This window comes from Dermacentor andersoni, chromosome 11 (genome assembly GCF_023375885.2).
Source record: "Dermacentor andersoni chromosome 11, qqDerAnde1_hic_scaffold, whole genome shotgun sequence".
Classification (NCBI taxonomy): Eukaryota; Metazoa; Arthropoda; class Arachnida; order Ixodida; family Ixodidae; genus Dermacentor; species Dermacentor andersoni.
Window position 1 is genome coordinate 77421609 of NC_092824.1, and position 124110 is coordinate 77545718.

At 47.0% G+C, this 124110-nt stretch overlaps 5 protein-coding genes across 5 annotated transcripts; 3 read left to right on the forward strand and 2 right to left on the reverse strand.

Annotated features, from left to right (window-relative positions):
* The first annotated feature begins 1088 nt into the window (after positions 1-1088).
* On the forward strand, positions 1089-7360 carry LOC126517372 (protein LZIC-like). The gene is made up of 2 exons (XM_050167085.3): positions 1089-1612; positions 4645-7360. The coding sequence occupies exons 1-2, from the start codon at positions 1367-1369 to the stop codon at positions 4972-4974; spliced, it is 576 nt and encodes a 191-aa protein (XP_050023042.1). The 5' UTR covers positions 1089-1366; the 3' UTR covers positions 4975-7360.
* Positions 7361-14997: 7637 nt separating this feature from the next.
* Positions 14998-38076, reverse strand: LOC126517362 (E3 ubiquitin-protein ligase Topors-like). The gene is made up of 4 exons (XM_050167069.3): positions 37958-38076; positions 32225-32507; positions 23775-24085; positions 14998-21068 (listed from the first exon to the last, which is right to left on the reverse strand). Exons 2-4 carry the CDS (start codon positions 32489-32491, stop codon positions 19907-19909), a joined length of 1740 nt encoding a protein of 579 aa, XP_050023026.2. The 5' UTR covers positions 32492-32507; positions 37958-38076; the 3' UTR covers positions 14998-19906.
* Positions 38077-38808: 732 nt separating this feature from the next.
* LOC126517364 (RNA-binding region-containing protein 3-like) lies at positions 38809-42148 on the forward strand. Its single transcript, XM_050167071.3, has one exon. The coding sequence runs from the start codon at positions 39314-39316 to the stop codon at positions 40769-40771; it is 1458 nt and encodes a 485-aa protein (XP_050023028.2). The 5' UTR covers positions 38809-39313; the 3' UTR covers positions 40772-42148.
* Positions 42149-46552: 4404 nt separating this feature from the next.
* Positions 46553-48079, forward strand: LOC126517369 (uncharacterized). Its single transcript, XM_050167082.3, has one exon. The coding sequence runs from the start codon at positions 46863-46865 to the stop codon at positions 47901-47903; it is 1041 nt and encodes a 346-aa protein (XP_050023039.2). The 5' UTR covers positions 46553-46862; the 3' UTR covers positions 47904-48079.
* Positions 48080-49746: 1667 nt separating this feature from the next.
* Positions 49747-104788, reverse strand: LOC126517360 (low-density lipoprotein receptor-like). Its single transcript, XM_050167065.3, has 16 exons — positions 104294-104788; positions 90488-90601; positions 72193-72315; positions 66627-66752; positions 65746-65862; positions 63291-64031; positions 62514-62685; positions 61891-62109; positions 61393-61511; positions 59652-59791; positions 58761-58902; positions 58130-58276; positions 56574-56774; positions 54957-55180; positions 54303-54443; positions 49747-53300 (listed from the first exon to the last, which is right to left on the reverse strand). The coding sequence occupies exons 1-16, from the start codon at positions 104451-104453 to the stop codon at positions 53256-53258; spliced, it is 2931 nt and encodes a 976-aa protein (XP_050023022.2). The 5' UTR covers positions 104454-104788; the 3' UTR covers positions 49747-53255.
* Positions 104789-124110: the final 19322 nt, after the last annotated feature.

Below are 124110 nucleotides of genomic sequence, written 5' to 3' on the forward strand. Positions count from 1 at the left end.
CAAGGCCTGCGTTCAGCAGCTGCAGCCGATGTCAAGAGTTAAGGTGGACACGTTCTGGCATGCGAAGCTCAGAAATGCATCCTCCTTGAAGTAATTTCGAACTTTATCTACGCAGAAAACAGTTTTAAACTTCACTTACCGCTTCATCGCAGGCCTCCTCTTCCTTGATGAGAACGGAATTTGCCGTCTAGTGATTATCGCTTGGGCGCCCGCTTTCATGTGTTTGTCGTGGACGGTCTTCCTTCACGCACTTTCTATTTCGTTGATCTTGAGTCCGTGTCAGGCTTAGATAAAACAGCACGATGGCAAGAAAGAGCCAAACGGTGTGTCGCAAGCACAACTGGAGGGTCACAAAATACACCATTTTCGACGGGTATTTTGTCAGCAGCCGTCAAAACAACCCGGGCGCACTTTACCCTTCCCCTACTTTTCTTTAGCTTACCCACAGGGTTATAGGCTTCGCAACTTGCGCACAGAGTGAACATAAACAGTGCTAAATGCGCCGATCAACTCGACGGTGCAGTTTTATCGCATCCTATTTAGCTATCGTTCGATATCGGGAAAACATAACAAGAGTTTGTATCTCAAGTTGAAGCGTATGTAAGTTTTCTTCCACATCGCTAAAGCTAAGTTATAGTTATAGTTGCAACCAGTGGCCAGATCTCGCGATGGCACTTCGCCGTGACTGTACAGTGAGCGAATCCCTTCTCTCTAGACTTTCGAGCATTGTTAACGTCGATAAATTACAAAGGAGCTATGAAAGACGCTGGAGTTGAGAGTTCCACATACATTATGCCTAGAATTGTGAGTATGCAAACAGTGCCATGACTTCTGCCGCACACACATCTTAAACTTACCGCCGAATACAAAAAAAAAAAAATCCAGGCAACCATATGACGATGCAAGTCGCGCAAACTCGTCTACATCTGTTAATCCTTCTGCCAAATTTTCGCTACACAGTAACAGCTTTATAATATATATATAATATAACTAACGTTTAGTGCACACTCAATTACTTCTTCTCTTTTAGTTAACGCCAAAATTGAGGAAGCACAATCCAATCTGAGGCGTAGCCAAATCCAGCCGAAGCTTATTTTCATCGCAGACAGCTCGCAACTATAGCATCGGCCTCGGTCCCGTTATTGGCGTTGGTAAATTAAGCGCGTTACTAGACGGCTACCACACCCTCACTCTTTCCTCTTCCGCTTTCTGGTTTTTCGCTCCGCCGACACACACAGGCGGCTTTTCTAGGGTTAACGCCCCTGAGTCGACTAGATTACTTCACGGCGACGCGCTCATCGTTTCTCTGCTTATTACTGCTACTCTGCCGGTTCTCTTTCCTCAACGAAAACGAACAACGCACGCGATGGCGTCGCGCGGTCAAACCGAAACGAGCAAGCTGAAGGAGCGGCTCGAAGAGCAGCTCGATCGGCTTATGGCACAGCTGAGCGACCTCGAAGAGTGCCGCGCCGAGCTCGACGAGGACGAGTACGAGGAGACCAAGCGCGAGACGCTAGAACAGCTGCGCGAGTTCCAGCTGTCTCTGGCCAAGATCGTGTCCGGAGACATGACTCTCGTGGACCAGCTGAGCGGCATGCAGCTCGCCATACAGGTGAGCCGAACGAGACGCGTACACGCAGGGTCGTCGGTTGAGAGTCGCCACAGCGCCGATCATACCAGTTTATAAAACTGGTGTGAAAATCAGTTCACTTTACTGCACGACTTATCACTGCGTTCACATTTTTTGAAGGTAGCGCAAGGGTAGTACAGTGGTAGCAAGGCGCGCGCTCAGGCTGATTTGTTAGGATACGCGTACTAAAAGCGGCGAAAAAGAGACAGACGTATGAACAGACGACACAGGCGCTCATTCCGAGTAGCTCAATTTGGTCGCCCATCGGCCACTCGGAACTCCGGAGTTCGCGACATTCGGACGCGAAATAACTTTTCTGCAACGCGAGGAGCGATACGTTGTTCGTGCTGCGGAGCCGAGTAATGTGGTGCTTCGCGAGCCCACGGTCAAGCTATATTGCCAAGCAAAGCACCCAGTACACAAGCTAATTCAGACAAGTGCGGCTGTAAGCCCTGCTCCGCTCTTCACAGCAAGCTTAGTAAAGGGGTGTTTTGTAGCTAAAACGTTGTCTGTGTCCCGAGTGGAATGGGGAACGCAGCTCTGATGCGCTCTCGGCTCTGCATAGCTTGCTCGGCGAAAGAGACTTTGTAGCCTACAGTCAATGTCACAGCTGCGTTGTGAAGACAGCGTTCAGCCCATTCGCGCAAGTGTGACTGTGGCTGTACTTCGCTTTTCAGAGTACGCTTAGTAATGCAGTGTTTGATGCTCACCGACAGCATCACAAAAAAAAAAAAAAAAGAGTCGCAATGAATTTAGCAGACTGCATACAACCGCGTAATGGTTGCACCACATTGCAGCTAAGGAAGAAACAGCAAATGCTCATTTAGCAATTAACACGATGCAAATTGTGGGAGTACTTGCGCCGCAATTAAAGTAAGCACAAATGACAAGTTGTGCAGACTTCCTATGAAAGGTCACCAGCACATAGGGTGTGACAAAAAAAAAAAAAACGGACGCCTTATCTATTAGTCACAGCTACAGGTCAAATATCATGCAGTGTATGTGCTAGAGTTGCTATAGTTGGTAACAGCCTAAGAATTAAAAACAAGCTCTATCCACAAATACAGTGCACCTGCCCTTGACCTGTTAAAGAGAGCCGAGCCAGCTAGAGTCTGCTCACAGCTTAATGACTTCGCTCTGCTAATGTAAAGGCTGGGCTAATTGGAAAAGAAAAGCCAATTGTTTCAAGCTATATTATATTTGGCTGAGCCGTGATACAAGGTGTTGTTTGGTAGCAATTACTCCGAGTAATTTGCACTAGCAGTTACACACGTTCAGGTACTCCATTTCTAACATTCTTTGACCTTTTGAACATTCTTTAACATTGACGGTCTAATGCTAAAAATGAGCATGACATGAACTGCTGCACTTTTTGTTATGGCGCATAAAACAACTCTTCTCTTTACAAACCCTGTACTCACGCTGACCGTTCTACAAAGGAACCATATTTATTGCTTAACATTTGTTTTTATTTTTTTCACACACTTTCAAAGCCTGGAGGCATTACAGAAAGAAGTGGGGTAAAAAAATGCAATAAGAAGAAACTATAGCTTGGGGGCTCCTATCTTAATACATTGGAAAGGAGAAATCATTTTTCTCTGCAAACGCTGAACTAAATTTGATAAGGTTTGTTACATTAAAAAAAAAGGTAAGGTCTAGTATCTGTGGGAAGCAGAATTTTTTATTTAGGCCATAGCTTTTTAATAAGATGTGTTAAAAAGTGTTAAAAACTGCAGTATGCAAATTATCATGTTAGCAACTCTAACTCTGCGATAAAGAATGATATCAAAATTCTGCAAACTGCATGTAATAGTGCACCTAAAGCAAAGAAAATCGGTATATTATGTGCCCCTATGAAATATAATAAAAATTTCTGAACACACCTTTTGCAAAACCGTTCTAACAGTGTGACAAATCCGTGTAAACTGTGACTTAATATACCTATCTCCTTTCACTGACAGGAAAGTCTGTTAAACTATTGTTCGACATGCAAGTTTGTCAGTCAGTGCTAGTATGTATAGTGGTCAGAAATTGAAATGCGATACTCGGATCACATAGTGGCAGACACTTCTTACGCCACCAGTGTGCGCTTGGTGATCATTGAGGGGCCCAGTGCTGTTGCAATACATCATAAAGGCGCTTGCTTTCATGTGAAAGCATTGGCTCGGTGGTGGAAAAAGCTCCAAGTATTGTGTTTCAATCGCTAAGCACTGTACAGTGCTCTTAAGTTCAAATGCGAACAATTTCGAAATTGCTCCAGACTTTCATGTTCACTTACATTTACGACAGCAGCTGAATTCAGACTCAAAACATACCCTTGAGACTGCTATATGTTTAGAAAGCAGCTACAGAACAATTACATGTCACACTCTTCTGTAATTATGCATAACAGACATTCGTTCCTGTTCACATTTTAATTTATGACCACCGTACACTGGTTACTTAACACTCCACAATGCGTTGGCGGGCTAGTTGGTGCGGATCCATAAATACTTTGTTTAGCGCAATACAACGGACACAAGAAAGGCCACCAGGGCAAGGCGCCACTCTCAACTAACATCATTTTATTGCATCACTCCTTTATAGGCAGCAGAAACTAGAGGAACATGTGCAGTGAGCACCATGTGCAGGAACCACCAACATCCAATCACAAGAGCGCGCTCATGCGACAGAATCTAAAAAACCATATTCAGCACTGTACAAGTTTAAAGAAGGCGCACTAATGCACTGTGGCTCAACGACTGTATGAAGAATGCTTCCGATAACTCTCGGGCGGTGGTATCACGGCTCTTTTTCAAAATCATGGTATCACGAAACATGGGTTTAATGATGATGTCAGTTGAGAGTAGCGCCTTGTCCTGTCGCCTTTCTTGTGTCCGTTGTATTGCGCCAAACAAAGTATTTATGGATATGTAACACTCATTGCTCAGATGCTGATGCGCTGTTCTTCACTTCAGCTTATTTCATTCAATGGCGCGTTTACTGCTATCCAAACCTTTCACATTCCCCTTTAGGCGGCCATTAGCGACGCATTCCGGACGCCCGAGGTGATCAGGATGTTCGCGAAGAAGCAGCCAGACCAGCTACGCGAGCGCCTGTCACAGCTGCAGAGGGACGCCAAGATTGGTCGGCTCACCGAGGACGAGCTGGCACCGCAGAAGCTCGAGATCCTCGCCGCTCTCAAGAAGCTCAAGGCCAGCCTGCTTCCCGAAGAGGAGCACTACCTTGAGAAGCACGCTAGCAAGGCACTGCTCGACTTTGACCAGGTCGGCGAAGACTCGGCGGACGCGAGCAGACTGCTTGACGTAGCGGGCTCCCAAATCAAGGCTGCTGCGCAGCGATGACTCTGGTTCTAGTCACAGTTCGCCCTTTGGAATGCTGGCTTCCATTGTGTGTTCCTGTCTGTTGCATTGTTTGCAACTTTTGAGGTGTTGGTAATGATGGTGCACCTTTTGGTGAATCAAGCACCGTACCTAACTGTTGCAGCTGTCCCATGTCAATGACACAAGGTGTTGCATATAGTACAGATAAATGAATTAAGTACACTTGTGAACGCTACCCTTTTCATGGTTGCTGTTGCGCATGTCCACTTCTTTTACACACCTTTGGCCGCTTTCCTTGCAACACTGTAGGTGCGATGATGCAATTATCTTGCCATTGACCTTACAGTTCGCTATGAAAATTACTAGGTGGAACTCGGCTGCCCCAATCATTCAGCTACAATGAGAATGATTGCTAGTTACATGTATTTGTCTAATCTTCATTCCTGCAGCTTATTATTACGTGCCTCTACTGGCCTAACTTTCCAAGCGATCATATCTTTCTGAACACACGAAGGCAATCAGGCTCTCAGCACGTGCATAGTTGTGAATTGTTACATTTGTAACACAATACTTTGTTGACCATGATCTATTTGCAAAGTCGCAAAGTTTGAAGTCACAATGATAAAGTTAGAGATATCCGCATCCCAGCCATCATTCATCTGCTGGCTGATCCACAATACTTCCAGCTTCCATATGCATTAGTGTCAGATTTCCCTCTAGTAACATTTGTATAAAAATTATGTGGATCCCATGCACTGATGGAATCTATGTAAATGAAGCTTTCTGTGCTGTTTGCTTTGATTGATGATAATTAACAGTGATGCTGATGGCAAATGTTTAAATTATTTAGCGTTTAGTCCAATATAAGAGTGCTGAGTTGATGTTAAACACTTATTTGTGTGCACCACTGCCGTTTGTCTGCGTAGTACACAGAACACATAGGGAGATGTTTGCTTGAGGCGTTGTTGTGTGCCATTGTTCATAATCTCAGAGAGGGTTGAGCATTATCATTACCTCGCATGTCACATCGCATTGTGGCAGACATGTTAAACTTTCTTTGAATGATGGGACTGTACGTACCAGAGCCACAATCTGATTATGAGGTACGCTGTAGTGGTAGACTACAGATTAATTTTGACCCCTGGAGTCCTTCAACGAGCACCTAAATCTAAGTACATTTGTATTTCGCCCCCATCAAAATGTGGCTGCCGTGGTCGAGATCGAACTCGTGGCCTCGGGCTAAGCCACAGTTACAAAGCCACCACGGCATGTGCACAAGTGTTGATTTGGCGTGCGACCACTTCCGTAGTGTCGCCTAGATGCTACAGTGCTTTAATGCAGCTTTGCATCTGCACGCCGTGCATCAGTTGCCAGCGTGACAAATTTGCATGCGTTTTATTTCACATATAGCAGAAACATACCGTGCCGTACCTTGAACCTATACGTATTCAGCTTGTCCGCAACCGTTGCCGTGTCTTGTGGTAGCGTTTTCTCACCTTGTCTCTCTCCTACTCTCTCCCCATATATGGGAACTGTGAGCGAGGGTGGCAAGGCTGTTTTTCACTAATTTCACAACTGCATCAGCTTTACCCATTCCCTGCCTCTTTTCCACCCTCCTATCTACTGTTCTATCTACCTCCGCAATGCATTTCTGCAATGCATTTGCAGGGGTCATAGATAATTACAGCTGTCAAGAGGTTAATATGATGACGCCCAGGCAGCTGCAGTGGGCATTGTGCACATGCGACACCATGGAAAGGTCGAAACAAGCTTCTTGTGGCGCCTTTCCTCTCTGCCACGCTCCCTCCATGTATATGCACACTCTGAACCCTCCCCCATGCAACATGCAAGACAGCCACAGCAGCAGTGGAAGAGTCAAAGAAAGCTTGCTTTCGAAAGCTTTCCACCATCAATCATTAACAAAGGCTGGTGTCACAGCCGTCCATACTCATTGAAGTTGTGTGGATATGTACACATGAAATTAAATGTTAGATTCAGTTGCAAACAAGTTAAACCATCAATTCAGCCACATTTGGTCATGTTCAGAAGGTGCAGTCGATTCATTCTTTAAGCCAGAGAGGTGGATATTCCACTCCATTCCACAGGAACGCCCACGCCACTTTTCTTTAAAATTTTACAGTACTATGCATGGCGAGTCACTGTGAACTGGCAAGATTATTATTTGTAGTTTAGTTTTTGTATAGAAAGGTACTGAAGGCCGGAATGTCATTGCCAATGTGCGACACTCGTTATACATTGCAGAGATATCTGAAAGGCAGCATCGCATTATGTGATTATGTGTGATGGTCATTCTCTTTTGTACAAGACACCAAGCCTTGTAAAGGCCTGATATCCTTTATCAGGCATTGATATTTATGTGTAATAAATCATAAATGTCCCGTTCTAATGGTGCTTGTGTAGTTCCATACAGTTGCCTCTAGTTTCTCCCCTTTCCAGACAGAAATCATCTTCACAGACTCGGAAATCTGTCTTTACAGCTGGAATGAGCTTGACGGTTCAGGGAGCAGTAGTGGCATTTATTTACTTTCACCAGATTCTGTTAATGCTTGTTATGAAAACAAGGATTAAAGGACCCTGGTTTCACTATAAGAAACGTCTACCTTTGTGAGCTTCTCATGATGTATCTGCTCGTACCTCAAAAATATTGCACAGATGCTCTATATCTAGGTTATCTGTAACTAGGCTTTTTACGCACTCCAAAATATTGCTCCAGTTGGCCCTCAAAGAAATGTGTACCTGATTTATGAAGAATCGGACAAAGGGAGACGCCACCACCACCCTTAGCTCAAGGTCTTGTTACAAGGTTCCTAGAGCATATCTGGCCAAAACTCGGGACAGTATTGAGCTTCAAATGAGACTTCATTGCGACAATATTAAACAAAGCAGAGCAGAGAATGACAAGGCCATCTTTTTCTGGTGATGCATCATTTGTGGTGATAACTGTCTGGATTTGTGTGATAGTTATTTAGCTTATTAACTGAAATTCAAGTTTAGAAGAAAAGCTGTAATAGCAAAAACGAAGTCAGTCAGCACACTAAGCATGCCAGTTTGAAAGAACCCCATACCTGGCACTAGTTTCTATGAGTAGGTTCCTTCAGCAGTACAAAAAAAAACAACATACAGCATGAAAAAAATGTTCACCAGAACGTATGAATTTTATGAAAGTGGTGTTGTGCAGAGGATTTCCACCAAACCGTATATTGGATAATTTCAATTCTGCAATTGCAGTGTGCCCCAAAAATCAGATAGCAAATCTTAATTTACCCACCACTCATCATTATCCCACACATCCTGGTGCACGATGTCGTGAATGATGCATTTCCAAAAGAATGATCTCTTTATAATCTCTGCTACACTGTGCTTAATAAGCACTTAGTCACTTGCAAAACACCTGGTGTACAACTTGCACGGCTGGTGCTGTTGACCGAGACAGTTCAGAGGTAAGTGTAACCACTATGTTACTCATGCTGCAAACAACATAAATATGAGACAAAAGATTAAGGAATTTCGTCCCACTCCGCACGTTACTCTATTGTGTGAGCAACTGCCTTTTACTATGTGTAACGGAGAATCTGTTCATAAACAATAAATGAGTTGGGCAAGATCACCTGCCCTCTCCACACAGGAAGAGAGCTTGACTGTTTAATTTCATAACTTAAAACACTGGCTACTTTTTTTCCCCTGCTTATGTCATGCATGAAAATGAAAGCGAATTTACTTCTTTGCATCACTCAGGAACTCGAAAAACAGCATCACAAACTTGTATTAGCACAAGCTTATTTCTAATCATGGTACTAATTATAGTGCCTTCAGGGGCTTTCCTTTAAAGTGAAACAGCTGAATGCAACATAGAAGCAGGAGTCACTGTATATGAAACAGCCTGGCTTCCTGGATCATAGTTCCACACACTTGCCTGGTGCCTCTCTCTTTCATATATGACTATGATCATGGCGATATGAGACGATCATGAACACTAAGGAGATGTGCCAGGGTATAATCATATATCGTATGATCATAATCTCGCACCATGATGATCTTGAATGTTGGGGAAATGTGCATGGGCTCCTCATGGCATGACGGACCTATGGGCCCCGGGTGCCAGACGACCTAGCTACGCCACTGCCAACGGCCAAGCGTCAGTTGCAGAACAATCTAGATGGCCGCTGTAGCCTACCATCCCCTCCATGGCTTCTGCGCAGAGGACCGAGGAACCACTCAATAGCTTCCAGCAGTTAAGAAGCGGAAAAACTCCTTTAAAGGGACACTCAAGAAAAATATTTATCAATAAACTAAGATTGTTAGACTATTCACACAGAAGCGCATTATCGTTTCCTGGGTGCCAATGTACGATTTCGTTGCGTAGGAAACTGGCACCAAAGGTCCTGCCGCTGCTCGATTTGAATCGCCCACAGCAGAACAGACGAGTTGACGTAAATCCCACGCGGCCTCCCTCTCTGCCACTCTCTGTGAATCAGTCAGGTCTGATGTCACACGAGAAGTGCCATAATCCAAAAATAGGTGATGCCACTCCAATATTCCTTTTTTTCGTCATTTTCTTGCTTACAATAGCTGTGTTCTAACTATGAATTATTGATTACTACAATTGCCTGATCTATTATCTAGCTCAACTTAGCATTTTCCTTAATTGTCCCTATAAGAAAACGATATGCCTTACAACCACAACCCCCTCCAAACAGAAGGCAGTGTTTTATATCAGGACGCAGCTGCATGCACTATAGTTTCAACATAAACATCTGCATTCATGGCGTAATAAAAGGCAAATGGGGAAGACAAAAAGTGCAGTACTTCTTAGGTTAATCAGCCGTAACTTCAATGTATTACCGTGGGGTAATCGGTCACTAATTACATTTTAGCCTCATAACTAAGTGTGAAATACAGCAGAACACCTCATTCATACAGTCCCGCATCGTACGATTTCCGGACAGTAATGTTCGCAATCGAGAACGGAAATAATGACACAATAAAGTTACGCTTCTTTCTTACCAGCCACTATGTACTCTAAAAACGCTGTCTTTCAGCACCAACGTTCAGTACATCGGCAAAGTGCAATCATAAAAAATGACAATACAGTTACACTTCTTTTTTACTGGTTACTATGTTCCCAGAAAACACGACCTTTCGGCATCAACGTTCAGCACTTCAGCAAACAGCAATATGATATGTTTTCCAGTCACTAGATACCCTGTGCACAAGAAAAGCCGCCAGGCAAGTCATTGAGAGTGCGATTGAGAGCAGCGAGCGCCCACCACAGCGGCTTCCCCACAGTACTCGGCCACCCGTGTCACGTGAAAATGCCGGCACACAATTAGTTTCCTCCTCTGGCTCCACCTAATTTCTCCTTGCAGGTCACAGCATGTCGCATTCACAGACATCGCCGCCAACCCTGCTGCAGTAAGCATTTTCCACCGTCAGATCCACAGCGTATGTGGCGTAGCCACATACGCCGTGGAACTACTGTACTGTATTGTACGTTTGTACTGTACTGTACGTTCTACGTACAGTATGTAGAAACCTACTGTACGTTTTTGACAGGAGATGACTCAAATGCGGCGCCACTAGCTGCTGCAGATGCTGTGAAGTGAGCATCACGTTTCGCTCTGGCGGCTTCACATTCCAGCGTTGCCCACCACATCGATTTCATTTCGGTTTCCCATTGCCGTCTTGAAACGCTTTGCAATAGGAAAATGACAAAGCGCCTCTTGGGCCGCTTGAGCCCCAACAGTTCAATGCCGCATTGGTATCTCGTGCAATAATTTGTGCAATGCTTCGCATTACGTCGACGTAAACTGCTGTTGAATCTGTAGAATTTTTTTTTACTTTCGACAGTATGTTTTCCCTGTTATTACGTTTTTCGTTTTCTTCCAAATTGTACGAACAAGGTTCTCCTTAATCAGGCGAGTATTGCACACAATGGCACATGCACAAAAACAAATCAGTCCTAGTTCGTCTTTTTACATTCAAATTTCACTAATGCACGACTCCGCAATATTGAAGGCATTCTTGTAAGCTTTAAAAAAAATTCTGCAGTTTTATCCGCCAAAACCACAATCTCATGAACTCCATAGTTGGGGGGGGGGCTTTGGATTAATTATGACCACCCATGAGTCATTCATGTGCACTCAATGCACGGTACACAAGTGTTTTTTGCATTCTGCCCTCAAAAGAATGCGGCCGCTGTGGTCATGATCAAACATGTGAAACGTTTGCAGCACAACTTCATAGCCAATGAGCTATTGCACACTTCACGTGACCATCCCAATTCAGCCCCGGAAAACGGGTTCACTGGCTAAGATGCAACACAATCTTGGTTTTTACTTTCCAATTCCACGCTCCAAAAACTTCTGCAGCCGGCTTTATATATGCCAGTACTTTTTTTTTCTCTTTATCAAATGACAATTCATGACAATGGCAATGGTAATTCAATGTCTAGATTCCGTCACTGCACATGATATGCCGAGTTATCCATCTTTTTGAAAACTGACTTACTAAAGGTCTTCGATGGTAGATCTCGCACGCGCGTCACAGTTGGAATACTTCGACATGGCCTGCAAGGCACAAGTCGCCGAGTGATGTTGACGCTTTTGTTACTGCACCTATACAAATTGATCAATTTGATCAACAGCTTTTCTATGCGTTGTTGTATCTGTGTAGGTTTGGGAATGTACAGCAAATTATGTCTGCCAACATACTACAGCATCTGCACCTTGATGCGGTGACACACACCCTATACTTTTCCACATCTCATGGCGGTGCGGGGGCAAACCTCTACACTTAAAGACGCCTAGCACATCGTGTGAGCCGAGGAAGGTACAGCTGACCGGCGATACCCTGGCGGGCCAAGAAGAGCTCGTCCAGCAAGTTCGTCGAGTATGGCCAGTAGAGTCCTGGAATGAAGACACCACCCACTCAACCTCAGGAGCAACGACCTCGATGGTTGAAATAAATGTTCTCTCTCTCTCTACACGTTGTTAAACATTTCTGTTGGAATTGTTCTACTAGCAACATTATGCACCACCTGAAATGACGACTGAGCTCTAACTATTTGTCAGAGTTGAGAATCCTTGGCAGATTGGGGAACCTGTAAAAATAAAACTTCTACTGAAGGTACTGTCAAAACTAGCCTCCGGTGCTCGTAGTACTTTTTCACAAAAAAAAAAAAGACTCCAAAATTTGCACTTTGGTCAATTCGACAACATAATTTTTAAATGACAGCAGTAGTGAAGAGACGGACGCTTCTTTCACGTTGTCAATTTTCCGATCTGATGTATACGCTGTTTTAACAATGTCTCAAACGGTAGATGCTTACGAATGCGTATTGTTTTGACAAATGTGTTGGACAAATATCAAGTGCAACCTTATTTTCTCCACAGTGGGTTGCTTTTATACATCAGTGCTTCGACAGCATATGTACAAAGTATTACGCACAACCCTGCTTGTCACGTGGAGTGTTTACTCACACAAAAGTACGCAATAAATTCCAGACCGACCTTCAACCGAAGCTTGAATAGCTGTCATTCTCTTACATTTTGGACACCAACTGTAGAGGAACTGAACAAAGCATGTGGAAGCTCCAACACCACTTGAACGCATGCTAGGCCACCTTGCTTGCAGAGAAATGTTGATCAAACGCAATATTCGAGCATGAGGAGGCTTCACGCTCCCTCATTTGACAACCATGCACTGCTTCATGAACCTAAAAATAGTGAAAAACAAGCCAGGTGCCTGCTGCAAGGAGTAAGCACAAATATTCCCTCTACAATAGGAACTTGCCCATTTTGACATTTTCGAAGCTACTGCTTTCCCACACAGTACGAGCATTACTATAGGTAGTATTGACACCAACAAATCATGATAAATTTTTTGCGTGACCTAAACTAGGAGCCAGGTACACATTTTGTATATCTAATTTTTTTTTCTGCTCCCAGTATTTATACTAAACATAGCAAATTATTACTTTTATTTGTGTTCCTTAAGGTGTGTCGTTGAAATTTCACGCAAACAATCTCACAAATTCTCTGAGCAATTATTACTGCTATATATCCATCCAAAACACCAGTGATCAGGTTACAATTTTATGTATCGCACACAGGCGTAGTCAGGGGGGAGGGGGGCTTATGGGACTTCAGCCCCCACCCGAAATTTTTTCGTGCTGTCATGCGTGCCGACCAAAACAACCCCCGGCACCGGAAATCATGCTCGATTTTGTCTAGAATGTCCTTTTTTACGCTCGAAAAAACATTTTAGCGCGAACATTGCGAAATCGGGCTGGATTTCACGGCAATGCCCATGCACCGGGTGTCGCGTATCGTAAAGCCAAGGGGCTCCATCAAAGCACAAAGTTCTAAAGGCGTGGCGGGTGGACTCATTGCGGCATCTCGCTGAGGCCACAGAATCTATGAGCGCTTGGATTTCAATTCTGAAACTTTATGGGTATAAAGTTCTAATAAACTTTTGATGCAACAGGTGTATTGACGTTTCCGAAGCCGTGCTTTAGATCTTGAATTCCATAACTAAGTGGGTTTAATGCTGTTATAAACATTTGATGCCGAAGGTGCATTGACTTTTCTAAAGTCCGTACATCAGACCATACGAGACGCCACATCACTGCATAATCAGACAAGTGCAGTGATTGCTTTGTCGTGGTGGAGCGTTGTGGTGGCTCATTTATGCCGTCATGTCGGAGAAAAGAATATCAACATTTCTTTTTCACCTGCACTAAAGCATCCATGTCAAGACACTAAAGCAAGCAAAGGTAACTGTTCTTATTTATTTTTCTACTTGGACTTTTATTCGCGAAGACACATTGAGGCTTTTTTTTCCCCTCGCTACCTGTGGGCTGCCGGACCAGCCAGAGCCATGCGTTTTTCTCGTGCTGCATTGACAACCGTGCGGCGCACTTTGATGTGCGTTCGTTTTTCTCTGGCAAAGTGTATTTTCGCCTGGCATAGTTTTGGGCGTTTTCTGGCTAGCAGACGAGAAAAAGAAATAATGCATGGTCGCTTGCTGCCATTACTGGGAGGACTCAACGGAGTGCAACGCGTTCGCTTGAGCGCAACCTCTCCAGAAAATTTTGTCTCGCTAGTGTAGGATACCGAGAAGTATGTGTACGACTCTCTGTGGACCAAGCGTCTCACGTTTTCTTCACTATTCCTTCGGTAGCCACACTAGGTGCCCAAAGTAGGCATTCGATTGTAGCCAACATGCTTTCCTTTCCATTATTTCATTTCGGTGCCCACCCCGCCCCACAAAAGAAAAAGAAGAGACATTGTTGCGGCACAGCGAATTGTTGCATGGTGAAAGTTCGATTTTGTTACTTCTTCTGCGGGAAGTAATTGGCCATGGGACGCTTCAGTTGACGGATACTCTTAGTATATTATTGCGATAGCAGTTATATGGACACTCCAGGTGCATTCCTGCCATCACCCTCATGTTCTGTGTAAAATCCAAGGGCGATAACATCGTGACCGCGCGCTGTATGTGCGAGTGAAAGCGTAAGGGGGGGGGGGGGGCGGCATGGGTGAGCCAAAGATGGTGGCACTGTTTCGTGTGCGCAAGGGAGAAAAGTGGGGAGGTAGTGCACTGCCTTCCATCGCGCACGATACATCAGGGGGAGTGGAGGGAGGGGGGGGGGGGGGAGGAGGGCTGTGATCTGTGAATCTGTGGTTGCGCAACATGTTTGCCTTGTTGGACACATCATATATAGCGACTTTTTCTTAGATACGTAGATTTATTGGAGACCTATACGTATATGTAAACACCTTGTTGCGAGGTTGTGTATATGTGCAGTGAACTTTTGTGTTTCCAGTGACACTTTTTTGTCCCTTTATCAAGCTGTGTCTTCGCATCTGTATATCCCATTGTATGTTTGCATTTCTAATGTACGAAGGCGAGTCAAATGAAAGTGAGCCAACCCAACCTGCACAATAATGGTTCGGTTCATCATCTGTGAGGCATGCGCGTGACACAGAGGCATCTCTCATTTACAAAAGTGACACGCAGGTGTGAGGATCAAGGTTCTTTAATGTGCTCATACACTGGCTTGAACATGGTTACGTGACATAATGGACACTCCAAAAGTTGAAGTGCATGGTGTTGCGAGGTTTTTGACAGATGATGTTTCCTAAAAAAAAATTAGTCACCGTATGGCTGCCATGTACGTTGAACATTGCACTTCATTGGCCATTCTGAAGCGTTGGAGCAAACGGTTCAAAGGAATTGAAAGTTGCAAAGATGATCCAAGACCGGGCCAAAGCCACCGTGCAATCACCCCCAATACAATTGCAAAGGCTGATTAGGCAAGAATGGAGGATAAGCACTGATGAATTGGCAGGGCGTGTGAACATCAGTCACGGTTCGGGTCGCACCATAATTCATGAACATCTCAGTCGTCGGCTCTTGTGTGCACAATGGATGCGCAGGATTTTGAACCACCATCAGAAGATGGAGAGGTTCGGTGCTGCCTTGGACTCATCGTTCATAAAGCATAAAATTATAAAAATTGAATATTTCTATGCTTTTTGCCTTCTAAATTCATTTCATTTCTCAAATACTGCCTTCACAAATTTCCTAGTGTCTAGTGTACCTTTGATACCAAAATTAAATTCTTCCAATACAAGAAATAGTGATACATGGTATGTTCCGTGGTTTCGTACTAAATATAGCCTACAGTCACTACAACATAATCTACCATACATTTTAAATAAATATTAAGGTACACATACTTCATCCAAGGAACTGCGAATGCATTTTGTAAACATGTGATCACCGATTGTTTATCGTTTTTCAGAGACAACTGTGTTACTGATTTCGTAACCCATACACATATATTTCTATCTTCTGGTGTATCGGATATGTTTTGTTTAGTCTGTCAAAGCGAATTGTGTTAGCTTTTTAGTAACCCTTACACACACTTCCTTTTTTCTGGTGTATCAAACGTTTTTTTCTCTTAGTCTATATTATTTTCGGTCTTGTTATTGTGCATTTATGTAATTTATTTATTCTGAGTGTCTAACAATGTTACGATTTTTGATGCAACCACCATGTATGCCTTTTAACGGACCATCGGCCCAGTCAAGCTGTTTTTCCAACAGCTTTTAGCCTTTGGTATCCATCAGAACACTTGCATTTCTGGAAATAAAATCAATATCTATGTATCTATATCTAACCCGGTATCACGATGAGGGTGAGGACTTTTTATCTGCAATTGTGACCGGGGACGAATCATGGTGCCGCTACTATGAGCCTGAAACACGACGGCAAAGCTTACAGTGGAAACATTTAAATTCACTACCCCCAAGGAACGCAAAGGCAGTCATTTCTGCCGGAAAGGTGTTGTTGACTTTTTTTTCGATCGTCAGGGGCCATTATTGATCGAATCTGCTAAACCTGGAGAAACTATCAATCGTGTCCGATATTGTGAAACAGCGGATCGGCTGCGTGTTGCAATCAAGATCAAACGACATGGAAAACTCAGGAATGGGGTCATTTTGCTCCGCGACAATACCCGTCCCCATGTTGCTGATGTAGTTAATACAAAACTGGCAAAGTTCAGTGGGAAACGCTGCAACATCCGCCCTACAGCCCAGAGCTGTTGCCTTGCGACTTCCACATTTTGGAGCATTTGAAAGAACAGTTCAAGGGAACCAGATTCGTGTCGTACGATGACGTGAAAGAGTCAGACTTTTTGAAGCAGCAACCCAAGGTGTTTTATGAGACAGGAATTGCGCGACTCGTTAGTCAGTTGGGCGAATGTCCAAATGCTCATGGAGACTACTTTTAAATAAAGTACCCCATTTGTCACATATTAGCATTGGCTCACTTTCACTTGACTCGCTCTCGTACAGGAATCGCGCGACTCGTTAGTCAGTTGGGCGAATGTCCAAATGCTCATGGAGACTACTTTTAAATAAAGTACCCCATTTGTCACATATTAGCATTGGCTCACTTTCACTTGACTCGCTCTCGTACAGGAATCGCGCGACTCGTTAGTCAGTTGGGCGAATGTCCGAATGCTCATGGAGACTACTTTTAAATAAAGTACCCCATTTGTCATATATTAGCATTCGCTCACTTTCACTTGACTCGCTCTCGTACATTTTGCAGAACTCCTCCTTTTTATATGTGCATTTTGTTGCGACTATAATTTCGGAGCAAGTACTCACAATACAAGACCGGTGACAGCTGCTCCTGCGCAATACATTCTAGCAAAGGTCAGGGTCATTGAGATTTTTCCCTGGTCGTTGCATATGTACAAAAATGTACACAAGGTTCTTGAATGACAGAGAAAGAGAGATGCAAATGAGAGAAGGGCAGGGAGGCTAACAAAGTTTTATTAAAATATTTGTCCTAAATTGTTCATTTCATGGCCTTTACAATTTTCATATCAGCGGCATGCACCGCTTTGCTGGTTTCAAACTGATATAGTTCTAAAGTTCGTGTGATACATGCTTTACCTATTAAACATAACGAAAATATGGAAACATTGATATCAGTTATTTCGGGCACTATTTTTGAGACATACGAGTATTCTTTTATGAAAAAGTGCCTATTTTACTAGTCTTGGCAGTGCGTAGTGTTCAAGAATTCGTTTGCAGCATCTCTGGCATTGGCAACGCAGTTATTAATAATGTTTAATGTATTTGATCCCTCAACAATTTCTATGAGGAGGAGGCCGAGCTGCAAAGTGAGCCCCCCCCCGAAGGAAATTTCTGGCTATGCCACTGGTATTGCAGTGTATGTTGCTGCTCTTTGTCTTGAAATAAAATGTTAAAAACATAAAAGCACAGAAAATTAACACAATTCTAGTCGCAACAAGAAAGTTAACTTACAAAATCTCATATAACTTTTATTTGATCCCATTAGAGCTCATGTTCTAATTGTACACTTAAAATGATGCAGTAATGATGCATCATATATAGCAGAAATCCTGCGGTTAGTGTTAATTTCTAGAAATATGTCCTCATAAATCTATGGCAAAATGAATTGGTGCTCCAGTTAACACTATCGACTATGTTAGAAATGGAGTTCTAATATAAGTTAGCCAGATAATCAATAAATTTTACCATAGATTTCAGGGAATAACAAGCTATCAGAAAAGCTGTGCAGTACTCGCACTATTAGATTGATTTTTTTTCCCTTCCCACTCTGCAGCAGGAACACCCGAAGGTGCAGTCAAACATTTGCGACTAAACTAGCAAGATCAGTCCACAATATGGCTAAACCAAGCCAACTGCAATGATTATATATACACGGTAGAAGTTTTGTTTATTGTGCTAGACTGAAACATGCCAACGCCAGTTTTTTTTTTTTTCTTTTTTTAAGCCCACCTTTAATGCTTTGCTTCATGAATAAAAAAAAATGCAGACCTTGAGCGCAAAAACGCAGCGCTTCCAAACAACACTAGGCTGTTAAGAGGTGTTGCATAGGAACACTGAACTAAACATTGTCGCCATGGAAACTAAACTAGTCACGCATGCCTCAACAACTTCTCAGCTTCGTTGCTCCTGCCCTTACCACTTTGACACACAAACAAATTTTTTTCGACGTTGGGTACTCAAGGCAATTACCTGCTGTGACAAAGACCGCTTCACTTGCTGCCCAAATATGTCAAATTTGCAAGACCTTCACTCGTTCTACAAAGACAGAAGAGTTTGCGACAATGATACACAGCGTTAAGTGGTGGACACTGATCCTCACTGTACAATGAAAGTCATGCACGCTGCATCCAAGTGTCACATTTGCACACGCTTGCGCGAACATCTTTTTCACGGCACCACTGTCCACAAAAGAGTAGCGGAATCAGTTTGTAGTTGAGGTGTCGTGTACGGCGCTTCAAAACGTACATTAACACACCTGCATAAGTCGAGGCTGTGCCGTCCGTGGAAGCGGGGAGAACTTCCATTACTGCAACACTGCTTGAGTGAACAAATGTCACTGCCAGGAAGAAAACAACTGCGCCAGCTCTAATCAAAGGCTCCCGAAAAGGTTCTTGCATCGACTTGTGCTACACGATGCGTGCTACTAAATGGCAAGCTAAAAGCAATACGCCCCAAATGTGGGCACCCGTTTCAGGGAGACAGCACTTCAGGAACTGCATGAACTGCGAGCCGCTCCCATGTTCTATACCAGAAAATTCTATGCCTCTGCATTGAACAAGAATCGCAACCTTGCAGAAGTTCTTGCTGACCTTATTTTCTCACAGGGGATAAAGGAATGAAAAGAAAAGAAAGGTTATTTCACCAAAACGGAAAGATCATTACCGCTGAATTACAGTCACAACATATTAAAGTAAAGCTGGCAGAATCATATAACCAGGCGCTTCTTCATGCCATGACAAACTTGCTTTGTCTTGCTTTTGCACCAGTCATGAACAACCACAGCATCTTGTGCACATCGCTGAAGAATGTTGAGGAAAAGCTCGAGTCCAACTCTGCTCTGCCGAAATTCTGGAACACCGTGCGAAGGAAAAACAAAACTCGTCACATTCAATGCAGATTTTTCCGGAATGTTGTCACCTGCAAGGCCTTTTAAGAAATACCTGGAACCTATGCACGCAGAAACTCGACTACGTGGAAATACGCTGAAACATCGTGCAGCCTGTTTCAACTTACAGACGTGCTAAGTCCCTGGCTTAGGACACTAATCGCTGAGGACACTGTCCTTGCACAGTCTTTAAGTGGGGCTTCTTCGGTATAACTTCTGCACATGCAAGTTCCTGCACAGTGCTTATGCGCGAGCTTCAAGAGAGCGACGCAAAAGTATGGGTCGGAAAAAAAAAAAAAAGAGAGGCCCGCACAATAAAAGGATACATTCACGTGCTTTGGTCAAGGCAAAGGAGTCATCGCACATTATCACACTTTCTAAACTCCACATTGCGACCACAGTCAACCACAAAGGAGACATAATGCCTGGCTTAGTACTCTTCGTCGGAAGAATTCACCCCTTGTGTCGCTGGCACAGACTTTTTTGTCCGATTCCTTCGCAACGCATTTTCCCGCACGTGATGGCCCGACAGAGATGCGCCAGGGTGGTCTCCAACAGCGGCAGTGGTAGATCGAGCCGGTAAAGAGGGGGCGCCGCTCCCTGCACTGGCTGGCGCTGCCCCGGCAGTTCGAGGTGGCAGCCCCCTTGACCGCTTACGTCGCCTCATGGCCGCTCTCCGCTGCAGGCGCTGCGCTGCCCTGTCGACCCCACCGTCGTCGGAATCGGTGTCGCTTGCCGTTAACGTGTCCGAACTGCTGGACCACAACTGGAGCAAGCGTCTCTTCCGAGGCATGGGCTTGCACCTCCGGGCCAGCTGCTGAGAGGGCGCAGTCGACACCGCTGCCACAACCGTGGCTGATGCGGTGGTGCGGCGCTCTGCATCTCCTTCATCCGAGGAAGACAACTCGATGACAATTGGTGTCCTCGACCGCGCCGGCACTGCAGGCCTGACCGAGCTCACTATCATGCAGTCCGAGTTGTCCGATTCCGTCTCCACCAAATTGACCGTCGCATTGTGGTGCAGGCCACTCGGACCCGGCTGACTTGGGTCGGAGCGCACCCCAAGCGTTATGGGCGCCACGGGGGAGGCATCCTCGGGCGACGAGTCCGGCGTCTGCAGAAACTCCGCAGCGGGCGCGCCACGGGCCACAACATTGGCTCGGGTGTCGTACACAGCGACCCGGTCGTAGGCGACCATGTCGAGCGGTGACGCAACGAACGCAGCCAGCTCGTGCAGGAAGTGCGCCGTCCGGGTGCCGAAGAAAGGCCGTACGTGCTCTGCGAACTCGAGGCTGCACACCTCGTACCGCGTGACAAGCGCCAGCACCAGCTCGATGGTGAAGGTGATCTGCGCCTCACCACCTCCCAGCAGGGCCAAGAGTTCCCGGTTGAGCCACGGGATGAGCCGGTGGGTGCATGCGGGGTTCTCGCGAAAGAAGGCTGGTGTGAAGTGGCGGGTCGAGCGCCGGCTGTTGGGTGGGCACACCCACAGGTCGAGCTCGTACAGGCTTCGGCGTTCGGTGCTCGAGGTAGGCAGGGGACCCGCATGGGTGACGGTGGCTGCTGCACTGCGTGGTGCTGAGCGGCTCGACCTGGTTGGGAAAGGAAGTTCAGTTGAGGAAACGCTGCGGACAAGGCTTTGGGCCACCTTTCTGCAAGGTGTTACAGCTTTACCCAATCACTTTTCAGCTAACTTTCTGCCTGATCTTTTTTAAAAGCAGAGAATTAACAACAGCACACTAAAAAAGAATGGATACTGAGATGGTGGGAAGTGGTGGTTTTAATGCCTTGCATAAATTTTGTTTATCCTTACCACACTTTTTTCCTTCAACCACTTTTTTTTCCCCCCTTTTCTGTTGTTGCTCATGTGTTTCGCAAGAAACATGTGCGGTGAAGTAGCCATGCCAGGAAGGGGCCAGCAACACAAGCAAATTTGTCAGTTTATAGTCGGCACCTGGCCCTGTCAATCTTTCGTCTTTCTCCATCTATTTTTTTTCCCCTCCTCACTGTAGCGTTACGCAGATGTCAACTACAGCTGAGAACGCCGAATCTTTTAGTGACTGCAGATGGTACGTTTCACCCATTAATACGGTTCTTGTGTTTTGTTTTCCAAACCGTACGAACGTGGCTCTGCTAAATATGCCCACCTTCTTCCGTTATTTGCACTACACATCTATCCTTGCAGTTGTCTGCAGCACAAAACACTGGTGGCAACAAACTATAGAACATGGTGGTGCAAGCTTGGTTGCACCGTCCTATGTCAAGAATGTGGAGTGCAATGAGCTCTGTAGTTGCGCTCCATTTGCAGCAAATAAACGGTGTTCTTTTAAATGCATGTTAATGATAAACATACACTAAAACCTTGTTCATCCAGATATCATGGGACCGAACAAAAAAAAGGATCTCCTAATTTATTGATTTCACATACTGTCACTCCCTCGTGGAATTATAACAGGAAGAGCAAGTACAATGGAAGGAGTTGCAAGCAAAAACCAAATATAAGTACAGTATATAATTGCAAGAGTGTTATTGCAAAAGCTTTCACTGGGTTAAAACAACAGAATCAAGATTCACAGATTCAAGATATGGGTACAAATTATCGTTACCTGTAGGAATCTGATGTAAAAAATAAAACAGGTCAATTCAAGAAAGAAACTAGTAAACAGATGGGACAAAAAATATGGGATGAACATGATAAACAAAGCAGTCATGCACATAATGCATTATACAAAACCTCAGTGTTAGTAGAAAAGTAGTTGCAGATGAAAGGGCGTACATTTAAATACTAGAACATCAGAGAAGAAAAAAACAAAAAGAAAGCAGTAATATCAGGTTGCTAAAAAAAAGCAGACAATATTATATAGATTGGAGCTGTTTACAAGAGGTATAACTAAAGACGTTGATAATAGAGAAGCAAGCTAAAATAAATAAAAAGGAAAAGTGCTAGCGTGCAAAGATCAGTGACAAAGCAGGGAAAACAAATAAAAAGTGCAAGGATAGATTTTTTCCAACAGAACTAGCAAATGTATCTAATGGGCAGCTGCTACTGAAGGACTCCCTCAGATTATATCGCTCTCTTATCACTAAAGGAAAGAATGAATTCATAAAGCAGTCTGTATGAAAGAAACATTCATTGAGCGTTTGTGTGTGCTCATGTCGCACTGACCGTGTTCTAGTTCTGAAGATTATCTAGAGGTACCAATTTTAATCTGTTTGTGTAGAAGCTAGTACATACGCTTAGGACAGGCTAGTATTGCTTCATTTTGTACTGTTAAGATTCCAGCTTTGCTAAGTAGTTCGGCAGGCGAGTCTGTTAGTTTATGTTTATTGTACATAAACAGCAGTGCTTTCCTTTGTACACCTCGTTTGCTAACTAGCTGCTTAGTGCATGGGAACCAAACAACATTTCCGTCTGCACACGGTGTACTCGAAAGCAAAATCGGCCGTAAGTTTGTCGGGTCGTTTTTGCTGCCTGAATTATGTACTGGGACAATGTTTGCCGATTTCCAATCCTTTTGGAAGAACAGAGATGACAATCACTTGTTACACATAATACAAAGGCACTTTGCCATCCATTCTGCGTGTGGTTTCAAAATAGCATTCGGTATTTTGTTCGGGCCTGATCCTTTCTTTGTGTCCAGGCGCCCCCCCCCCCCCACTCCCTAGAGGTAGGTTCAGAACTCCAGACTTCGTGACGGTCAGAGGGCTTAGTCTGCTATTAACGGTGACGTCGATTTGACTTCTGCCTGCAAATATGGCAACACGAACTTTGCCGCTTTGTTTCAGTCGAACCGAAGCCCCGCTTTGTTTTTTTTTTGCATTGCACATTTGCAGCGCTCTGTGCTCACCGAATTTTGAGAGTTATCAGAATTAATCTATGTGCATACAAATTAACGAGAGTTTGATTCCATTACATTATGCATGCGCCTGCCGAGACCAGAGGTTGAGTCCAAATTATCAGATTTTCCAATGTTAACGGAGGGTCAAATTAAAGAGGTTTTACTGCACTTACTAGTGTGCTGAACTGTATACTGTACATACGTCACACACAGAGCTCACATATTTTTTTAGTGGCGGTGAGCAAAGTTCATTGAAGATTACATCCACATCACTAATGATCGCGGGCAACACGACCTGTATGAGTGGCCTCTCAACATTTTGTATCCCATGTGGTTAAATTTAGTAGAAAGTCTCAGCCCACCCCCTCCCCCCTCCATTTAGCTTGGAGCAACAGACAACCTTACACCCTAAAACAAGACTTGCATGAAGGGTCATGGGAACAATATTATCACGCTGACCTGGTCCGTACACCGCTGCTCCTTGTGAAACTTGATGGGATCCGCAGGACTGAGCGCCGGCGTGGCCTCGAGTGCCACCTCAGCAGCATTGGCGAGTACACGAGGTGGTGGGCCAGGAGTAAAGCACTGCTTAGTGCCGAGCTTCGCGACGTAGCTGCAGCCATCGCTGCCGCTGCTGCGGCGGCGCTCGCCGTTGAGGACGCCTGGGGTGCATCGTTGTGCACAAAGTACTGGTCGTAGTCTTCGAAGGAGCGCACATTGTGAACAATGCTCTTGAAACGCTGCTTGCACAGCGGGCACTCGGCTTTGACCTGCAACAAGAACACAGTGGGGAAAGGAATGATGTGGCCGAGTGGATTTGGCAGATTTAAATACGAGAGCCGCTCAATCAAAAGGAAAGCAACAGCCACAGCCACACGTCACATTAAGAGGCCTATTCAAATTATTGCGAGATACAAGAATGGCCAGAACTTGGAACCAAGGAGGAACTTGCAAGTTAGAACTCTTGTGTGAGCACCTGTTTGTGAGCGATCCCCCCAAGAAGCATTATCAAGGATTCTTGAGATTGGCTTCACCCACTCCACTGAGTTTGCTTTAACACTCAATTCGGCACTTTAAGAACAACAGAAGAGAAGGCCCACCATAAGCAGAGAGGTGTGTAGTTGAGTCCAGGGCCGTATTCTGCAGCGGTTCGCTTTGGAACCAGTTCGGTTTGGCTGTTACGTCACTCGGAGAAAGAGTGGAACGGGGCAGCGTGAGGGGAACCAATCAACGAGCGGCGGTCTGCCAAAAGATCACGTCATCATTTTCGTTTGTACTTGGGGGATGGTATAGCAATTGAAGGATGTTGCTGGTTTGATAAAAAAACATTGGTTTGTATAGAACACTTGCAAATATAATTTTCAGTAATAAATGTGAGCTTGCGGCGCAGACGGCTACTGGGAGCTGTAATTTTATTTGTGTTGTTTTCTTATTTAGTCGCTCGGTGGTGTGCCATACGTTATGCAAACAACTTGCCTCGCTTTGTTTACGTTTCGGACTTGTTCGCGTGCCGAAACCGAAACGATGTCGTCGCACAAGGACAGGCGGCTGGGTCCTCATGTTTCAGCGAGGCAGCGCGAAATACTCGTTTCATTTGTCCAGGAGCACCCCTACCTAGCAAAGGCGTTGTGTGTGTTGGGCCAGCAGCGGACGGCGGCTTTCTTTTGCGCCGTGGATGGGAATCTAACCCATCATTTTTCTTTGCCCACAACCATAATGGCCTTGGCGATGGCTGTAATGATCCGGCTGACCGAAGGCTGCGACAGTGCAATCGCTTCTTCATTCCAGACGCACTGTTGAAAGCTCCCGGTGGTAAAAAACCGCAGCACGCACAGCACTTTCATCGTAGTGTCGACACCACGAAATCTTTGAGGTCCGAGATGTTCTTCCAGCTCATCGCAAATACGTTGCACTATGTCTTTGGAGAGCCTAAAATGCCTTGGAAACTCTTCTTCGGCCATGCCGAACGCGTCGCGTCGTTGCCTCCCGTCGCGTCGTCTTTCGGCGCTCGCCAGCAGCACAACCTAGCACAACCAAAGGAGCCGCCATTGCCATTTCTGTCTCATCTCGTCTAGGTGCCGGCTCGTCAGCTGGCACAAGACTAGCCGGCGGCCACGGTTGCCCTAGCAACCCTCGACATCATGCTCGCCACCGCGCGCGACCCTCGAGCGAACCACTTATCAGCGGTTCCTCTCGTAGCAAGGAACCGGTTCCTTTCCAGGTAATTGACAACCTGTGTGACGTCAACAAAATCTGTCGTCCCGCCCACTAGGGATGACGACAATGAAGCGCCGACCAATGGCAACAGCCAGACGGAACCGGTTCCAAAGCGAACGGCTACAGAATGCGGCCCCAGTCTCTTTTCTTGTGTGTGAGTGTGTGTGCTCTCTAAGGTTGAATTTCCACCAACTAACAGTTCAAATAAGCCATTCTAGCAAGTTCACATGCACTGCTGTGCAAATTGTCTCATTCTCACATTCCTTTCTTCTGCCATTTTCCAGTTTCTATTGGTTATTTTATGACGAACTGGTTGAGTATCAATCTGGCAGCTGCAGTTGGCTCTTTCATGGCTTAAAATTACCAGGTGTGTTTATTAAATAGAGAGAGTAAAAAATATGAAATGAAAGGCAGAAGTTGGCAAGGGTAACCATATGGCTGGCTACTTGCACACGAGAAAGGGAGAGGAAGGGGGAAGGAAAGATGAGATAGATTCATGGGGTGCAATGTCCCAAAGCAAAACTGGGGCTCTGAAAAACACTGTAGTCGACCCTTTCCGGCACTATGTGCACAAGTGTGCAAGTAAAGATGATGAATTAAAATCAAAAGCAGTGATTAAAATTAAATTTAAACTGCATCACAAACATCTCGAAACGCTTCTGATTGGAACTAAGCTGCAAATTTGAATAATAAGCATAAAGAGTTTTAGCTAGATGAGTTGGAAGGTAGACAGCTGGACATTTGCCCTTTGTGCCAGTTTGTCTCCATATAGTGAAACCTGAGGGTGTCGAACTGAATCAGAACTGAACCGAAAACTGGAGCTGAACTGTTATTTTCAGCTGAACCGGTACCGTACCAAACCATTATTTTTTCGTCATCTTGGAGCTGAACCTAAACAAGCACTTACTAAAGGAAGCATTGAGAACCGGTCAGATAAATCATTCAGAAGGCCCTGTGAACCCTACGAAGAGCATGTCAGAAGCTAAAACTCAGTTCTGACACTCATTAATTTTTGTGCAACCAGGGCTGCCCCTTATGCGATAAAAAATGTGGCCGCTTTGTGAGGCTTCCACAAAGGGACAAAAATCATTTTGTTCAACTTCTTATTCTGTGTTAAGGCTGTACGGAGTCGGCTGTACTGCAGTTGCAATCCAACAACACTCATGAGGGCAATCTATAGCACTGAAACTACCAATGTTCATTGCGGTTGTGTTTGGCGTCATGTGCGACATCAATGCTTCATGTGGCAGTGACGGTGAAAGAAAACAAGAATGTAAAGCCCTCTGTTAAATCAACAGACCAAATAAATATGCGATTAAGAAATAAACATCTTTTTTAAAACTCCAAAGAATTTTGAGTGTCGCATAAGCTTGCTCCAAGTTGGTACAGCTATACTTGGAGTGATACGAGACCGTTGGCGTAGGTTGATATAACTTCGCAAAATAAGACAACTAGGAGACACAGAGCCTCAGTAGGCGCTTCTTCGGCGCAGTGCCACTTGGCCACAAAATAATTTAGCTCGATCAACTATGCAGCAAAGTACAAAATGGTGCAAATCGCCCGTACAAAACGTGATTGATGTGTTACTGCAAACACGCAAAGGAACCTAGGCGTGAGCGAACTTGCAGAATCACAACTCAATTTCCATCGCAGCTCTTTCTGTCCAGCAGTTAAATTAAGTATTTATCATTAAGCCACACAGTTTAATATGTTGCCCGCATGTAACACTTACCAACAGTTGGCAAGGAATTTTCTTCAAGAAGGCCAGTAATTATTCTGCACACATTTTACTTCACAGACATCCCCAAATTTTCCCTAAATGTAATCTCAGTGGCGTGCATAGTTCTCCAAGGACAGCAGGCTAAATCCTGCACCATTCTTAAAACAGTCTTACCACGCTCGAGCAGCTGAATACATAAGTTACACCTTAATTTCCACCCCAGTTGAGCTCGATGTCCTATGTAGTTCTCTTATGACTCTTGGAAACATAGCAAATAACGGCAGCATAACACTCTAGAACACTTGAACAAGTTATCCTCCGCAACACAATAATTAATGTGCGCAGTTTAAGCACTTATTGTACATGTAACACACAAGGTGATTCCTACTTTAAAGAAATGTAAAGAACATGTCTGGCTTAGTTCACCGACTATACCGGTAGAATTAACTACGTGCCTTGCATGAAAATTGAGAAAATGAGTGTTCAGTAGTTTTTTTCAAGACACATAATTATTCTATCTACTCCAAACTGTCAAAACACGACACACATAGTATGGCCCTTATTTTCTCTAAGTATGAAATTACTGCCGTCTTTGGTCCTTCCAAGAAAGCAGAAAACCTTTGTGAGTGTTTCATATACCACATTTTGGCCAGTTGAAAACAAAGCTCTAGAAATTTTCATTTAGCACCTAAATAACTTGCAGCTGCAAGATTTATATGTGTTCCACCCCGAACATTTCCCACATTTTCTCAAAATATAATCTTTGTGAGTGGTCAATTTTTTTTTCCAGGAAATTGTGAGAACAGGCATATAGAATGTTTTCAAAAGCTAGTCACACTTGCAGCTTCGCCATAAGAATGCAACAGCATCGAAGTTTCAGATCACTGAAACTATGGAACCTGCATGGATGTGTTATACAGGGATCGAAGCGGACAAGGAAGCTTAGGGACAGCTCTGGTAGCAAATTTTGCACTTTGGAGCAGTTTTGGAGCATGAGTTGACAATTTTGATGCAGTAAACAAGCATTTTGGAGCAGCTTGGTAAAGGACAATAAGAATGCAATACAGGCATACAAAGACAAGGCATTCTTTTGTTGATTTTGCAGAACACTACTAGGTAACGGCAGATCAGTTTTACAGAAGCCTGCAAGGGGAGCAAAATTTTTAACTCGAGAACGTTGAAAAACACACATACTTGGGTTTAACTTTTACATCAGATTCACACTGGAATACACACACAGAAAATGTGTGCATCAAACCGCTTAGAGCCCCGTGGTCTTTGAGGCGGAACCTCAATCCGGCAACCCCTGAAATTAAATGCCTTGCTTACAAAGCTCTAGTTAGACCAATTACTGAATATGTTAAAATCGTTTGGGACCCACACACCATAACTAACTCTTCTAAATTTGACCGAATACAGAGGCTGGCTGCCAGGTTTATATTTAATAAATATTGTCGCATCCATTCTCCAACATAGTTATGTCAATTAGCTGATCTATCACCACTTGAGCTCAGAACTAAATATGACAGATTAAAATTCCTCTTTGAAGTTATTCACAATAAAGTAGATATTAAATCAGATGATTAATTTGAGCTTCCTATGAACGCGTCAACGAGGCATTGTCATAGTATGTACATTCCTCCTCCACTCGCCCGCAATGATTGCTTCAAGTTCAGTTTCTTTCCTAGGGCGATAAGAGACTGGAATTTGTTACCCGACTCTCTTGTAGCCTCGATTCCCTTAACTACCTTTTTGGAAAGTCTTAAAAGCACAACTTTTTGCAATAACACATAGTGAATTACCCAATATGTATGCATTTACGTTTACATGTGTGACTCTTATTGTGTCTATGACGATGCGGTGCCAAATTGTGGATGGTTTCTTTTTACTTTCCTTTGTATGTTGTAGTTCATACTTTTCTATTCTAAGACAAGCTTTGTGAGTCAATGCTTGTAACTCGGTCGCATTCTGTGTTTGTTTTTGTTTTTATTCTCCACTCCTGTAATAGCCTGATGAGGGCTGACAGTATAAATAAATGAATGAATGAAAAAATGCATGACAAGGAAGAATTGTCATCCACATGACTACAGCATGAAGCTACAAGACACCCATACAAGTTTCTCAGAAACCACCATAATATCACATACCGGACATGCCAACCAAATGTGGCCAAGAAAGAATAACCAAAGGCTTTCTGTTCGTAGGCTTGTGTAATGCTAGTCAAGCATCTTTGTTTTTCATTGTGAACAAGCAACTAATATTTAAGTTAGTGAACTAACATTTATTACCCTACTCATTCAATAAGGTGTCAATGCAAAGGGTGTGGAATAGGTCAAGAAATTACCAATAACAATGTATATAGTGACCTAGGAGTTGTGTGATCCGTTTTTCCAACAAGAAAAAAAAAAGCAAGGAAAAGCCTACATTTCTTTTTTCATCCATGTGACTACGCATCCCCAAACTAATATTATAAGTTGTCTCAGACATAAACATCATCAGTGCATTGTGTACTATATTATTAACATGCAAACCTGAGTCACGGTCTTGTAACATTTCGGAAAGCAAAGTGCTCCAAGATAGCACTACTTTGCATGTGACAGAGACTGAAGATTCGCACTAAAAACTGCTGACGCGACGGGAAAAAAGCGAGGCCGCCCCTTTCCAGTGCCTCTGTTTGACGAGGTTTGTGTCAAGAATGATGCAATTTTTGGTGCGCAGAAGCCTTGTCACGGTCAGTGTTTTCTTAGTTTTTTTTAATTTATTTCAGGGCTTTCTTTCTTCTTAAAAAGTACTCACGAATCCTAGGCTGCTTTCAACGCTGATAGCAGTCATTTGTCAATGTCATCCACAACTTTTTCACTGACATCAAATCAATTATGTAGACTTATAAAAGCACATAACCAAACACCTTGAACAGGAAGAAATACTAAAAGATTGTCAGCATGGTTTTCGCAAAGGAGTTTCCACAGTCACACAACTAATTGAGCTTGTCCACGATGTATCGTTAAGTATTGACCAACAGAAACAAATCGATCTAATCTTTCTAGATTTTTCAAAAGCCTTCGATCGCGTAACACATAAGAAATTAATTTACAAACTCGAACTTACCTTGGGAAAGGGCCCTATTCTGAACTGGATCACAGACTACCTTACTAACCGCACTCAGTTTGTAGAAGTTAACCAGCAATATTCCATCAAATCTAGCGTAAAATCCGGAGTTCCACAAGGAAGTGTTCTGGCTCCAGTTTTATTTCTCATATACATTAATGATCTGCCTTCTAATATTCCAGTCAATGTTAGATTTTTTGCTGACGAATGTGTTCTGTATCAGGTAATCAATTCTTATAATGACCATGTGGCCTTGAACGACGCTTTGTCACTTGTGTACAAATGGTGTAACGAATGGCAAATGACTTTAAATATTAAAAAATCTGCTATTTTATCAATTACAAGAAAAAAGCTCGCATCAGAATTTAACTACCCTATAGATAATGCCACACTTAACAAAGTGAAGGAGTACAAGTACCTTGGCTTAACACTAACACACAACTTCAGGTGGGAGCACCACAACAACGTTACCTCGACCGCACAAAAAAAAAAATGTTTTTCCTAAACAGACGTCCTAGACTAGCACCCCCAAACACAAAACTACTAGCATATAACACATCTGTCAGATCTGTATTAGAGTATGCTAACATTGTTTGGTTTCCTTTCACCAAAGAACTTGTTAACAAACTAGAAGCAGTTCAAAGGAAGGCACTAAGATATATTTACAACAAACATAGGTTAACAGACTCACCCACAGAATTGCTAAAACAGGCCAGTATACTGAACTTACAAAAATGAGCCAAGCTCGCACGATTAAAAATTATGTATCAACTTATTCATAATTAATTGAAAATAGAAAGTTCCAAATACTTATCTTTAGCACAAACAAGACTCACCCGACATAAACATTCACTATCATTAAACGAACACCCATTTCATACGGAAAGCCATAAGCATCCGTTTTTCCCTTTAATGACACGTGAATGGAATAAGCTGGAACCTAGTATTACCCGATTGTTAACTACTTTTTTGACATTAGCCGAAAATGAATTATGTGCTTCACAATTATGACGCACCTGTGTCACCATTTATTTTTGTGCCATTTTATTTCATTATATTGTGTACATAATCAAAATTTCTTTAACGACACCTTAAACGTACCTTATGGATTACTACCTCTTGTGCATACCTCACTTTTATAACTTGTATTACTTGCCATTACTGAGTACTATTGTTTATTTATGCAAATTCTTTACTTCTTTTCCTGTTGTAGTTATTGCTTACCACCATTAGTATTTGACAGACTACCTCATTACCCCTTGTTACTCTTAAATTTAATGCTATGTGTTATTGTGTAATTTATGCCCAACATCTTGTTCACCTCTGTAAATTTTCTACCTTCTTGATTACCTCTTTTTTTTTTCCGTAACATTATTAGTGTATTACGTCACTTTTCTGCCTACTACAATGTCTGCCTCTGCTAATTGCATTTCTATTAAGTGTAATCTTAATATTGCGCTAATTATTATTGTTAGATTGCAAGATAACTATGTGTGCCCTTCCTGTTATGATCCCTGATGGGATCGACAGTATGAATAAATAAATAAGTAAAATAAATAAATAAATTTGAGTGAAGTATACACATGGCAACTTCAATTTTATAGTTATTTGATAGTTACGTTTAAAAGTGAAAATTCAGGACTGCCGCAGGTTGTATTACTAGCTGCTCTTTGATTGAATTTCGACACTGAACACACCGCCACAAGCCACAATTACCTCTCACTGTTGCCGCATAGAAACAGTCGTGGAAGTCCTCGTAACAGTCTTGCCATAAAATAAAAAATTGTTGCTCTACAACGTCTCATAATATGCTCCCAAGCTTTTTTTTTTCTAGTGCTGTCGCCACAGCGAGTGCTAGACTGACCTTTGACCATTCCAGAAGGCATGAAAAGCAGAAGGTATGGAAGCAACTGTCGGTGAATGACTTGTTCTCGGGTGGACCGAGACAGATGGCGCAGCTTTGCTCCGGAGATGACGGCCGCTCTGGTGACTTCGACGATGGCGGTTGGGGAGGGGCAGCGGTGTCCGCTTTCGCACCTTCCAACTTGACCGCAGAGGCCAGGGTTTCACTGGCCGCCGCACCATCACTGCTGCTGCGAGCAGATGGCATTGCCACCTCACTGGTTGCCATGAGACTTCTTTCACAGCTGCAGCAGGACAAAAAGAAAATGTGCATGTTTGCGCATATGTTGATTCCATTTTTTGTCTTGTTTCATTTATCTGGTTTCTTAGACAGTGTCTAGGACGAGCTCAAGCTAGGTTGCATTTAAAAGAAAAAGACCAACTTTAGGAAGCGGACCTCTAACTCAAGCCAGCAATTTTTTTAAATCTTTAAATATTCCAAAATTTAAGAAAGCTGAACCGTCAAGTTTACGTCCCCAACTAGGCAAGAGAAAGTGATATTACAAGTCTGTAGGATGCACCTATCAAGACCTATAAAGCAGACAGAATTGGTGTGCTGTACACATCTCCAAAACATACCACTAATATCTGAGTATGTTGCAAAATGCCCGTAAGCATAATACTAATTTCACATAAGCCGTAAATTCATATATCACATTTGTCCATTTGTGATGCTCTAAAAGAAGCAGTTTGCAGAACTTCGCTACCTGTTTTCGGTACAAAGTTACAGATTTGTAAAATTCATGCTTCTGTTTTTTAAAGCTTACAGATTTTTGGCATTTTTAGTACAAACATTGAGGCCGTAAATCAAAATTCTGCTTCTCTTGGTGATGGTAGAATTCATATTTCTTAAATGCAATAAATTTCATTAAAATCAATTCACTGAATGTCCAATGTGAGCATTTCTATATTTCACATGCACTTGAATGGGGAAATCCGAGTTGCCGACGAGGCAATGCTTCTCTTATTGCCGTTTAGGATCACTAGTCCCTCACAGTTTAGAGATGGAATATTCTTTCGTCAAGCTCTCTCAATCAAATGACCATAACTTCCTTGCGCAGAAGTTGTATTGTTGCTCTTTACACAGGAGTAGCAGTTCTGTGTAACCAGATGACGGAACCAGATGTGTAACCATGTCACGGTGCGGCATTGTTTGCGTCGGCAAAGCACTGATCAACGGGTGCCAGAAGGTCGTGGCAGTAGGAACCGGCAAGCAAGACGGGTATTGCCGGCCACTTGGTCAAGCGACCAACAATGTCGAAGGCAGGTTTAGGCGTTGTTTAGACATTGTTGTGTTGGTGGGACCTTGACATCCCAAGTTTTTTGTAGGGACCCCTGCACACTCTCTGCCCCACACGTGCATGGAGAAGGTTTCTAAGATGGGACGAGCTGCGAATATCCCAAAAATATGTGGTGTCTCTAAGCAATCCCATGTCCACAAATTGCTAACACTGCAGGTGCTGTCAGAACGTTTGGCGCTGTATGGCCGGCTGCCGTTGTTTCTTCTGTGTTTGTCAACGGACAATAGGGGTCTTCCACGGGCTCAAAGGTGTGTGCATGTGTGGTGCAACGCAAGGGCGAAACCTCTAACAGTGGGGGGGATTCAACCATTCCCTCGCCCCCAATTAAAAGGGGCGCAGCCATGACCTTGGGAGGAGTCGTGATACAATTGGGTGAACTTGATTGGATCGCCACCAATATCTGCCGTTCCCCAACCCAGGGAACTAGGGAAAGGATTAGTTATTAGTTATTTGAACGCGGGTTTTAGTCCCAGCTGAGCAGTCTAGAAGCTGAGCCTATAATCTCTGAGAAGCGTCGAGGGGCTAGGGCCGTCCAGTATCGCACGGGCTGGCTAGCCACGTCTGAGCACCAAGTGACTAGCTGACGTAAGAGACAAACCAATGTCTGCAGTGCAGCTCACAGTAGTTCCCCTCAAGTTAGCTCAACCTGCTCGAGGGAAGTCATGAGATCTAGACTCCCGGGAAACCCAGCACAGCAATCTCGTCCACCGCAACAATATCAGCTAGCCAGTGTTCTTCGAGAAAGCTCTGCCGTCGACTCCACGGTTTATGGACTTGCTGCTGCTGCCCGGCCATGCACATACCATAATTTGTTTTCTTTTGAACTCTGTTTTAGTCGACCACTGTTAAGTCTATTCTTTTGTAGTGTTAGTTTTTATATCCACTGTTAGTCGCTCGTATTTCTTTTCGTGTCATCATTGATATACATTAACCCCTTAAGTGTTTCTGAGGAGCAGAACTCCTCCTAGCCTAAGTGTCCCCAAACTGTTTTGGACGAGCAGAGCTCGTCCTACCAGAATAGATTTTCCTCTCGAGTTTTAAGGATCAGAAGCGCTCGTCTATGGCTTAGATAGAGTGTCGCCCACCTGATGGAAGCGCTTAGTTGGCGATTTCGGTTTCTCCTATGGCAGGAGTGCGGTTTTTGAGTGAAAACATGGCATCTGGTGGCGGTGACACATGCATAGCTGTCCCGTCAACCCGAAAAAGAAGCTTTTCATCTTCATCGTCTTCTTCCAATTAAGATGATTTGGACACCGATGTTTATCTCGTGTACGAAAGTGAAGACGACAGTGATGACACTGAATTGAGCAGTTCTGGCGATAACATCCCTGAAGCGAACAGTGCGAGTGCTCGTCAGTAGGTGCAGCTTGATGTCGACAATTCTGGTGCGAAGCCTCCTCGGTTTTCAGTGAAGTAGTCAAAGGTTGATTAGCCTACATAAGTGAAGAACGATGAGGCATTTGCAAATGTTTTTACGTGGTTTGTATCTTTTATTAGCAGCAGGCAGCTGGTTTCCTGTGTAACTTTTAGAAATAAACTGTATTACCTTGATTTGACTTAGTAGGTGGTACAAATATTTTTTCAACATTGAGTAGTTGCTTCTTAAAAAGTACAATAAGATTTGAAATCAGCCATAACACAGGCACTTTTGGTCTGGAAATTTTCAGAAAAAAAAAAACATAAGCACTTAAGGGGTTAAGTGCATGTGTGTTAGTGTTCTTGTGTCTGACCCCTTTACTGTGTTCACTTGGGTACAGAACAACCAGCTAGCTTGCATATCCTGTCGATGACTTCGCGCTGACAGTGAACGAGCGACAAGCTGTGACAAACAAGAAACTTAACCAGATTACGGGCATTCTGGTCAAGACAACAGTCTAGATAACAAAAATCGAGCAAGCAGATGCCGGTACGCAAGCCGAGCCTTTGTTACATTCGCAATCAAAGACTGCATAACAAAAAAAACATATGCGTCATCGCAGAAGGTGAACGCCTGCAAACGTGCCACAGTGAGATGACAACTAGTCTCTTCAGCGCTAATAAAAAGATAAATTACTAGACAGTTATACAAAGTAAGGATAGTAGTTCTATGGGCAGCATAAACTTTTAAGCATTCCCTTACTAACTGAATTAACAAGCATGGTGTCACAGCAGTTAAATTGGCTGCATAAACTTGAAAACATTCGCTTACTAAATTAACAAGCGTAGTGTGGCGCGCGCACAACCAAACATGAGCCCATTTCACTCTATGACCACGGAAACTCGATGTCAAAATGCCGGAGTGAGAAAACGCGGCAGCATCAGCGAGTGAACTGACATTCGTGCTGCCTCTCGCTTCAAGGTGAACTAAGCTGCGAATACAGCGCAAACAAAGCTATGAGCCCCCGCCGCACCTAGGCTCTGTACTAATCGTAGCTCGGCCCATGCGACAACGCCATAAGCAGCAGCCGCCAGAGTAGAACGCCCTCCCTCCCTCCCTTCCGCCCGGTGCCTAGCGTGGGCGATGGAAGACGGCGCGCTTGCTCCACTTTCCTTCCTTGTGAGAGCGAGATTGAGCCCCCATCGTTGGCTCACTCCCACAGGCTTTCACTCGCACATACAGCATACGGCGCGCGACGACAGTGTTATCACCCTTGGACTTCATACGGAACATCATGGCAACGGCAGAAATGCGCTTGAAGTGCCCATTAACACTTTGTGGAGCACACAGCTCCACATCACGGAAACTTGGAACAAACTGTGCACCTTTCTTTCTACCCATGGAGAACATATTCATACAATAAAAGGATGAAACGTTGAGCTAAAGTAAGCTGGAAATGTAATTCATTGATTTGTTTAACTATCCACAGCTGTCATGCATGTCGATCATGCATCAAAGACAGTGAAGCTGCATTTTTGACAGTTATCACACCTTTTGGAAGTCCTACCCCGAAGACTTTGTGCTCACCAGCGATTCACCAGATGCGATGCAATTCCTTCGGGGTCTTCTCGAACACTTCAACATTTCCAAGCTTCGATCATTACATGCTACGCCGGCACTGCTGACACTGGTACGTAACTGTTGGTTAATTTCCGACGGCTCTTCGATATTTCACAACGACCACGTCGCCACAAGTTATTGGCCGCAGCACAAGAACTCCCCTGGGTTCGCTGTGAAAGTTCGTTTTGCCCAACGACCACAACCAATGTTCTGTGGTCGGTAATCTCCGCATCGCCGGAAATCGCGAACGATTACGATGTCTATACATCCCAGTTTAATTTTATTTTCCTTGTTTTGCAGCGAAAAAGAAACATTAAAAGAGTAGGTGATCTACGACATAGTAGCCTCGTCTGTGACCTAGGAAACAAGCTTTTTTTTTTCGTCTATTTTTTTGCGGTACAATCAAGGTCACGTAAAGGTCCTGGCGAATAGAGGCGCACAATAAGAAATTAGCCGCTGGGTGCACTTCGCCGCTGGCTGCGTTCGGAGTCGAAGCAAGCGTCAAATCCCATCTGCCGCAGCTGAGTGGCTCGCAATATAAGTGACATCACGGCGAGGCGCAATGAACGTGGCTTCATATAAGTTAGCCCTGCCCGCTATCAAAAATAAACATGACAAAAGACAATCAAAATGTGACGCGCTGCGACTGAATGCCAGGGTAAACACAGGAGTCGACCGCTTTCCAGTCCCGACGGCTCAATAACGTCGGCGCCGTAAACCCATGACGCCGTCGAGACAACTGCCTGAACCACGGCCCGAACAACTTCGCGCCCACTGCCACATAAAGAGACGCAGCAAGGTAATTGGAACGTTCGTCGTCTTGAGGCTGGACGCAGTTAATCGGAGGAAAGCCACGCAAAAACGTTTTACGAGCTTCCCTTCGCCTACGCATGCGGCGGAAAGGACAACTTCGACGAGTGACACTCCTGCGTTCATAAGCTTCAATTAGAGTGCACTTGAACACTCTAATAACGCTTTAGCTTCAGCAGCAACAGAATCGGGCGGTCGGACTCCGTGAACTCCTCAGACGAGATCGCGGTGGGTCACCGCATGACCTCTCTGTGAGAGGACTTCGGTTCACCCCTCCAATTTTCCATTGCTGCGACTAGCCGCCTTCGGACATGCCCGTTTTCGTGTCGAACACCGTCTTGGCTGTGCATGGCCTTTCCAGACTCCGTTTAGTTATCTTTGTACAAGAAACGAGGCATGTCACCTACACAGAAGCGAACATAAAAGGTGACGCACTGGCTGCTAGGCCTTCGGGCAATTAAAAAACAGCCCGTTTCCCCTCGCAGCGCTGTCATGAGATGCGGGGTTTTCGTCGCGCCCGTTCTATATTTTTCGATGCCGCATCGCTTGAAACGTTTCGAAAAGTTTTTGTCGTGTCGACGTGACACAGCAGGATGAAGTGACTCACCTCACCAAATGGTCTCGATTTTGAGCACAAGGTCGAATTTGTCAGTTAGACGAGGACACATCGTTTGCACACGCACAATCGTTCGCCATCACTACGCCTGCTGCTATTCATCTGCGCATGAGAGCTCGCAGCGCTGTTTGCTTCCTTAGCGGCGTGAAGAGAAAACGCTTTATGTGCGTTCGAAAAATCAGAAGTCAAGGTTATACGTCAATATTATTTTACAGGCTTTTCGTTAGATCTCTCTCAAAGTTCAGTTTGAAATAAAACGAATTTTGCAGACAGCGTGATTCCTTGTTACATTTGGGGAAGCCAAGTAGATGTGAGAGCGCGTCTGGATATAGTGCCAACTTAGATGCCCGTTTTTATGGCACTAATTAAATTTTTTTTTTCATTTTTTTCTTTATATATCACGTTTTGCATGAATATATGCACGAATATTTGTGTTTTTGTCTCAAATATTTTATGAATTTAGAGAATCATGGAGGTGCCCACCGCACGCTCGTCCTCTTTCCGAAATTAGTACTAGGGTTTACTAATTAAAGCGCTTTTCCTTAATAGTGACTTCAACAATAGTTTGGCCTAGCACGGACGCTTGTATATGTAAGCGTGTACTCGCAAAAATAACCGGTTCGCTCACATCTAAGTTGTTACGTTGTTTGTTCGTGCTTTCTCAAAATAAGACACACCAAAAGCAAGTTCTGTGTCCGCGTCGTACTTCTGTCTCTCGTCCCTTATCGTGCGCTAAAAACGTAAGAGTTATGGAATACCAACATGCCCAAACTTACGCTTTTTGAAGTTATTTAATTACTTGACATTCAATGTTTTGTATCACGGTACTAAGCAGGCAAGAGCACTAGCTAAAACCTATGTTTTGCCGCCGTTGTTGCTCTGAGGGTGCAATGATGGGTGTTGAAACCGAAACCGATGGAGGCGTAGGACCGTAGGACAACTGGGACTACTTGGCGTTGTGATACACGTATGCAGAAGCACCACAGGAAGCACCTCCAGGCAGGTGCAGGTGCGTTGTAGTAGTTGTAGAAGTTTGTATAGGTGTTCTGTGGTTGTAGCTTTTCATAAGCTACTCTGCAGATCCTACGAGTCTGGTAGCTACTACAAGGTTTTCATTGCTTTTCCATGCTTACTGCGCTTTCCGGTTATTCATTGCTACGGAGCGTTCTCTTAAGCGGAGGGCTAGTGTGTGCAGTTTTCCATCCCTTCTAAAAAGTTCTTAATATGATAATGGCCGAGCTTGGCAAATTACGATTTCGCTAGCGGGCTCGTGTCCGACCGACCGCGGGGTAGGCGCGCGTTATAACAGTACAGCACACGGTTGGGACCACGATCGAGCCGTGCAACATGCGCAACAAGTGCGAGACGCTGCTCGTTCGGCACTTGCCGACCTCGATGAGCGAAGCAGAAAAGATCGACCTGCTCAAGCACTTCGGCGCTGACAGCGTGCGATGCATGCGATCGACGGGCAAGCTGAAGAACTCCGCGTTCGCGACGTTCCCGACGCAGGACGCCGCCGACTGCGCTCTCGATCGTTTGCACCAGGCCGTGCTCATGGGCAGCCGTCTGGTCGTCGAATACGCGCTCGGCAAGCAGGTAGACCGCTATTTCCCGAGTAAGAGCGAGCAGTTCTCGGAGTCTGCGAGCGCAGCAGAAATCGCCGACAAGCAGGCGGCTGCGACGTCGTCGAAGGATGAGTACAAGTCCAAAATGGAGGCGTTCGCGATCAAGCTGCACGCGATGTCCGCGGACCTGGGGCTCGACTACGTTCTCAACCCGATGCTGACTTACGCCTACCCTCCTGCGTCTCCTGCGATCGTGGCGAACATAGCTGCCATGCTGCTCTCAGTGCCCAAGTTCTACACTCAGGTTCTGCATTTGATGAACAAGATGAACCTCCCGGCCCCGTTCGGACCTCCGATGCCGCAGCCGCCCATGATGCAACAATCTCTCCCCGTCAACCCCGGTCTCGCCACGAGCGAAACCCAACCCACGGCTTCCGCTGCGGCTGCCGAAGCGTCGGGCGGTGACCACGAGTCGAGCTTGGAGGAGTCTGAGATGGAGAGTGACGAAGACGACGCCTTTCAGAGAGCCCAGCTGCAGCAGTCCGTGATACCAAAGAAGCGCAAAGCCAAGACCCAGCTGAAGAGGCCCAAACTCCAAAAGCTTCTACCGCCTCAGCCGGTTCAGGAGCATGGGCCCAAGGCGTCGGATGTGTTCGAGCCACTCGTCGAAGACAGGGGAGTGCCGAAAGCTATAGCCATCAACATCCGACATGAAATCGACGGCGAAGCACAAGTGAAGCAAACGACAGCACCAGAGGTTGTGGAGGGAGGCGGCTTTGGCATTCTGCCTGCCTTGCCCAAGCCAGTGGAAACCAGTGAGACGAATGCCAGTGATGACAACTATGACTGGAGCGGAACGCAGTTCCTGCGGAGGGAGGAGATCAGGTCGGGGCGTATCTCCAGCGACGAGATGAGCAGAGCGTCCGTGTTCAAGAACTATGAGCCAGGAGATGTGGCCTCCAGGCTCTACATAAAGAATGTGGCCAAGGCTGCGACTGTTGAGGACTTGTTTCGCATCTATGGAGGCTACATCGATGCCAGCTCTGAGGAACAGTGTAATGCTTTTGACATAAGGCTCATGAAAGAGGGCCGCATGAAAGGGCAAGCGTTTTTAACACTTGCCAGTGAAACTCAGGCAGACAGAGCTCGAAGGGACACCAATGGTTATCTTCTGAAAGGGAAGCCGCTTGTTGTGCAGTTTGCAAGGTCAGCAAAAGCCAAGAAGCCGCCCACGGACTGACAATGCTTGCCTTAATGTGTTACTTTATTGAAGTTGTTCATGTGGGCACCTGTAAATAAGCATAAGCAATGCGGTAATGTATAAAGCTGAAAGTATAAAAGTTGTGCTACGCACAAGTTTTATACTTTCTTAATGTGAATAATACTTCATGTCTGATCTGCATGTAAGCAAAGTGCACCAGTAATACTTCATCAAGGTGTATCCACCTCTCTTTGTGAAATACAACTATTCTTGTATATAAAATTGCTGTATGATGCAGCTGTTGATGATGATGCAGCCGCTACAATTTGAGAAACGGGCACACACATGAATGGATCAGGCCAAAAAAAAAATATGAAAAAGAAAGATTTAGGGATTTCAGTTCTCCACGTAGTGCTTTTCACACTGTCACCTCTGCTGAACTTGAAGTTTACGTCTCGTGCTGCTATTTCCATTAGTTGATTCTGCTACAACTGTGTGCTGTCTGTGCCCAGGCTTACATATACATGGGTTTAATTTTGTTGGGCTACAACTGCAGAAGCAGACTCTTCTGTCTTAAGCCTCTTTAGCAAAGTTATATTGCTGTTAACAAGTAGCGTGGTGGTGGGTACCAGTGCAAGATCAAGATTCGTAAATCTCTGAAGATTGGTATTTTTCGACAGCTAAGATGATTCAGAATATGAAAAGACATTGAAAAACTGAAATATGAAAAACTGGAGTTGCAGTCTTCACCAGCTGAACGGAGCTCTAAAATGTCAGCAGGCACTGCTAGTTCTCTCTGAACTTTGTCTTTGGTAAGCATCTATATTGCAGCTGGTAGTTGTTCAACTGGAAGTGCACAGGAAGGAGAGTTATTTTGCCTAACTATGCCTAATGCAATACAGTGCATTCAGTTACTCAACTAGTATTTCTTTCCCTTTTAAGGTAATAGCTAGAGCGGAGAAAAGTTCCTATGGGACGCACAGTTAGTTTAGCCGTCTGTTGACATCTGAATGGCAACCAGCAAAGGGGTCTGAATAATGGAAGTAATGTACAAGAATGGAAGAGATGGGAGATGATACTGGGTGTCCGAAAAGTAACTGTCTAATGAGAATATAAACATAAAAATATGATGATGATTGGGAATGGAATTGCAGTTTCACATGTGATTTGATAGTGCAAGACCTTGTTCGTTTGATAACAAATGTGGGGTGCACTCAAAGGATGGGCGAACGAGAACAATCCTCGCACGCTGCAGGTGGCTATTACTTAGCATGCTGTACAGACAACTTCAACACCCTTCCACCAAGTGCTTAACAATATGCAGTGTTGTATGAACACAAATCTTCAAGCCGGTTGCAGCCATTTTCAGCATCTTCTGTACTGATCACTGCCACAAATAGAGATTTGAAATTTTCAGATTTTTCAAGCTTCTTGAACACCGTCCGAAAAAGGCTATTGACAAATATGGTTGTCTATGTTCACCTTAATGTCGTATATATTGCGATGTTTGTGGTACGGCCCTACATGTGGTCGTGACCATCGCTGTTTGCAGAGTAGCCTCGAGAGTTTTGAAAGTTGCCTCGTTGCCTCCTGGCACCTGCGCGTGCATGCGAGGGGACGATGGATGGATGGATGCTATGAGCGTCTCCTTTGGAAAGGGGTGGTGGGTTGCACCACCAAGCTCTTATTATATTGCCTAATGACCTACCTATGTTAAAGAAGAAAAAAAAAACATGGCCAATGATGATGAATGATTGATGAATTCTGGCTAATCCTTTTGTAACGGGCGGGTTGCTTTAAAGCACCCTAGCCGAAGAAAATATGTACCTGTCAAAGAGAAAAGGGGGGGAAGTGAAAGAAGAAAGAGAGAAAGCAAAAAAGAGAGGGGGTAGAGAGCGCCGACCCCAGCTCTTTTGTACACGCAGCCCGGCCAGGTGCACAGACATTTACATTGAGACACTGGATTTCAACTGTTTCTCTAAGAGTTAGTCACTTTGTGCGGTTTCCAAATCATACGTCACCACTGCGCCAGTATGTGCTTCGTTACATGCACTGTGTTGGACACCACCACACCCCATTCCCACACTCCATTCTCGCTCCCAAATCTCAGTGCTAGCAGAAGTGTGGTGCCCTCTATGTGTCGTGGGCACAAACCGGTAGACCAGGTGTTCCAGGTTTTCCTCCTCCAGGCCACATGTCCAACAAATGGTGTCAATGGACAGGTCGAAGTGGTGCTGGTACACAAGCGCGCACAGTGCCCCTGCTCATGCCTCAAAGAGGAGCACAATGTCACTGCTGTTATCGTACAACTCCATTTTAATGTTGGTTTTGTGAGTGCTGTACGTCCGCGAGGTAGATTTCACCACCATTGCGTTCCGCCACCTTGTCTCCTTTTCAAACACCTGTGTACACTTTACAGCCGCTGTCCACTTGGATTCCCGGTCCTCACTTACTGGTTTCACAAGAAATCCATATTTGCGGCGTAGAAATTGAACCTGCTTGCATCACTGGGTTTATTGGCCTGTTATGCAGGTGTATCTAAACACACACCCGGGCCATCACGTGTTGGCCATGAGGTGCGGACGTCCTTCGTAGGTGAGCTTGCTCATTGCTTCACATGCCTTGTACTAGGACCGACCAACCCATGTCACCCTGACTGGCCTCTAATGCAACGTGCCCTTGACGGCCAAGGGCCAGACGGCCCACCTCTCGCTGCCCTCATCCCAACCACTCCCTGGTTCTTGCTGTGAGGCAGACAGCTGAATTTGCAAAAGTCGGGCCGGGGACATGCACAGTTTTCCACTTGTCTCGGACAATCAGGAAGTGGTTACACCCCCACAGGCTTTTTCAACGTAGAACCTTTGCTGTCTTTGTGATGTTTTACGTAGGTTCTCCTTGTAAGTTGCCAGAAGGTCACTTACTGTGCTGAACACCACACCGAGATACCGGTATTCCGTGGCCCACTGTGTTCAGCTCCAGGCAGGTATATGTTGGCATTGAGCTGTGGGCCTGATAGCACCAACACGGCAGCTTCTCTGGCATTAAAGTTAAGGTCGAGGTGATGTAGGTAGGTCGCAGAGAGCTGTTGAAGGTCATTTGGGCTCTCTCCTAGGAGGACTATGTCGTCAGTGTAAAGTAAACCGGGCAGCTTCGAAGTCTCGGGGGTTCTGTGCTTGAACGGAAAGTCACCTCCAGCTGCTGAAAGTGCTTGCTGCAGTCTGGAAACGTACAACGTATATAGCAACGGTGACATTGGACAGCCTGCATCACGACCACTGGTTGGGACTGCAAAGCGTGCAATGACCGTGTTGTTTTTGTACAGGCGGCTTAACAGACCAATTCATACTTCAGGCATGTGGATGTGTGCCATCCGGTGGAGTTGGTGATCATGGAGGACACTCTCGTATGCCTTTGATACGTCCAGAAAGCACCCATAGAGGCTTCTCGACTCCTTGCGGGTTACTGCCACTGTTTGAGTCGGCACAAAAATATTGTCCTCTAGGCGCCTGCCAGCTTGAAACCCATTTTGTAGTTCTGTGAGCATGTTGTTCTCTGCCCATGCACTCATCCACGTCTTGAGGATTTGTGAAATGATACGGTATAGGATGCTTGGCCCCGTGATCAGCAGCACGCCATCTCCCGGCAGCTCCCGCACGCAACGTTCATTCTGTACTGTAAATGAAAAAAAAAAAAAAAAAAAAACGGAAAGGTGCAGCCTGCCGCATGCATCAAAAACTGTTCTCTGGGATCGGCATTGACGGCATAGAAAATGCGTGACGAACGCACTTCGAACGCCGTCGCCCGTGAAAACCGACGCGTCCAGTTCTCGAGAGCTAACGCCGTTCGGCCCAGCCAAGCGGCCGAGAATGCAACTACGGCTGTCAAGTTTGCTCCCACAGCAGCCTGCCTGACACAACAGGCCACAAAAGTTTGCACCACATGGTCCTTCCTCCATGCTGCACAACGACCTACTGGCATAGAGTTTCATACAACAATTATTGTATGAAACTCTGCTGTTTGCACCCACTCTCTTTCAATCGTTGGCCGTTGATGTTGCTTTTATAACCTGTTCGTCTGCTACTTTACGGTTGATCGGTGCGGCATTGTAATTAGTATGGCGGTTGTTGTGTAGTGACGAATTGCTTGCACAGTTGAAGATTTTTGCGAATGTAGTGACAGTGATGTCGCAAATTAAGGCTTTGATCAGTCACTTGACTCCACAAGTTGACTGCCCGAACCTGAACAATGCCGGTGTGTGTAGTCCGCTGCTCTCTAACATAACGTTAAATAGCCATTCCTATTGCCTTTTTCACGCAGTAGCAAACCGCACAGAATTTGTACACTAAATCTCATTGTTTATAAAGTTCGTAAAGTTCACAACAGTTTCATTGTGTACATTGTAAAGTTCGCTTTTGCGCTCTTTAGAAACTGGAACAACGAAGCGATTACTCATTTTATCTCTTAAAAGTCCGTGAATGTGTCGCAAGTTCAAAAAGAGAATTACGCATATAGCTTTACTGCGTACGTATCGTTCGCACCACCGTTATGCTGCTGCCGTAATGCTCCCACAGAAACATCTTTGATGTTATTTACTAGGTACATCGCCGTAAGGCGCGAGGAAGCTATGACCGCCACGACTGACTTAGCACGAGCGCCGCAGCTGCGAGACAGTCTGTCTGACACAGCCGTCACCAAATGGGGTGTCAGTGCTTACTGCTTCACCTATTTTTAGAGGGTAAACAAACTCGACCCCACTCCGCAATGCTGGCATGGCTAGGGACAAACGTTTACAACACGCGCAAAGAAGCCTCCGAATTTTCTCTCTCGCGCACCCTCTTACTCGTGCCACTCGTGCCTGCGCACAAACGGCTGGCGATCCCTCAAATGAACGTCTCGTCTCGGCCAATGGCTTGACGAGAGACCGCGAGTCCTGCCTCCGGGATCGCAACAGACGCCGCTTAAATCACGGAAGCAAAGAAACGTGATTTAAGGTTGGAGCAGCCGACCCTGCTGGAGAGGAGAAAAGAGGAGAGGGGCCGGAACTAAAACCCCTTAAGCTTCGTAAAGTAGCGCCACGCTTTGAAGAATGCCGCCTCCTCCTCGCGTGCTCTGGCCGAGGCCGACGCCGCTATTGGCCTAATAGCATCACGTGGGCCCTCGCGCTGTGTTTCAGCGCCATTTTTGCTCGAGAAGAGCCTACGGAGTGGCGAGGAGCGCATGTTGGCGCCGTTCACTCCGTGGCGCCGTTGCTACGCTCGAGCAGTGTAGGCGGCGCCACGGTCGAGGAGGGAGCGTGAAAAAGAGGAGAAACCACTGCACCATTGCTCGCCCAATGCCTCCTTCACTAGATGCCTGCCGTGTTGTTGGATAAACTCGGGTCCTCGAGTTTGTGCCCTCTCTCTTTTCTCGTCTCCGCGAAAAGGCAATGAGCGCCTTTCATGGCGAACGCCTGCAACTTAGATCACTTGCTACCGCCTCTGAGATTACCATGGCATCTGTTACAGTCTCGGAGGCCCGCTAAAACGCCGGTAGTTGAAAACGTAGAGTTAGTCATAGAGTTTCCCACAATAATTACGAGTTAGTATAGTAACTCTATGATTAAAAACGCAACGAGCGCCGCCTCACGGAATTTATACTGAATTTAGGGAACTGCTGTTACAATAGGAAAGCGAGCAACGCGGCGGGCATATTAGTGTAGTATTTTCTAGGCACTATAATATTCATAGAGTTTCTTACAATAATTGTTGTATGAAACTCTATGATAATATTGGCTCGCCATCGCAGCAGCTTCTGGCTTCTTTTATTGCCAACTGCGGTCAATCCAATCCGCTCACAGTTCTTGCGTTGTTTCGCGCGTCTATCGGCCGAAGGTGCGTGTTGGTGTTGCAGTTCCGTACGTGCGACCAGATCAACTGCGTGAGCTTTGAGATTCCAACATGACCTGGCAGAGGGTACAAAAAGGAGCTTCTCTCCTTCCAGCGCAACCTTAACGCCCGTTCTACCGCTGTCGGACGTCTTAACCACGGTAGTTCATCACCACGTCTGCGGCTATTGCATGCCGGCGTGCTTTCGAAGTACTTTCGGCAGGTGAGCGATCGCGCCGCTACAGCGAAGAAAAAAACGATTAACCATGGGCAAGTGCTGCATCCCGGGCTGTCGCAACTCGCGCGAGCGTATACCGGGCCTCACGTTTCACCAAATTCCGTCGAATGAACCGTGGCGTACAATGTGGATGGAAGTACTCACCGAGAACGGTGTCAAGGCGTTCACCGAATGGACTCTCGTTTGCGGCGAGCATTTCACGCACGAAGACTACAAGATGACAGCGCGCAAGAACTTCCTGCTGCCCTCGGCCGTGCCGTCCGTGTTCACGATCAGGCCTTGCAGGAACGCGCCGAAGAAACGGGGTCGCAAGCCCAAGGCTTTGCTGCTGCACCAGCAGCAGCAGCAGTTCGCGACTCGACCGGGTGCACCGCAAAGAGTGACAGTTCTGCGATCTGTAGTCGCCGAGGACGCCGATGCTGCGGATGACGACGAAGACTACGACCCGAGGAGCGGCGGTAGCGGTGGCGTGCGCCGCACGGGCCGTCCGCGCAAACAGAAGGTGTTTACGGACATGGTGGTCTACATGCCCAAAACGGCGTCCGACCCGCCACAGGCCGAAAACGACGAGGAAGACGCCGGCGGTGATATGCAGACGATCACACTGACGTTTCCGCGCGAAGGCGAAGATGGAGACGGTGCTTCGGAGGAGTACGGCGCGACGTCGTCTGCTGCGAAGTCGTCGGATGTCGTGCATCTCGAAGAGTTCTCGCAGCCTGCTGCCGCGGCGTCGGACGAGGCGGTGCAGCTTAGTGAGAGCGGCGACAAGCAGCCGCCAAAGAACCTGAACGTCATCGTCTTCACCAATCAACGGCGCCCGGCGTCGACTTCCGCTAGGACTCGAGCCGACGACCTCGGCACTGGAAGCGCGGAGGTCAACGAATCCTCGTCGAATTACCCGGGCCGGCCCAAGCGACGCTGCTGCCAGATACAGACACAGCGGCTGCTGTTTTACAAGAGCGTAATCACGAAGCTCAGGAAACGTGTCCTGGCCCTCGAGGACAGTTTGGCCGAGAAGGAAAAGGAACTGGCAGCTATTGCAGCTCAAAAAGACCTTGAAATGGTGTAGTATATAGTGACCAATTTTAAGAATGAAAAGGCAATGACAACATGGCCGTCATCATCGATACTGTGCACGTTATTTTTGGTTTTCCAAGTGTGGCTCTTGAATAAGGGAATGCCACTTTATGCATAGGATGGCCTGTTTAATGTTCAAAATAAAAAGTATAAGTATTTGCACAGAAATTGAGCTTTTGCTACTTCAAGGTACCTGAAGGTTTTTTTTATTAGCTCGGAAACTCGCTCCTTTAAAGGCTTCTTGCAACACAAAACATTCTGCCGATTTTCTGGACTGTTCCAGATCTACCATGCAAGCATGTTTACTGCAACACTGCCATGCTGTTTTGGGCCTCGAATGACCTGTAGCACTTCTGTTTTTCAGTGAAGCACAGCTAGAAATTATAAACGACATGCAAGTGAACTTGCACACATTGTCAACAAGCGATGCTATGAAGATGGCTGTCATCCCCGTTGGTCACCTACATGTCAAACCCCGTGTGGGTGATCACTGAGCGACGTTGCCCTGGTGTTGCTGCTATGAGGACAGCAAATACGCAATGAAACTGCCATGAGGCAGGCTGTAATGAAGTTAATTTGTTTTGCTGCACAGCGCAGCATAAGGTATTTCTAAAACCTTTTAAGTAGTTGTATTTTTATTCTTGCAAGTATAAAAATTTGGTCGTTTGCTTGTTTCGCAAGACAACGGGTAGGTTCACTGTTGTACATCGTATTGTGGCTTCGCAGTATCGGCTAGTCGCTCATAGCACTTCCGGGCGTGGAGAATGGCGATCTGTTCGCGCGACGGCCCGTTTCGCCACTTAAAGGCCATTGCTTGTTGCAGTCTCTCACACTATCGTCCTCATGAGGTTCGAGTTTAATGCAGTAATGCCACACTGGAGTGTTTGACTTCAGTTAGCCTTCCACAAATGGCACGGTTGCATTTGATATAGATGAGAGAGAGAGCACACTTCAGTAATAGACATACCATTCAGACCCAAATGCATGTATATATGAAATGGGGCAGTTACACGTAAGAAGTTTTGTATGTAGGCTCCCCGATATGAAACTGCTAGCAACACTGCCCAGTGTGAATTTGAAACCAACCTGGTAGTCTCTGTGCAGCAGATGACTAAGTTCAGTCTGTAAAGAATCTGTCGATTGACAGCTGGCTGGCTAGCTTACTGGTAGGCTTTATTCCAAAACAGCACCTGTACTGCGAAAAAGGGTTTAATTCTGACCACTGGGTGTTGCTTAATGTGTCCCTAAATCAAAAGAACAGCCCTTGCACTTTGCCTACATCTGAATTGTTGGTGTGGGTTGTACTGCGAACAGCCGATTGTATTCGTTTATGCATTTGTTCATGCCTTGGTTAAAACACAGCAGAATGCTACAAATATATACAACCCGGGATGTCCAACCCAGAATCTGCAAAGATTGCATACCTTCAATGTTCACACTGTGCTGCGCATACTTTCTGCAGAATGCGTGTATTCAAAAAGTCAATTTCCAAAAGAATTGAAAACAATTGAGATATAAAAATGACTAACTCGGTAACAGCCATCTTGCAGAGGGTTCACTAAGTGGCAGGTGTATTCTTCAAGTACCACCAGCGTTCTCTGTCTTCCAGAAGCACCAGGCGATTCTGGAGATCAGGTGGCAGCTCATAATTGCTGTTTGCAGTGACTGGCTTAGGTTAGGTTTGGAGTGTTGTCGTTGCAGTGCCATTTCCATCCCAACACAGGAAAATATTTTTAAGCATCCTTTAGAGCTGTCAAAGGCGTGGCCTGCTTTGCCACATGCAAATTTCAAGACACGTTCCAGCAGTTTGGCAATGAACACTCAACAAAGCCAGCTTTTACTTAGTGAAATCAAATTTTTTTTATTTCGTACCTTACACTTGGGTAGACAACTATGTACAAAAGAAAAAAGGAGAACTGGAACGAATCGCACGCCTGGCGGCGACTAATCTGAGAACAGAAATGACCAGTACACTCAATGCTATGTATACAGATGTGAAAAGGAAAGAAGGAAAAGGAAACAAATATGCACAACAGACCGTACACAGACACAACTCGGCAACAACAGCTGCTGCATTCATATGTATATGTATATATCACAAAGCACTAGAATCCGAGACTGACCGAAACGAAATGGGAGGACAAATACAAGATCAGAAGGCAGCACGGCGCTTTGGACAGGAACTTCCGTGTGGCCGAGTAACAAACTCGTAGGAGGGAAAAAACTAAAAACACCGCAGCGGGAGATGGGAAATGTACACAATGTTTTTAGCCAACCGAGTGGCGTGTTAGGAAAGCAAAAGCGTGGTGCCACAAGTCACACGTTTTGAGTCACGCGTGCATTTATTATAAATAACGATAATCATAATCGTAAGTCAACAATCCTCTGTTAAGAGGGGAGGGTGGGGCTAGGAATAGGAGGGGTCTAGAAAAATTATAGTAACATGCGAGGTGCGATTTCGACAACAGGTGCCATGCTGGAAAGCTTGCCACTGTGACGGCAAAGGAAGGGCCGTTCTCGGCCAATTGTTTCAGCGTGTAAAAATGATGCGATCAACATTATTGGGAGATAAGCTCCCAAAATGCAAGTAAAGAAAATGAAGAGGAAGCAAGCATACATAATTAGCTTTCTTATTCCTGGTCTGAAAAAAAAAAAAAATGAAGCTTACAAGGTTTCATGAAAATTGCTGTCGACAAGAGTGAACATTGTGAATCGTCCGGCTCGATGATAGTAAAGGGTATGAAATTAGCCACTCGCAAATGACACCTTGGTTCAAGCAAGCTCAAGCGCCAGCTCGTTTCTATACACTGAAGTCGATGAAGAAAGCTTGCTTCGATGGTTAGGGTAATCGGTTGCTTGTCTTGGGTAAAGCATAAGGGATGGCGAACAAGTGGGTTTATGTACATTCTTTCGACCACTCGTAACCCCTCGTGGGGCAGAAATTTAAGATGAACAAAAATGCCGCATTAGCAGTTTCAGGCAGCTGACCCACAAACGCAACACATTTCAATGAAATCCCTACACTACTCGAGGTCAGTGGCATTCGTCACACATTTGATGATGAACATGTCAGAAGCCGTCAACACCGATTGCATGTGAGCAACAAGCATTGCTAAAAGAATGGAAGTTCTGCCGCCTCAGACTTCGCAAAGTCAACAAGCAGGAACCTCAAAAGCCACGGCCAATAACTTACTTCGTAAGCGGCGGCAGCCCAATGTGGACTCTCAAAACACTCGCATTACACATGGACAAGGAACATCCAAAAAGCCACACCATGTGCAACCAGCAAAGAAATGACACAGAGTTGACATTCTAGAGTTGTTTTACAAGACACGTAGCCAATACCCCAACGCCTACGAAAAATCTACGAAGCATGGGGCTTTAGAAACAAAAAAATGCATTTGCTGGAACATACCTGCAAGGTGCACTAAAGGAACACCGTGTGAGATTTTTCTTTTAATGCATGGCCAGTGTAAATTGCTGCCACGAAATAAACTGAACACACTTTCAGTGTGGACACTGCTCAGTAAAAATATCTTAGTTGCAAAAAAATCATAACAAGCACTGCCTATGCATGTGAACACCGGTATATAATAATGGAACTATCAATAAGTTAAATCGTCACATTTTTTTTCTACATTTACACTGAAACAGATTCCAAAAATCTCTGGATGCTAATGTACAAAGGGGACTAAAAAAAATGTCCACAAACACTCCAAGCCATATGAGAACCACTTGGATATGCTTCGCCGTGTGGTAGTCCAGCAGTGACTGCAACCAGTCTTATGCTATAATTTATTTTTCCTGCTACCTACCTGTCAGTCGCACTGGCTGTGAAAATATGCTTTATTAAAAGCTTGTTCGATTCGTTGCCTTCATGCCAGACCACAAATATAAGCACCAGGGAGATTCCGTGACATCATCTGCTGACATCATGCCCCAAGCTCGCATCCTACTCATGAAACAAATGGATTTCTTTTCTCTCGGTGCAATAGATGCTGCAATGAAATAAATAACCCCTTCAACTCAAAAATAAGAGAAACAGAAGAAAAAGACTGCCTAAAGGCTCACAAACGCAGCCTACCAAACTCGCTTTCCCCCACCCAGAACCACGATGCAAGAAGATCGATGGTAACTGAAAATAAATAACAGCCGCTCGCTCGTTCGATTCACACAATCGACCGATCGCTCACGTGTGAATGGATGCCAAATGCTTGGTCAGTCCTGAAACGGACGTGGTTCCGTTTTGCTTTGAAAAAAATTTTTTTTTCTTTGACTTGGGTCTCCCTGGCCACACTTGTGATGCACAGTAACTCACAATGTACAATGCCTCACGAGATAGGAGATGCGCTCGCGCGAACACACAAGCAGCAGGGCCATGGCCCACCCACGGCAGAAGGGCCAGTGTACAGGGAAAGACACCAAAATGATTCCCGGTTTAGCTCTGGCGAACAGGAAACAGCAATCTCGCACTGCCATCGCAGGCTTTCTCCCCCCCCCCCCCGCCTCATTCCTCCCCGCACATTCAACGTTCACCATGCTTATCGCCCCCAAGACAACCACAGTTGCAAGCCCCCCCCTTTCACACTTTCTGGCATCATCTGCCACGTGGCCACTGCAACTGGTCAGTCGTCTGCAGGATGCCAACAGGTCGTCTGCTGCCGAGCTGGCAACCCGACACATCAGGTTCCCGCACATACAACCGTCCATTGCAGGAACAAGCTGTTGCTTGCTCCCAGGATGATTGGTCGTCTGCTACAGTAACCAAGGACCACCGCCTGCTTGTACAAATGACCATCTGTCACAAGACGCGAAGCATCGTTTGTTGCCTAGTTGCAGAGGTAGCCTCCGTCTCCTGCAAGCTTCATGCCTCTTGAAAGATAGGTCAGCCATCCAATGCAGGTTGCCATCCAAATGCTGGTCTGTACATTGCGTAACTCGATGACATTTGGTAGCACTTGTGGCAAATTGTGTGGAGGTGGTGACCGGTGTCCAACCAGTCATGCCCTATTCAGTCTACATCACTGTACCCTCCTGCAGAAGCCGCAGATGGCAACAGACGGTCCAGACCAAGTTTGCTGCGCAGCAGACGACACCAAAGCACTTGGCAGAAGCCGGAGTCCTGCTCTCTCTCTCTCTCTCTCTCTCTCTCTCTCTCCACCGTTGCTGCCCATGGCCACACCTCGGGGGCACTGTCTCAAAAAGCTCGGATGCCAATGAGGCCGTCCTTTCTGGCACACATGCACACCACTTGTGGCCGCCGAAGAAAACCAAAGTCTCTCTAATTGCAAAATAATGTCCTGGCCACATGAGCGTAGCCTTTACACTTCTAGCAGATAGGCCACTATACAAATTCATTGGTGCCCGGTGATGTCAAAGGTTCCATGCTCTGCGGGAGAAAAAAAAAAGGAAGAAAGAAATGAAATTAGGCATTAGCAAGGTTGGGAATGACTGAAGTCATCTTGTGTCGCTCTTTGGAGCAGATTCAGACTTTGGAGAAGTCTGTAGCCAACACATCTTATTAAAACAGTCTGGAGCATGCAAATTTTAATTTAGAGCATTATAATAATTAAGTTCTCATAAAGCCTTGCATTATGCAATCTTTAAATAAGTGTCGAATAAGTGTTTTTTGTACTATTTGTGTATTAAGTGCTCATGAAGTGACAAGAGGTGTTCAACAGAAGTTGTGAAGAAGCTAGGCTCAGTGAACACCACAGTGGTTTCTGCAATGACATATCTAGGGTAATGTGACGGCACCAACTAGCTCAAGCAAAGATTCTGCACGTGACTGACTTTACTTTGCCACAGCCTAAACTCACTAGAAGCACCTAGACATATGGAGTTCATATTCGGCGATTGGGCGCAAGCCCCCTCAATAAGCTAAAGGGAGCAACATTTCTCCTACCTTGGTCTCCCCTTTTTCGAAGCCCTTCGCCACTCACTCTCTCAGTTTGCACTTTTCGATTAGGGTAATAGCTCTGCACGACAACGCAATTGACGCGATATTGGGATTAGCTATCACTGCAATCGCCGCAATTGTGGGGCTACAAACCACAACCACAATCAAGAGTAACTGTCATGGTGCAGGCACAAGTAGGGGGGGGGGGGGGGTGCACATTAGCATAAACTGAAATGCGAACAGGCAATAACTGATCAGAATTCCTCTTCTACATAATTACACACAAGTGCAACAAGCAATCCCTCTGTAGACTATTTCTAAGCATGGAGTAGTCCCAGGTGTATGTTTTAGAGTCTGAATTAAGGCACTTTTTACAAACGCAGATGAACCTTACAACGAAATGCATTGGAGTAGTTTCAGAATTGTTAGCGTTTCAATTTATGCCAATGTAGTACATCTAAGACACGATGACACATGAACATTGCGACTCACCGGGGGGTAAGCCCTGGCCGGTTGGTACTGGTTCTTTTCTAAGCTAAACTGGTCTTCTGTTGTCTTCCTGTACACTGGGTTGTCGAAGTTCATGCTCGTGATGTTCCTCCTCAGGTACTGTCGGTACACAAGGTATGCCACCTGCGCGACGGAAAGGGAACCCAGAAAAGTGAGCAACAAGATTGCAACAAACTCTGCTCCCGTGGAGCAATTGAGAGCGCTGGACTTGAAACATTTAATATTAGAGAAGTGCTTCGCAAAACGCGAGTCGTGAAAACCCCCTGTCGGACACGCCCTGGGAGTTCACAACAGCCTGAAGTATTTAATTTGGAAATTTGGCAAGCCATTGTGGAAGTAGTGTTCAAGAGTTGGCAGAACACCACAACGAAACAGAGAGGCTAGGGAAACTAGACAAATAAGAAAGCTAAGTGCCGACTCTCAAATAAAACTTACTAATTCAAACGAGTATAGGTCGACACGTAGAACTGAAACCTAATCGCTGCATGAAGAAATTGAAACAAGACAACAAACAAACCTAGAAAATCAAGCGTTTTTAAGAGAGACTCATTTGGTGACAACACAAGGGAAGAATGAGTTCCACACTCCTTTGCAGACAGACTCGTTCCCAGTGTTGGTGTGCGTCAGCAGACTCACCAGGGTGATGATGACAGCCAGGCTCCCAAGAACGCCCATGACGATGCCAGCAATGTGTCCCGAGCCCAGCTGAGAAAATAGGTTCCGGTGATCCAGCGATGGCGCCGCAGGCCCAGCGGCATCGCTGCCACCGACGTGGCTAGCGTTGTAAGCCACGCTCTCGTCCGTGACAGCCGGCACCGTCGGGGCCTTAACTCCAGTGGCAGGTGGTAACGTTTGGGCCGCTGCATCAGTGAGACGGAAGATGTGAAAGAATGTCAGACACGCCGATACAGATGGGAAAGTGCTCATTCAGTAGCAATGCACAACCCTCTGGAGACATCCCACTGGGTTACAGTATTGGCACTTGCGGGGCATTAAACAGGCTTTTTCTTTTTTAACATACACTAGCAGTGAATTGTCTTTCATCTACGCTTCTGTAGCATATCAACTGTACAGGTGTGAGAACTGTTAACACCAGTAAGCAATGTTAGCATCGTTGAGCACTTAGTACCGTTTTTCTCTATCCGCTGTCAGCGTGTTTTATTCAAGAGAAAGCACCAACCGCTGGCAAGCAGTTAATTTCAGGAAACAGATACAAACTTCAGCGCTGATCATATTGACGTGCTTACATGCTGTTAATGACAGTTCTGAATCATCCACATAAGCATGGTATTAGCAGGAACCCAGCACAACGGTTGTCCGCAAAAGGAAAGCAGTAGAGGAGAAAGTTTGGAAAAGGGGACAAGCATTACTTCATTATCTGTGCAAGCTCATCGGAACACAACCTTCCATTTATAATTGCCGATTGCGTACCCTACGACTTGAGAGATGCTTCAACTACGTGAAATTCCCGGCAGCTCACGCCACCAACAAGAAGCTGACAGTACCTTCACGCATAGAGCTTGTGCAGGCGATCAGCAAAACTGGCACACACTGATGTGTGAGCCGATTAATCAAGACTGGGCAGCTAAGCTACTCGAGGCCCCTCAATATTATTATCCAGGTTTTCAGGCTTTCTGCAAGTAGCCCATAACATCTTGCCAAAAACTATTTCAAGCACATATTCATAAGGGAAATGGTATACCTTCTTGAAGACATTGCTAAACCACATTTCCCCGATATGCTAAACAGCTGAAAGGTCCTTATTTGATCTATAGATTTAGTGCAGTTCTGTTCCTTCTGCCAACACAAGCACATTTCCGGGGTTTAATAACGTGTTGACTGCACCTCAAAGGAGAATTTATTGTATCACAGTTTCATGGCAGCTTGCTGCTCCTTTGCATCACTAGGCTAATAACCTGACCAACCTAACCTGGCCTAAATTAAACTGATAAACTAACCTGAATTGGGCTGCTGCTAACATGAGCTGAACCAGGCCGCTAACATAACCTACCCTGAATGGTAATCGCACATGCTTGTAGCACTATTGTAAAAGGTACTGGTTGTTCCAGCGCTTGTGTCATCTCTTCTATTGCTGTCTGCGTCCATTCGTTCAGCTGCTGCATCATGAACGTAATTGAACTCGCTTAGTTTTCTATTCTTGTTAGCCTAACCTTACGCACAGTGCTAACCTGACTTGACCAAAGCGTTATGCATGCACCATAACATGCCTTGCAGCACCGAGAGAGCTCCCACCTGTGTCGGCAGAAGCATTGCAGAGAAGGCTGGACCCAGAGGAAGGCAGAGAGGATGATGAGGAAGAAGGTGCAAGAGCGGAAGAGGAGGAGTTTGGAGAAGGCGATGCAGTGACCGCCTGCATGGTCACATTGACCGCGTCGCTGCTCGAGACTGTTTCATTCGAGAGGACGCAGCCCTTCGGTACTTCTTCCGCACTCGCTTTGACAGAGAAAGCAAGGGTATAGAGGAGAGCATGGAAGCAATTGGGTGCCGAAAGGGTGTAAAAAGGGTGTCAGAAGAGCGAACCAAGCCAATACAAAGCAGCATTAAGAGGTAAAAAGACAAATGAAAGAGACAAAACAGTAGATGTAAGAAAAAAAAAGCAGTTTTTTTAAAGGAGGCAGCAACGGTTATGAAATAAAGCGAAAGGAAAACAGTAGGTGCAAAGGGACACCGAAAAATGCATCAAAGCAAATGGCCATCAAAAGGGTGTCAGAGGATGCCAAAAGGGAGTAAACTCAGCACATATGGACAAGTGTCAAGAAGTAGGCCAAATGAAGTGACAAAATAATGGACATTTTGTGTGTGTGTGTGTGTGTGCATGCATGTTTTTAAGGAAGGCAGGAGGGTTTGAAAGGATTCAGCAGCAAGGATTATAGCCGAAGGCAGAAGGAAAACAGAGGGTAGGTTGCAAAGGAAGTTGGTGGCATCGTAATACAAAATGCAAAAACAGGTAGGGTTAAGGAGAAAGCAAGGAAGAGTAGGTGTGAGAGAGAAAAAAAGCGAGTTATCAGTAACAGTAATTAAGTTTACAACAGCACAGCTTGTTGATGCACCAACACAAAAATGCTAGAAAGGTCACGAGCACACATAAAGCAAGTTTAGAAAGCAATAGTTTAGAAAAAACTCTCGCGTATGATTCAAAAGGGGGGCAATGACTAAATCCACTTAGCAGATCGACTTTGTGCCTTAAGTGACCCAGGACAATGTTTCTCTTCTATTTTCCCTTTGCAGTGAGTAGTATTATGCATTAAATAATGATAATTATAGCAAAATTATTACAACAACTTTGCAAGAAAGCATTAGATGGGCTCATTGCAGTGTAAAAGCTCATTAAAATGCTCACTTAAACATATGAATGGCTAAAAATATAACAAAGAATGCTTTTCTTTCTTTCCCCAACACAAACTGCTCCTACCTTTCTAATGTGGTGTTAAACAGAACAGGGAAAGAAAAATATGAAACTCCGCACTTCACATAGCAAGACAAGAAAAAATGTTTTCGTTGAGATTAGATTACGATTATATTCCCTTAATCCTTTATAAGGCGACTACAACAAAGTTACACATTTCTGCTTGGAGTATTCCATGCTTACTTGTGCGCTTTCTCTAGCTTTACTGTTGATATGTGTTTCGGAAGACTGTGCAACAGCTAGTTCAAGAATTGCTGTGCCACTGTTCAGTGTAGCATTTTCGTAGACTGGAGCACTGACAGGCTGCAGCAGAGAGTCTAACCCTTGTGGGCAAGAGGGCACTTAAAAAAAAAAGAAAGATTCCTTGAAAGTGAGAACTCACCCATAATCCTGCAGTTGCGCCCATCTTCCTGGAGTTCCATGCCATTGGGGCAGGCACACGTGTAGTGTGCCGAGTGGATGCTCAGGATTGGTGCCGGAAGGCAGAGGTGGGAGCACACGTCGCTGGCCTGCTCACAGTGGTTCACGCCTGCCGATCGAAACAGACAAGTCCACAGCGCCCAAATCAGTAAATGTTCGTAAACGTCTGTGCTACTTACAGCATCTACAGCCGCCAGTATTGCTTAATTAACCTCTATTGCCTTGCAGCTGGTTCGTAATTGCTTCACAAGCCTTAGCATGACACAGTGATAGTTGAGTGCCGTACTGCTTGCCTTTTTATGCAGACAAAGCCTGAGGTTTCTCCTGTGGCTACATAGCAAATTTCGAATGGTATGGGTGCAGAACGCATCAGAACTTTCTGTCCATATTCTACTGTTCCAGAGCAATAAGATCAAAGTATAGCTGCCAGTCTGCACTATGCCCTGGGAGTTAATTGAAGTAAAACCGCTCATGCATTTTCAGCATTTTCGCTTGCTTCCTTGCTTTCCTTGACGAGTGCATGCCTGGAGACAACACTGCGGTAGAACTTGCACGCACACACACAATTGCAGCTTCTGGAGAATAATAATCACCTAGGGGTTGCTTGTAGCTGTGATAGACGTGGACATCCATGGGCGAGAAGACGCCATTGGCAATGTGAGTAAGGTTCTGGCCGTTGAACTTGTTCACCTTGTTGATCACCTCGGACTCCCAGTCAGTCCAGTACAGCCAGTCCTGAGAAATAGCACGCGTATAAAAAAAAAAAAAAAAAAGAGAGAGAGAGAGAGAGAGAGAGACGTGTGAGAGTATTTTTTTGAAGTTTATGTTTTCGATGTACTTTTTCTGCATGCACACAAAGTCTGAAAAGTTGAAAATAATGCTAAGCTTTGGAAGTAGTCAACCAATACATGTCTGCTTCAATTCTAAACCCTTTGCAGAGAACAATAGTTTTTGTGACAGGCTTGTTTTAACACAGATTCATGGCCTGTAGGCAACTTTACATTGCACTGATTTGCATTTCCCTGCCAATTTAAATCAGATGTCTGAAATACAAAATGGTTCAAGGACATTACCTGTCAGAAATATCGCGCAACATATGACTCGCAACAAGGTCCTGTCTTCATCGTCGTCTATTCCCGAGTACACTGTTTAGCTGGTTTTTTTTCACCTTCAATGAGTATGACTCATACCTTGCAAAATTAAAATTCGATATTTCTAGTCTAATATCATTGTCACTGGCCCATTTTAATTCAAGTGCAGGGTAAAGCCCTGTCCTCGTAATTTATAATTGCACCTGTCCATCCATCATGTGTCTTCAAATGTCCTAATTTCAACATCCCATTTATTTCTCTGCTACCCTTAACATTTTCCTTCCACTGACAATTGTTCCCTTATTCTTATGAACCACCTATTGAGCGTTCTATGCCCATCATAGTCTATTGTTGTATGTACAATGTACCCGTTACCTATACAGCAAGGCTCACCTCAAAAACGTCAATGGAGAATGGATGCTTTACAAGCAGAGGTGAAGAGAGGACAACTCGGCGGTGGCTGCCATCGTAGTCGGCGCTGCTGATCAGGTGTAGCTTGGCATCAACCCAGAACAGCCGCTTTGTCACAAAGTCTGGTTGTAACGAGTGGGACAAAAGCAAACAAGCGTTAGACAACAGCAAGGAAAAGCAGCATGCAACTCGTGAACAACCACACACTGGGTATCTGCAGATTAAGAACCAACTACAATAGCGCTATCACTGAAATATATAATTTCTAAAGGCAAGACTATGTACCTACTCTAAGAAGTGCAACTCTCTCAATGAACATAAATGACCAGCAAGCCACCGCACCACCAAAAAGTATTTGCGAAAGTTTCAGGATATCAAATTTACCAGCAAGACCATTCCTTAAAGGACACTAAAGGCAAATCCTAAGTCGACGTGGACTATTTAAATACCATTCCACAAACCTCGCAACGTTTGTTTCGTGCCAAAAAAAGACAGTTTACGAGAAAATTGCATCTGAAGGGTCTGAATATCTTTTTCGAAATTCAAACTCCCCGCCACTCAACCGGGGGAGTGGCGACGTTGCATACGCCATCGCCACCCTTTGTTACTGCCGGTCAGTAAATCAGCGCATGACGAACAGCAGTACTGAGCCAAGACATAGCGGTAGATTCGCCACTGCAGCTGCTTTTTGGTCAAGTGGCATAGACCGTTCGGGCATCCCGCGACATCATGTGGAAGTTGGATTCTCTGCCAGTTGTTTGTGCGAGTTTCGTGAGCCAGCAAAACCAGCGCAGCACTACGTGATAACGAAACTACTGAAGCACGAAAGCGTGGGCGGTTCGGAGTCGAGCGAAAATAAACCTTTCAGCCGCCCGTGTCGTTGTCAAGGGTGATTTCAATTAGTTCTTTTTTCTAAAAATGAAATAGAACTGAGCAAGTAGTATTTTATTTCGTCTTATAATACAACCCGAGGAGATTCTTTGCCACGAGCGTGGTTGAGTACTAGTGAGAGAATTTAACTGAGGAGTGCTTTTGTCATCGGGCAAGCAGTTGAATGTCCCGGGGCAGTCTCTGATCATGTCTTGCATTTACCGCAACTTCTCGATTATTAAGGCTCTGTTCGCAATAATTTAGAGATTCTATAGCACTAATCAATCACTTTAGCTTGACTTACTATTTGCCTTTAGTGTTCCTTTAATGGACCTATGCTACAGACCCTTATTAGTCATAGGAAAGCACTCAGCAATATATAAAAGCTCAGGAAAACTGGAGCGCCGCGACGATGAAACACACACACAGAAAGAGGACACCTATAGTGCCCTAGTTTAGTGTTTTGTCGTCCCAGCACTCTAGTTTCTCAATAATGAAAAACTAGCCAGCCAAACTATCTGTCCTATTTAAAGGCACTGAATTTATCATCAACCAACTAACAGATTAGAAGAACTGTCCAAATAGCACAAAATGTCAGCCTTCACCTCATTTCTTTAAGCTCGTATTGCGAATCTCCCGCACAAAAGCAAGCACCCATTTCATTTTCATAGCACACGTGGTGCAAGCTCATTTGCGAAGCTCTGTGGTATGCACTCTTTGGCACACAAAGACAATGACGAGGCTGATTAAGTGTGGCTGATCAATCCCCAAATCTTATCAACCTCAACAGTTTTCACGACTGTATTAATCTAGGCACATTCAGGAGTGCCAGCAAAGAAAGCGAAAAGCTTACCAATGGTAAGTCCATTGGGCCAGAGGATGTCTGTAGTGACAATGGCAGATCGGTGCGAGCCATCCATGCCAGCTCGCTCTATCTTTGGCTGCTTGCCCCAGTCGGTCCAGAACATCCAGCTGTTGGCAGAACAGGTTTTTAAATAATGACAAAAGGTTGCAAGAATTTATTTGCAAGTGCCTGCATCCTCTCACAAAAGTATGCCCCAAGACTGCAGGTAATGTGCTGAAGTTCTAATCAATCCTGTTCAAGTCTGGCAGTGCGATTTTCAAACCCATTGCAGACTGGTGAACCCTGCTATGAACTATGACTACATCACATCATATTTATGCCTTATAACAGCTGCACAGAATTATGCTCACACAATGACTGACCACAGGCGAACAGGCGGGTTAGCTTTTGTACAGCTGCGTGCTGTGTTTTATAAAACATACAACCACCAAGTTGTACACAGCGGGAGGAGGCTTCCTACATTTTAATAAAATCTGCATCACTCACCCCTCCAGTGGGTTAACGACGATCGCTCGTGGCTCGTCAAGCTCCTCAGTGAATAGTGCCCGCCGCATGCGTCCGTCAAGGTCTGCGACAGAGATGAGGTTCTGAGCCGTGTCCGTCCAGTAAATGTGGTTGTAGATCCAATCCACGGCCAGGCCATCAGCAACGTGAAGGTCCTTGTCAATGATCACCTTGACTGGGGTTCCCTTGTCAATGGGTGCACTGAAAAAGAAGCATAAAAAAAACATTTTCAGGACGCATTTGGAAAAGCATGCCGCGTCGGCTGTCAAGCTTACCAGCCAGCAGCTAAGCTGCTCTCATAAAAACCTTTACTGGGCAAGTGTGCACACAGGACACTGAAAAAATGCAATCCACAGCTGGAACACCATAAATCAGAAGACTAAAAACTTGACTGAAGATGGCCTACAAGAGGTAGAGCAACCTTGGTTAATCAGAGTTTGCAACAGGATGCAGTATAGTGACTTTATACCAACATTACCTCATAGAATCTAGCTTACAGCCTCGTAGCACACATGGCAATACTGGTTGGAGCTCAACTTGCCAGTTACTGTATCTTAAGCTGTGATAGCCACCACTGCAGGTTGATGCAGGCAAACAATGCATACCTGCTAATGACTTCGTCGACAGTGTCAGACCAGACAACTGTTCCGGTGCGGTAGATGTAGTCGGTGGCAATGGTGCTCCTCAGCTTGGAGACCACCTCGACGTACTCGCCAGTCTCAAGGTTAATCTTGCGGATGTCATTGCGGTTGGCAAAGAGCAGGTAGGGCACACCCTCTGCAACCAATGCGAAGGGAGAACAGTTGAAACCCAAAACCTCGAAGCTTTGATATATATATATATATATATACACACATATATATACACACATATATATACACATATATATACATATATACATACACATATATACATATACACATATATACATACACATATATACATACACATATATATATATATTAAATCTTGTAAGCGCTGCAACATATTTCTCAACGTTGCAAGAACTTGGATACAAAGGCACTCCACATCCACAAGTTACACCAAGAGCAGCCCTCGTAGCTGTTTCTGGCACAGACTTCAAGCCAAGCATTGCTTTCAATCAACTTCCGCAATACACATGCAAATCAGTGAAAGCTTGCATACACTGTATAATTGATAACATATGGTACTAGCATAGCCTGTCATTTGCATTAGGTTCACTAGTAAGGCACAAATGAACTTGCATCTAGTGCATTGCACAATCTAGTGGACTTTGCACAGTTCTAGCAAAGCCAATTTAGTGTGCATTTGTGCGCGAGCTTCGCCTACACTGAAATTTTTCAGCTCAGTGCTGAACTCAACATTCCACACTCAACACAAGTGATGACAGGGGCACTGACCTTTGGCCTTGCATCGGTGGTGGTCCCTTGGCTCAAGCACGTAGCCCTCGATGCACTCGCACTTGAATCCACCCTTGGTGTTGACACAGGTCTGCGAGCACGACCCCGGGGTCGCACACTCGTCGATGTCGTCGCACGACTTGCCGTCCTCCGTGAGCCGGAACCCCGGCTTGCACTCGCAGTGGAACCCAACCGGGTCGTCGCGGCAGATGTCCGAGCAGCCACCGTTGTTCTTGGCACACTCATTCTCGTGGCACCTGTCCTTGGGCTCGTCCTCGTACGCTCCGCAGTCGTTCTTGCCGTCGCACACCAGGCTATTGGGGATGCAGTGGTTCCCGCCGCAGTCAAACTCCGTGTGGGGGTCGCACGGCTTGGTGGTGTTGCAGTGGTCCTCGTCCGAGCCATCGTGACACTCGGCAAGCCCGTTGCACTCAAGCTGCCCTGGGATGCAGTGCATGTTGGCGCACTGGAACTGATCTGGGCGACACGTGTTGGTGCAGTTGGCCTCGTCGGATTCGTCGGGGCAGTCGGGGTCGCCGTCGCACTGCCACGAGGCATGCACGCAGTCGATGCCGTTGGCGCACTGGAACTCGCGCTCCTTGCACGTGCTCGGGCGGTCCGTCGGGCAGTTGCGTTCGTCGGATCCGTCAAGGCAGTCGACGTCTCGGTCGCACCTCCAGCGGTCCGGAATGCAGCGCCCGTTGGAGCACATGAACTCTGCGCTCGAGCATGTCACGTTCGCTGGAGGAAAAAGAACAATGCAGGCATTATTGCACCAGAATGCGTGTTATCAAGAAGGTGACGCCAGAGTCAATGAAGCAGTTATTTGCACACAAAAATGGCTCAATGGCCTCAGTAAAAAAAAAAAAAAAAAAAATCCTCGCAGTAGACAGTTAAGTGTATAGGAGAGACACTGAAAGGATAAACTGCAATCTTTGAAAGGGAGGATCAATGAAATGATCCAAAAATTAGAAACGACAGTTATTATAGGAAGTTTAAAGGAACTATATGACCTTTGGAAGTGTGCTTATACAGGGTGATTATAAAACCCCGAAACATGCAAAAGCAACCAGCCCTTCCTTCTCGAAATTCAGAAAATGTTGACAAAATTCCTTTTAAATATCTAGCTTGCTGCTCTTGAAAAAGGATGTTATATTACAATATAACATCCTTTGCCCTTTCTATGTGAAGCAGGTTCATGACTTAATAACTGAAGCAACAAGCTCCAGCACTGTGCTTCACAGTTTTTCACATACGCAAGTCAATTACATTCGGATTCAGAAGTAGAGAGATCCTGCATGGTACAAAAACAATAACCAGGTATTCAAAAAGTTCACAAGGTTGGCAAGCCCCTGACATAAAACGCTTATGGCACAAAGTTAGCTATACTCCTCTAAGAAGAATATAAATCACATTTCAAATTAGCAAATATTTCTTTTTATCACAGTGCTCTTAATAACTAGGCCTGCGTGCGGGTAATTAAAGTCCTGTAAATATGACCAACACATGTCCATGGAAAAGCCTTTGCAAGCCTTCGTTAAAATATGGAGCATGCGAATATTCTGAGGTAATACACGAACTAAGTGAAATTTAAAAAAAATAAAGAAATATGAGAAACGTAAGATCAAATTAACTGGCCAGCAATCAGCCTCTTATCTACAATATACCACAGTGGGCTTTAGAGCAACTGGCCGTCAATGTGATTACTGCAGAATGTATATCTTGCATTCGATTTGCATTGAACTTGCACCGTGTACATATAATAATGAAAGTCCTCTTGCACTAGGAGTGACAACTGCATGTTAAGAACAGTTTGACAATGTACGTGAACGTGTCTTGCGCCAAAGGCTCAAACCAAGCCTTAATAGCACAAACGAAGTGTGATAATAATGACGGTTCACCAAGAGAAAGAAATTAACGACAGAAAACAAACATATGTGGCTACACTATCACCATTGCTTTAATTTATGTCCGTTGCAGGACGAAACCCTCTCTACGTGATAGCCGAATTGGCTAGTATCATTATGCCACCTAATCCTTTGGCATCGTCAAGTTTATCTTCCTTCCCTTGGCACTATATGTTTGCTATACATATCCTCTTCCTAAGTGACCGACTAGTGAATGCTACCATATCTTTTCCTTGGGAGCGAAACAACTGGGTCACTTAATCCCAGCCATAATAACTGAATTGCCATCGAACAGACCACATAGAAATTGTTGTGGGCGCCACTAATGGCAGCGCTCGAAGGGGCAAGCAAATTAGGCGGACCACGGAGAAGACGAGAGACAAGAAGCACCAGCTGATGCCATTCACTGGTGACTGTGTACGAAGAAATAGTTCCCTTGTTATACCGACTACAGTTAGCACAAAATGTTTTTCAATGTGCACTTTGTGAGAAGAAGGGATAGAAGACATGGGGCAAACCAGCAAAGCAAGAAAGTAAGGTGCGCTTACGGCATCCTCTCTCATCGCTGCCGTCACCGCAGTCGTCGTCCTGGTCGCACTTCCAGCGCTGAGTGATGCACTTGCCGTTGTCGCACGAGAATTCCTCCTGTGTGCACGTCACCGCAGCTGCACCCAAGGAAAGACAGCGCAGCGTGAAGGACTGTGTCACAGCACCACAGTAAAACATTTACTCACAAAGTTAAGATGTTTTTTTCTCTGTATTTTGAAACACTCTTGAGCGGGTCCTACGAATCTACTGCTTCTTATACAATTTAGGTGAATGCCTTGTGTTTAGGTTGACTGGGCACTGTTTAAGGTCCATGAGCTAACAGACAAGCCCATTCCAAAGCTGTTCACCAGAGGTCTATAGCCCTGTGGTGTAATGCCATAATGAGATGCTTATCAACCAGAGGGGGGGGGGGGGGGGAGAAAAACAAAACGTGAATGTGTTCTTACTGTTCTGCAAAGTATTAGCCAACCAACTTCAAGTGGCCTGCTTAGGAGTAAAACCCCACTCAGAAAGGTGTGTGTGTGTGTGTGTGCGTGTGCGTGTGCGTGTGTGTGTGGGTGCGTGTGTGGGTGCGTGTGTGGGTGCGTGTGTGGGTGCGTGTGTGGATGCGTGTGTGTGCGCGTGTGGAAACCGAATAGTTATCTGATGCCTACAAACTCAATAAGTTTCTTTAAGGTTCTCAATAAGCTCACTGGTTTATTTACAAACTCACCAAGGAGCATAGAAAAACAAATGTTCTTCCAAAGGCCGATGATGGCCAGAGAAGCTTCGAGTTCACTATAAAATGCTAATACAATGTGTTTTCCCAGCCATTTCCAGCAACCATCATTACATTTCAAAAGGCAGTACAAGAAGTAGCTTGGCAATTCATTATGCTCACAGCAGTGGTCTTTCTCATCAGAGCCATCAATACAGTCCTCCTGACCATCACACCTCCATGTAATAGGTATGCAGACGCCTTCGTGCGACTTGCAAGCAAATTGGTCTGGAGAGCAGGTCTTGTTCTCTGCAAAGACAAAAAAAAAAGTTTCTTTCAGTCAAATATTATAAAGACAATTCAGGCTGGCAGATCCTAAACACGAAGTAGGTATAATTTGTTTCTAGAAGCCCATGAAGCTTGTCTATTTGGAGTGCAAAGAAAGTATGGTGACAACGGAGTCTGTTGCACATGCCAAATGCTGCTTTGAAACCATGTCACTTTCCGTCTACACACATCATTTCTGAGAATTAGAAAGGCTTGTTCATTTCTTAGCTTACAGGAAGCTAGAGGTTAGGAAGAGGTGACAACTACATTTGGATTTACTATCCATCCCCAGGTGAAAGCACCTGCAGACATTAATTGTGATGCTATTAGTGCGATCATTATGTCTATTTTTTTAACAAGGGGCTTATGAAAAGCTTAGCAGAAGGCAAAATTTGTGGTCATCACCACACAGCTAGCACAGAGTTCATCAGCCCGTAAGATACCCCACGATGCAAAATTGTGTTACCCAACAGGTAAATTGCACAACTTTGCAGGTGAAGACAACGTGAAAGATTGACCGTCGGAAAGGATTAAATTTTGCTCATCTTGCACTGAAGGTCAATGGGAAGGCTTCAGGAGTCTCCGACCACTGGCCACGCTAACCTTGTTTTATGCATCAGGTGATTAGTCCACTTTTCTAAGAGCGTGCTAGTACTAGCATGACGAAAAAGGCTGACGCCCGAGCCCTCTTTGAGACCTCTGCAAGCATATCAAATTGGATTACAGCTGCCCCATCCCTCGCACTGCAGGAACTGCAGCTGTCTGGCTTCCCCTCTAGTCTGATGCATGACAGCCGTTACCTCAGCCCACACATAGACAATGCATGTACATGCAGCCCAGAGTGGTGGGCTTCGTGAATGCCGCAGAAGTGCACACTCCAGCCTACATGCATTTTTTTTTTATTTGGATGTACCATCGGCCAACTTCAGGGCCAAGATAGGAGTGGGTCACAGTAGTCGCACTGCAATATTACGTACAGCAATGCCACAACAAAATAGAACATGTTACAATATTACGTACAATAATATGCCATTCTTTATGAAATGGCAACTAGCGCATCTGTCCTACCAAGAAAGATGCACCCAAAAAAGGAATACATTTTTTAATGAAAGAAACAGCTCCTGACACCTTGACGTGTAAGTCATTACAGCTTAAGAAAAATGTGTGGTTAGAAAGATGCACCCAAAAAAGGAATACATTTTTAAATGAAAGAAACAGCTCCTGACACCTTGATGTGTAAGTCATTACAGCTTAAGAAAAATGTGTGGTTATGGGATTGTAAGTCTCAAAGTTACCACGTTGCATAGTGGAGCGAGGGAGGTGACTCAGGATTAACACTGACCGTCTGAAACTAATTTAGCACACAAGCACTTTAGCAGAATTTCTGCACCTATCAGACGAATACCATAGCTATATGGAGCTGCTATGGCGAGTGCCAGCCGACTTCAGTTACCTTAGGCTGTCAAATAAATTGTGTGGCACATATATAGTTGTGTGCAAAGGAAATATAGCACTACAATAATTCCGAAGCTCATTTTCTAAACATTAATAACAAAACAAAGTTTATTTCGAAGTCCTACTGAAACTGAGAAATTTATTATTGAAGGTTTATTTCGAGAACTTTTAGAGGTAACCTGAACTCTGACATTCCTAGCTCATATTGCAAATCTATGTTTTACGTTCAACTGTATTTACTTTCTAATTGCATGCAGTGTATCAAACTTGCATGCATGCATTACTACTCTGATCAAAACAGCAAGAACAGCTGTCCCCAACTGTCCCCAAACGGGCTCTTTCTATGAGTAAACAAGAGGAGCAGAACGTTTTTTTTTAAATTACCAAACAAGAACAACTGTCAAAAAGAAAGCATCACACAGAACCTGCATCACACAATGTGCACAAATGTGTGCTTGAAAAGGCTACATGGCACACAGCTCTAAGACGAAGCATTTCTACATTGCACACAACTAACACACATCTACACAGCCACAGCTTCACAATGTCCATATACAGCCTCTCTGAATGTGACAGCCTCATAATCCTGTGAGTAAAAATTAATTTCTCAATATTTCTTTTTTCATGCTCCCATATTCGGACAGGCTGCATTCCAGTGCGAACTGTGCGACAGGGTAAGCAGGGCAGACATGTCAGCTATACATCTTAAATGTATTCCATAATATGGCTGCGAACACCGAGTATAATGAAATGTATGGAGTAGGTACGCGCTGTGTGGAACACATACATTTAATGATGCAATGAGTCCTGCGTATAGCTGCCACTCAGAGCCAGAACAATGACACCTCTCCCCTGCCCTCTTGCTTTTCTTTTTATATGTATATATATAAAGTACGTCGCACCATGACGTTGCCTCGGCCATATTTTCCGCTACCTTTACTCTTGTCAGGCTGCAATTACGTGTGTGATGATACTGTGCGTACCACGACAGTATTATGCAAGCTGCCACAAGCTGCAGCCTGTGTACGTCAGACACGTGGTATAATATGACAGTGAGTGATTTTACAATTGAATGCAGCAATCCGGCACAAAACTGGGACAACAAACACTTCAATTAGGTGAACCAAGTCAGTGCTCTAAACAATGTCGATGGCACATGCAATAGTTTTTTACTCGACCTTGCTACTGAAAGCACCTTAATTTGCATCAATGTCATGTCAGTTTGTAGGGAAGGGTTAATTCAGTTAGGAGTGCTTGCTTTGGATATGAATGAAATGACAGCCAGCTTTCTGCTATAGCTGATTTCATAATAGAACAGCCCACAATCACATGCGCCACTAGTGCAATGTTTTGCAAGACCCTTCACTTGTCGCATTACATGGAGTGCTTCCTCAGTAACCCACTGAACTGAAAGGTCATTGAGATGATCCCAGTTGACAAGCACTTCAAAAACAGTAGCCTAATTACTCCCAGTTCAATCCTGTATGGGTGAAGTATTGTGATGACCAGAATGAGTAGAGTTACATTAAATGCTTTTGATACAATAGGTCATAACTGGGAAAGCAGGTTTAAGGAAGCGCAGCTGTCGAAACACCATAACCTTGCAGAAAAGTTCACTGTCTTAAATTTATGGCTGGACAGGTTTAAAGGCTTGCCAAAGCATTAAAATAGTGAAGGAAAGCTCACTACATTTAGCCACTAGTACCTGTTGCACCACTAAGCAATACTGTAGCCCAGTAAAACTTTGCCAGGTCTTTAAAAATTGTAGATGTTAAGTTTGGCTTTATGATAATCATTTCTGCGACGCTGCGCTAGACAATTTTAAACAATGACCAACAAAATCCAATGATCACGAGCCACTTTGTCTCCTTTAACAAAACCAGTCTACAAAGCCTCCAGTAAGACTCCAGTCTGCAGATAGATTTGCTACATTGTGGTTTTATCATATACACAAGTGCAGCACTCTCAGCGCAGAACTGAGCACACAGAAAGCTGAGCTTTCTAATAAAAGATATTTATTCTTAAAGGAGTTTACAGAACGCCCTCCTTCCAAAATTAACTCTGCAGCGTTGGCAACAAGAAGAAAGAACCAGGCGCCGGCGTCTTAAAATAACCACATAATTGCCTCGGAAAAGAACACCATGTTGGTCGTAGTCTGCAACCATGATTCATTACTGCAAAGGAAGCTCATTATGCAAGGGCGAGTAGAATGTACGCATTAGTGCCGAAACCAAGTAACATAACTGTTCCAGCAACGGAGCTTTGTGCTCACAAAATTTCCTCGACAGTCCTTTCACTGCCACACCATTTTGTAAAACTTGTACACGATGAAAGGGGTATAAACAGCTTCAGTTCCACCCATTTCAGCACCCGTTCAACAGTGGGTCCATGTATCGAAAGCAAAGCGGACAGAGTGAATGAAGACTGCTGCAAAATGCATGACACAAAGCACACCGTGACAACTATGTTTTATTGATACTGGCATTCGCGCGTCCTTACCATAATAACAGGCTTTACTATAAACAGGTCTCCCACTCACTGGAGGACACAGGCAACAGAGGGACCAGAAAAAAAAAAAAAAGCAAGAAGAATGTTAACGGCCAGGTAAGGGATCGCGCGTCTCATCGGCTCACATCAGGGCAACCCCCGCCCCATCTTAATGACAGGGCGCGCAACGCAAGGTGGGGACGTCTGCGGGAGGGTGGGAGCCAAGAAAAACAGGAATGCCAGACGACAGCAGTGCTTCCAGCCTCGTTCATGCACATCTTGATCTGGCAAAAGCCTCCTCGCCCACATCCTCGGCTATTTGCTTTTCCTCGTCTGCCACAGAAGTCGCGGAAGCTAATTGCTTCCAGGAAAGAAGCAGAGACGAAGAGTCATAAAATGGTGGAAAGGGTGCAGAAAACACGTGCGGCCTCAGGCGCACCTCTGAAAACTACGCACCAATCATCGATCGCCCCCTTTTTTTTCTTCTTCCCGTTGAGTGGAAAGGTTTGGCAGCAGACAAAAATAAACATGTAGTGAGACAGCCTTTTGCACTTGGAAAGCTGTATGCAGGTCTGTGGACTTCTTTGCATCAAATATGCTGAGCCTGCCACCCAGACACCTTCGCTGCCAAATTGAAGGGATTTTCAGCAAAACTAGTGGCAATGTCCGTGTCATTCACTGCAACCTGGTGAAAGTTCCGTGGCCTCTTTTTCAAAGCACATGGCTTGTGGGCGTTTGGTTACAACACGGCATTTGTGGCCTGCGACAGGCGGCGCTCAGCGACAACCGAGTGTCACGCCTGAGGAAATGGAAAACTGCACTTAGGCACGCCTCAACGGTTACAACGTAGAGCCTCGGGGCATAGCTGCTGTTGGGAATCCACTTGCAGGGAGGTGCGAGTAGAAATATATGGTTAGAAGCTGTGAGCGAATGAAATTAAGCTAAAAGTTGGTGGCGTGATTTTATACTATAAAACCAAGGAAAGATAAAAGGACACTGGGTGAAGAAAATGATGGGATTATGCCGAGCTTCCAATAAATGTCTGATCCCATATACAGCGAAATATACTTTTAACAAGGACAGCAAACAATAACAAAATAAAAATGGTGCAAAGATGTGTCCTCCCTGAAGTCAACTTGCCTTGTCTCAGCAATACCACCTCACTGCTTCACCTTGAAGTTCTACCCCCCCCCACCTCCCTCGTTCTGGTTTGTTTACTGTTTTGTGACGTGCAGAATGAAACGTCAATTAAATGTCCCGTATTGTACCACAGACCTTCTCTTCAGTATCTGTCCATGTGTCTTTCACTGGTTTAATTTGTGTTATCCATGGTTGATATAAGCCTCCTGCTCCTCCCACTCAGGCTACATCTTACGATCATACATACCACAGCCACAGAACTACTGCAGCAGGCAAGAACACAGCAGGTCATTCACCAGCTCCCCATCACCAAAAGGGCAACGAAATCTCATCCACTCACTGCAGATTGCCAAGTCTTCATCTGAGCGGTCGTCACAGTCGGGTTCATTATCGCACTGCCACCGGCTTGGTATGCAGTGGCCATTTGTGCACGCAAACTCCATCTCCGAACATGTTCGCTTCTCTGCAACGAGACAAGAGGAATGACAAGTCATCATCGACGTCATGACACTGGCAGTACCATTTACCAATGCTCTTTCTAGTTCAAAGTGGACCACAAAGTGGCCTCAAACTTTAGCATATAAACAAGCAACGTGCAACTTCCTTAACAATATGTCATTGATGACAGTTCATGACAATGACAATGTGCAGCCTTTCGAATTGTGTAGCTGCATGAAGAAGCTGTCCAAAGGAAATCTAACAGGCAATCACATATACCCAAATATAGTCAGCAACACCAAGACAGTATTGTGCAAGAATTAGAAGTGCCATACTGGCATGCTTGATACATATCAGGTTAGCACATGCTGCATATTTGTCAATGGCACGAAACGCAGATGATAGCTGAAAAAAAAAAAAAAAAAAAAAAAAAAAAAGCAAGTCCCCCCCCCCCCCCCCTCGGCCCCCAAATGAGTTTAATCTGTGGTAACACAATCTATGGGCTTGCGGTCACATGACCGTAGCAGTTGTGAGAACCCATTTGCGTGTCTGTTTTTTTCGTCTGTCCTGCGTCTTTTGTCTCATTTGCAAATATACGTAAACACCTATTAACTTGCCCAGCTCTTTTTCTCATTTAGCACTTGCTCCTAAGAAGCAAATGTTACATCGTGCGACATTGTTACATAAATGTACCCCACAATTTGGATCTAATAAAATAATGCGGTTTGTACCACAAGCAGAGGAGCGTCACATTGAAAATTAACACAACACACACATGGTCGTCATAAAATTTCATACCAGTTCAAGATTCACAGTACAGTTTGCGCAAAACAATATGGCTAAATTAGTTGAGCCAAACAATGCTGCAGTTAAACCTCAACATAAGAACAGGCCATGAAGACCACTGACGTGTGTTTCCAGGAACCCTGCCAAGTGCTGACGTCAATGATGCTTACTAACATGTGTTTCTAATGAGGCAATTACCTCAAGTGAGTGACACATGCAAAAATAAGGTCACTAGGGTCTCGCAAACAGGCTCCTGATGTAGGCATAGGAGAGTTCAACCGGTAACAAACAAGAGATGCAAACGCAATGTTCTAATGTGCCTTAGTAATTCCATGCAGTGCTGTGGACGCTGGGTGCAGCTCCTCCAAATGAAAGTGACAACACACATAAGCTACTGCCTGTGCCATTATTACAATTAATCCTTGTTATCTGTACTTGTCTTGTGGACGTACAGCTGCAGTTCTTTTGAAATGTGCAGCATCTTAGCTTGCGCAGAATTGATGCATAATGGTCATCACCATAAGGGTCTATAATTAAGAGACGTTTTATTACATTGTCAGCTGTTCTGTGGCCTATTATGCACTTAAGGAGAGACATCCATTGCACTGGATCAGCTCTACATGTGCTGCACAGAACTGGAGAAGTGTAGAACCAGTTGCTTGTTGACTGCAGAAAGAATTATACATTGTTGCAAAGGCGTCACACCTGTCAGCTCTGTCCTCTACATGCACAGACACAAAGGTACACCTGCACATCTTCTTAAGGGCAAAAGCAACAATGGGCTCAGCACCTATAAGAACACTTCTGGTACGTTACTGCTATGAAAAAGAAATGGCACTTTTTGATTTTTAACCAAAAATGTTCCGGATCTTTTTACTTAAACGACACAAATGCACATTCTCCTGTTTACGTACCACCTAGTCCACCTAAGCACATACTGTGTTCTTGCACTTTCGAATGCACAAAGTCACGAGTACCGAAATTTTTTGAACTGTTGGCAGCTGTGTGCCTGAATTTGTGCAATAGTGTAATGTGAAAACATATATCTAGGTCAGATAGGCTGTTTATGTCACTCTGCATTCTCTCGATTAAGCAAGCATTGGAAGACAGCTAACGCACTAGCAAAATATGAAATGTGCTGCTTACAATGGCTGTTTGCAAGTGTTTGTTTGCTCAACATGGCCTGGTGCCACTGGGAGCTAAACCGCATGATCATTCTTCTTCATTAACCCGATCACTAATTACAAACATTCTGGTACAAGTTTGTCCGCTCAAAGTATCTTTTTAATGAGCAGGTTCATTTTTAATTCTGCTGCCTAGCGCTAAGTGTTCCAGCCGTCCTGCAAACAGCGAGTACGTACAGACACGCTCAATGCTGCACAAGCCAGGGCACCAACTACAGTCTAGTGCCTCCACAATGAAATGACCTGCATAAAAAAAAAGGAATAATTGTCTAGGTTTTATTGTGAACTGTGTGGTGCGCAACCTTTACAGCGAAGTGACCTGTATAACGAATGATTCTGGATGCTCCAAACACTTCGTTATAAAGGCGTTCAACTGTAGCTCCTCGTGTGATGTGAACACTTTGTTTTGTGCCTACGTAAGCGACAATGAGAAAGCGCTAGCATCCTATCGGTCTTTTCAAGTTTGAAGGAAAGAGCGAACCGCAAACAGACGATAAACTTGTAAGCAGACGACAAACCGGACGCGGAAATGCCAGCAGACGTGGGCATTAGCCGCGCCGTCTGCAACAAAGCGCTCACATACGCACTGCTTTGCTGCGCAGTATGCCGGTGCGCTGCATGCAGGGAACAAACAGCGCGAAAAGGAAAAGGAAATAAAAATAAAAAGGGCTTTCGAAATGAGGCTAGACAGGTGCACGCTGAATCGTACGATATATGGAACATCGTACGAGCATATCGTACGGCGCGACAGGCCCACGTGTAGCGGTGACGGCCAATGTTTTCCAAAAGAAAATGAAAGTGTACTGTGCGGCAGAGGTTATAAAGGGCAATCAGTCGAACTATACGCAGCGCATTCGTGAACGCGACGGCCCTGGAGGTTACGCCACGTAGCACGAAACGGCCGGACGGGAAAGGAAAGAAGCAAAACCAGCAGTGCAAAGCAGCAAAGAACTCGTAAAATATCAACAGGAAAAAAATATATATAGCTAAAACAGAAGAAGAAAAATGCCGGGACGCGGCTCGGCGGCGCCACGCTCGCCCATTACAAAGGGAAGGAAAAAACAAACGGGTCATGACGTAAAATCAGGCGTTTCTCGAGCAGCCAATGGGCGCGCGAGGTGTGGTGCTACGTCACGAGCGCTCGCGCGATCGCGGCTGGAGGGCAAGGGAGGTCGGCGCCGCCGGCCGGCGCGCGCTCGCGGTCGAACGTAGGAGAAGGAATGAGAAAGAAGGAAGGAAGGTCGAAGGAACGAGAGGGGCCTCTCACCCACCCCATGCGCCGGCCAAAAAATTAAGCCACGCCAGAGAGACGAGCAGAGTGCGAGGGAAGGCGTGCCCTCAAAGGCGGCCGCCGGGGACAATCGGAAACTTGCGGATTGAAAGGGTTTTACCTTGGTTTTACCAGAGCCGTCTCTCCCAAGGGAAGAGACGTTCGAAGAACATTCGCATATCAAGTGCTATCGCAGGGCGAGATGACTATTTGAAATAAACGACGGGCGATAAAAAGGAAAAGCAAAGGGGAAGAGGAAGCGACATGGCATTAAGATACTCTTTCATTAACCTGGCCCCTGTGGCACAGGTGCAACTTGAACGGAAAACGGGGAGCGCGCATTCGCCTCGAAGTAGTGAGCAAAGCGTGCGTCGCTTCGTAGGTTACGAAGCAGACGACAAACCCGCATCAGAAAGCGCATCATCTGTCGTAGTCGTCTGTTACACAGGGCGAGAAAACCGAGGACCTGACGTGTCAGCAACTAGAAATTCAAGTTCGTAAATAAATAGTGAGAATATGAAATACTGAAAAGAAAGAAAAAACACGAACACTTGATCGGCAAGAATAAGGAAATGTATCCGTAAAGTTGGAGGATTTCTCGAGTTGGCCGAACGTTTACACTGTCAGTTTAATTAAGCTGCTCCGAGACGCAAATCCATGTGAATGTGTGCGCAGAAAAAAAAAAAAAAAAAGAACGCAAGTTAATCTGCTGCCACGCGCGGCAGCTGTTGGAACGTTGCACGCCTACAGAAAAGTGGCAGCCGTCTCACGGCAAGCATTCGCTGTTGCAAATATTAAGTTCACACACACAAACACAAAAGAAAGAAACCCGCGCGAGAAACCTCCCCCACAAGCACGCACACAAGAAACTAACATATGGAACAGTTAAAGCGGTAAGAAAAAGAATGACAGAATGGCGTAAGAATGGAGACAAAAACTTCGGCAAAGTTTTCCGGCACGCAGCGGTGTAATACGGCACCCTTGATCCACTTTTCCCGCTAAACTGAAGCCGCTTGCGGACATGCCAAGCTAATCCCACATACGGAGAGCTGCTCTCGGCACGAGGTGGAAAAGGAGGGCAGGGAGAATCGGTTGAAATAGACAAGACCACACATTAAAAAAAGAAATAAAACAAACGAGACACGCGATCAAGCAATTTGGGCCTGCAAAGCGAACACCATCCAGTCACGCGCAGACGATGTGCATACGGATAGCTTCTTCCAGATCCGCGACGGCCGTTTACGGCGACACGTTCGGGTTCACAGTGCACCCCGTACAGATTCGAGCGAGGGCGTTGAATTGCAGCTTCTCGCTGGCCTGGCTGCGCGCTTTACATGCAAATTCAATGCGCATACAGCGCTTCGAAAAGAACGCAAGGAAAAAGAAACGGCACGCGTTGCGAAAAAAGAGCACCGAAGAAGCTGGAACGCCGGCGACAACGCCCGCTCTCTGTACACAAGATAAACCATCGGCGGGAACATATCCAGCGTGCTAATTTTTTGCTCTGGGAGTAAAAGGAAAACTGTACAAAAAAGTCAATAAAGAAGCCGAATGCGGAGGCGCCTTCTTAAATCGTGCGTTGCTTTTTTATGCTTTCCCCGGGGGCAACTGAGCGAGAGCCGATTGAGGCCCTCCATAAAGCAGCCGGGAATAAATATAAGCGGCACCATGCCGTAAAGGCGCAGCAGAAGTGCAGATATTACGGCTGCTGTTAGGAACAGTCCTCGCCATTCCCATTCATACATGATTTAAAAGCGCCCGCAAACGACGGTGAGCCAGAGAACTTAGACACCATCCGTTCGACGCTGCTTACCTTGCTCAAATTATCATTATCATCATCAGCATCATTATTATTATCATCATCATCATCATGTATTCAGACAACTTTTGACCGTTGCTTAATGCAGACTTCAGTGGTACAATTACGCGCAAATCGACGGCCAGCTTCAGCTTTCGTCAACCTGTGTGGTGGGGCACATATGCCTTCGCTAGACGCGCGCAGACGACACGCGCGAACCTTTTTTGCCGGCGCAGATTCACCTTCAGGTACAGTATTCTTTCGTATTCGTGGAGTGGGTGCACTGTACTTGAGTTGCCCGTTCGAGTCTCTCCCTCACCATGCGTCATCGTCCGCCAGCTAGTGCCAGTGTTGAAGAGCACATTGCCCGCAGTGGAAAAACGAGTGACACGTTTGGCCGAATTTTCTAATGCGAGAAGCGGTAACGTTTCTTAGCGCCAATTTTGGCGCTACAGCTGGCGCGTGGCGCATAACGCAACGAACCGCGGGAGCGCCCCTTTCCGAAAACAAACGATCCGTCGACAGGAATGAAGGAAACAGCAAAAATGTTCGTCCGCCTTCCTCCCCGAGGCGTTCGCGCACAGCCTGCCGCCATCGTGGTCATCCTGCTCGCCCGAGAAAGCATTTGCACTGCCACCATCGCGAGCATGCAGGAGGACGGTCGCGTGGGCTGGTGTGCTCGCGCGCAGCGAACGGTCGACGACCTACCGCACAGAAGACGAGGTTAGAAAAAGAAAAAGAGAGCGGAAAAGGAAAAAGGCGGTGAAACAAAAGAAATAATGGCGTACAGCATCGCGAGCCACAAAACGAACTATGCATGCAGCGCACCCGTCAGGGCACTGGCAAAGGCAGAGATCATTTTCGTTCGCCTGGCGGAGCAGACGAGACAAATGGATTCAGCAGACGACAAAAGAAAGAGTAAAACTCCACGTTAACGCCTCTCCCAAAAACGACGCTCTCCGGAAAGTGTTAACAATGGTGAGCATTTTTTTTTTTCTAATCCAGTTTTTGCTGAATCAAGATCTGCACTACTCAAATCGTCGATGCATAAGAAGCCACACTACACTGCCGTGACTTCTGCTAACGACGAAGAGCGGAAAGCAGAAGACAGCTTATTGCTGGACGCATCGCGGATGAATAGAAGGAATGCTACGCATAGAACGGACGTTGGCAAGTAGACGCGTGCAAGACCGCTTTGGAGCGACCGCACTGTACTCTGACAAGCGGCGCGCAGGCACATTGCGGAAACATTTTGCTGAGAATACATGCAGTGACACGTTAGTTCGCTTCCAACGGTGGGTTACCAATATCGCGAAGCGCGATCTAAACGCACAAATATTAGTGACGGCATCAGCCGAGTCAACGATACAGACGAGGAAGCGACAACGCTGTCACAATTCGCTTCCTTTCATCCCACGCAAGACATTTTCACTTTCCCAAGTCACCCAACCAATATCGACAGTCGTATCGCTTCTCAAGCCAGTAGAATGGCCAACCTCGAAAGCAGCTGCCGGTTAAGCGCGAAGGTGAGGAGACTACTACATAAATGAAACCGGTAGGCCACACATTTGGATGAAGGACTGTAGTGGATCGTCACATTCGGGCGAAAAAAAAAGGAGAAAAGAAAACGGCAATTAAGCTTGGCCGATTGCGCGGGTTGGGCGTTCTAGAAAACCACGAACAAGCCAAAGACGGCGGCGATAACGCATTTCAATGTTCTATTGATTCCTGTGATTATTGTTTTCGAATAATAAACAGACGTTATAAAGATTGGCTCAGGATTAATGCGGACTAGGAGCACAACACGTTTGGTTTTGCACACCAGTTCAGTGTGAATGCGGACGGCAGTCGAACCCGCGGCCTCGATAGCAGCTCAGCAACGCCGCAGGCGCCGAGCCACGTTTGCAGTGACGTGTGCCAGAAGGACACTTAAACAAAATAAATATGAAGCAACTGCATATTGACGGACCTTCTCAGCAGAAAAAAAGAAGCTATAGGAGCGTGTTTTTACGTCCCACGGTTTTTGGCGACGGTATTTCTATTAGCATGAGAAGAATATCTCAATTTCGACAGACGTATATGTCACCATGAAGGTCAACTGCCATTTTGCACGATAAAAAATACGCCGACATCGCGCGATCTACGAAAGTCATGACGTCGTAGTGGCGTGATCCCCACGATGTGTGCATCTTCAGCAGATGACAGCTGCATTTACTTTTTTTTCTTAATTCAGCTACGTACCTGTACTGCGTGTCTACTGGAGTCCAAATGCGCGCCATTTTGACGAGGCTGCAGAAAGGATCCACGTAGCGTCGCGAGGGGCAAATTGGAGTATTAAATGATAGACAAATTATATATGCAGTTCCTTTTTCTTTTTTCTTTCTATATCTCGGTGTGCTAACAGCAGCTGCCCTAATTATACCTGAAGAGAATGCGCGATAGACGTTATGAGGTGTTAGACGGTTTCTACGCACATTTTAACGTTTAAGAAGACGAGGCGTAGCAGACAAAACCCGCTTGCATTTCCTCTGCCAAAAATAAAAGGATAAAAGTAAAAGAAAACGCAGACGACATCCGCCTGACAAAACGAGTCCGTTCCACACCAACTGGAGTAATCAATAATACGCCGGAAAAGGCATCCAAGAGGATGCCGACTCTGGCAGGTCATTCCGCTATACACGTGACGTGTCACCGCCGTCAGAACAGGCGTACACGGGCGTGAAGATAACGTGCCTCCCCCAGCGTGTCGGTATAATGCCAGAGACAAATTTCCTTTTGCGATGATGTTTGAAAGGGTGTATACGGTCACTGAGGGGTCGTCCGATGAAAGACAAGCGAATTGAAGCCGGATTAGCGGGGCCGCAACGTAGCCCATTTAATCTCCCACACTGCCGACGGAAGCGTCAGGGGCGATAAAGTGGACATGGTTATAAGGAAGAAAAAAGTGTGTGTGTGGTGGTGATGGTGGTGATAATCACACCGGAACTATCGACTACGCAGAGGCAGCGGAATGTGGCCGCCGCAATGGAAAGAAAATGCCGACCGCGCGAGTTAAGATAAGGCACGGGAGAACTAGGTTGCACAGAAACAGAAAGGGGATTCGAAGCAGACGAAGAAAATGAAAAACGTGACGCGCATTGCAGACGACACGGATGCGAGCCACTTTTTTTTTTCTTTTGTTATGTCGGCTCGTTGAACTTAAAAAAATGCAGACGACGGCACACTGGCCGCAACGCAGACTAACTTTTTTTTTTTCTTTCTTATTTCTGTTTCGGAATCCCGGCTCACCGCTTACTTGGCATGCGAGAAGGCGCACATCGCAGACGCGGAGAGACAGGTATTGCGGTTCCCTCGACGTGGACCCGGTATACGTACTCGGGCAGATAACACTCCGTATACGTATGAGTGAAAACCTGAGAACTGTAAGCGCGCAGCCTGTCCTACATTGCTCTGCCGTACGAATCAATTAAAGACAGGACGGCATCTTTTTTTAAAGCTCCGAAGCACACAAATTACCCCTGACTTGAATTCAGTTACCACCCGAGGGACGAATAGGCTAGTGACGTACGAAACCATGTTAGAATTTTTCGGAATGCATTATTACGTATCGTCGCCGGCATCACTAGTGTGTGTGTTGAACAGGTATACGAAACATACGAGGACATACAAAGCGCGTTTTTGATCACTGAATGAAATATTACATGCAGAATTAAAGCTGTCGTGTTTTGCATCCAAAAGCTTACGCTTAAAATATGCATCGACGTCTTACGCCACATCGGCTGCGAGATGGATAACCTAGAAGAGAATATCTAACTCCGCATGAACTGTTCTTGCAGCCTGAGGTTTCGTCGTGCGTTATTTGAACAAGAGAAACGACGAATTAAAAGTAATCGCTCACTAGTGACCGCAGTACGTGTCAAGGCTACACAGGTAAATCCAGAAACGCGTATAGCAAACGACGAGTTTAGACATTCATAAAATAGTGCTAAACAAAACACATTTGATCGACCGGCTTTCAGAGTAAGCGAGAGCGGGCAAGTGGTTAAGAGGTGGTTACGTCACGGTACATTACATAAGCCGACATGTCCAAACGCCACGCATCTGCGCGCGTGCATTTTTTGAAGTTTGACTTTCTTGTGCGTGCGTGCGTGTGCGTGCGTGCTCCCTTTGTTTAGCCGCAAGTCCCACGGGAACGGGTCGTTCGGCGGCGGTTCTGCTCGCGATGCGGCAGACGTCGCGCATCGAAAATTCCCAGGCGGATGGTACGCATCCTCCAGGGATCACAGAAACTGCGGTAAAGTTGCCTGGAGCGCTATGCTGTCTGGCATATACTATCCCAGCCATGTAGGAGGCTGTGATAATACCTGTCGGCTTACGTGAGAAGAGCAGACGACGGCCGTGAACAAGATCCGTCTGCGGCTGGCTGCGAAGCAGACGAAAGGGTACCGCCTGTTCGTCTGCTTCAGAAAGCACAAGTCTGCTTCTCAATGTCACTTTCAGAATATGGGCAGTGAACTCGTGTGCTCTTGTTCCAGCTTTACTCTTTATTTCTCAAAGCCCACTGGTGTGGCTCGGAGCGAGCTTACTGGTACAAGATTTAACAACTTCAATGCGCTAGTATACACACGAGGTATATGCTTGTAAATAAGCAAGCATAATATCAGGCGAAATGCAAGAACAGCATACGACTGCATCGATACTTCTACTCTAGCTTCTTCGCCGCTTTGAACAAAGATCTTTGCCGAGTAACTGCTTAAAACTTGGCCACATCTGTTAGTCTTGCCTTCAGGTGAAATGCATGTCGTTAAAGCGGGTGTATTTTATGCGCGCGAGTGTTTTTTACCTCACGGAACGCGACGGCAGCCCCACCGCGTCGTTGTGAAGTCACGTGCGCCTTGTAATGTGTGAACACTGGTGTGAATGTGCGCATAAAAGTTTCGCCATGACTATCAAACTATGACCACAGAAGTGCTGAAACGTGTTTTAAACTCCTGTTTTATTCTGCTCCAGGCCTTCTGGCATGTCTATAAAGGGAATCGCAGGTGCTAATGAAAGCAGATGCAGATGCTAGTCACTAATATAAAGGCCAACGAAAAATTTAGAAACTACACCTGTTTGCTTGTTCGTTTCGGCCTGCGAAGCTCGTCCTCTGCTGTCTTTTACAACGGAAGAGTGATGACGATAATCGTCACAGCCTTCGTCGTGGCCAGCCAGCGCAACTCCCCCACTCCACTGAGAAAGTACGACGAAAGAATAAATTAAGCCCGCCACTATACTGAAGCGAGCAAGTAACTCTTACGGTACACATGTTTTGCAACCGCGACAACAGTGGGCGCTGCAAAAGGAAGGCGGTTTCCGACAATCGCGACGCGCTACCACCCCTAGCGTAGGCGGGTGGCGCAAGCAGCGTACGGAAGCCTGGAGAAAGAAGGCGGCACCTCAACGTCGCAACGTTGAGAGGGTGTTTCCGGATGTGAACACGTACTTCCCGTATGACGGGCGCGCAACTCTGAGTGAATAGAGAGCGCTGACGATATCATGACGGGACGCCATGAACAGGCGTGACGAATCGACCGCGTGATTAACGCAACGTCCGCTATTGCGCGCTGCCCGCCGAACAGACGAAACGGCCAAGCGCGCAGAAAATCTCGAACGAATCGTAGGAGCGCGAGATTTCAAGCGACGAAACAAGACTCCACAGACAGGCGACGTATGGACGACGTGCTTATATTAATAGCCTTGGGGAGTTGCCTATTTGATTAAACGAAAAGGAAACGCGAGAACGTGTAAACAGCCAGCCAAGCAGACGCCAGACGGAGTGAACAGTAGGTTACCTCCAAGCTGCGTCGCGTGCTTACGGCATAGACACAAACATGAGTGGCGTGTGCTTACTCAAGGGGGAGTAATGCACTGAAAGCAGCGGCTGACGTCTGAAAACTGCAACAACGTAGCGCAGCCACCGTCTGACTCAGCCGGAAGTCCACGGTCAAGCGTGTAGACGTGCAAGTCAGAAGACGGGGCGCGCCCGGCGTCTTCTGCCCCTGCTCCCGGGAGGCTCGTCTGCTCCGTTGGAGCGCGCACGCGCGGCGTCGTCTGCTAGCTGCAGCGCCACTAGTTCACTCGGGCACTATGCCAGACGACACGTGTGCGTGCGCACAGAAAAAGAACATGACAGAATGTAAAAAGAAGAAACTACAGCAGTGAGAAAGAAAAGAGAGATAGAGTGAGAGTTAGAGAGGTGATATAGGAGGGAGTGGCGGTCATTCCAAGAATAAATAAAGATGGCGGCACACGTTGAAAGGGAAGGAGACGAGAGGAGGAACGAGGCACGAGAAGCCGGAGTTCCAAAACGGGACCCCAGTCGCGACGATGAACGTGCCATTCCGGAATTAGAATCGCTATAGAGCGTCCGCGGAAGCGTCAGAGTCAACAAAGAGCGACTGGACTTCTGTGCATACGGCCGGCAGCGTGAAACACGATATTCGAACAACATGCGAATAGCACTGTTGACTTGCAGACGGTTCACTCATTAAGATGCACGCACGGCGGCGGTGTATACGCTACTAAAAAAAGCTTGTGTATAAACCTCAGTCGTTCCGCAGCGCTTCCACTTCGCTCGGGTGTGTATCCAAGCGACTGCGGTGGTTCCTAAAGCCGCACGGGCGCTACAAATCTAGTCGCTGGCAGCTTCGGTCGGCACCTGTACATTAAAGGGCGTGTCCCTGGTGCACGCGATCGAAAACCGCCACGCTCGAAGGTCAAAGTTCGCAGAAAGTAAAACTGCCCTTGCGCTGCATGAAAAAAAAAAAAAAAAGGGGGGGGGGGGTGCATATAGTTAACGAAGTGAGAAACTTGTAGGGTTTTATTTTGTAGTTACGGGCTACTTTCAGATCATTAAACATTATCCCTTTCGTGACTCACAGTTGCAATTTTACCAGCTGCAACACGAGAGAAAAGCCGTATGCTTTGACAGCGTATCGTATACGACAAGGGTCAGATCAGATAAGAATAATATGTTCAAATCATAGCGCGAAGCTTATGGAGAGATTGAGCTAAACAGCGTTTCACGCAGCCTCACATCGAATTTCGTTAAAGCGACTTCCTTGATTCGAGTCGCGATTAGCTTTCAAGTCGCGTCTATGTCTTACGTCTGCGACGAACGCAAAAAGCAGACGACGGCCAGAACGAGAGGGAACGAATGACGTCAGTTCGTTACGCCCTCCTTCGAGGTCAAACCCAAACGGCAGTCGCTTCTGCGCCTTCTGCCAAGTGCGACGCGATCTAAGGCGATCGCGCGATCCTGTTCCCGTGACTCAGTACATCAGTATTGTACTCAGCACTGAGTGCTCAGCACTACGAAAACGTGCAGCACTTGTTGAGCTATACATACTAGATGTTTTAAGGTGATCGCTTGTGTACTGCTCAAAATGAGTACGACAGAGTGCAGACGATTCGCGTTTCAATTCTCGCCTGCAAGCGCATCATCCGGCGCGCACACACCTTTCATGGCAGCTACTCTACCGCGCGATGTCGTGAATCTGTCCAGCTGGCAGAACTACTGCTGCCCTAAGCGGCAAGGTTCAACAGAATACATATCTCTCACCGCTCCGAAGGTACATTCATCAAAATGACTCAAGCGTCGTGGGGCTTTATCTCTAAGCGTCGTCTGCTTGATGCCCTCCGCAGACGCGAAGTTATGTAACTGTCATGTATAGTTATACTATATACTGATGAAAGGTAGAAGCAATTAAGTGATTTGCGTACAGTCATGCCTGCCAATCTGTGAACATCAAAATTCACCAAGATCCCGCGTACACGGCACCCAAAGGAGGCAAGGGAAATGGCACGCACTTTTGAGTTTTCTCTCAGCTCATGTTATTTGCGGCGTACGTGCGTGCACTTTATTAACGGCGATTTAGTTTTAGAAACAGCACATAAGCATTAGCAAGCTTGGAACAGCAAATACTCATACAAGCAACGCACTGTTCCGAGAACACAGTGACTTCTGCAACCGTTTTGATGTTGCCGATTTTACTAGCTATAAAGCTGAGCACTCTACCCCTCTGGTGTCCTTTCACCGTGAAACTAGTTCCGAGAGTACCGTCGGAGACCACCGAGCGAAAACTTCTCCGGAACAGAACTTTACGTAAAGCTTCACGCTGCATCCGGGAAATCGTAGAACGAGCCCAAATGCGCAAACTTTACGACTATAATTCGGGAAAGTTGGCTGGTATGTGCATTAAAAAGCGAGATCACTGACGTGAGACGATTTCTCGCTCGGCTCCTCTGCCACGGGCACTGCCAAAGGGCCAACTAAGCATGAGGAACACGCCCCCCCCCCCCATCTCTCTCTCTCTCTCTCTGTGTGTGTATATATACACACATATATAATCCTTTGGATTAACGAAGTCACTTACAATCGATCGAAATTCTGACACGGGCAAGTAGCTCTTGAAGGGCAGACGAAGGCGGCCGCGCGAATTTGTATGCCGCACGGGAACGCAGCGCTATAGCACACCATCTCTCTCTCTGCCCTGATTGCCCGTGGAGCAAGCTCCTTGGCAGCGCTGCACCGTTCTTAAGGAGAGAGACGAATGGCGCACGCAGCAGCCAGGCGAGATGCCAGCCGCTAAGGAGCCGCGAGCGATGCCTCGCGCGCCTGACCCCTGCCTGACCTTCTGACTATACCACACAGCTCTTCGCTCGCACCGAAAGCCCCGCACGGGTATAGATGTCGTGAACCGAATACGAAACTGACACGCCGCAACGTCCCACGGCTTAGTTGTGTTACTCTTTGCGCTGACGAACTTACTGCCACAGTTTTCTTGTTTCCTCTCTCTCTTCTTTAAGCACGCGTCAAATAAACGCAAGAAAATCGCATTGTAACCGAACATTTGTCGTGCTAATCAGCACCGTCGTGAGACGGAGCTGCGCTAAGTGAGAACGGGTGTGTTGTAAATAAATTTCGGTATCAGATATATCTTTCTCTTTGGCGCTGACCCCAGAGAGAGAGAGAGAGAGAGAGAGAGAGAGAGAGAAACGATCCCGACGCAATCCCACGAAAATGAAGCCACGACAACTAAAACGAGGTGCTCCTCATCGCACAACCGCTCAAAGTATTACTGGTGCACATAGTATACAGTATTAAAATGCGGGAAACGCGTTCAACGACACACCACCACCAAATACACAGCGTTCGTGTTGCTGTTTTCTTTTCCTTTTTTTTTTTCGGCGCGCGATAACCATGCTCGAGCCGTTGGCTGCACATATAACCTAAACGACGCAGCCCATGCAGTGTGTAGTTGCAGTCGCCCGCACAGCAATCTCGGCCTACCCGCTGCCCGTGTCAGCAGCGGTGAGCAGGGGGAAGAAAGAAATAAAAGAACGGAAACTAGAACGTCGCCCGCACGTAGTAGTAGTATAGTAGTACGAATAGTTTTTGGCATAGCTCTAGCTCTCCGGCGCACTGTTTGTGCCGAAAGCTGCGCAGAACGGTCCATACACGTACGCGCGCGAACGCAAAGCGCGACCGAACGAAGATGCGCTGCAGCTACAGCTGCGTTTTGGCGAGATAGTCGCACCATTACTTGATCGCCTGGTGCAGAAAAAAAAAGGAGTGGGAGGGGAGGAAAAGAAGGATCTGCGTAAACACACTGCGCATCACGCGTACAGCTGGAACATTGCCACTCGCGCGCGGACAACGGGTGACGCCTTATTAAACGCTTACACGCTCGATCGTACCGATTCCGGATGACTGCACACACGTGTCACGGTGCGGCGAATGAGCAAAGGAGCGACGAGGATGGGGTGACGCGGACGCGCCCATGCGGGCACTCTCTGCGCACGGCACTCAAGTTTCGTCCTCTCAAGTTCCGAAACGTCGCGACCGTCTGAGCCCGAGAAGCCGCAAATAATTTTAAAAAAGAAAGGTAAACAAACAAACAAACAGGCTCAATCAAGCAACCAAGGCGCAAAACACGGGCGGCGCCATCTACCTCCAGTTGCGTCGTTATACGTTACGAATTACGTCAACAAATGCTGCGTACGCACTAAAGTGTGTCGACAGCACAACAGGGGGGGTACTCTGTCAGAGTCCACCTAGCGGACTGTCCATTTCGGCCGCTGCTTATTGGATACAGCTGTACGAGCGAGGAGGAGACGAGCGGCCCCAGCCAATCAGCAGCGGCCGAAATGGACAGTCCACTATAGGTGGACTCCTACAGAATACCTCCACATTACACCAAAGCATTGAGTTTCTCATTATATTACCTATAGAGTGAAATCTGGAGCTGCTGCATGCGATGTTTGCATGGGAATTATGGGCATGCCGGTATATGGTGGCTTCGGAATGGCATCGTCCTCACAGAGCCAGGACACTTTGAAGACGCGCCTAGCTAGCATCATTCCGTCTGCCACATTATTCATTCCCTACTAAAACAGCACGTGAAGAGCTGTTTTAGCTGTAGTATTTAAAAAAAAGAACACGCTTTAATTAGCAGGACTATCATCGAAAATATTCTATTTTTAAGAACGCATCACCTGTGTAGCCATATGCACGTTTCAGACGTATAGACTCGCACAACACGAGCCAGCACAATCCTCGCACACACTGCACTTCCCTTTTCATCCCCTTTCCCCATCCCTACTAGAGAGGCTTGGGAGGAGTACCTGCTCGGCTGCTCTACCTTGGAAACTCAACGTTCCTTGGTGGCGCGCGCCCGGGCAGCGGCCATCTCCAATGGCGTCCCGGAATAGGGGCTGCCACTCAGGCGCACAGCAAGCAACTCTCTTATTAACTTCTTGAATAAAATGTTTCTACCACCACCACCCGTACACCGTCATTCCCATGACGTGCGGCACGGCGCTCGTTTGAAAACTCCCACAGACGGTGGCGCCAGATTTCCCTCTGGGCAATACGGAGTGAAACTGTGCTACAAAACGGACAATTCTGTTCTATATACACACGACGAGACTCCTTTGCTTTCACCTGGTGCGCTACCGTTCTTATACTAAGTACGGACTAAGCACGGCGACAGTACAACGGTATATATACTTGAATGATGAAAATCGATTTCTGCGAACTACAAAACTGTTTATCTCTCTCTCTCTCTCTCTCTCTCTCTCTCTCTCTCTGTGTGTGTGTGTGTGTGTGTGTATGTGTATGTATGTGTATGTGTGTGTGTATGTATGTGTATGTGTGTGTGTTTGCGCGTGTGTGTTTGCGCGTGTGTGTTTGCGCGCGCGCTCCTCTAACGTACGCCCCCTCTCAGCGCGCGTCGTTTCGCAGGCGGCATGCCGCATCATCTTCTTCCTGCAAAACAAAGACACGCAACTCGCACCGCGGAGAGACCTAAATCAACCGACACTCTGATTACGTGTCAACAGAATCGAGAAAGAAACAAAAAGAGCCCTCAACATCTGCGGCAAAAAATGCATCGCGATGTTTCCAGCGAACGCTTATCGGCACTATCTATATATATACATATACACATCACAACAGCCAGACGGCGGCCCACATCTGTCAGCCGCACGCGTGCAAGGCACAAAAATTGGACGGGACAGAATTTGCGCGCCGCGCCGAAAGGCGCCTGCAGTCGCACCACCTCCACGCGACAGCCGCACGGGCTTAGAACTGCATGCTGCTCGGCACAGACATCGGCATACGCGCCTCGAACGCACCCCTATAGCTACCCACACACATGCACGTGCGCCCTATAAACGCGGAAATGTAGCCTTCGCCACACACACACACACACTGCAGCGTATGCATGCGTGCATCCACGCCATGGGGTTCGACGTAGGCTTAGCGGTAGACCCGCCGCCCGCTTCTTCGACAGACACGCTGATTGACAGGCTCGCCTACAAGAGACAGCGCTCGTCCTGTGTCCTCCCTTGTCCGTGTTTTTTTGGCGCTGTTTTAAATATGAATAATCCTTCTGAGTCGCCTACAAGAGTGCGCGCAACCCGCCCCAGTTATATTATTCCGTGCATGCAGCCGTCCCGAAAGCTTGCTTCCCTGTAACTACGCACACGCGCGTTGAATCCGATCGTGGAAAGAGGGGGCCGACTGAAATTCCGTGGATGAAATCGCACGAAATACGGTGTAACGCAACTTCCGCCATTGAATGCGAATAAAGTTTTTAAATTGGCCTATAACTCAAAACCTTAACGCCCAAAGGTGTGAGTTATAGAGCCATTTACGCTCCTGTTTGCTTTTAGAGGTGAAAATTTTACGGTGTATACCGTGGTGTGTTAATTGCTTACGTGTTCTAATTAACACGCAGTTTAATTTTACTTGCCAGGTACACGGAAGCCAGAGTGGCCTGCTCGGAGTGGTTTAGGGGGACTGGTCAATCGTAATCACGACTGGATACAGCTTCAAGGCAACTGACCATTGGCCAATTGAGTTGGAGCTCTGGCGAAGACGTCATCAAGGGGTTCAGTGAACCTAGCCCGGCAACGACCCTGTGTCTCTATATACGCAGAGGACTCGTACGTTTCCGTTTATTAATAGGAGACTTTCAATCAACCGATCCGCACGAATATTGCTACACATGGCAATTTCGTAGCCATCCATGACACGCAAATCAAGGGGCGGTTATACTGCCAAATTCCGCCATATTGTCGCATCCACCATCTTGTCAGCTCTGATTGGCTCACGCGGCTGCTACAGCGCCTCTGACTGGCTTAAAACGCCAAGATGGCGGAATATGACAGTGTCCTGCCTAGCTCACCGCGGGGAAGGACACGACAACCGAATTCCAACGCCGGTCGGAGCCTGCCCCGCCGACGTATGCCTTCGGCGTGCCTTCAACTCTGGTGACTGCACGCGGTCTGCGCGCTTGCGAGCTATTAAGTGACTTCAATTGCACAGGAGCCACCACTCCGGAAAGGCCTCGGTCCCGGGTTCGATGCCCGGACAAGGTCCCCTGTGGGTTTTACTTCGTAGATTTCCTGGCTGCTCTCCGGCGATATAACTATTTTTTTGTTCCTTTCAGCTTGTATAGCCCTTCGTTTTTCGATAAAGTTGTAGTGGATAAATTCAACAAAAATAAAAACTAACTAAATAAAAACGTCCGTGCACGGGGGCCCCAGAACGTGACAGCGGAAAGCAATCACTTCCACTGGAAAAGAAATAGTAAGTGAGCCAAGCACTGACCGCAGTTCTCTTCGTCTGAGCCGTCTCCGCAGTCGTCTTCGTCGTCGCACCGCCACGTCTTGGGTATGCATTTCTCGTGCTTGGCACACTTGAACTGACTCGTGGAGCACTGGTCTGCAATGAGGCCGAAAAAAGAGAAGAGTATGAAAGAAAAGGTCACAAAACTCTAGCAAAGGCAGTTTGGCTTGCAGGCTTTTTTTTTTCATTTCTCCATCTTTAATGCTACGGTATTAGCGGCATTCATTACACTAGGTAAATGTTTGGTTCACCAGTCTACATAAAAAAAGTTTCGGCACTAATCTACAAGCGCTGCATACCTTTCACAGAACATTTCTATACAGACTGCACAAAATTCTATACAAGGTGTAAATTGCTATGCAAGGTCTTAAGTTCAAGGAAAGCATGCAGACTTAGCAGTTATGCACACACAAAAAAAGCAAGAAGTTAGATTGCACAATAAGACATACGGCCGCTTCGCCAAGCAAAGTAGGAGGTCTTATATGCAGGGCCCGGCAACACTCCTTAGCGCTACGAAGGCGTTCACAGGCGTTTAAATCACTGATAACGCCTTATATCACGCCTTCTTTTAAGATCAACGAATAAGCACTTGCTTTGCGTGCTCTTGTGTCTGATAACCGCGTCCAACTTCCTCCCCAACTTCACGCTTTCAACACAGCTTCGTCTGAGCTTAACGCTAACATCGATAACGTTATTGCGCCAACGCCGAACCAATCGGCGGCATCTGTCGACGCGAATTCACACGTTCGCCCCTGCACCCACCCTAATCTACAGCAACCATCGAATTTACTCAGTGTTGTCTCGAGATTTGCCCAATTAAAACGATGTCCAGCCGTTTCCGGAGTCCCCGATTTTGTTTCTCAATCGCATAAACCCTCAACAGCCCAACTTCAATAAATTCACTTCGAGCCGAAACCTTCACGAGCTTGCATTGCGAGTCGCGTTTTATCGCTGTAAACGTAACGGAGTACTCATACAATCGCAACGGGCGTTGGCTATTGGAAAAACAAAATACTGCCCCGTAAAAAAGAGAAAAAAAATATGAAAAAAGAAGCGTGCATCAGACACAAAAGGCGGTGGCGTCACGCGATCACGCCACTGAACAGCCGAGAAAAAAAAAGTGCCCTGAAGCGATTGACCCAGCTATGCCACGCTCTCATGCATTTACAGATTGAAAAGAAAAAAAAGGGAGAGGGGAGGTTGTAATCAAGGTTATCCAAGTATGTCGGAAACGGAGATAAGGCCCGATATCTCTTTCTCCCATTTCGCTCGTCCCAAGGCCAATCAGCAGCACGAGGAGGTGGAACCGAAACGTCGCCTATCGACGGCTAAAATCGTACGCACGCTTATCGCAGTCTCATCTCGAAGTATAACTGGAGGACGCGATCCGGGACTGAAGAGGACGCCCGAACGATACGGCGCGGGCGTCAAAGAAACAGCCCTCCCGTGGCACTCGCAACAGCACTAGATTGATAAGAAAAAACTAAACGCCTTAAAGAGCACAGCTAGCCTTTCATAGCTGTTAGCCCCGGTTATCGAAAGCCTAATTGTTGCTTATCTTGGAGCAGAATGAGCTGAGCCATATGTGTAGGGACAGCAAAGCATCAAAACATACACCACCACCGATCTAGTTATGTCTCCTTCAGGAGCGTAGCGTATCGCCGATCGAAGCGAAGACAATATCGCCGGCGGCCTGACCTCCTATTCGTTTCCGTCGGTTATCCGGTGAATATCGCGGTAACTCATTGGTCACATTGTAGTTAACCTCACTCTCGATGCTTCGAATCGCGCGGCCTTTTGAAACGACGTTTTCTTTCTCTCTCTCTCTCTTTCTTTTTTTTTTGCAGAACAATACGTTGATACTAGAACTAGATAACTGTACTATTACTTAGTGACGCGAAATCGGCTCTGCAGCTACTATGAGTGGTAATGAAAGAAAGCTATTGCAGAGTGGTTGGCTCTTCAGACTGCCGAGCTATACAATCTAACGGAAGAGAACGGCCACCACATTACATTTCAGTGGGTCCCCAGTCCCTGCGGTGTACACGGCAACGAACTGGCCGATGCCGAAGCGAAGAAGGAGCTCGAAAAACCGGAGCCACTGCTTGCGAGTCCTTTCTTCAAGAGCGGACGCCAACTGCCTTCTCTCGAGTGTCACCCGAACAGAGACAGAAACGCACAGGGACAATCCGGACAATCGCCACAAACGACTCCACACTTGGACCCTACCATGAAATTTAGGCTACCACCGAAAATTCAACGCAGCTGTGCCAGTCTCCTGTATAGACTTAGGCTGGGCGTTCACACGTGCGGGTACATGCACCTCAAATGACGCATCGAGTACACTCTTAAGCAAATGTACCCCCCCCCCCCCCCTTGCCACACAACAATAATTATCTGTCTTGCTTGCGTTTCCTTCCTTAAGTACGCTGCACTCGCTACTTTCCTGTCGAGAATGCTCTGTCATGCTGATAACGGGCATGCCGTTCGTGACTTAAACGTACCGGGCTCGCCGCATTAAAGAAATGAATTGGACAAGACAGATGACGATTATCGTTGTGGCAAAAGGGTGTAATTTTGTTTAAGAGTGTACCGAGTCTCCAGACCGAGCTGTGAATTGTCAATGAGACTATATAGGTCACGTGCTGTGCGACTGCCTTCAGTACGAGGAAGAACGTCAAAAGCTGAGCAGTGACCTTACGCGCCCCGAAAGCACGCCACTGTTGGCGGACGTTATTTTAGGCCCTCGGCCAGACGTTAAATCCATTTTTAAGGCCATCCATGCCTTGTTTTTCTTTAAAAGTACGGACTTGGACTGTAGGCTTGGAGTAGTCCAAATTGCTTACTATATCTTTTACATACTAATCCTCTCATCATCGTCACCCATCACGCGCCTCTCGCTGTTTCTTTCCCTCTACCCCTTCCCCCAACGCAGAGTAGCTGGCTAGAGGAATGTACCTCGGGCCGACCTCTCTGCATTTCGCATCATTAAACCTTTCTCTCTATCTCTCTGCCATGCTTTTATACAAATACTGCCATAGTGAACCACCATATCACGATCAAAGCTGATCGGCGACATAATACTAACATAGAATAGTGGCTTTGTTTCACTGTCTGTTTGCTTCATACGGCTGCTGCTGCGCCACTTTGTTCAGTTTCATACTTTGAGAAAATGGCATACTTCTGCCTTCACAAATGCTATTCACTGTATAATTTGACTTAATGTTTCAGAATTTCAAAGATGTGCCCTTTCCTTTTCCAAAGGTCTCTACCAACAAACTTGCAGCAGGACGAATCTTAAATCGAAACATCTGCGGTTTCTTATAGGTCACACAATTATTTGGCTCAGATAACGACGTCACATAAATATGACATTTACATTAGCTTTATAAATCACACACACACACACACACACACACACACACACACACACACACACACACACACACACACACACACACACACACACACACACACACACACTTTCACCTTATCTCGTCTCGGCTGCTCAATTAGCGCGTCATCCCACAGCGTCGATACACGCTCCGGGGAGCACGAACTCACGCATCCTGCCCGCGTTTACATGGCGCACAACATCCGCGACGATACTGCGCGCACACACGCAACTAAGCACGTTGTTGTATATCCTGCATTTATACACACACACACAGACAGACGCACCGAGAGGGCAGCGCACTCGAGCGAGCGCAGGCGTAGCTTTCGCAACCTCTCGGAGTAAAGAAAGAAGAAAAAAAAAGAAGGGCAGAGGGAGGATACTAAGAACAGACGCTAACTCTTCGCCCCCTCGTGCCCTAGCTCTGCGATGTTACAACGCACAGCAGCAGCAGCAGCAGCACCGGCAAACGACGCGAAACGGATTGCGTTCCTTCGCAAGAAAGCAAGCAAGCGCGTACACGGTATCGTCGCAACACTCGTCGCGAGCGGTCACGCATTCCGTGCCACTCTGGCGGTCCCAACATCGTCGTTGCCAGAGGCTATACCGCTCCGATGTGTGTGTGTGTGCGCGCTATGTTTCTTCTGGATCCAGTTCGAACATTGTCGATACCATGAGGAGGGGAGGGTGTGCAGTTTCTTCCGCCTTTACGAATGTCTCTGTTATACTTGCTGCTTCGCTGTTCGGATTATAGCTATACACGGTCACCGTTTGATATATTCCTGAACACAGACACGTGGCTGCCTCTGCTGGCGTAAGCCGTGCTTCGCTTTCTTTTTCCCCCTTCAACACCTAAAAACACACAGGCAGAGTTCTCACGGAATTTGCCCGTTCGTACCGGCCTGTTCAGTACAACTTCACCTCTTGTGAGTTATCCACCAGAATGCCGCAGATAATTTGGTGGTAAACGGACCGGGCGAAGCAGCAGCTTATCGTAGCATAGCATGACTCTCCAACGTGACGGGCACGACTTCTACATGGACAGCACCGAAAATTTCACGCTAAAAATAAGTCATCCGCTGAGTATACGCTGTGCTACTGTCGTACATGCACCTATAGAGGCGGGCCTTGGCCTAGTTGTAGAGCACCCGCCTCGGCTACGGGAGGTTGAGGGCTCGATTCCCACGGGGGCACCCACTGGTTCTCAAATGGGCACAAGCGTACCTCGGCCTGGCGTTCGGCTTTCTTCGCGGCGTTTCTAAATTGGGGAACGAGCCAGGCCGCACAATTTTCTGTTACCTCGCGATCGCGAGCGCTCGCGGTGTCCAATCAAGAGAGCGCGGACAGCCTGCGGACGACCAATTCAGCCACACCTGGCGGAGCAGACTGAAAATTGAGCGGGACGCAATGGAATCAATGAGTAGACGAGGTGGCCATCGCGAACCGGACGCGTCTGCTATTCTGTCGGCCTGACTCGGGCGCGATCGAAGCAGACGACGCGGTCCACACAAATCGAAAACAGACGGACTCGCACACGAGCTTCGCGTCGTCTGTTGGTGCGGGGCGCGAGCGACAGCCATAACAGGGCCTATGTTTTAAACATAAGCGCATATAAACACGAGAGTACAAGAAGTGGCGCTATCGCGCCACCCATGCGCACTGCCTGCTTTCTTGGTCGCTGGAGCGCGCAATTCGGGAAGCCAGAAAGAGGAACGACCGTACGCAGGCTTCTTACACCATTCGCTCAAATCAAGATCAAGGTCACCTACCTGGCTAGGAGAAAGAAAGAGAAGAAAGAAGCAAGCAAGGTACCGTTTTACGCGCTTGCGCTTAGCGCGAGCATTTTCGGCAGCAAGCCGGCGTTCGATTCGACATGTGCAGGAGAGAAAAAAACAGCCTCGGCAGACTATACGAGGCAGAGGGGAGAGGAGGGCGAGATTGCAGACGACACATTTCGGGAACGATCCGGAGCGTATACTGGCCAAAGCGGTTGCCCGTTTGCTCCGCTGTCCAATTTTCGATCATCGTTTACCGGTTTGGTTCGGGCTGGTTTGGTTGGGTTATCGCGGCTTATTCGGATACTCTGTCGGGCGGGTCGCCACGTTTGTTGAGCGAGTATAGATACACGCGCACCGGCTTACGACACGACAATGCGTGCAAAGCGACACACGAAGGTATACAAACTTTATGGACATAGTCGCCGTATAGTTTTAAGCAAGAAGCATCCAGGGTCGCGAAACGCGCGATTCGATAGCTACTGTACAGGAGATACAATTACATACGCACACTGCATATATATATATATATATATATATATATATATATATATATATATATATATATATATATATATATATATATTGTTACATTTGTGCATTCTGTAATAGAGAGTATTTGCGGCTCACGGTAGGCGCTGAAGAAAGGCGGCAAAATATTACATAACGTGTATCAGGCCAGACATAAGCACACCAAACCGGATTGCAGAAGTGCGTGCATGCCATGTTTAACAGGTGCAGACGATTGCACTATATACTACCTTCTAACTATTTGTTCGTCGCATGCTTTCGTGCTGAAGAAATAAAGAAAGGAAGAAATAAAGTAAGAAAAAAAAAAGCTATTCGTTTCTTGCATGTTCGCTAAAGAACGCATTAGGTGCCAAACCACGGTTTTTTCCATCGCTATAGAACGAAATATCCGATAAAAGCAAAGCACGAACACAGTTGACAAGATGTGAATCTGCGCACAAGCAAAAAGATTATATGTGATATTCTTTCTTGACGTTACCTGCACATTGACGGCGCTCATGCCAAGAAAAAAAAAAAAAAACACTTTGACCGAAGTCTCCAAACGGGCACGAAAGAGAACTTTCCTAAGCCAATGTCACGGAGCAGTATACACACTGATATTCTTTCTGTCAGAGATATCTTCACAAAGTTATGCCAAAACTACGAACTGGCTGGCACGCAACGCATGTACAAACCCGATGCTAGTTTTTTTTTTTTTTTTTTTTTTTCTCTACGCTTTTCAACATCGGCAACCTAGTTTGGTTATCCTATCATTTTCGTATTACTATCACGGCCAAGCGCGCCCGTGCCAATTCTGGACGCGAACTTGCACACCGAAACAAAGCTGCGCAGAAGAAGTAGATTTCTTTTTTTCCCCCTACGAGAGAGATCATCGGGTTACGTGAGAGCCAAATCACTGAATATACCACGTGACACTCTGCCCTCCACGGTCAAACAAAGTCGTGCCACCGCTATAGGCCCCCCTACGCGAACTGCAGAAAATGTTCCTCCACTTCCGACTTATCTGCGCGGGACCAGGCGCCAAAAATAAGTTACGGAGCGCCCTCAAACTTCGCGAACAGGGTTAAACCCCGGCAGAGTTCGGTTCGAAATCGGGACTCAAATCGAGCTCGCGCTGGAAACGGGCCGAAAATCGAGCGGTCGCGCCACCTCCGCGTTTTTCTTCAACGCACGCAATGCCTGGCGGCGAAAACACAAACACGCGAGCAAATATCGCCGCGCCGAGATCTTGGCTAGCAGCAGCGCACTGCCTCAACCGAATGAACTATACACGTACGCACCACATCTCCTACGCACCTACGCGTACTCCAGCCAGCGGCAAGGCGCCCGAGGAGCGTGAAGGAGTCGCCACTCGAAGGCGCTAATCGCGGCCGCTGTCATGCGTGACGACGACGACAACGACGGAACGATTGATCGAGCTCCCGACCGGTGGAGCTGAGACGCAGGAACCTTTGTTGGGTCTTGTCGGGATGCACGCTGATGAGACGAAAGTTGCTATTTGTCCTCTCAATTAGCCAATTATTTCCTTTTCCTCGTGTTCGTTCTCATAATAGAGCTCGTTTTTTGTTCTTTTAATCTTTATTTTTTCGTCTTTGAAAGAAAGAAAGTATAGCGTCGGTTTCGTAACTGTTAGGATAGCCACCACTTAAGTAGCGTATTTATTACTCATTTCCCGTTATTAACCCAGAGCACGAAACAATAAGGAAGGAGGGGGGGGGGATGCGTGAGAGAGCTAGTGGTGACGTCATCGTAAATACGGTTGGCATCAGTAGGACGAAGCTATAGCCCTCAGAGACGAAAATCGGGTTTTTCGATTTCCTATACAACGCACTAACTAACACGTCCTAAATAACACACGGCTTGCTTGCTTCAAGGGCTTACTTATCGAATAATTCGGCCTCGACGCTACAAAGCTGAGGACGTTGGGCGTCCGCTGATTTTCGATTGCACATGGTCATGCCGTCACGGCATCCGAGAGGTCTATAGAAACGAGATCCGTCAACGTTTTGGACGACTTCCTGAGTAAGAACGCGCCTTCTCACTTATGAAATGTCACATCTGCAGATATATTTCTTTTTATTCGTGCTCCATTAGTCGTTTGTTTAGCCTTCTTTCATATTCACCAGCAATTACTGCGTACGACAGCGTTTGCCTGGAACGAAAAATGAGACGCGACATTACAAAACGTGAAGCACCGTTTCTGCGCAAGAAGGTCGCGGATTAAACGAGCATTCCTACCAAAACCTGGCCTGCTGTAGATGAATAAGGACTATAGCATTGAAGAGGCTAAGGGACCGGATGTGGTTTTACGCGACTACGAGCAAAGGGAGACGGAAACACACAAACGACAATTCTGTATGGCGCTCTTCTGTTCCGACTTCCCCAGGTGGCTGCTACGTAGTGCACATCCTCTTTATATGTCTCAAAGGCGCCGACATTAAAAGAATTCGACAGTGTCCACAATACTACCCCGGGCCACTGAGAGCTCCGGCACGATGCCTTGACGCGCCTTGGCGCAATCTGGCCGCAACAAGGAAGATGAGATAAGGTTGTACACCGACGCAGATAACCGACCGGAGCGGTCGAGCGTCCGTGGCGCGAACCCAATCGATCGATCTTCCGGCGACCTCCATGTATACCACCGCGCCACGAAACGGCCAACAATCGTCGACATCGACAGCCGCGCGATCGTTGAAGATACACCGAAAGCCGTTTATTATTACTATGATCGTTTCTTTATTCACCTTTCTCCCCGTACTGGCTGTTGTCAGCAGGAGTCGGTGGACGGGAATTAAACGGACAGGAGATCTGGATGGCAAGCTTTCGCGACAGTCGGCCAGAAGTCAACATCGGGTGTTATATAGTATGCACCGCTATGGAATGCCCGTTTGCCATTTGGAACCACAGGTCGATCTTCCCGTCACATCGCAGCTGTTCACAATGCTGAAACAATCTTTCAATGAAGACTCACTTCACTCGTTCAACGACGCAAATTACGGTCACTCTTAATCCTTTCTGAATTTCGCTCCGAACCCTCGGTGCCGGTATACGTCGCTGTGAAGTCACGTGTTTCGGGGTGTATAGTTTCTCACATTTAGGCCATTTTTGGTGCAGAGGAGCAATTTTCGAAACATGACAGGCTGATCATCTGGTTTATTTAGGCCGCATTGTATAGTCCCTTGCCGTTCACAGCGCCCGAATAGAAGCAGACATAAAATACACGATGCCACGGCAAGTTCGATTTTAGCCTCAATGGCTGGAATCCAGCGTGCTAAGACCTCATCAACTTGCTTAGCACGGCGTCGCCAGTCCCCTCCCTCCTCCCGCTCCTTTTCCTGGCTCACAAATGACTCCTTCGCCATACGAGTGGCCACTTTGCTATAGCAAAAAACGCCATTGACTCACTCAACCTAACACAACTTAATATTCGTCACCAACTTATCTTTCAGAAAGAGAACGGGGGATATCTCTAGCAAGAATACCGCGCTATCGGTAAAGTAAAAGAAACGCGTTTAATCTCGGCAAGCCTCGGGAGTCGGCGTTCGCAAATTGGCCAACCCACTCGCCACGCTTACACGTACAGCGACGTTATCGCACGAGCGACACAGCCATCCGGGTCGGGTCAGTTAACTTTGCGTTCAGCGAAATCGGAGACGCCATTAGCGACACACACACACACACGATACTGCCTATCTTCCGCTGCGCGCAACTGTTTTGGCGGCGGAATAACCGGCGCATCCTGGGTAAACGAAGCACCGATGTAAGAACAAGCACATGCAGTCATCGCAAATCGGCACTTCGCGTGCGCGTTTTGCATCAACGCCGATGCACACATACTCAGCGCAGGTTAATATAACCGGGCACGCTACACATATACGGCCCGCGTGCTCGGCTGATCCTAACTCGTCACGTGGTCTTCTGCGGGAAATACGGTTCTCGTTTTCTCTTTGTTCTCTTCAGTGTCTCTCATAAAAAACTATTTTACTATTACCGTCTTCAACCGCAAATGACACCAACTGCAGAACTACAAAAAAAAAAATCATACGAGTACAGGAAAGACGTCCACTACACGACCTTTAAAGACAGTCATCATCAGCCTGGCCACGCCCACTACAGGGCAAAGGCCTCTACCACACTTCTCCAACTACCCCGGTCATGTGCTAATTGTGCCCATGTTGTCCCTGCAGACTTCTTAATGTCAACCGCCCACCTAACTTTCTGCCGCCCCCTGCTACGCTTCCCTTTTCTCGGAATCCAGTCCGTAACCCTTAATGACCATCGGGTATCTTCCCTCCTGATTACATGCCCTGCCCATTTCCTTTTCTTGATTTCAACTAAGATGTCAATAACTCGCGTTTGTTCCCTCACCCAATCTGCTCTCTTATCCACCCTTAACGTTACACATATTCTTTCCATAGCTCGTTGCGTCGTCCTCAATTTAAGAAGAACCGTTTTCGTAAGCCTCCAGGTTTCTGCCCCGTAGGTGAGTACTGGTAAGACAGCTGTATATCTGCCTTAAAAGACAGTAGAACTTGTTAAAAAAAAAAAAGACATACGCAATAAAACCCATATTCAATAATCCTATAAGAAAGTATATGAGATGCTACAGTAAAAACTCGTATGTTCCCAGACATCATATGGGATTTTTGGATACGACATTGCTTGAGCATATATTTTTTAATAGAATTCGGCTAAATGGAGGCTCTAAAGAAAAACAAGTAACCGTTTGCAAGTTAATGAGGCGTTCGAGGCATGAGTAAACAGTTTTTTAATGAACACCAGCAGCAGCAGAGACGAGAAACCGTGCGATGATCGCCAACGGGCTTGTTTAATTAAATTTCAGAATGGAAGGCGGACAGATCTACACTCGCAACATGTGGTCCGCTGTAATTGTTCCAGTGCAGTTAATAATATTTAATACGACGTTATTATTATTTGGCAAATGATTGTCGTCTTCGGTGCACTGTCCTTATTCAAAGCAATAATTAAGATCTGCCATGGATTCAACACGCATGCGGCGAGTAATCATCATACGCATTTATGTCCACTTCAGGAAGAAGGACCGCTCCCAGCGATCTCCAATTATCCGTCGTCTGTCAGCTGACGTCAATCCATACATGCAAGTAAAGTTCCTAATTACATCGCACCGCCTTATTCTCTGCCGTCTTCCATGCGCTTCCCTTGGCACTTCTTGGCACCCAGAAACTGCAAATGTAGCCTCCGAGATGGCAACGGTGCACCTTCTGGTGCCGATCTCGGAGGTGGCGTCGCGCTCTAACCACGGCCGCTCAGTGGAAACAACTGGTTTCCATTGAGCGGCCGTGCTCTAACAAACCACAGGCTATCTGCTTCACGCATTACGCTGTCTGCCTAACTCCTACTTCTTCAGCTTTCGGCACTTGCAAAGGCCAACTCGTTTCGCAGCCAGCGGAACGGGAGATGCGCCCGTGTATCACTCTCGTGGAACAACGGAATATATTAAACTCATTTTGCGTCTCTGTGCCAAGCCGTCGAGCGTGAGGCTCTCCGGACAGCATTGAACTGGCTGGACTCCATATCATTTTTGGAAATGAACATCCTAGGACCACGGCCGTGCCCGTCGATGGCACAGAAGGCCACAAAACCGATACCGCAGTACCTCAAGTCGAGAGGTATTTGGCCACCGTCTATAGAGATTCGGTGAGCTCCTTCAAACGTGCGCGAAATTTGCGCGTCTGCCTCCTCATCCCTACATCCCTTCTCCCCCCGTGCAGGGCTCCAAACCTGATGTGCGTCTGGTTAACCTTCCTGCCTTGCCCCTCTTCGGCTTCTCTCTCTCTCTCTTCGGGGAAAGCTTGCGCTCTAAGACAAGGATTGCGCTGAAGTTATCCACGGTCCGAAGATAAACGGTTTTCGCATTTTTGCCGTCACGCCAACCTCTCTCTGCGTACTCCGGTTTAACGCTAACGTCACCTGAGAACTTCCTCATTCTGCCTACTCGGAAGGCGGCGATAGCGATTCGCGATGTTGTATATTTGTCGACGATTGCGACACGACAGACGGTTTCCCGCACTCACGTCTCCGATAACCGGCAAGGGAGAATAACCGTACTCCAGACGGGGCGCTAATTTCGTCATACCGATAGCGAGCCCTCTCTTGCGACATCCAGACAACCACTTGCTGAGGTCGTGCGCTCCTTTTGGCAGGAGTATTTATGGAACTACGTCGTTACAAGCGACAGCACAATCGCGCGGCTTTCAGGTGCACGCAGAATAAGGATAGGGCTGCGTTCGATCTTCAAAGACAAGACGGCACAATGGTTAATCCTTTAGGCATTACGTGCGCGGAAGAGACGCACGAAAGACGCAGCGGCGTTCCACCGAACGGACACGTCGTTCGCCCTAACGAACGACACGTGGGGCCTAGGGTCGTCTGCACGTGGTTGAAAACGTTTTCGTGTGCGGCGTGACCACACGGTACAATATGCGCATTAAAGATAGCGCCAGTCACCCGACCATTAAACGCGCGTCTTTCAAATTATTAGGTCGCTAAGGAAACGTGATTATTCGCTTTCGAAAATGCCGGTTTTCTGGATCATCCGCAAGCGTCGAAGATGGTGTTTAACGGATTAACCGGAGACAGACCAGCAGACGCATACACGTGTAGTCTGAATGTGGGCTAATTTCCTCTGCTGAGTGACTTCACGGCACACCTCTTAGAATAACGATGGAAAATAATTTCGCAATGAAATACACGTCATCAAAATGCTGGGTGGCCCATCAGAAAGGACTTTTCATCTGGTTGCAACAAACGTACCACCCAAGCACGCGTGCCAAAGTCGATCGTGCCAGCGGACGAATACGTCTGCGTAGCAAAGGAGGCTATGGCGTAGCCTACACGGGTCGTCTGCACGCGGCTGCACGCCATGCCATCTGGAATAGCGATCGGCGAGTGATCATTTCGCAATAAAGCTCGAGTCGCTCACGTTACTTAAAAGCAGGTAAGTTGAATTGGTTATAGAGCAAGGCCTACTGCTTTTCAACGAGCGTGGCGGGGCATATGCACGTGTACTGGGAAGACATAGCGGGAGGGAAAATCGCTTCGACAGCAGACGGCGATCGAAAGCAAAGAAAAACACACAAGACGTGCGTCTGCATCGACTATACGTGCCGGGCGCACAGGAGCGGCCGGCGGCAAGATTACCCGAACGAGAAGAGATACAAAATGTATGTACAAATAAAAAGCGCCGAGACAAGAGTGAAGACGAAGATGAGAAAGAGAGAAAGCTCGCCATCGGGAAAGAGATGCGCCAGAAAAGAGCCGCGGGACTACGCCGCTTGTACGATGGGCAAAGCCGGCGCTGTAGGAAAGGCGGCCGCCGCGTTTCAATGACCCCGCGTGGCTAACACTCGCCCGGTCCCGAGGATGAATTACACTGTTGCGCGAGCTGTTCTCGGCACATATCCAAACTCGCACTATCCGCACGACACCTACAAAATCAGGGATTCGAATACATCCAGATAACAGCCCTTTTATTTAAAGAAAAGAACGTCGGAGCCGGGCGCGCGCGCCTAATTTCAAAAAGAAACGAGCACATTCCAGGGAGCAAGCAAGGCCTAAAGGGCTCTTAGACTTGCGGAGAGGGGGTTGGCGAGCCGGCGGCTTTTTCGCTTCCGCAGTTCGTGCCGGTGGCAGCCGGCACGAACTGCGACGTCCGACCAGCGACGTGGCCTAAAAAAACCGTAACAAACGCGGCTTTTTCACGCAGTTAAGCCGGCACTCTAACCGCGAGACGAACAGCGCGGTCTCGGAAAGTTCGAGAACGAATGGTCTCACAGAGAGAACGAACCGAGACGAACGGCGCAGTTTTGCCGGCGCCGGCCACGCCGGTGTTTAGAATGTATGGAGCGCGCCGATACCCCCCTCCCTCCACCTACCCGTAGTGCCACGCCTGCAAAAGGGCCGACACCGCGCAAGCAAGCGCGCGGCGCAGCCGCCGATATTTTTTCCTCATTTCTTTCTCCACGTCGTAGCTCACGCCACCTCACTTTCGCATTCACGCCGGCGCCGAGCGCGATGATGATGATGATGCAGAGCCGATATACTCACTGGAAGCATCCACTGTCCGCACGCCGCAACAAGCGACGGTGATGAGAACGATGGCGAAGACGACCACCAAAGACGACGTTGACCGCAGGGGCGCGGAGAAGATGCTCCACCGCAAGGCACCCATGCTTCTCGGAGACGCCGCACCACGTTCACCGGCCATCCAAAGGAGTGTGGTAGGCGCGCACTTGGCTTCTTCCAAAACACAAAACCCCCCGACGACGAAAACACCGAAAGGATAACACAGTCAAGGTGTCGCGCTGCCGCACACGGGTTCGAGGAACAGGCAAGGCAGGACGGACGGCCCAAGGAGGGTGTGTATTTAAAAAAAAAAAGCGTGCCGGAGCAAAGAGCTCACGCCGCCCGCATGCGACTGTCTGAACGCGTATGAGACTTTCGGCGGGGGGTATGCTCGCGGAATCGTACGATGTTGGGAGAGGCGCTGCTGGGCTGCTGCTACGAGCGGGGTCCACCCCCCTCGCCTCCTCCTCTCTCTCTCGCGCACAACCTTTCCAACGCTGCGCTGCCTTGATGATTGCCGACGGGACTCTTTTTTTCCTCATAGTTTCATTTTCGCCGCACCGCCTTCCCCAAAGCGTGACGTTTTGTTCGAGGAGGACGCCGGTGACGTTCACACGGTGTGTCCGTGACGTAGCACCTCCCAGCCAATGCAATGGAGGCACTGGCGCATCACGCCACCGCGCGCGCACTTGTAGTTCTTGTTTGGCTCGCGCGCGGCTTCGATTCGTTTGTTGTTCGCGTGCGTCCATGCGAGCGCTTTTCGGCAGTGGCGGCCTCATGCGGCGAGTCTTTCGAACCGGTCCGGGGAGGACCGTTTGAGAAATGCGGTGGCAAGGGCGTACGGGGAGATGTTGGCGGGTTGGGGCGCGAATTTCGAGAGAACCGGCGCCGCTGTTTTCGGTGGCGGTCAGAGCGATCGCGTTGGGACCGGTGGAAAGAAGTCGCGGGACCACGTCACGTGGAAAAGCCCGCGTCTGTGTTGATAGCGCCAGCCCCATCGTTAAGCGCCGCATTTGCGTCTTCGCTTGCCCCCAGTCCTTCGTTTTTATTTTTGTCTTGAGTCCTGAGCTGTGATTTTGTGCGACTCGACGACGTGTTGTGGAAGGCGCGTGCGCTTCCTCGAAGCACCGCGCGCGCGAGGGCCCATTTCGAGTGGCGTGAGCTTTTTATGACCGGCACGGCGTCAGTTCGATTGAGGATATCTCGGCGCCGTTGTAAACAAAACAAACGCGAGACTACTACTGTTCCGTGGTTGTTTGGCAAATTTCGTTCTGCGGTGTTTCGAAGTCAGCTACTGATGACGTGAGCCGCGTGATCGCCGTGGAAGAACGATGGGATGCCGTCGTCGTTTACGCTCCTAACATCCTCGTGCCAACTCGAATTTGAGGGTACGGTCAGTTTGTTGGTTTTTATTATCATTATATTCGAGCACACTAATGGACAAAACAGCGCGAATTACTCTGATATATTCGCAAAACATCGGACAATCGCCGTTTCTAAAGCACTTAGCTTTCTAAGTTGTTTTCTATTTTTTTTACAAACGCTGTCGCGAACTCTGATCACGCTTGGACTCGATCGTCATTAACGCCAAAAGATAAGCAAAATAAAAAAGCAGTCATGTGCGCTTTTCGAGTTCAAACAAACTGCGGCTTACCTCCACCCCCACTTTTTTTATTCTTTCTTTTTCACTTTTTTTTTTTTTTTTTGCTTAGTGACGGAAAGGCTGATGTGTGATGGAAGCTTCCTCTTGTAAACCGGACGTATCTGTATGTCAGTAACGTCCGCGGCCTCTGAGACACCGGAAGCGATGTGTATTCTGTGGGCGGACGTATAACCGTTACTGTGACTGCATTAGCGTGTCTGTGTTATCAGGTACAAACTTTATGGGTCACCTGAGAGCGTGATAGCTGGGGTCGCAAAAACGTCGGAAATGCTGGACATCGAAATGTCAACGATCGACCAACAAACGCCGAATTTACGTCGGCGCTCGGAACCCTTCCGTCCGATAACTCTTGAAGTTTTATTTCAATCGAAATCTTGCGTTTGTACGGGAACATGACACGCCTGTATAACCAAGTGTAATCAGGGACGACGACGTAATGGTAAAGCTTTTTTTTTAATTTTTGGCCTGTCATTTCGTTTTCACGGTGACTGCTATTTGATTTATACTCGCCCCCCCTTCTTTTTTTTCTTGCCAGATTTGATAGACAGATAATTACCATGCCTGAAATCGCGGCATAAAGCACGCTGACAAATTTTACAGACAACATGCAGATGTGTGCGTGTGTGTGTGTGTGTGTGTGTGTGTGTGTGTGTGTGTGTGTTTTATTGCCCCATTCTGTTTCTCACTGGTAATAACTGTGCCTTGAATATGGGATATTTCCATTCACTTTAGTTGACCATAATGAACGTGTTAATAAAGTTGCTTCAAAGCCGTTGCTGCTTTTTCTTGTGTGCGTCCGTGAGCACATGCATGCGTCAATGCATGTGTTTGTCCGAAAAACCACTTAATTTCCAACGCATAAGGTCGGGATCCCCGATGCAAAAACCTGTCACAAACAACCTCAGAAAACCCGAGGCCATACAGGCAGCGACGATATAGAGCTATATTATATTATACATTGCAGAGCGCCAGAGCAATACCACGTCAATAACTACTTTAATGAAATGCAGAAATTATACAACATTCACAAGGCAATAACATACTGCATACGTACGACACACGAACTTTGCTTATAATTTGACTGGCTAATACAGTACGTGCGATCGCAATCCAATTCGACCATAAAGAAAAAGGTTCACTTTCGCAACTTGAAAGATGATCATTCGCGATTTACACGAGTGAAACGGAATGCTAAAGCCAATCGAAGTTATCGGACGATTAATTACGGTAAGCATTTAGGTTGGCGAGTACAAACAAACCTTTCGTAATTCGTGCGCGTTCGCGATGCCGGTGTAACTCCGTAAATAAATAAGCAAACTTTATTTATTAGCTAAGCCGCACGCGCTATAAACGAAGGCGCATCATCGATTCTGCTCAAAATCGGCAGAGGCATATAGCGTGCGGCCGTTTTAACCCCCAAGACACGCGAAGTGGCGATCATCGCGCTACGCAGACGCCGTCGACACACTCAAATGGAAAGCAATAGACGTCACAAAAGAACTGAACAAAATAATAACACGTACGGAATGATAGAAGAACCAGTTGTCGTGCGCGATGCGCTGTTACCCCGAAAATAAGAATGAAAGAAAAGAAAAAAGAACGCCCCCCCCCCCCCCCCCCCCGGCCCGGCCTAGCCCCGGCCAGGCCATGGGGCAAGCCAGCGAGCGGTCGCCTTCTGACGTAAGCATTGCGTCATCCGAGCGCGCGCCATGGCGCTGGCAAATGACCAGCGCGCGCTATGCCACCATGTTGGCTGGGAAAACACCACATCCAGCCGTCAGGAATCGTCGTAAGAAAGCCGATGCTGAGGAGTGCGGGGAGATCCCCCCCATCGGTAAAATAAAAAAAAGTAAAGAGAGACAATAAAACGTATCCTATAGGATATAGCCGCGCAAGGCGGAGTTACTTCAGTGCATTGCATCGGTGTACGTCACACTGGGAAAACAAACAAAAACACAGTATTCTCCCCCCCCCCTCACACACACACAAAAAAAAAATATGGATGCATTCACACCAGTTCATAGCTAATAACAACACCGCACTGAAGACGAAGGAAGGCGTTGTGTGCGCTATTGGTATTATCCATGAACGAATATACCAACCAACCCAGCTCATGCGAGAAAACGAAAATGCGGGAAAGATTGGCGAAGGAATGAGTAGAACAGGAGAAAATAAATCAAGTGTATTCGCCCATGAAGCCTGCGGGAGAAGCATAAAAGCCTGAAACGTGATCGATACAGCTGCGGTTGCAACGTTCTCTAAAGCAAAGACCGCACGAAGCAGGAACGTCTGGTATACAGAGCATCGCAGGGCTATGGGCTTGGGGGGAGTCATGCGGAGGTCGTGGGTTGGGCTCCCACCGGAAGAAAATTGTAATTTCTTCAATGTGTATCTACCCGTTCCTTTCTTTTGTTATTATGAACATTTAGCTTATCGCAAGTTTAATACTCATAAGTAATCCTAATAAAGTGCTTGTTCCTGGTTGTCGCACTAACCAACACTTTAATTCTTTCATCCCTCAAACTCGTAATGATTGGAACCACTTGCCCACCTCCATTGCATCTATTACAGACCCCAGTGACCCTAAAAATGCGCTTGAATATGTTACCTAGTATGTGCTTAGCGTTTTTCTTTCTCTATTTATTGTTCCCACTCCCTTCTGTAACGCCCTACGGGCCCTGAAGGTATTCAAATAATAAAAGACAATTGATTTCCTCGATGGCCCTCGATGGCTCCTCGCATGTTGGCTAATTCACACGGTTGCTACTTAAAAATCTAGCGCCATGTTTTCACCTTATTCTTAGATTTTTAGGCACTATTACCCTATCTAAAATTATTTCTTGTGCACGCTGTGTGCTGTTAAAAAAAATTAAGAAAAACGGTTCCCTGAGAAAGGAGAGTGGGATTTGACTTTGTCAAGTGGCTCGCGAGAGCCAGTATACTATAAGATCTTAAACACTGCGTTCAAACGTTTCTTTGGAGCCGTGGTTAGCCCTCCAACATGCTCTAACGTCATTTAACAACCCTTCGATGCCACTCTGGTAAGGCTGAGGCCACGTGCGCAAGACAACGAACGCAATGTTAGGTTTACACACTCCATTTTCTTTTTTACCTCGAAGGTTGCCGTTTTAGGCACTTCATATTTTGCCCGGTGTCTTCAATTGTCAATAAGGGTCTAAAGTAGCCAACATGCAGAGGAATTAGACGAAAGTGCAAAAGGAGGGACTACTCAGCAAGCATCACAGCACTCATGCGTGCTGAGCGTGCCGATGTATATATACGATCTTGGATAACATATATAGCGCCAACAGACAGGGACGAAAAGCAGATGCAGGCACCAGGATGGAGAGGCACGCTTGTACATGCATGTTGCATAAAGGTACGAGTTTTCCCCAGGTTGAAACTGTTATTGAAGTCAGCGCATCGCAGTGTCCAGGTCTCTCTTGTCATGCTGGCGGTAAAAATGTCATCCAAGTCGTTGTACACAGATTCGATCAGCCTGTCGCACGACCCCGCATGCAGAAGGGCGTCGGTACGCCGTACCCTGCTGATATGGTCGTCGCTGAATGTGTACAGGCACAGTTAAATTTGGTATATTCGGGGTGAGAGACCCAAACGGGCGAGGCGGATACCCCTTCTCGAACTCGCAAGGGGTCGTTCATCTAATGCGGCGATTACTGTGTTTACATGCCGGTGTGGCTCGGTGTCCAGACGTAAACACAGCCTGGACCGCGGCGCATGCGCGGTCGAGGCACCACACATATACCTCCGCCTGCAGCATGCGCGTACAGAGGTTCAAAGTCATCGATCATCACCGCCGCTACGGACAGGACTCTAATCACGGCTCCGGTTTCCCTTTTTTTATTTTGAAACAAGGTATTGGCTCGGCAAGCCCGCTCGCAGCTCGCCGCAAGGAAACATTGTAGGCGACTTGGCTGGCGGCATGCGGTCTGACCTTGCCGAAGGCTCGGGGGTCCAGCAGATTCGCGCCTAGTGTTAGCGCGCCCTATAATGACTGCCTGTATATCGGTAGCACTCGTACACCGACGATCGACGATTGTTTGCCCCGCAGCGAAAGAGGACAGCCAGTACATTCCGCTGGGTCCCTTAAAGCAGTCTAAACCGCACCGCACGAGCGGTGGAGAGATACAGTGTATACACCACAATACAGTGTATAGCACATACACACAAACGCCCTCATATATGTTTTAAAAAAAAGACAGACAGACACACACGCTCCTAAATACGCACATACAATCAACGCCAACCACATGCACGCAAACCACAAGTACTCGCACAAACACAAGCATTCAGGTACACACACACACACACACACACACACACACACACACACACACACACTCTCTCTCTCTCTCTCTCTCTCTCTCTCTCACGCATACACGGAGACACGTGGAAAAACACAAACGCTCACGGAAACACGCAAACTCACATACAAACACATGTACAAGCGCAAGCAAGCGCATACATATACACGCGTGCACAGACGCGCAAGCACAACAAAACACTATATATGCAAATTACGAGCACATACGGAGAAACACGCGCACGCAAACTTATGTACTGTAATCTAAAACACACGGACTGAAATCAACGCAAGAACAGCCCTCCTTTCCTATTGCCCACCCCTCACCTTCTTCGCCACTTTTTTTTTTTTTCTCTCTTGCCGCTGTCGCTTACAGAAGCTACAGGGGGCGCTCGGCGAGGATGAGCGAACGATCGTAGCGAGTTCGACATTCAGCCGCAGAAACTGCGTCACGCGGTGCGGACGGAATGTAATGGCACGCGCTTACTTACACATACTTAGGTGCACGCTAGAGAAGCCGGAGTGTATATATACACCACGGGTTTTCCGCCGAACCGCGTAAATTTATTCCCCACTATTGCTCCTCTATACGCAGACATCTGAGAAACTGGCCTGGACGCCTTTCTCCCCCACCAACGGGAAATTTTGTCGGTATAGAATGCTGGCAGCATGCAGCAGCCGACAGTTGGGGGTCGAGCTGCCGCACAGCTAAAGCCTCTAATCTCGAGAGAGTCAGGCGCGTCGCAGGGTGGGACAGCGCGGCCGAAATTAAATAGGTGGTATGCATCACGGTTGCTCATATAACGTGTACGTCGCATGTGCGAGGTGGGCGGGGACAAAAAAAAAAATCCCATCGAAATATGCAGATTTCTTCATTTCAGGAGAATCCGCAAGTGTATCTTCTCTCAAGCTGTAAATATTTCTTCCTTCTCCCCCTCCCCCTTCGGTGTCCTTTGACTTTGCTCGGCGCACAGTTAATAAAGCACCGGAGCGCTTCCCGAAGAATTAAAGTTCACTTATTTTTTTTTCTCGATCAAATGACAGCATACGTGGCTTTTGCTATGGGGCTGGTGACGGTTCTGTGCAATCTGTCACATGAAACAGCTGCACAGAGAAAAATTTTAGATCTTGTGACTGCATCACGAACGTTGCTTAAAAAAAAAGGAAGAAACGAACATAAAAGAAGAAAAAAAAAACCTAAACTGCCGCCAAGGACAAGCACTCAGCGTCTTTATAGACTGGAATTGCTCTTTCAAATCCACATTTGCATTTTTGTTAGAACGAGGACGGCGATCCTCTAGCACTCCCTCATGTAAGCACCTGTCAAAATGTCTTTTCTTTTTCCTCAGAATTTCGCGCACAACCACGATGTCTATGACGTCACTGTGACCTTAGTTGTCACCTTAATTTATGAACATATCGGCTCTTTTTATGGGGAATCAAGTGCACCCAAAGGCTTGCCAAATTTAATCTGCGAGTGTCTCCGAATGCAACGTGCTTAATTCCTAATTTAAGCGCCGAGCAGAGGCTCTTTAAAAACATGACGTCACAGATTGCTGGCGCGGGGTTTTACAAGAACGCGTCTCGCCCCGAGCGTCCTCCAATTTCGCACCCCCTTTGCAAGTTACAAATACTCTCTGCAAACGGGAAAACTGGTCTCTTGTCTACCAACGAAGCTTAATTCAACGTTTATCTTTATCGCCGGTTAAAGCGCATTACTTTCTTTCTGATCCGCAACCATAACTACACAAAGCCCGAACCGGTGCATACAAAACATTGTACATTTGCTATCCAGACGCGTTCTGCACACATATGTTCTAAATATGCCACACGTACTGATATTATTCGCACGGTTGTATACGTCTCGCGGCGGTTGAGTTAAGGTCATTATGCAAGAAAAGTCCCCGCCTCATAGTGTCGTTGAACTCACCCGAGGGGAAGCGTCCGCAACCCGGGCTGGAACATTTAGCCGAAAGCTATAGTGCACTCTATTCGTTCTGTGTCTTCGCTTTGTTTCCAGTGATATGAATCCTTCAGGAAGAACCCGCTCCCTTCCAATCTCATTCCACCGAGAGAGCTCCAGTAATGTCCTGTCGAGGGCTTCCCCCGGAACAGTCGACGGTTTTCCCTTCCGTCATTCGATTTATCGACCGACCGGGTGTGCCCCATACGCGGTCGATCCGCGCAGCGCGCTAACAGAAAAGAATGGAAGTTGTGTCTTTCCGCAAACAGCGATATTACGTTTTAAGCGTATACACTCACTTTGTCTTCCGTCAAACGGGCGATTGAGCGATCGCGTAAAATCCCGTTTGCAGTTTCGCGCAATTGTGTACAGACAGCCGTGCGGCACGAACTAAACAAACCTCTTTGGCAACAACCTTGGTGTGTGACGTATGTTTTATTCAACTGACTTCGTCTGATGCCTCGGTTACTCTCGCTTTCTTTCTTTCTTTTTCTTTTTTTTTTTATACATGCGTGCATGGGGTAGCCGAGGCTCACGCAGGGTTTCAGATGACAAATCAGGTTCTGTGCAGCATGACCTCCCGATTTTACCGTGTGCCAAAAACAAACGACACGAAAGCTCAACAGCGCAGTTAATTCGCCTGATGCGTCTCACGAATTTCGTTAGAGATTTGCATAGTGTTCACAATAAACGCTCCGTACGAGCAGTCGCCAATACAAGAACTTTCTTACTTCTATATACGTAGGTATAGTTGCTTTTAAACGTGACGTGACGACGGATGCAGCGATATGTTAAAGTGCGAAGCGTAGTGAAGTGGTGCGGACTACTTCCGGCTACCTGGCGTTCCACTCTATCCAACGTGAATGTAAGTATACACAACCGCTCTTCGGCTCCACTCTGATCCAAATGCGGCCGCCGGGAAGGAATCCAGCCCTCGACCTCGTGCGCGCTCAGCGGCAGGACCACGCTGTATGTGCGAATGTATGTGCGAAGGCAAATGCGAAGACATGTGCGAAGACATGTGCGAGGACATGTGCGAGGACATGTGCGAGGACAAGTGCGAAGACAAGTGCGAAGACAAGTGCGAAGACAAGTGCGAAGACAAGTGCGAATGCATGTGCGAAGACATGTGCGAAAAATAAGTCTTCAGTTGGTAACATGTGACTGAACTTTGCTGGAACCGCATAGACAGCCGGAGTTCCAGTGCTGGGAAGAACTCACCCTTCGTGTTTCTTTCCTCCGCATTCTATTCTTTTCTTCTTTCTTGAGCGTCGATTTTCAAATAAGGAGAATTCAACCGGTTTTCATTTGATACACGTATGCCGGTAATGTGGTTCGAGAAAAAAAAAAAGGTTTTGACGACAAATCCCCTCCGGTTTATTAAAATGATGTGGGATGGCTTCCGTCTTATTTCGTCAAAACACGCCCACGCGTGTATATAGGCACACACACACACACACACACACACACACACACACACACACACACACACACACACACACACACACACACACACACACACACACACACACACACACACACACACACACACACACACACACACACACACACACACACACACACACACACACACACACACACACACACCCATGCGCGCGAGCGCGCATAAACAATCAGACAGACAAACAGACAAACACGTGTGCACCTTATGCTTCAAAAAAAAAAAGGCAGGGGTGGGGAAACTCACGCACTACCAAAATTCACAGATAGCCGCTCGATAAACGACGTCGGGAATATGTTTTTGCCTCGTCCGACACTCCGGCGCCGCTCGCGCCTTACACATTTTATACGCACACTTCCCCTCCGAAGCACTATCTCTTCCGCCAACCGTCACAGCGGAATCAAGACGGCGCTGTGCGGGCGCACTGTGATAACAGTGGCGCGTCCGCGTTTTCCCGCTTTCACTGCAACGCCCGGCCGGGACCTTCCCGTGCTTCGGATGATGCAATCCGACCGACATTTGCGCTGCAGTGCCGACTGCAGCTCTCGCACCCTTTCCTCGAGATTACTACTTCCTTCTGCACACTCAAACGCGCGGGCGCGCGCCTGGCGCCGTCTTCGGTCCCGAGACCTTAATGACGCCCCCCTCTCCCCTTTCCTAATAGTCGCGACATCCTTGGCAAGCGCTCCACCACACTCGTCGAGCCCCTGCTGCACCGGTGCAGAAGTGCTGACTGCGCGGCGTCGCTGCATACAGACGTCGCCGATCGGCGCTGCAACGCCGCCAAGAGCTCCTCTGGCCGAAGCACGTCCTTCCAACCAAACAAACTCCCTTGACGTCTAATTATTAGAACGCGACGGAGGCGGATAGGCCGTGTGTGTATGCGCGCCGCCAAGGTATTCCCCGCAAGGTCAGCCGGAGGGGGGGGGGGGGGGGTTATCAATGCGCGCGCTTTCACCGGAGCGGACGGCCACCCGCGTGTGCAAAGAGAAGTTTGCACGAGCGCCTGCGCAGGGTATCCTTTCTTTCGCGAGGCCGGCGTTTATAAATGCACGCTCGGTCGGATAGGCCCAGGTCCACGCGCCGAGAGCTGGATCGCGAACACGACGGGCGATCATGGCACCGCTGTCTGATTGTGGTGTGACGTGGCCACCACACCCGAGGAACGAGAATATATGGTAGCGTATATATATACGTCACATCCGGTCCGAAGTAATCTGAAGGAGGAGGCCTGTGCTGAGTCCACCGACCCATCTGTTATCATCTACCAAGAGCAGTGAAGTTTTATCTCCCTTTCTCTCCCTATCTGTTCCTCTTCGATTAATTAACGGCCGCCTCCGTGTAGACCATGCACCGTCCCCTATAGGTCGTCCCAAATGATGGAACGGGCTTCATGCCGCATTCGGTTGAAGTCGTGAGCCAAGCTTTGCTGCTCTTTATTTATTTATTATTTTCTTCACGTTCGTGGTGCTAATACGTGCAAAGCTTCGAGAGGAAGAGACGGAGAACTAGAAACCGCGGGACCGATTGGTCATGAAATGATCCCGCAAAGGCCTGAAGCAACTCTCAGTTGTTTCGAGCCGAGGACAGCTTGGAAATAGCGCACGCCGACAGGGTGGAAAACACCTCTACTACTACTACTACTACTACTACTACTACTACTACTACTACTACTACTACTACTACTACTACTACTATACTATACCACCCACCACTATTACTACCACTATTTTGTTCTTCGGCGCATATAATGCAAACTCTTTGTATGCTCACATTATGAAGACAGCACAGAGCAAACCCATAAAGTTCCAAGGCAATACCTACCTTTCATCTTTCGTTTTCTCTCTCTCTCTCTCTCTGAAAGAGAGTCGGAAATTTCAGTCCAGTCGGATATGCCCTATACACATAGAGAGAGGGGATGATGGAGTAAAAGAGTGGGAGGGAGAAGACCAGTTCAGATCACCCGCGCGCACTATAGACAAAAGGCTCAGCGCGTGAGGGATTCCCAAATGCCATCATTCAGTCGACGCCGACCCTGCCATCAGACTATTACCGCGAGTGTAAAATAAAGAGTTTTAAACACTCTTGAGGAAGCTTTCCGACCGGTTGTCGTGAAGCGTGCCCCCTCTGCGGAGGTTCATTGACACCCTGGCAATTAATTAGCGCTATTTGGGATCTTACCGCACGCTCCTTGGCGCCCTCATCTGTATATATTGTAACCAAGGTCCACTCTGCAACCGAAATGTTCCACACCTCGTTACTCGTCGTCTGCGCGTCTCACGGCGCGGCAGCTCAGAGGCCATGGCGTTGCGCTGTTGGGCACGAGGTCGCGGGTTCGGTTACCGGCCGCGGCAGTCGCGTTCCGGTGGGGCCGGAATGCGAGAACGCCCGCGTACCGTGCATTGGGTGCACGTTAGCGGTGTTAAGAGCTCTACCTTCTCTTTCAGTCACCCTTCCCCAGTGCAGGGTAGCCTACCCGGCTCGGCTTGGTTAGCCTCATCGCCTTTCCCTTACGACTTCTCTCTCTCTCTCTTCCTTCGACGGCCCCATCCTCCTATGCTCTCCTCCCTGGAGGGTGTCGATAAACGCATCATGAATTTATACCTCTGTCGCTCAGGCACTTTGGAGAGCTGCAGATTCCAATCCCGATCGGGTGCTTCTACACGGGCACTTTCGAGCACGATTCTGCATTATCCGAATCGAGTAGATCGCGATCGTAGGCTTCCGTCTGCACCGCAATGCTGAACGAGCCCAGCCAACCCGATCCAGATTGCTGGACAGAGCAACAGTTATCATTCTGGATCGCGGCCGAGAAAGATTTGATCCGTATTTGGCTTGATCGTAATCGAAAGTGTCTATGTTGCACCGGTGTTAAAGAACGACGAAGAAGTGAGCGCCCGCGAGGGGAAGGGACGAAGAGGTAAGCGTGTTTCTCTTCCTTGGCCGTAGCACAGGCTGTGCATCGCTGTCCACGCGGCTGAGCCCACTCTGTAGATGCTGTGGGGAACTAGCAACACTGAATCACATATAATATTGGACAGCGAGGAGGACAAGCCTCCTCCTAACCTGATGGCCCCTCCCTCACCTGAAGCATGGGAGGCGGTGCTGCAAAGTCCTAGCTAGGCCACAGAACGAACTGAAGAGGTCGCCACCAAACATCGATTGACGGCTATCTGGCCCGCCTGAAGAAACCACGCCAAATCAGCCCACCTAACACTGACGAAATAAAGTTTTTCCTATACCTATAGTAGACAGTTTTCAAAAGTCACCAATAGCATACCCACCCAATTACGGGCCTGATGGAGATCCGGGCGTATTACGGGCCTGACCGAGGCTCGGGCGCTACCCGAGCCCGAAGCTCCTTGGCCCGCAATAGAGATGGCTCACCTGACCCAAGCTCGGCCCGACGTTTCGGGCCGACCAGGGCCCGTGCAATGCTCTAGTACGGTCCGCATTCTTCTGACAGACGGGCTACCTAATCGCACGCCCGTAAAGCACTCAAATGCTTGCAACTCGTTACTACAGACATGTTACCGACCAATTGCGCGCAGTCAAACAAACACGAGAATGTACAGTGTGCATCGCACGCGCATATCGGCCGATGCTCCGTGCGTCACTCAAAGCACGTCGAAGTACAAGCTACTGCAGCGATATTCTCGGCAATACGAGCAAACTGTCGCGCCTGAGCAACAAGGCGAAGCGCTGCGGCGAATAGTACGGCGAGCGTTAAGTAAATCGGCACTCTTTCGCATTCCGACTCGTTCGATCCTGCGGACGGCGGTTATCCATGCCTGCCTGCGGTCCTTTTCATATCATCTACCCGGGAGACTGCTTAGGGTCAAAATGAGAAGCACAATCAGCCGCAACAAACTTTCTGAAATCGAAGCCCAAGCAGGTCGGCGCGAAATTTTATGCGTATGAGACGTACCCGATAACCTGCTTTTTCATGTCTTGTGATGGCACAACGCCAACTCATCAATGCCGCCCGTGGGCGACGTGATCGCTGCAAGCAGGGATCCTCGAGATATCGCTTTCGAGTATACAATCACTCACGCGCTATTTCACGTCTTGTCGTCCGCCGCGTCGGAGGCCATCTGTTGCGCTGCGCAAGGTGTAGTTGCCCCAGTGCGCGTCCTGCGCCGAGTCGCGCGAAAGTGACCGTATCCCTGAATGCAACTATACATTTTCAAGCTGGCAACGCATAAATGGGCCGACTACGCCGAGCGCGCGCCGGCCTCGCCGGGCGCTGCCGTGCTGGTAGCATGTTTACATTTGGCCAGCTGTCCCGGCGTTCGATTTTGCAAACTTCGGGCAGGTTCGGGCTGTCTTGGGATCCCAGCCCATATGACTTCCTATCAGAACCGGAACTAACTGGTTGCCATCTGGCTGCCAGAACTCCGAAAATTGAAGAGGCCGAATGTTGCTAAGATCGCGGGCACCGCGAGCGCCTTGAGCGCGTCCGCCAGGGGAAGGAGTGGCGCTGGCGTTCGCCGGCAAACTTGAGGCTAGGAGCCCTATTTGCCAGTTATACTCCTGCGTATATATATATATTATATATATATATTATATATATATATATATATATATATATATATATGTATCAAAACGCGTGAAAAAGCGTGGTACAATGCTCTCCTGTCTGCTTGCACACATGTGCACGGTTGTCCGAGTGGTGCGTGCTTCGGCGTGGTACAATGCCCTCCTGTCTGCTTGCACACATGTGCACGGTTGTCCGAGTGGTGCGTGCTTCGGCGTGGTACAATGCCCTGTTGTCTGCTTGCACACATGTGCACGGTTGTCCGAGTGGTGCGTGCTTCGGCGTGGTACAATGCCCTCCTGTCTGCTTGCACACATGTGCACGGTTGTCCGAGTGGTGCGTGCTTCGGCGTGGTACAATGCCCTCCTGTCTGCTTGCACACATGTGCACGGTTGTCCGAGTGGTTCGTGCTTCGGCGTGGTACAATGCCCTCCTGTCTGCTTGCACACATGTGCACGGTTGTCCGAGTGGTGCGTGCTTCGGCGTGGTACAATGCCCTCCTGTCTGCTTGCACACATGTGCACGGTTGTCCGAGTGGTGCGTGCTTCGGCGTGGTACAATGCCCTCCTGTCTGCTTGCACACATGTGCACGGTTGTCCGAGTGGTGCGTGCTTCGGCGTGGTACAATGCCCTCCTGTCTGCTTGCACACATGTGCACGGTTGTCCGAGTGGTGCGTGCTTCGGCGTGGTACAATGCCCTCCTGTCTGCTTGCACACATGTGCGCGGTTGTCCGAGTGGTGCGTGCTTCGGCGTGGTAAAATGCCCTCCTGTCTGCTTGCACACATGTGCACGGTTGTCCGAGTGGTGCGTGCTTCGGCGTGGTACAATGCTCTCCTGTCTGCTTGCACACATGTGCACGGTTGTCCGAGTGGTGCGTGCTTCGGCGTGGTACAATGCCCTCCTGTCTGCTTGCACACATGTGCACGGTTGTCCGAGTGGTGCGTGCTTCGGCGTGGTACAATGCCCTCCTGTCTGCTTGCACACATGTGTACGGTTGTCCGAGTGGTGCGTGCTTCGGCGTGGTACAATGCCCTCCTGTCTGCTTGCACACATGTGCGCGGTTGTCCGAGTGGTGCGTGCTTCGGCGTTACAGTGCCCTCAGGGGACGGTGCGGCGACTCATGCTCTCTCGCGCGAGCGAGTCACGTGAGCGGACGATGACGCGTGAGCGCGAGAGAGACGCCCAACCTTGCTGGCACGCCAGCTCGAAAGCGTTTCGAGGAGCACGGAGCCAGTATACATATCGTTGGGTAAGGTGAGGTTATAATTTGCTCCGGCGGCGACGGGGGGCCGGCCGACGCCAAGGCCTCTCGTCGCACACCGCGGACAAGGTCACGTGGCGCGCGCTGCTTGTTTGTGCGGTCGCGATCAAAACAAGCCGCAACTGCAAGTGAGGTGACACCTTACCCTACATTAGGCAAGTGTCCAAACGTTACAGAGCAGTCGTCAACGGCTTCGAGTTTCCCCTGTCGCCATTTTCTTGCACGTAATGCACACGCAAGCCGTTACGCATTAAGAGAAAGCTACACACCCCGGGAGCTTTTAACTGAACGCATAAACGGATAAATCGTTAAGCTCGGACAACACTGCACCGAATTCGACGAAGCACGTTGGATTTAAAAGAATAAGTCAAAGTGTATCGATCGTAGGAAGCAAACATATAAAGCGAGGCTTTCTTTGTATATACCTTTCCGCATGGTTTCGCCTGCGTTAGTCAGTAGGCCGCTGGTCGGGTTCTCGTAGAGTAGATTCACATTAACTTAAAAAAAAAGAAAGATGCAGCGCATCCGGCGCAGGGTATTCGAACATTAATTGCCCATAATACCTCAATTTTTGGCAGAGCTAGAGCGCGCAATTTATTAATTATTATTATTTTGGCAACAAAACTCTTTAATGTGCTACAAATACTTCAGTGTACCAGAGTTTACATATGGCGGTTTCACCGAACCTTCACAACATTCATTTGGTCACCAGCCTATGAGCCAGTGAGTCAGTCGTGATACCATTTTCAGACCAGTTAATGTGGCCGGACTTGGACTGGTTCAGAAACGAGACAATTAGTGCCTCGTTTCTACTTTTCTAGTGACTGTTCGCACCAATTACTTCACACGTTCTCACAAGTTAATCTCGTCAACGTTTCGCCAAGTTTAGTAACTTCGACAAAAAAAAAATTCCTTCACGGCCATATTTCCAGGGACTGATGACTACAATGTTCCTCTCAGTGCGATTTCCGGCAGTGAGGTCCTCAAATGAATACTTATTCTCCATCTTACGGATAATTAAATCATTACAAAGATATAATTGATATGGTCTCTTCATCTCCGTTATACCGATCACTACACATCGGCTTACAGCTGGACATGACGTGCTTGCATGCAGAAGTCGGCAAAATTTTGTCCGCTTTAGATATGACAATACGATGCAGTTTACAGCATTGTCACAGCCTTATTCTAGCGCCGAGTTACAGAGGTGCAAATTTCACGCTTCAGTTTTCTCGAGCTTAGTCAAGTTCGACAACTTTCGTAAAACAACGAAAAAAAATTGACGACCTAAATCATATATCCCTCACTACATTCGGTGGATTTCAGCCTGCAAGCAACCTTATCAAATTTACTGCAGTGATAGTTGAGAAAAACGATTTCGGTGTCCCCTGTATCTATTTAGCGGCTCCTTAGGTGCAAGCGGGGCACGGGTGCCCTCACCCCTTCGCGTGAGTGCTCCCTGTCCCGCGACCCTTTTCTTTGTTTCGGGTGCAGGCAGTCGCTACGGAGACTTCGGGCCGGACTTCACTTGGCCAAGCCATTGCTTGCACCAGGCGTCAACGATATGAAGACAATGTCCGGCGTCCGAAGTGCTCCACTCCTGCCCCCGCAGCATATCACCGCCCTAAGTCAGGCTGGCACACCCCGATATCACCCCGAAATTTAGGTTGACCCACTCTTACATTCAAGATGGCCCACCCCAACACCATGCACTGTCTATGGAGCCCTATGCATTCCTATGGGAAAGGTGCCACGATTTTGCTACCAAAATTTCCGCGCCGTTTTCCCATACACTTTCTTGGGTATTTTTGTTTTGCTACTAGAACGAACCTTGGGAGTGTTAGCGACGCCGCCACTCACAAACCTTGGCGGCGGATGTGGAACATCCTTTATGCTGCCGGTGCCACGAGTATGCGATCTTTTGGGGTGAAGGCAACCGGTCAATAAACCCACACATGCTACCTGAAGGCATCAATGTTGCCGGATTCTAGAACCTCGTTATGCAATGAACGAGAAGCTGGGGCCCGATTTTTATTATATCATAAGAAGCCAACAAACAAGGACGCCAAGGACAACATAGGAGAACTTACTTGGACTTAATAATTGAATTTAAAAAAATGATAAATTAATGACCGTTAAAGAGGATTAAAAAACAACTTGCCGGAGGTGGAGAACGATCCCACGTCTTCGCATTATTATTGACCAGTTGCCTTCACCCAAAAAGATCACGTACTCGTGGCGCCTGCGGCAGAAAGGATGTTCCACATCCGCCGCCAAGGTTTGTGAGTGGCGGCGGTGGCCAACTCCCAAGGTTAGTTCTAGTAGTAGTAAAACATAAATACCCAAAAAGTATATGGGAAAACGGCGCCGCGGTAGCTCAACTGGTTAGAGCATCGCACGCGTAATGCGAAGACGTGGAATCGTTCCGCACCTCCGGCAAGTTGTTTTTTATCTCCTTTAACTGTCATTAATTTATCATTTCTTTAGTTCAATTATTAATTACAAGTAATTTCCCCCATGTTGTCCTTATTTGTTGGCTTATAATATGACCCACTCTTCAAGGACGACATGGCAGATGCGAAACCGTGACTATACACGGCAAAAAAAAAAAAAAAAAAAAAAAACCTATTTCGCGTCAATGCCCATTTAGCCAAAGCTCCCGACGCTTCCAGGACAAAACGGCGGAAGCCCAAGATGGCTCGAATGAGACGCCAGCATGCAGTGGTCTAGGTATATGGCCTGGGTGCGCTGTGGATCCCTCGCATCTTACGGCTCGAGGTTTCACTTAACCGAGCCACTGGTACAACTCTGAAGTCGTAGCACCCTCACACTCCGGTCGCTTATCAGGAAATCACCATGCACTATAGGTTACAGCGTAGAACATATCTACACCCGCACAAGAAGCTAAAGAAAGGTCAAGACCGCATCCTCAGAGCGCTCCAAACCAACACCTTCCCCCGGCCATCTGGAAACGACCACTTCACCCTAATGAGAGCAGCATTCCGGGCGAGTATTATTGCGCAACAAAAGAGACACGGGCGTAAGAGGAGAAGACACACCAAGCGCCTTCACCCTGCACACCTTCACCCTGACACACCTTCACCCTGTACACGTCCTCTCCACCCTGCCACTTTTGTGGAGCGCAGGGCGCCCTTTACAACCAATGGGGTTTCAATAAAATAAAATCTCCTTGTTTACGACACGGATCGGCGGCCGTACAGGATCACCCTTTAGTACACCCAATCCAAACCACACACCTGCGCTTTGGGATCGGACCCCCTAGCCAGCTCCACCCACGCAGGCCAGGGTCAGCTGGTAGCGAGAGCCGACGACGCCGAGGAAGCCTGTGGTCTCTTGCAAAGGGATGGCCACCCCCAAGACACGGCTTGAACAATACCTCAATTAAAACGTTTATCGTCTCTCTATGGCCTGAGACACGGCGGAACGACGACAGCAGCGGTGAAGCCACGATTTTGTGTTGTGATCACGTGATGGGAAACGCTCTCAATGTCGACTACTGTTGCGACGGCAGGGCTCGAAGCGCCTGGGAGCGCTCGACGCGGGGGGGAGAGCAATCGAGGGGGAAAAAAAGGAAAATTCGCCGAACGCAAGGCGCTCTCTTTCTGTTTCGACTAGTCGAAGACAGCGCTGCTCGCGGTTTGAAAAAGAGCGTCGTATCTGCCGTAGATTTGAGAAGGTATGCACATAGTAGCTGGTACGCTTCGTACCTATCGTGCATTCGGTGGAGGTAGCTTAAAGGTTGTGAAGGAATCTCAAAAGAATTTATCACTGCACCTCCGCGTTATTGTAATCTGCAATCGTAATGAGATATATATAATGAATTTCATGGACTACCTGAGGAACCACGGTGGCCTTTCGAAATGGCGTATGTAACCGGCGCCGCTATAGATTTGGCTCCATTGTACGCGTGCTACAGCCTCCTCATGAATTGTACGCGTGTTGTTCTTGCCGACGCCGTAGACGAAGAAAGAAAGAAAGAAAGTTAAGAGAGTACGCTCGGGCAAATCTAGCCTTTCACACACACACACACAAAAATAAGTCTAGTCTTTCACACAGCCGCTAGCTAGCGCGAGTGGTAAAAAAAAAAAAATGTTTCGAAGTTGACACAAAGTGTTATACATTTAAAATCACTTCCTAATCCAGCTACAAACTTTTACCTACGCAATAAGTTGAATAGTTGCGACTGTGCATTCCTGTGGCTTTTAAATGCACGACATACAGGCAAGCCTTGCCCAGTCGCAAGTCATTTGAAATTTCAGTGCGTTTCGGTAGCGCGTATAGCCTCGTGCTAACTTCAGTCTCTCGCGCAGGAGAAACCTTTGCTGTTTTCGCATCGGCATCGTTCCTGCGCCTTGGACGAAAGGTGAGACACCTATTTTTACCTTTCCTTGAACTTCAAACGCAACGCGCGCAGCATAGCTTCAACGAAATCAGACGTAGCTGGCTTTGCCTCTTTAGGTTTACAGCTTCGAAAATGCTGAAGGGACCATTTATTCTTAGCCAAACATTATATTATATTAGTGAGGTTGTTCTGTTCGATCAAGAGCTAAAGGACTAATTAATCAAT

Bases quoted from the DNA above. Each gene is read 5' to 3' on its own strand.
- LOC126517360 (XM_050167065.3), bottom strand. From the start codon at position 104,453: ATGGCCGGTGAACGTGGTGCGGCGTCTCCGAGAAGCATGGGTGCCTTG. The intron at 72,316-90,487 runs GTCAGTGCTTGG...GTCTCGTTGCAG, and splicing joins CTCAGACGAAGAGAACTGCG to AGAAGCGAACATGTTCGGAG. The intron at 55,181-56,573 runs GTGGGAGCTCTC...TCACTGATGCAG, and splicing joins CAATGCTTCTGCCGACACAG to CGGCCCAAACGTTACCACCT.
- LOC126517372 (XM_050167085.3), top strand. From the start codon at position 1,367: ATGGCGTCGCGCGGTCAAACCGAAACGAGCAAGCTGAAGGAGCGGCTC. The intron at 1,613-4,644 runs GTGAGCCGAACG...ATTCCCCTTTAG, and splicing joins GCATGCAGCTCGCCATACAG to GCGGCCATTAGCGACGCATT.
- LOC126517369 (XM_050167082.3), top strand. From the start codon at position 46,863: ATGGGCAAGTGCTGCATCCCGGGCTGTCGCAACTCGCGCGAGCGTATA.
- LOC126517362 (XM_050167069.3), bottom strand. From the start codon at position 32,491: ATGGCAACCAGTGAGGTGGCAATGCCATCTGCTCGCAGCAGCAGTGAT. The intron at 24,086-32,224 runs GTCAGTCTAGCA...TTCTTGTTGCAG, and splicing joins GCCTTCTGGAATGGTCAAAG to GTCAAAGCCGAGTGCCCGCT. The intron at 21,069-23,774 runs GTCAGCGTGATA...TTTCCCAACCAG, and splicing joins AGCAGCGGTGTACGGACCAG to GTCGAGCCGCTCAGCACCAC.
- LOC126517364 (XM_050167071.3), top strand. From the start codon at position 39,314: ATGCGCAACAAGTGCGAGACGCTGCTCGTTCGGCACTTGCCGACCTCG.